Source organism: Bufo bufo, chromosome 9 (genome assembly GCF_905171765.1).
Source record: "Bufo bufo chromosome 9, aBufBuf1.1, whole genome shotgun sequence".
NCBI lineage: Eukaryota > Metazoa > Chordata > Amphibia > Anura > Bufonidae > Bufo > Bufo bufo.
The window spans coordinates 186,052,293-186,196,471 of record NC_053397.1 but is presented as its reverse complement, the minus strand read 5'-3'; the positions used below and the strand labels follow the sequence as shown (position 1 = coordinate 186,196,471).

General features: G+C 44.7%; 1 protein-coding gene and 1 long non-coding RNA gene across 2 annotated transcripts; one reads left to right on the top strand and one right to left on the bottom strand.

The window, feature by feature from the left end:
- Window positions 1-39,707: 39,707 nt before the first annotated feature.
- On the top strand, window positions 39,708-138,652 carry ACBD6 (acyl-CoA binding domain containing 6). The gene is made up of 8 exons (XM_040408229.1): window positions 39,708-40,053; window positions 59,532-59,596; window positions 65,138-65,234; window positions 87,893-87,978; window positions 92,567-92,672; window positions 96,075-96,164; window positions 122,269-122,299; window positions 138,440-138,652. The coding sequence occupies exons 1-8, from the start codon at window positions 39,838-39,840 to the stop codon at window positions 138,628-138,630; spliced, it is 882 nt and encodes a 293-aa protein (XP_040264163.1). The 5' UTR covers window positions 39,708-39,837; the 3' UTR covers window positions 138,631-138,652.
- Window positions 47,920-60,522, bottom strand: LOC120979459. Its single transcript, XR_005774290.1, has 3 exons — window positions 60,512-60,522; window positions 54,955-54,960; window positions 47,920-48,053 (listed from the first exon to the last, which is right to left on the bottom strand). It is a non-coding gene; the product is annotated as an uncharacterized LOC120979459 (long non-coding RNA).
- Window positions 138,653-144,179: the final 5,527 nt, after the last annotated feature.

Sequence of the window (144,179 nt, the reverse complement as noted above, 5' to 3'; positions counted from 1 at the left end):
AAGGAGATTGCACAAAAGCCCTATAGCAACCCTGAACTGTCCGGCTACACTTGATAAATTGTGCCTTTGTAGCTTTCTTGAGGCCTGTTATATATGCTATCAACCTGCCCCGTATAACTGATTTGCCTGCTTCCCAGAAAAGAAGGGGGTCAGATTCATGCTCCTGATTAGTAGTGCTGTATTCCAGCCACCAACCCCGTAGTAATTCTATAAAGGTCTCATCCTCAGATAGGAAAGACGGGAATTTCCAAATGTATTCTGTCCCTCTCGGTTCCATATCCGCCAGAGACAGAACCACTGGCGAGTGATCTGAGATCACCAGGTTTTCAATAGCTACCTCGCTGACTCTGGACAAGAGTTCTGGTTTAGCCAACCAGTAGTCTATACGAGACCACGAGTTTTGCGCATGGGAGAAGTGGGTAAAGTCCCTTTCATCTGGGTGTGACACCCTCCATGTATCCACCAAAGCAATGTCCTCTGTAAGGGAAGACAAAACCCCACCTCTCCCATGAGCCCTATTCCTCAACGCCCCTGACTGCTTACGATCTTCACTTTCTACCATTGTGGCGTTAAAATCTCCTCCTACCAATATATTGCCCACCTGATCTGCCAGTATCTTATCTCTCAGGGAGGCAAAGAAACGACCTTGCTGTACATTGGGTGCGTAAACATTATATATGTTGAGATTCCTGCTCCCATCTTTCAATGTCAGAATCAATATCCTGCCCTCATCATCAGTAGTGTAACCCTGTACCCTATTTAGTAGGTTCTTGTGTACCAGTGTGATCACACCTGCCTTGCCCTGTATAGCCGGAGAACCATAAACCTTGCCCACCCAGAGCCTTGACATTCTCATAAAATCCTCCTCCAGGAGATGCGTTTCCTGCAGAACCGCAATATCTGCCTTCAAGCGCTTGAGATGGCGCAGCACCATTATGCGTTTCTGCGGGGAGCGCAGGCCCTTGACGTTCCATGTTACTATCTTAATCATTTCCCCACATTTTTAAAAGGTTTTCCCCCCCACTGTCGATTGTATGAGACAAAGAGATTGGCAGGACAGCATTAACATAACTAAAACAACAAACAGAAACAAACATCCCTGAGTAACCTGCAAAGGCAAGTGAAACAAACATTACATCCTGGACTTCACTTTTTTCTGGTACCATTTTACCCTCCCATACCATTTCCCCTGAATAGCTTATAGTGGAGGATTGAAGGCCACCAGCTCCTTTTTTTTTTTTTTTTTTTTTTCCCCCCTCGCTTATTTCTTACACCCCCTTTACGCAGGCACGGAAACATGAGGCGTGACACCCCTCATTTTCGCTGCTTCCGCTGATTGCCAGACGAAAAGTGCTGGGTCTCATCTCTCCGTTGCGGCTTGCCTCTGGAAGTCCCTTGAAAGCCTGATTGTGGACTCTGCGACGCTCCTCTTCCTTGTTCTACCGGCTCTTCAGGCTCGGTGAGATATGGGCCTTGGGCAAAAAAAGCTGCAGCATCTGAGGCATTATTAAAGTTCCTGTAGACTCCATCCGCACACTTCACTTTTAACACTGCCGGATATAATAGTTGAAAACGGATTTTCCTCTGGAACAGTGAAGTGCAAATTTCGCTGAAACCTCTCCTTTTCTTAGTGATCACTGCCGAGTAATCATTAAAAAGCATGATCTTCTGCCCCCTATAGGTTAGAGGCTCTTTTCGCGCCCTGAAAGCGCGTATAATGTCCTCTTTATCAGAGAAATCGAGGTATTTCATTATGACCTGTCTGCCTCTCTGCGGGCGATTAGCCAACTCCTTGGGTCCCTCCGGAGGGCTCTGCAGTGACCCCAGCCTATGCGCTCTTTCCACTTTACGGGGAATCGACAGTCCCAGTGCTCTGGGGAGTTCTGACTCACAAATATGCTTAAGCTCTGTGCCCGGTATGTCCTCAGGGAGACCCACTAACCTGAGGTTACTGCGACGTGAGCGGTTTTCAAGGTCGTCGACCTTATCCTTTAGCTCATTCACCGTCTGCATCAGCACTTTTATACGTGACTGTGTACCCTGCATGTCTTCTTCCACACATGCCGTCCTCTGCTCCAGTTCGTCTATGCGGTACCCCTGCTGGCTGTAGGCTTCCTGCAGTTCTGTAAGGGAGTCTTGTATCGTCGCCGCCAGCGTAGATTTGAGATCAGGTGCCAGGTGGGCCGCCACCTCTAATGCCAGCCTTTTGAGATCTGCAGCTGGCAGCGGGGTAGACTGGAACAAGTCCTCTTGTGAGGATATCAGGGGCTGATTCAAATCAACTACCCGCGGCGTGGTCTCAGTCTCGGCCGCCATCTTGTCCTCTTTAAGCAGCGGTGCCGGCCGCGGCTCTTCTCCGTCCTCCGGTCTCTTCCCGCTACGTAGCAGGTACCTCTCCATGCACACAGCGCTGCCTGTCAACACTTGCCACACTTAGTGTGGTTACTTGAGCCCGTAGGCGGTGATCGGAGGGTAAGGCTGTTAGGGAAGGTGGCGGAGCTCCGCTACACGCGTCTCCTCATACCAGCGCCGGAACCGGAAGTTAGAAGAATTTTTATATCTCTGACTTTTAGTCTAACCAGACTGTCTATTACTCTGTAATTCCTCTAGCGCTGTTCAATGGAAACAGTAGGTTTAAAGAGCACACCAAATGCTTGAAATAACTTCTTTATTAACTTCATCTTTTCTTCATATAACACTGCCGCCTCCGCAGCAGACAGTCCATGTACAAAACACGTGTTGCCTAAAGGTTCATGAAATGGCGGTATGCATAAGATGGTGGTTCAACTGTTCAATATTGTCATTCAACATAAAATGGTGGATATATTTCTCTCTTGAGTATCTGTACTCTCACTTTAAGTTATTTAAGCACTTTATGATCTCTCTGAAAGGTATATCTGAAGTCTAACTAATAGTTTTACTTGCTCAACTTGGTTTGCAGTATGCAGTTAGCAGTAACTATTTGCAGATTGGCTGATTATGATCTGGTATGGTTGTATGCAATTTGGATTGCAACATGGAATTTGCATGGAATTTGCAATTGGTCGCAATTTGGATTGGTGGAACTGTAAGTAAACATATACAACTGGTTCAGTATACAGTTCTAATCACTACATTAACAATAGGAACATATATAACTGTTCTAAATACCTATTTTGGCCTCTCTGCTTCCATAAAACACAGCTCTTAGTGGAGTGAATATCTTTTCAGCTCCTCTCCTCTGGTGTAATGATTCTAGCAGCTTCTGCTAGGGGAATTTCCCACATAGGCTGTGTGTGAGGCTGGCTGTGATTGGTCAAGACTCCTGCTTTTTGTTGTGTCTGCTGTGTCATTGAGCTTACCTACATTTATATAATGAATCTTAAAGGCATATTATCTTTCTGCTATATTAGCAACCTAGGACAGGTTTTAGCTGGCCAGCTACAATCCCACCAAAATTGCCTATAATTCTATGTTCTTAGTGGTAGGACTTAAACATGAATTTGAAGAATTATCCATCAGGTTCTCCACTCTCAAATGTCTTTTATCACTCTCAAGTAGAACAACTAACTTCTGTATAGGACGTTCCAACTTGAGTGGAGTAGTGAGACGTTTTCCTTTTTTGTCAAGTTTTGAGTCTCCTATTTGTAACAACACTCTTCTCACTAGTTTGTCTTCATCCATTTAAACTTCTAGGACTTTGTCCAATTTCCATTGACTTCTAGGTAAATCTTCTTCTTTTACTAACACTATGTCACCAACTTGGACATTTCTTCTGGGTGTTTGCCATTTACTTCTTAGCATAAGATTGGCTAAGTACTCTTTCCTCCATCTATTCCAAAACTGATCTGATAGATATTGAACTCTTCGCCATTTCCTTTTGGCATATAAATCCTCTTTGGTGAACTTGCCAGGCAGTGGCTGTATGTAATCCGACTTAATGCGAAGTAGATGGTTGGGAGTTGAAGGGTCCAAACTTGTTGGAAGATTGATGTTATCAACTGTAAGTGGACGACTGTTAACAATACGCATTACTTCATAGAATAGGGTCCTAAGTGAAGCATCATCCATTCTTCCGGCGTTCTTTTTCAACACTGAACTTAACACATTTCTTACAGTTCTGATTTGTCTTTTCCAAACTCCTCCTGTATGGCTTGCATGTGGAGCATTCATATGAAAATCACACTGTTTCTCTAACAAATACTCAGTTACTTTTTCTTTATCGATCTCTTTTAGAGCTTTCTTCAATTCATTATTTGCTCCGACAAAATTAGATCCTTGGTCAGATGTAAGCTCTCTGACGGTACCTCTAATGGCTATGAAACATCTCAAGGCGTTGATGAATGCGTCAGTAGACATATCCTCTAACATTTCCAGGTAAATTTCTCTGGAGCTTAGACATGTAAATATTATACCATCTCTTGTACTCCTTGTGGTTCTGTTTGGTGATGAAAGGGCCAAAACAATCCATTCTGCTAATAAAGAAATGGTGGTGATGGGTTTACACGATCTGCCGGTAAATCTGACATTCTTTGCTCTTCGGTAGGTCTATATACCTTTCTGCAGACTACACATTTACTTATATCCTTTGCTATAACTTTGCTTCCTTTAACAATCCAGTAACTACCTTCTCTCAAACAGCTTTGGGTAAAGCTTCTTCCTTGATGCAAGGATTTGTTGTGGTAGTGAGCAATAATCAATCTTGTGAAGGTAGAATTTTTGGGTAAAATTGCTGGATGCTTCACTCTGCTAGGTAACGGTGCATTTTCCAGTCTCCCTCCCACCTTCAGTATACCATCCTGCAGAACAAGATTAAGCTTGTACAATGGGTGGTTGTTTGGAAGCCTTTTAGGTTCTTGACTAAGTCTCTTCAACTCTTCACTGTAGAATCTCTGTTGAATGAGTCTTATGACTGTTTCTTTAGCTTTCATTCTTTTTTCTACATTCAACAATTCCTTATTTCTGATTCCCTTTGCCAAACGTTAAATTCGAGCTACAACGTTTAGGACCGTATTCCATTTTGAACATCTGGCTAGTCTTTCAAGTATGTCATCTTGACACTTGGCAGCAGTGCTCAATGTTTGTACAACTTTTACTTCTGGATCACCCATAGACAATTCTGTGTAACCTTTGCTGGGCGTCATTTCCTTTTCCCAAAGAAACTCTGGGCCTGTGTACCAGTTTGAATTCTTCAATTCTGTTACATTCAGGCCTCTTGAAGCATGATCTGCTGGGTTATGCTTTGTGTCAATGGGTCCGCAAAAAAAACGTGTCTCTTAATAAAATGTAGCTTTTATTATCTCATTAATATTTTATCTTTTTGTCTATTGAAATAAAAGTGTGGTGATGATTATACCATCTATTGTTATTCCTATATTGGATCATCGCTGTTGATATCAGTGGAAGGTGCACGGGTCTCTACACTTGTTACAGCATCTATGGCCATATCAGGATAATCTTAAAGGGGTACTCCCATCTTAAACATATACTGCTAACCGACAAATGTTTGATAGGTGCAGGTTCTAGAGGTGGTACCAGCAGCAATCTCTAGAGCAAGGCTCTTTGACCCCGGCCTGCCTGGATGTTGCGGCGAGAGGTGGATGGACCATGGAAGCGGACAAGCAGGCTGTGATACACCGTAATGGCAGTTACTTAAACAACATAGCACAGCCCCCTTGGCTGTTTCCATAATCCCGACCACCTCTGGCCATCCAGGCAGGAGGTGGTCAAAGGGCCCTGCTGTAGAGATAGGTTCAGGTTGCAGTGGTAAGACCCACATCTATCAGACATTTATGGCATATCCTGTTGATATGCAATATATGGTTGAGATGGGAATACTCCTTAAAAGGGGTTTTCTGGGATTACTATGTTTTTTAACATATATGCTCATGTGGTTGCTTACCTTATGTACATCTTCCCATGCTTTCTGTTTTTCATTTTGGACTTTCCTGATCCGTTTTCACCATGTAAAGCAATCCCTCTGGTTTGCTTCCATCCTGTAGGTAGCACTTCCTGTTGCTGTATCCAACCAAACCCATGATGCACTTCTCCTTCCTCTACCACAGCTCCAGCACCGCCCCTAACATCACCAGCTAGTTTATAGCTCCTCCCACCCAGCTAGTTACATAGACACTCCCCTATCACTGCATGAACATGGTCATGTGACCACAGCCCAGAATGGAAGATAGGAGCAATAAAGGTAAAAGAAATACATTGCAAACTTACAGCGACCTTCATAAATGATTATTTTAAAGAATGTTGATGCAAACCGGAAAACCCCTTTAGGACTAAAATACATTAAACTACGTTTGCATACATGCCATTTATTTGTCACGTGTTGATCTACCAATTGTATTGTTTATCAATCACCAACAGCGGCAGATATCATAAGGGCATGTTCACACGGCGGATTTTTCAAGCGGACTTTGTCACATATTTCTCGCTGAAATCCGTGGAACGACAATGGGGATCCGTGTGATCATTCATTCATTCAGCCGTGAATTTTTTCCATGTAAAACCCAAAACCATGTCAAGGGACATGTCCCGTCTAACTTTATACGTGGACACCATAGTGGGTGTCCGCACGTGGATCAGCCCCAGGGAATGGGCTAAGCTTCACTCAGATCCATTGCTTTCAGATGAAAAATTCTAAGTGGAAACAGCCTCAGATTTCTGCTTCGGATTCTGCAGCAATTTCACATGTCAGATTTTTCCAACTTCCATTTTCCACCTTAATGTTTCCATTTTCTGAAGCACACATGTAATCAGATGTTTTCTTTGTGCATCTGTCACTCCGTTCCACTTACAGTAGCATCTCAGCTGCAATATGCGTCGCCTGCTGTCACCTCGGCTCAGGATGGAGGATAATGATCCTGTTGATTTCACATAATGCAGGCGAGTACTGCATCCGGTGTGGCAAGGGTTAAGCGAGACTTAGACGAAATAATGTCTTTTTTCAGATCAGAATTGTTCCTTCTCCTGATTACTATTATTATAATTATAAGGATAATAAGGATGTCTGTGTGCCAGGGAGCAGCCAGAGACTCCATGTCATTATATTCCCCCTCGGGATCCCACTAGCTACACGAGTGTGGCGTATCTATAGTCAAGACTTAATAGGGTTGCACCACAAAAAATATTCTACATTTTTCAAACCAGTACTTGGATCTGAATACTTTTGTAATTGCATGTAAGTAAAAATTTTGTATAGTCACTGAGCTATTCAATAAAATGTGTTGGTATAGCGCCACCTGCTGTTTTGTTATTTTCCTTATCTCTCCTCTCAGTGAGGTGGACGCACATGCTCAGTTTAAATCTTCAACTGCCACCAGCCATATCTTTTGTTAGAAATTATGGCAGTTTCGGGGAAAGAGCTAGAGCAGAAAGGACCTGCTCCCTGAACTGTGATAGGGACACAGTGGCCAAATCGAAAAGCTCTTTTGCCACATAAGAAGACACTATGGCAGTAGATGGGACATGCAGTAGATAAGACAAATGGCAGTAGATAGGACATGCAGTAGACAAGACAAATGGCAGTAGATAGGACATGCAGTAGATAAGACACATGGCAGTAGATAGGACATGCAGTAGACAAGACAAATGGCAGTAGATAGGACATGCAGTAGACAAGACAAATGGCAGTAGATAGGACATGCAGTAGACAAGACAAATGGCAGTAGATAGGACATGCACCCTGAGAAAGGACACACCCTCTGAGCTGCCTGCCTGAAATCAATTTAGCAGAACAGTTGGAGCAATGAATGGTGAGATCTCTGGATCCATGTGAGGTACAGGGCTGGTTCTAGGTTTGTTAGAAAGAGATTGTCATGCACTATATAATATCTTTTTTAAATCAATTATGGCATAACCCCCTTAAGCAACTTGCAGCTGCCCATTTTTTTACACAACTGCATGTCCCAGCTAATCTTTCTCACACTTGGGGCTCATGCACACGAAAACTGAAGTGTCTCCGTGTGCATTCCGTTTTCGTATTTCTGTTCCGTTGAAGGATAGAACATGTCCTATTATTGCCCGCAAATCACGTTCCGTAGCTCCATTCAAGTCAATAGGTCCGCAAAAAAAAAAAAAAAACACATACTGTATGTACTCCGTATGTCTTCCGTATCTGTTCCTTTTTTGCGGAACCATCTATTGAAAATGTTATGCCCAGCCCAATTTTTCCTATGTAATTACTGTATACTGTATACTGTATATGCCATATGGAAAAACGTAACGGAAAAAGTAAACTAAACCAAAAACACTACTGAAACAAAAAATGGAAAAATTGATCCATTAAAAACGGCCCGCAAAACACTGAAAACGCCATACGGTTGTGTGCATGAGCCCTTGGAGGAAAGCTTTTATGGTTACAGGTCTTGTAGTTTTGAATAAAAATAAAAAAAGATAGATGAATTTGATCTGGAACACAGGCCATAAAGGACACAATGGCCCAATCCAAAGGCCCCTTTGCCACATAAGAAGACACTAAAAATGGCGCGTAGTAGGTAGGATCCCTTTTAGAACTCTGACATCCTGTCAAGCCATCTTCAAAACAGAATTAAAATTTAGTAAGTCTTCGGTCTCATGCACAAGATCCTCAAAATATGCATGTGATCTGTGTGCCTTTTTTTCAGAACCACTGATTTCTTTTTGCGGAATAGACATATGGATGCGAAAGGATAGAACATGTCCTATACTTGGCCGCAAAATGCGGAACACGCACCCATTGAAGTTAATGGGTCCATAAAAAATGCTGATGCAATACAAACAGTATCCTTATGTTGCGGATTTGCAATTTGCAGACCATGAAATACATATGGTCGTGTGCATGAGGCCTATATCTTGCTAAATACTCTCCTACTAGAATCTCTAGCTGGTAACTGTAATCTGACAAATATGGCTCTAGTGACTGTCCACTGGCCAGGATGTGGTTAAATGTGCCAGGTGTCTTAACTGTAATCCCCCACAAGCAGCAAAGTCTGGATAGCTGTAATCGTAGGTTACCTTGCTGACTCGTATGCTTGACCTTGAAGATTCTAAGGCTACTTTTACATCTCCGGTGTGAAACTCCGGCGCGGCCGTTCCTGCAAAGCAAGCTGTCACGGGGTTCCGAAGGTGCACTCGGTCCCCCATTTCCCGCAGACCTGTTGCTTAGCTTTGGGAATGAGGATCTGTGTTTGACCTCATTCCCAGGGCGGCTTTACTAGCTGGGTGGTTCCCTGCTCCTAGTCTGCCTTGAGCGCCGAGCTGATCACTCAGTGCTCGACTGGTTGGTCTGTCGGTCATGTGACACTGGCCACGTCACATGACCCTCACTCCCCACTATAAATGCAGGCAGCCTGCTGGCTACAGGTTGCCTGTTAATTTCTAGGTTCCTGGCTATTTGTTGGACTACTGAATACTTACCTGATCCTGTTCCCTGACGATCCTTTGCCTGCTCCTCCTGTACTGCGCATCCATCCTGGTATTGTGACCTCGGCTCCCACCTGACTACTCTCTTAGGACTCCTCTTGTACTTCTCTGCTCTCCTGGTATTTGACCCCGGCTTCTCCTGACCATTCTTTGCTTAATCCTTTGTACTGCGTAGCTTTCTTGGTTCTGACCCAGTCCGTTCATGTTCCGTATTTTGTCTTGTCTGTCTTCCCTGCACATATCCTAAGTTAGGGACTGTCGTCCAGTTGTCCCCTGTCATCAGGACTCGTGAGGCAAGTAGGCACGGCCAGGGGTAAGGGTGGAGCGCAGTGGTCACTATCCTTCCCCCTGTGTGTGTGTGGACGTGACCGTTACACAAGCAGCATGCAGTGGTTTATGTCCGTCCAGTTTTCCATTTGTCTGCCAGAATGCGTACAGATCTCCACCGGACCCCATTATACTTATTTGGCTAGCGTACATTTCGTCCGCATCTGGCAGCGCCAGATCCGGAGAATTCCAGCAGACTGTTCTCTGCTGGTACAGCCTGCTGGAGTTCAAACGGCAGATGTGAATGTAGCCTTAGTTCTTCTTTCTTTATCTCTTTCTTGCTGTAGCAAAAACAATAACTTTCACAGAGATCTGTTAGTCTCTGGATTCTGAGGCCTAAGGAGAAGGAGCACATGGACTTGCTTCTTCCATCCTCACACACTAAACTACACTCTCTCTAGTCAGGAAGTAGAAACAGCCCACTACTGCCCCTCCTAAGAGGTTTGGAACAGGGTGATTAACCCTGTCCCTGCCAACCATACCAGGCTATGTTGGGTGTACTCGCCATTTAATGACATACATAACATCACAAAAAGTTTGCAGATGCACCCACTGTGCTGGGGTACTACAAGATCACCGGTATTTCTAGAACGATTCAGAGAGGGAACACCTAAGTCTCTCTATCTCATCTGAGGAAATTGCAATCTGTGTAAGATCTGCCGATCCATGCGTGTTAAAGGGTTTCTACCACCAGATTTTCACCTATTTAGCTGTCTGACACTAGCGATCTGCTAGTGTCTGCTGTACCTAACCATGTTCATGTATTACCTTAGTCTGGAGCGGTTAAGCTTAAAAACTTAGTTTTATTAATACGCAAATGAGCCTCTAGGTGCTATGGGGGCGTCTTTTCAGCACCTAGAGGCTCCGTCCACTATTTCTGCTGCCCAGCGCGCTCCAGCCCGCCCCTCTCCTCTAGATTGACAGCCTACTTCTCTCCATCTCGGCCGAATTCTCGCGCCTGCGCCGTGTGCTTCTGTATTCGGCGCAGGCGCAGTGACTGTCGGTCCGCTCCCTGCACCGTAATCGGCGCAGGCGCAGTGAAGGTCCCGGCGCAGGGAGCGGTCCGACAGTCACTGCGCCTGCGCCGAATACAGAAGCACACGGCGCAGACGCGAGAATTCGGCCGAGATGGAGAGAAGTAGGCTGTCAATCTAGAGGAGAGGGCTGGAGCACGCTGGGCAGCAGAAATAGTGGACGGAGCCTCTAGGTGCTGAAAAGACGCCTCCATAGCATCTAGAGGCTCATTTGCGTATTAATAAAACTACGTTTTTAAGCTTAACCGCTCCAGACAAAGTTAATACATGAACATGGTTAGGTACAGCAGACACTAGCAGATCGCTAGTGTCTGACAGCTAATTAGGGGAAAATCTGGTGGTAGAAACCCTTTAAAGACTAAGGGAAGTTTTATCATAACTGGTGCAAAGAGAACTGGGTTAGTTGCCCATAGCCCACTTGGAACCGAACCAGAGTTCGGGAAAATGTTTTTAACAGTAGAAATTCATTTTCATTTTTGAATTTATTAACTGAAGTCTCGCAAAACTTTGAGAAGTAATAACTTTTCGGCTCATCTGAGCCAATGCATACTAATATTGTATGGAGCGCTCGCTCCGTACAGTATTCAAATTAAGTTTTATGAGAATTGACTTCAGATGTTTTATCCGAAGTCGATTCGCTCATCTCTAATGATAGAGTAAAAAATGGTTGCTTGATGCAAAACCGGCCTCATCATTGTATGTCCCAACACCTGCATCGCTGCAGTATTGCTTCTCCTTCCAGGAGCCCTGCTTCGCACCCCTACTGTACATCCACCAACACCAAGGCAGGAAATCCCCAAGCCAGGGTGCACCCTCCCTTCACTGTGCGCAGACCCAGGGAGTGCTGGGGAAGCCCACAGCGACCGTGAGGACGACTGCCACCATCCAGCCTCTACTACCACTCTCATCCTCTCGCCTTCCGCCCAGACCACTGCTCACTTCACTGCTCATTTGCATATGGATTAAAAGTACTTTTTCTCCAGAATGAAGCAACAGAACGCTAAGTGAAAGGCATCATTACATTCAGCTGAGCTAGCCCTACAAGTCCTTGTGCCTGGTTTAACAGTGCATTTTCAGGTGACAGACTCCCTTTAAGGGTACATATGCATAGCGATTTTGGGAGTGACAAATGTAACGCTCCCAAGTATCGCAGTGTAGCAGGGCTAAAAATTGCCCAAAAAATCCAGCAGTGTTGATTTTTTAGCGATTTGCATGTTATGGTTGCAGCAAACGTGCAATCCCATTCATTACTGCTACACTGCAATACTTATGTGTCACCCCCAAAATTGTGGTGTAGACGTACCCTTAAAGGGGTTTTCTGAGTATCTGACCGGTGGGAGTCTGACACCTGGGACCCCCGCCGATCAGTTGTTTGAAAAGGCAGCAGTGCTCGCAGTAGCGCCGCGGCCTTCTCTCAGATTTTCGTAGGCCGACTATCATCGGCCAGGTGGCCTAGAGAAGCTTAACTTCTAGGAGTAAATGGGGCTCAGTTGCGATACCAAGAACAGCCACTATACAATGTATGGCGCTGTGTTTAGTAAGCACGGAGAAGGGTGTGACTCTCATAGCTGATCGGCGGGGGTCCCGGGTGTGGGACCCCCTCCGATCAGATACTGATGACCTATCCAAAGAATAGGTCATCAGTATTTAAGTCTCGGAAAACCCTTTTAATATACTTCACTTTCTCCTCCTACATAAATACCCGTGGAGTAAAGGAATGAGCAGGAAGCGTTGAACCATGCTGCTCCCTCCATCAGATCATCAATAGGAGCGGTATGTCACCGTTTCATATACCAGATCATCAATAGTCCTTACACATCCTCAGTAAATAAGCACGGACGAGCCTGCCAAGGCAACCAGGAGTATCCTGCAGAGACCGCAGCCTAATAAGTGGCACGACAGACCTGCTTGGAACAGAGCGCTGCTCCTGCTGCATAAATAAGCCTTGTTTACCGTGCTGCTGACAGAACGCTTCACAGGTGCAGCCCCAAAAATAGCCAAGAGGGGCGGGAAAGTCAAACCCACAGAATCAATATTTTTGTACATTTATTGCAGTCCCTATGACCAGGACACACTTAGCTTCAGATCTTTCACCATACTGTACTGATAATTGGCAGGGTGAGGCCAAAATGTCGCCTGGCATCACCCTAAAATGCCCAATAGGTTCGTAATACTTCAGAAGAGCGAGATAACATTCTCATTTATATAAACCCACACTGCTTATTGGATGAAGTCCCCTAATTAAGCTCTGTGACATGGAACACTAGATGGACATGTGTCCTTAATGATGTTGGCACAGGCCTGCAGTGCCACAGCTGAGCGCTAACATCCATGGCAACTTAGGGGCACAATGAGGATTTGGAGTTTTTTGGCTTAATTGCATTAAAGAGGTTATCCAAGAGTCACACAGACCTCCCAGAGTGGCGGATTCGTGGTGGAGATCATACTTACCTGGTCCCCGCCACTGGGTTCGTTGTCTTACTCTCCTGGGCCTGCTCTTCTTCCTCTCAATGCCGCTCTGAGATCAACATCCGCTGATGGAGGAAGGGGGCATTTGACTGTTGCAGCAAATTACAGACTGCAGCGGCGACCTGCACCCCTTGAGTCATCTGATCAGTCGTTTTGACGAAAGGGGAGCAAGTGTCTCCTCCACATTGACCGCCGTGTATAGAGACCTATTGGCCATGCTAGAGAGATGGTTGCCTTTCCCTTGGAGATACATCTTTGCATATTTTTTTCGCAATAAGTCTCCATACACAGCTGGTCTCTTTAAGGAGAGCCAGAACACCACCTAAGCTGCGTTCAAGGCATAGCACTCAGCCAACCACCATACTACTCCATACTGATGAGGGGCAAGCACCCCAAAACAACTGTCCACAGATGGATATTTGGCTTGGCAATTTTCCCTTGTCATGTTTGAAGGCTAGTTAAAAAGTTGGACTCATAGGATGCCACCTCCAGAAGAGATGGTTCTCCATCCCTGGGAGATGCCTCCTTGCATATTGACCCAGGTCAGTTTCCTAAGCTTAGTTGTACTCTGGTAGATGAAATGCTAAAGCAATGATAAGTGCCTTAGAAGGGACTCGGAGGATCTAAAAATCCACTAATGTTCCCATGAAAGGTTGAGGTGAAGGACATACAGCTCTGGCGATAATACAGACCACACCTGATGTTCAAGACCTATCCAGGTAATGTTATTGAGAAAATATTATTGGTGATAATGATATTCATCAAGAACAGTTTAGTAGTGACACATGACCAATGCAATGTGATAACAATAAGATTTAAAGGCGTCTATCAAGATGATGTCTATACTTTTTTTAAAGGGGTACTCCAGGGTTTAAATATGGCTTACCCTAAAGGGGCAGACTTACCGCATCCCCACCAATCAGCTGTTTGCTTGTAGCTCCGATGCTGGAACTACACAGCTCCATCCAACCTGCTGCCTTCTATATGTTGTAAAACTACAACTCCTGCAATGCCCTGCTGAAGACTGATAGCTGTAGGCTGTCCATGCATGCTGGGAGTTGTAGTTTTGCAACAGCTGGAGGGCCGCAGGTTGGGCATTTCTAGTGTAGTGGATGTGGCTCCTATGAAGGGAAAGAGAGCGGCGCAGCAGTTACAAGCTCCATCCGCTGCACATTGGATGGAGTTGTGCCGTTCCAAAGCCTATTTCTGGCACAGAAACTGTGAAAAAACAGCTGATCGGCGGGGTTGCCGGGCATCAGTCCCCCACCGATCAGATGTTGATGGCCTATCCTGAGGATAGCTCATCAACATTAAAATCTTAGATAACGCCTTGAAAGGGGTTGTCCCATGAAAATTATTCTACTTTTTTAAACCAGCACCTGGAAATGAATACTTTTGTAATGGCGTGTAATTAGAAATGTAGTATAGCCACTGAGCTATTTACTGAAATCTATCTGTATAGCGCCACCTGATTTTTGTTCTTTTTCTAAATTCTCTGTCCATCTCACTGAGGTGGACGCACATGCTCAGTTCCATCCTTCAACTACCACCAGCTGCAGCAGAAAGGACATGCTCCCTGAGAAAGTTCATGCCCCCTCGGCTGCTGGCTTGAAATAAGTTTAGCAGAGCAATGAATGGGAAGATCTCTGGATCCATGTGAGGTACAGGGCTGGTTCTACATTTTTTAGAACGAGCCACGTACTATATGATGTCTTATTTAGATTTTTTTTTTACATTACTCATGAGATAATCCCTTTAATGGGGTTCTCCGGGCTTTTAATATTGATGACCTATCCTCAGGTCCGACTCCCAGCACCCCCGCCGATCAGCTGTATAAAGGGAAGGCGCGAGGCAATCATGTGTATAGACATAGCAGCAGCGAGCAGGAAGAGAGAAGGGAGACGGCGCTCGCCTTACCTTTATACAGCTGATCGGCGGGGGTGTTGGGTGTTGAAACCCCACCAATCTGATATTGATGACCTATCCTGAGGATAGGTCATCAATATTTAAAGCCCGGGGAACCTCTTTAAAGGAAGTTATCTTGTGAAAACCCCCGGAGAACCCCTTTAAGTGTATAGCAGTATAGCGTTGTTCTGTAGATTGGAAGTATTGGAATGCTGCAGTTTTGCTGCAATTTAGAAAACTGTGACTGCGATATACTCTCATCATAGTGTTTAATCAGTCAAGAATACAGCAATGGAATTTGAACACTATGTACAAGAATATATAGCATCCATGGGCATCACTTTCCAGAACTCATGCCGTTAGTACTTTCACATTTTCTGAGGGGGCCTGTACATGGTGCTCTGCGACCATGTGGATTACCGCTAATTCCCATGATGTACCTGTGCTTGATATTATTTCAAATAGCAAGTACATTTGCAGCCCGGCCAGTAGCAGTAATCCCCACCATGGACGGTCATCCTTAAGAAAAAATTACTGGTCAGCCGACATTGATTTAATGTCAAAGGTTTATTAAGCACTTATTGATAAGGGCGGAGAACAGGTTACTAAGCCAAGGTGCAGGTGTGGCAAGGAAGAGGATAATGAAGTTCTGTGATGACTTAGGGTCCATTCACACGTCCGTAGAATGGGTCCGCATCTGTTCCGCAAATTGTGGAACGGGTGCGGACCCATTCATTCTCTATGGGGCAGGAATGGATGCGGACAGTACACAGTGTGCTGTCCGCATCCGCATTTCCGCAGCGCGCCCCGATCTTCCGGTCCGTGGCTCCGGAAAAAGATAGAACTTGCGGACAAGAATAGGCAGTTCTATGGGGTGCCGGCTGGGTGTATTGCGGATCCGCAATACACTACGGACATGTGAATGGACCCTTAAAGGGGTATTCCAGTTAGTACAAGCCCACAGGATAGGGGATAACTTTAAGATCGGTGGGGCTCCTACCGCTGGGACTCCCACCAATCACATGAACGGGGGCCTCGTGCCCCCTGCAGCTTCTCTAAAATGACCAGAGCAGCCGGTTGCACATGCGCGCAGCAGCTCCATTCATCTCTATGGGAGTTCTGGAGATAGTGGAGCGGTGTACTCGGCTATCTCCGGAACTCCCATTACAGGGGAGCTGCAGGGGGCTGCAGGAGTACCGGGCCCCCATTTTTGTAATCAGTGGGGGTCCCAGCGGTAGGACCCCCACGGATCTTGAAGTTATCCCCTATCCTGTAGATTTGTGTACTAACTGGAATATCCCTTTAAAGAGGACCTGTCAGCAGGATCAACTTTATCAAATCAGGCATACTGTCAAGTAGGGTCAATCCTGCTGATTAAAATAATACCTGGATTGCAAAAAAAAACAAAACTGTTTTCTTCTACAGGGAGTGCAGAATTATTAGGCAAGTTGTATTTTTGAGGATTAATTTTATTATTGAACAACAACCATGTTCTCAATGAACCCAAAAAACTCATTAATATCAAAGCTGAATATTTTTGGAAGTAGTTTTTAGTTTGTTTTTAGTTTTAGCTATTTTAGGGGGATATCTGTGTATGCAGGTAACTATTACTGTGCATAATTATTAGGCAACTTAACAAAAAACAAATATATACCCATTTCAATTATTTATTTTTACCAGTGAAACCAATATAACATCTCAACATTCACAAATATACATTTCTGACATTCAAAAACAAAACAAAAACAAATCAGTGACCAATATAGCCACCTTTCTTTGCAAGGATACTCAAAAGCCTGCCATCCATGGATTCTGTCAGTGTTTTGATCTGTTCACCATCAACATTGCGTGCAGCAGCAACCACAGCCTCCCAGACACTGTTCAGAGAGGTGTACTGTTTTCCCTCCTTGTAAATCTCACATTTGATGATGGACCACAGGTTCTCAATGGGGTTCAGATCAGGTGAACAAGGAGGCCATGTCATTAGATTTTCTTCTTTTATACCCTTTCTTGCCAGCCACGCTGTGGAGTACTTGGACGCGTGCGATGGAGCATTGTCCTGCATGAAAATCATGTTTTTCTTGAAGGATGCAGACTTCTTCCTGTACCACTGCTTGAAGAAGGTGTCTTCCAGAAACTGGCAGTAGGACTGGGAGTTGAGCTTGACTCCATCCTCAACCCGAAAAGGCCCCACAAGCTCATCTTTGATGATACCAGCCCAAACCAGTACTCCACCTCCACCTTGTTGGCGTCTGAGTCGGACTGGAGCTCTCTGCTCTTTACCAATCCAGCCACGGGCCCATCCATCTGGCCCATCAAGACTCACTCTCATTTCATCAGTCCAAAAACCTTAGAAAAATCAGTCTTGAGATATTTCTTGGCCCAGTCTTGACGTTTCAGCTTGTGTGTCTTGTTCAGTGGTGGTTGTCTTTCAGCCTTTCTTACCTTGGCCATGTCTCTGAGTATTGCACACCTTGTGCTTTTGGACACTCCAGTGATGTTGCAGCTCTGAAATATGGCCAAACTGGTGGCAAGTGGCATCTTGGCAGCTGCATGCTTGACTTTTCTCAGTTCATGGGCAGTTATTTTGCGCCTTGGTTTTTCCACACGCTTCTTGCGACCCTGTTGACTATTTTGAATGAAACGCTTGATTGTTCGATGATCACGCTTCAGAAGCTTTGCAATTTTAAGAGTGCTGCATCCCTCTGCAAGATATCTCACTATTTTTGACTTTTCTGAGCCTGTCAAGTCCTTCTTTTGACCCATTTTGCCAAAGGAAAGGAAGTTGCCTGATAATTATGCACACCTAATATAGGGTGTTGATGTCATTAGACCACACCCCTTCTCATTACAGAGATGCACATCACCTAATATGCTTAATTGGTAGTAGGCTTTCGAGCCTATACAGCTTGGAGTAAGACAACATGCATAAAGAGGATGATGTGGTCAAAATACTCATTTGCCTAATAATTCTGCACGCAGTGTATATATATATTTGAGCTTCAGTGCCCCCCAGTGCACGCCTTCTTCTTGATTGAAAGGACCAGGCATCAGTGTCCTCTCACCTGCGCTGTAGTAGCTCACCATGCACCACAATTTCAGCGCATGCGCATTAAGCATCTGTTCAGCCAAAGCAGATGTACTGCACACGTGCCAGATTTTGGTGAATGACGCCGGCGCACTAACAGGGCCAGGTGAGGGGATGCTGCACTGAAGTCCTAATTTACATATAGAAGGAAACTCTCTTGAATTAATCAGCAGGATCAACCCTACCTGGCAGTAGTTAATTTGTGCAAGTGTCTTGGCTAGATGAACTGGAAATGGATGAGATTTGTCTAGCGAGCATCATTTGGTCTAGAGAGGATTTTTATTATTCCGGTGAGGTTAGACCTGACTTGACCGTAGTATCACTAATATTACAACTAAAGGAGCTCAGCCTTTGCTAAAATCCCCTCCATCGTACAGTGTAACCATACAGGTTTGTTTTAATGTCTGTGAGTGTGCTGAAGTGAATAATAAACCATCTACTGAAACCAAAAGTTGCTTTGTGGTGAACCATAGCCGCCCTGGTGTGTGCCGGTAGTCAGAAGACCAGCCTTGTCAGCAAGCTTGGGGTCGAATTCCCTTCTGGGGCAAGTGGAATGGTTTTTAGAGGGATTTAACATAATGCAAGCGAATAATGGCCTGCAAAAGCTTTGAATTCTACTTCTAAGGCAGTGGTTTTCAATTATGCATTAGTGTCAAAGTGCACTCGAAGAGCTGTTAGCATTAACTCTGCTTCTGCCATGGTGGCCTAAAAATGTTCTCTGCGTAAAGGATCTCATAATAGAATATTACATAGATCTCTTGATGAGGCTGATGTACTAATAATCTGCCCTGTCAGATCCCTGCGGGGATATTTGGTCAGTTTGCCGGCTGCCATGGTCATATTTTAGAGGGGCATTCGGAGGCCCGTTATCCTATGAGGAGCATCTCAAAACAGAAAAACTGCACTGATAATACCAGGCCTGCCTTATCTGTGCAGTTTCCAAGGCTAGAAGGGGTGAAGGACCTGAGGTGACATCATGACCACGTGTGCACAGGTCCTGCACCTGGTTCAGCAGAAGTCGCCAGCAAAACTACTCAGTAATGGCTTGAGGAACATGACAAAGGGTATAAGGTTGATATGGCCTCCAAATTCCCCAGATCTCTATCTGATTGAGCAAGTCCAACTCATGGATGCTACACCTCTTAACTGGCCTGAATTATGTGCCCAATGTACGGCACACGCTCCACAAAGTACCGGGGGCCTAATTACATGGGGAGTACAGAGCAGGGTTTCCAACCGTCCAGAAATTTCTGGACAGTCCGTAAAAATAGGTGACTTTTTTCCTGTGTCCATGAAAAAAATAAAAATACGGTAGATGTGTCCGTGATATTTGAAGCTGGTGGTACTTGACTAGATAATTTTGGTGGTAATTATCATCTTTTTACAGGTCCCAGTAAATCCTAGTAATGAGTTCTTATCAGTGGCGTCTCTAGCTTTCAAATTTTGGGGGGGCACACTGGGGGCCAGGACAAAAGTAGGGGGGGCAGCTATAACAACGATACATTTACACAAGTACGCTTAGAAATGCTGCAATACTTTACCCAATACCTAAAACCGCAACAGGGAAGAAAAGTCCAGCTGTCTGTGGATGACACTTTTATAGAGAGGGGGATCTGTGGATGACACTGCTATGGGGGAGATCTGTGGATGCCACATACCGTATATAGCATCTTATGCTATATGTGTCACCCACAGATCCACCCCATGACAGTGTCATCCCCATTTCCCCCTCCATAACAGTGTCATCCACAGATCTCCCTCCCTATAACAGTGACATCCACAGATCTCCCTCTCCGCCTCTCACAGGAGTGTACATATATAAAATAAACATATTTCACATGAACACTTACAGTTACTTGGCTTGGCCCTTGGGGATCTCGGACGCCACTTCCACACTTTGGCCGGGGGCTCGGCGGAGCTGATGTTGTGTTTTATCCTAATGAGAAAGATTTCATAATAAGGATTTGGAGAAGGGGCAGAGGGATAGCAGAGCAGAGAGAGGATGGTGCTGCTACTAGGGGGTCATACCATGGGGGAGTAATAAAGCCCACCATAATGCCCCCCAGTAGAAACAATTCTCCTTATAATGTGCAAAACATACCCCCTTATGCCCCCAGTTGAGCTAATGTCCCCCATAATGTGCCAGTATAAAATACCCCTATATAGTGCACCAGTAAATGCCTCCATAGTGCTCCTCTCCCCCCTTCCTGCTAGTGCCCCCCATAATGTACCAGTATAAAATGTCCCATATATCGTGCCCCAGTAGATGCCCTCAGTGTCCCCCATAATTTGCAAGTATAAAATACCCCTTCTTAGTGCCCCCCGTAGATGACTCCATAGTACTCCTCTCTCCCCTTCTCCATAGTACCCACCATAATGTGTCCCAGTATAAAATGCTACTGTACAGAGCCCCCCATATAAAACACCCCTTCTTTGTGGCCTCAGTAGATGCCCCTATAGTGCCCACCAATAATGTGCCAGTAATAAGTGCCCTCAATAACGTGCCAGTAACAAGAGCCCCCCAATGTGCCAGTAATAAGCCCCCATCACGTGCCTGTAACAAGAGCCCCCATCACGTGCCAGTAATACGCCCCCCATCACGTGCCAGTAATAAGCCCCCATCACGTGCCAGTAATAAGCCCCCCATCACGTGCCAGTAATAAGCCCCCCATCACGTGCAAGTATTAAGCCCCATGTTCCAGATTAAGTCCCCCCATCATCATGTGCCAGTATTAAGTCCCCCCATCATCATGTGTCAGTATTAAGTCCCCCCCCATCATCATGTGCCAGTATTAAGTCCCCCCCATCATCATGTGCCAGTATTAAGTCCCCCCCATCATCATGTGCCAGTATTAAATCCCCCCCATCATCATGTGCCAGTATTAAGTCCCCCCCATCATGTGCCAGTATTAAGTCCCCCCCATCATCATGTGCCAGTATTAAGTCCCCCCCATCATCATGTGCCAGTATTAAGTCCCCCCCATCATCATGTGCCAGTATTAAGTCCCCCCCATCATCATGTGCCAGTATTAAATCCCCCCCATCATCATGTGCCAGTATTAAGTCCCCCCCATCATGTGCCAGTATTAAGTCCCCCCCATCATCATGTGCCAGTATTAAGTCCCCCCCATCATCATGTGCCAGTATTAAGTCCCCCCATCATCATGTGCCAGTATTAAGTCCCCCCATCATCATGTGCCAGTATTGTAATAAGCCCCCCCAATGTGCCAGTAACACTATTGTAAAAAAAAACAAAAAAAAAACACTTATACTTACCTAAGTGTCAGCGATGCGATGCAGCCTCTTCCTGTGTCCCACGCTGTAATGTAAGGCTCAGGCGGCACGATGACGTCATTGCGCCGGCCTCTGATAGGCTGCCGGCCTAGTGCCTGCAGCCAGGGGCGTACATAAAAATCACTGGGCCCCATAGCAGGAATCTAAATTGGGCCCCCATTCCCCTTTTAGAGCCCCTCCCTTTGTTCCATGAACTATTCTTGCTGCTGCGTTTTATAATTTATGCCATCAGGGCCGGAATGGGATTACAAAACAGCCCTGGCACACAAAAGAGGTATAATAGATGCAGATGTATATTATATACAGCAGTGTACAGTTATGTGAGGTACGCGGTATAATATATGCAGTGTGTACAGGTATATAGTATATTCCCTAGTGTTCTGATATGTGAGGTACAGGGTATAATAGATGCAGTGTGTACAGGTATATAGTATATACAGCAGTGTACTGATATGTGAGGTACAGGGTATAATATATACAGTATATACAGTAGTGTAATATGTGAGGTACGAGGTATAATAGATGCAGTGTGTACAGGTATATAGTATATACAGCAGTGTACTGATATGTGAGGTACAGGGTATAATATATACAGTATATACAGTAGTGTAATATGTGAGGTACGAGGTATAATAGATGCAGTGTGTACAGGTATATAGTAAATACAGCAGTGTATTGACACCTCGTACCTCAGATATCAGTACACCGCTGTATATACTATATATCTGTACACACTGCATCTATTATACCTCGTACCTCACATGTCAGTACACTGCTGTATATACTATATATCTGTACACACTGCATCTATTATACCTCGTACCTCACATGTCAGTACACTGCTGTATATACTATATATCTGTACACACTGCATCTATTATACCTCGTACCTCACATATATAGTATATACAGAAGTGTACTGATATCTGTACACACAGCATCTATTATACCTTGTACCTCACATATCAGTGCACTGCGGTATATACTATATATCTGTACATATTTCATGTATAATACTGTGTAATATATGCAGTGTGTGTGCATGTATGTGTGTGTATCTATATACATATATTACACACAGAGCAGTGTATTGATGTGACACATAGAAGGTATAATACTGTAGATGCAGCGTTTATAGAAATATGTGGTCAGTTATACATTATGGTCACTGTGGGTGAGGTACATGAGGTAGTGGTCCCTGTAACTGTCTGAAGTGTTATACATGAGTGAGCAATGAGTAAAAACATGGCATGGAGGGGGGGGTAAATGATGAGAAGTGGAGGACCTCCTCTTACCTCTCCATTCCAGTCTGTATGGATCAATGCAGAGCTGCTTGTGAACTTCTAATACTTGCTGTTAGGGGTTGAAGGACCTGTGATGATGTCATCACAGGTCCTGGCAGATATACCTTTGAAACCTAGGAACTACACAATTTTTGGTGCAGTTCCTTTGCTAGATTCTGCAGGACCTGTGATGTTGAAGATGATGTCATCACAGGTCCTGGCAGATGCACTGTTCTAACCTGGGAACTACACTTTACACTGTGCAGTTCCCTTTCAGGACCTGTGATGACATCATCAAAGGTCCTTTAGCTTTAGAAAGATAAACAGGAGCAATTAGGGGGCGGGGCCTCTCCTCCACTTCGGGCCTGCCTGCAGCCTATCAGAGGAAGGGACACGCCTCTCCCTCCCCTGCACCTCCGCTCCGCTGGCACAGGCAGTTTACAATGGAGATGAGCGCAATGGAAGCGCTCATCTCCCTGTGCCCGGCAGCGGCGGCTCACTGGGGGGGGGGGTCATTTTAGTTGGGGGGGCACATGGGGGGGCACAGCATGATGTAGGGGGGGCCGTGGCCCCCTCTGGCCCCCCCCTGGCGACGCCACTGGTTCTTATCAATACAGTGACGAACAGAAGTATTTGAACACCCTGCGATTTTGCAAGTTCTCCCACTTAGAAATCATGGAGGGGTCTGAAATTCACATTGTAGGTGCATTCCCACTCTGAGAGACAGAATAATTTTTTTTCAGGAAATCCCATTGTATGATTTTTAAAGAATGTATTTGTCTTGCACTGCTGAACATAAGTATTTGAACACCTGAGAAAATCAGTATTAATATTTGGTACAGAAGCCTTTGTTTGCAATTACAGAGGTCAAACGTCTCCTGTAATTCTTGACCAGGTTTGCACACACTGCAACAGGGATTTTGGCCCACTCCTCCACACAGATCTCCTCTAGATCTGTCAGGTTTCGGGGCTGTCGCTGAGCAACACAGAGTTTCAGCTCCCTCCAAAGATGTTCTATTGGATTTAGGTCTGGAGACTGGCTAGGCCACTCCAGAACCTTGATATGCTTCTTACGGAGCCACTCCTTGGTTTTCCTGGCTGTGTGCTTCAGGTTGTTGTCATGTTAGAAGACCCAGCCATGACCCATCTTCAATGCTTTGACTGAGGGAAGGAGGTTGTTGCTCAAAATCTTACAATAAATGGCCCCATTCATCCTCTCCTTAATACAGTGCAGTCGCCCTGTCCCCTTCACAGAAAATCACCCCCAAAGCATGATGTTACCACCCCCATGCTTCACAGAAGGAACGGTGTTCTTGGGATGCAACTCATCCTTCTTTTTCCTCCAAACACGACGAGGGAATTTTAGACCAAAAAGTTTTACTTTGGTCTGATCTGACCACATGACTTTCTGCCATGCTTCCTCTGGATCATCCAGATGGTCATTGGCAAACTTCAGATGGGCCTGGACATGTGATGACTTGAGCAGGGGAACCTTCCGTGCAATGCATGATTTGAAACCATGACGGCGTAGTGTTCTACTGACAGTGACCTTTGAAACTGTGGTCCCAGCTCTCTTCATGTCATTGCCCAGCTCCTCTCTTGTAGTTCTCAGCTGATTTCTCACCTTTCTTATTATCAGTGATACCCCACGAGGTGAGATCTTGCATAGAGCCTCAGTCCGAGGGAGAATGACAGTCGTCTTTAGCCTCTTCCATTTTCTAACAATTGCTCTAACAGTTGATCTATTTTCACCAAGTTGCTTGGCAATTGCCCCGTAGCACTTTCCAGCCTTGTGGAGGTCCACAATTCTGTCTCTGGTGTCTTTTGACAGCTCTTTGGTCTTGCCCATGGTAGTAGTTAGCGTCTGACTGTGGGGTGGACAGGGGTCTTTAAAGAGCTCAGACAGGTGCTACTAAGTTATATTAATGAGTGGAGTAGAGGTGGACTTTTTAAAGGCACAGTAACAGGTCTTTGAGAGTCAGAATTCTTGCTGTTTCTCAGGTGTTCAAATACTTATGTTCAGCAGTGCAAGACAAATAAATTCTTTAAAAATCATACAATGTGAATTCCAGTTTTTTTTTTTATTCTGTCTCTCAGAGTGGGAATGCACCTACAATGTGAATTTCAGACCCCTCCATGATTTCTAAGTGGGAGAACTTGCAAAATCGCAGGGTGTTCAAATACTTCTGTTCCTCACTGTATATTGAGCTATAGACATAGATCACTTATAATCTGTATTATTCATTATGGTTTTACAATTTGTCCGTAAAAAGCGTTGGCTGTCCGTTATTTTGGGTTAAGTTGTCCAGAAAAAAAAAAAAATTCTGGTTGGCAACCCTGGCGCAGAGCTAGGCAGGTAGGGACATTGTCATCATTATTAATGTGATAGTTGTAAGCCAAATGAAGGGGACACATTAGATAAAAAAATTATGGATAATCCCTTTAAAACTGTTTGGGCGGCAGTGCGGCACCAGGGTATATACAAAATATTAGGCATGGCTGAGCAATGTAAAAATATTCCAGTAATCAGAATTAAGGATGTGCGAATCAGCTTCGGATGTTTCATCCGAAGTTGATTCGCTCATCCCTAGTCAGAATCATAAGGAGGGTGATTGTACTTTCTGCAGTACGGCCATAATGACTAGGACCACCTCCTCAACAAGCAATACAGGACTGACCATTAAAAGCTCCTCAAAAACCTCTAATCAGAACAGAGGAGGGCAATCAAGAGTCAAGGAACTGTAAGGCAGATCCGCAATAAACAGGCACCGTTCCGTGTGCATTCCGCATCACGGATGCGGACCCATTGACTTGTTCTATCTTTTTGCGGAACGACGGATCGCAGACCCCATTCAATGGGGTCGCTATCCACATGCGGCTGCCCCAGAGGGTCTGTGCCCATGCATTGTGGACCGCAACTTGCAGCCTGCAGCACGGGCACGGAGCCATTACGTTCGTCTGCAAGAGGTCTAAGGATGTGTAAGGAATATTTCCTTGTTCTTACATTGCCTAGTGTTTTCTGTCATTTCCCTATTGGACTCCTCTACCAGGACACAGTCAATGTTTTTGTTAACTTCAGTCAACTTTCTTCTCAAATCTGTAAATTCTTAAGATCAACGCATGAGAAAACGGATCGGATTTTTTTTTGTTTTTTTTTAATCGGATTGTTTTTTTCTCGATCTGGCCAGCCAAGACAAACGACGACTTGTTAAGATTTAGACCTGCATTTGCCCTTGGGATTTCCTTGTTCAGGTGGCTCCTTAGGTCGGCCATGAACCTGAAATCCCAACGACCAGCTGCCCTTCTTCCGGCACAGTACTGGTTCATCAGTCGCCATTTTATTACAGGCAAGAAGTAGCGCTTTTTTATATGCAGCTTCATGTAGAACAATCTCACATGCCTACCGGTCACGTAAGGTTAAAGGCTTTTGCAAAGAGCACGGCCAGTTTGGGGATAATTGGAGATCAATTAGTCTCCGCCAATAGGAAAGCCCCACAGCTCCCAGCCTGAAGCTCAATTTCCTCCTCTGTCTGGCTCCAGAGAGCGGAAGATCTACAGCTTATGAAGCCCCTTAATTGAGCTCAGAAGGGAACACCTGTAGTCCCTAATTACATTTCAAATCTGCACACCCCTGGTGGCGTTTGTAGGTAGCTCTTATTCTTTTTTTCTTTTCTTCTGAGTATGGCTTGTCTACCCCTCGCTGACAGGTAAAGACTAGGAAGACAAAAGAAACAAAAGCGCAGAAATGGCATCCATAAGTGACCTGAAAAAAAAGGACAGCAAGAAGGAATGTAAACAGGATTTATGGAAATACAAGAGCGCCCTCTGCTGGTAGTGGTTAGGAAATACATATGGTTTTCTACAATGTTTCACTAAAATTTCTTTGAGATTTATTTTTCAATTATTTGATGAAAGATAACCAGACGTGTAAAGAATCGATTTTTTTTCTGAACTGCATATTACATTATGTACTACTTGTCATCCTTCTATAACCGTCCCTGGCTGCCTGATCCCCAGAGCAGCGCCCATAACTATGCCTCTGCTCTAGGCTCTATAAGGCAATACAAATCATACATACCCAGGCCCTGGGCCTCCGTGTTCCTGCCATGGCTCCTGTGTATGCAGTACGCCAGTCCTGCAGGGTGAGCGAATGTGAGGTCACGGGGGTCAGTTAACAGACCGAGGGTAGCTCTTTGTACTCACAATTTGTAGAAGACCCTGGCAGGCGTACAGCAGTGATGGAGAGGCTGGCACATGGATCCTCTGGGGCACTCTCTGTATATAGAGACCAGGCCGGGTGGTAGGTGAGGTGCCCTGGGTGTTGGAAGTTTAGTGTGCCGGTGGCAAGATCAATTATAGTTCGTGACGCCAGTGCCGGTAACGGTGGCACACCGATTTGTTGTAGGAATAATTGAGGTACACAAAGTTGTAGTGAACCAGAACTCCTTTTTACTGAACAGTTCAACTATTTACAGGCTTCAGATAAAGTTCCACATGCAGGATAATGGTATCAGGCAGGCTTGACATAAATGGCAGGTAAAGTCCTAGCAAGATAACTCAGAGGGAATAAACTCACAGATCAGGCTGTACTTTCTGCAGAATCCTGTCTGACTTTCTCCAAGGCCCGGATGCCTAATAGCTGGCTTCATCCTTGGGAGGGAACCTTCGTCTGGTATGAATCCACTTGCTGCAAATAACCTTCTGCCTTTCAGCTTTCTACTTTGCTGGTTAAAATTAGCACTGCTCTGTACTTTGGTAAGCAGCAGGATAACTTCAGGAGGGAACTTCTTCTCCTGGTGGCAAGCTAGGAGCCTGGGCTATCTAGCTGCATGTCAGAAGCTGCTCTTCAGCTAACACCCGGCTAAAGTCAATACTGGCTTCTGACCACACCCCCCCCTCTCTGGACTGGACCTGACTATATATACTAGGGGGTTCCCTAGCTCCCTCTACAGCTTGGGGGGAGAAACTACACCCCTAGCAGGCCTGGTACACAGGAAATAAACATGAAAGTATACATTACAATGCAATATAAAATACCATGACTATATTCCACAGGAGGTGGAGAACAACGTGACCCAATTGACCCTTGAGTAGTGCCCACCCTTACGTAGTATGACACTACATGTAGTCCTGATCAATGGTTCTGATGCTTGTTCCATTTTAGGCGCTGATTTAGGCCTCGTTTACATTTCCGTTTTTCACTCACATGTGCTGTCGGCATTTTTTGCGCACAGCACACGTACCCAATAATTTAGATGTGTCTGTTCACATTTCAGTATTTTTTTTACTGACCATGGGCCAGTAAAAAAATTACAGAGGCATGCACTACTTTGATCCATGATGCGGACCAAGCACGCCCATTGAAGTCTATGGATCTGCAATTTGCGGACCGCAAAACAGTTGCGGACGTGTGAATGGGCCCTAATAGTTTGGAAATTAATTTTGAGCTGAGCAACTTCCATGAATTACGGATGACACACGGATGGTAAAAACGGCCACACGAACCAACCATGGATCATTCACGAACATTTTCACAGATGAAACACGTATGCTTTTTTTCACAGACGTGTCACTGACACGGAAATGTGGATAAGGCCTTACTTCTATTTCTGTCCAGCTTTGATAGACCTCTGTCTAAGGGGTTATCCGATTTTTTTTTTTAGGTTCCCTCTCTTGATACTTATTAAAAGTTGCTTACCGGGCCAGGATCGCGTACCGTACATTGTCCATGTGATCCTAGCCTAGGTACAACCCACAGGTTCATTCTCATGCATGTGCTGTGGGTTATAACTAGGCTAGGATCACACGGACAATGTACGGCACGTGATCCTAGAAGTGGCCGGAGCATAAAATTGGACCAGGAGCGCAGCCCTGGCCAGGTAAGGCTACTTTCACACTAGCGGCAGGACGGATCCGACAGGCTGTTCACCCTGTCCAGTCCATCCTGCCGCTATTTCGCTGTGTCGCCGGACTGCCGCTCCGTCCCCATTAATTATAATGGGGACGGGGGGCGGAGCTCCGGCGCAGCACGGCAGTGCACGGTGAGGCCGCCAGACAAAAAGTACTGCATGTCTGACTTTTTAGTCCGGCGGCCTCTCACCGTGCACTGCCGTGCTGCACCGGAGCTCCGACCCCGTCGGACGGAGCGGTAGTCCGGCAGCACAGCGAAATAGTGGCAGGACGGATCCGACAGGGTGAACAGCCTGTCGGATCCGTCCTGCCGCTAGTGTGAAAGTAGCCTAAGCAATTTTTAATAGGTACCAATAAAAAAGTTGTTAGGATAACCCCTTTAAGTCACTTAGGCTAGATTCATATGTGCGGCACAATTTCTGTTTCAGTATAGGAACACTAAGGCCCCTTTCACACGGGCGAGTATTCCGCGCGGATGCGATGCGTGAGGTGAACGCATTGCACCCGCACTGAATACCGACCCATTCATTTCTATGGGGCTGTTCACATGAGCGGTGATTTTCACGCATCACTTGTGCGTTGCGTGAAAATCGCAGCATGCTCTATATTCTGCGTTTTTCACGCAACGCAGGCCCCATAGAAGTGAATGGGGCTGCGTGAAAATCGCAAGCATCCGCAAGCAAGTGCGGATGCGGTGCGATTTTCACGCACGGTTGCTAGGAGACGATCGGGATGGAGACCCGACCATTATTATTTTCCCTTATAACATGGTTATAAGGGAAAATAATAGCATTCTGAATACAGAATGCATAGTAAAACAGCGCTGGAGGGGTTAAAATAATAATAATAATAATTTTACTTCAAGTCCACTTGATCGCGGCCCGGCATCTCCTTCTGTCTCCTTTGCTGAACAGGACCTGTGGTGAGCATTAATTACAGGTAAAGGACCTTTGGTGACGTCACTCCGGTCATCACATGATCCATCACATGATCTTTTACCATGGTGATGGATAATGTGATGACCGGAGTGACGTCACCAAAGGTCCTTTACCTGTAATGAATGCTCACCACAGGTCCTGTTCAGCAAAGGAGACAGAAGGAGATGCCGGGCTACGTGATAAAGTGGACTAAGGTGAGTTAAATTTTTTAAAAATTTTTTTAACCCCTTCAGCGCTAGTTTACTATGCAGTCTGTATTCAGAATGCTATTATTTTCCCTTATAACCATGTTATAAGGGGAAATAATACAATCTACAGAACACCGATCCCAAGCCCGAACTTCTGTGAAGAAGTTCGGGTTTGGGTACCAAACATGCGCGATTTTTCTCACGCGAGTGCAAAACGCATTACAATGTTTTGCACTCGCGTGGAAAATGCACACTTTTATTGCACAGTTTTATTGCGTTTTGCACGTGCGTGAGAAAAATCTGCATGTTTGGTACCCAGACCCGAACCCGGACTTCTTGAACTTCGGGTTTGGGTTAGATGTTGTGTAGATTTAATTTATTTCCCTTTATAACATGGTTATAAGGGAAAATAATAGCATTCTTAATACAGAATGCTTAGCAAAATAGCGCTGGAGGGGTTAAAAAATCAAAAATCTAAATTAAACTCACCTCATCCACTTATTCGCGCAGCCCGGCTTGTCTGCTATCTTCTTCTTTGATGACCTGGGAGGAAAAGGACCTTTGGTGACGTCACTGCGCTCATCACATGGTCCGTCACATGGTCCGTCACCATCGCGATGGACCATGTGATGAGCGCAGTGACGACACCAAAGGTCCTTTCCCTGCCAAGTCATCAAAGAAGAAGAAAGAAGACGAACCGGGCAGCGCGAACAAGTGGATGAGGTGAGTTTAATTATTTTATTTTTATTTTTTAACCCCTCCATCCCTTATTTACTAAGCATTCTGTATTAAGAATGCTATTATTTTCCCTTATAACCATGTTATAAGGGAAAATAATAATGATCGGGTCCCCATCCCGATCGTCACCTAGAAACCATGCGTTAAAATCGCACCGCATCCGCACTTGCTTGCGGATGCTTGCGATTTTCACGCAGCCCCATTCACTTCTATGGGGCCTGCGTTGCGTAAAAAAACAATAAAGAGCAACGCACAAGTGATGCGTGAAAATCACCGCTCGTGTGCACAGCCCCATAGAAACGAATGGGTCCGGATTCAGTGCGGGTGCAATGCGTTGAAAACTTGCTCGTGTGAAAGGGGCCTAAATATGCTGGACACAAATGGCGCCAGACAGACCCAACAGATTATAATGGGATCCATTGGGATTCCATTATGGTTTCCGACATCCAGCCGGACAAAATGCTGCTACATGCAGTGATAGTTTTTGCTACTTTTTTGCTGGAATCTGTGACGGAGGCTCCCTTAGGCCTCATACACAGGACTGTGGTTTGGGTCCGCATCCGAGCCGCAGTTTTTGTGGGTCAGATGAGGACCCTTTCACTTCGATGGCGCCGCAAAAGATGCGAACAGCACTGTGTGGTGTCCGCATCCGCACATCAGTTCTGTGCGCCTGCAAAAAAAAAATAGAACATGTCCTATGTCCATATGTATGTAGTAGGGTCTGCCAAGTCCTGCTCCATCTCTAACATCCCTTATATTGCCGCTCAATTATTTTCATTTTGAATTTTTTGACCCTTTTTTGGGTGCATTATTTGCTGGCAATAACATCAGCTGAAAATCTCTGGAAAACATATTTTATTGATTTATTCTACTCACTTTTTACATAGCACTGACATATTCCGCAGCGTTTTACAGACATTGGCATCAGGCTGTCCTGGATGGGGCTCACAATCTAAGTTTCCTATCAGTTTGTCTTTGGAGTTTGGTAAGAAACCGGAGGAAACCCGCACAAGCACAGGGAGAACATACAAGCTCCATGCAGATGTTGTCCTTGGTCAGATTCAAATCTAGGACCGCGGTACTGCAAGGCACCAGTGCTAACCACTGAGCAGCCGTGCTGCCCTCGCCCTCAAAATTTTGCCGCAATACTCAATACGGGAACGTTTCCGTTTGGTCCTGATGCATTCTGAATGGAAAGAGATCCATTGAGGACGTCTTCTGTTCTGTCAGCATTTAGTTTTGTGACCGGACACAAGCTGCGGTTTTGTGTGCAGTCATAAAAGCGGAAAAAATTGATCCGGCACAGAAAACAATGTTTCAGGAGCCTAAAAAAAACATATCTGTCACCCATTGACTTTCAATGTATTCAGTTCCGGATCCGTTTTTTTTTCCATTTTGATTTCACACAACCAGATCACAACCGGATCTCAATACCGGAATTAACAACGCAAGTGTGAAAGTAGCCATAACACAAAAACACAGGAGAAAAATGCCATTAAAAACACATGCGGTATGAATAAAAACGTATGGAAGCCAAAAGGAGTTTTCTGGGGTAAAATGAAAAATAAAATAAAAATACAGGTCAGAAAGAGATGAATAGATATAAAGCATTACATCCCCTTACCGATCCCCCATCACTGCGGTCAACGATTGGCTGAGTGGGAAGTCCAAGACATTTCCTGCGTGACGAAAAGTGGAGACTGGTGAGGGTGCGGAGCTGACTGGTGAGGGTGCGGAGCTGACTGGTGAGGGTGCGGAGCTGACTGGTGAGGGTGCGGAGCTGACTGGTGAGGGTGTGGAGCTGACTGGTGAGGGTGCGTAGAGAGCTGACTGGTGAGGGTGCGGAGCTGACTGGTGAGGGTGTGGAGCTGACTGGTGAGGGTGTGGAGCTGACTGGTGAGGGTGCGGAGCTGACTGGTGAGGGTGCGGAGCTGACTGGTGAGGTTGCGGAGCTGACTGGTGAGGGTGTGGAGCTGACTGGTGAGGGGTGGGGCGGATTGGGAACTAAAAGTGGCCTGGAAAAAAACATAAAAGTGGCCCCATGTTACAGGCTGGTCCAAATTGACAGAAGACAAGGCAACATATGCAGGCAGGGCCAGCAATACCATAATGCAGACCAATATACCGCCCCAGCTGTACCAAATACCAAAGTGCAGCAGAAAATACTGCCACCTGCATTGCCACCAGTATTGAACTGTCTGTATTGCTGTCCTGAAGATGTCAATAAAGTTGAATTCAGGAGGGCACCTGCAGCTGCTGGCCAGGGAGAGAATGAGATCATTGTGTACCCATCTGGCTGCTGTGAGGAGGACTTGAGTGGCCCTCCTAGGCATCGGCCCACCGGGAAACTTCCCAGTAGGGTCTATGGCCAATCCGCCTCTGGGTGAGGGTGTGTAAAGCTCTTTTTCATTCTTTTCTTCTCCATTTTTGGGACCTGTGCATAAGAGTCTCTGGCCGGTTGCCTCAGAGCAGGGCCGTAGCTATAGGGGGTGCAGAGGTAGCTGTCGCTATCGTGCCCAGGAGCCTGAGGGGGCCCAAAGACCCTTGTGCCACATAAGAAGACACCGGTATTATAGAAAGTGCATTTTGGTCAAGTTACACTTCTGCACTAATGCAATGTTCTTCCCTGCCCTCCGGCCACAAAGCACTGAGGGAAGGGGGGCCCAAGCTGAACTTTTTCACCAGGGCCCATCAGCCTATAACCACGCCCCAGCCTCAGAGTTTATTTGCACCTCTCCATACCCCCATGTGAGAATGGGCAGGAGTGTATGCAAGGACAACCTCTTTAACCCCTTAGTAAATTGGGCCATACATGTACGTCATATGTGTGCGTGGGCCTATGCAGCAGACTGAGTAGCAGACCCCGCTCCATACACGGCGGGTGCCAGGTGTGTTAACATCATTTTATTTATCCCAACCATGACCATCAGCATTTCTTCTCTATTCGATATCAGAACACTAAGCTCCATTTCCTCCACGAAAGTGAGAAAACTTTCAGCAAAGAATAAGATGTGGCGTCTGCTATGTTAAGCACGAACTCCGTGGGGGCCCCGAGACCCAGATGGCATCGCTGCATAAGACGTGTGTTCTGCAGTATAATTTTGATGAAATTTGCACATGATGAGTAATCTGTTGTAGGTTAAAAGATGACTTTGGTCAATGATAAAAGCGGAGCGGAGTCACGTGGGTATCACGGAAATTAGTGGGGGTCATTTATTAAAGATCATCTGGCATAAAGATAGTCGCAAAGGGCATTTTATTGGCTATTTTAACATCCATGTGACAATATTTTGTGGCAAAATTAGCCGTATACTACGTCAGGGGTGCACCTAGCCTTTTTGCTGCCTGAGGCGAAAACTGAAATGGCGCCACCCCAATGCCAATTTCTTATCCTAACCTCTTTGCCACAATGAAAGCGCTCATTGCCCATGGCCCTTCCGCTGCCCCCCTCTTGCCCCTACCTGGTGCTGCCTGAGGTGATCGCCTCACCTGGCCTCATTGGTGGTGCACCCCTGACGGCAGAACTAAGACTGGTGTAAAATTCTGTCTAAGGCTACATGCACACCACCTTTGTGTGTTTTGAGGTCCGTAATTTGCGGATCGGCACGGACAGCCCTTAATATAACTGCCTATTCTTGTCCCCAAAGCGCGGACAAGGATAGGACAGGTTATTTTTTTTTTTGCGGGGCCAAGGAACGGAGCAACGGATGCGGACAGCACACGGAGCGCTGTCCACATCTTTTGCGGCCCCATTGAAGTAAATTGGTCCGCATCCGAGCCGCTAAAACTGCGGCTCGGACGCGGACCAAAACAACGGCCGTGTCCATGAGGCCTTAGTAAATGTCCCCCAGTATGTTTGACCCCAAGACCATATGGAAAATGTGGAAGATTCGATTATCCTATTCACCTGAACGGGGCTTGCAGAAATCCATGGGGCTTGCAGCGAAAGCAATTCCATTCTGCTGCAAGAACATACCCCAAGGCCACCTGCACACGTTGCAGAATACGTCCGTTTTTTTCCTGTGCGGAAAAACCGCAGCGTATTACAGTACCAACAAAGCGTATGAGATTACACAAATCTCGCGTACACTTTGCAGATTTTTTCCATGAAGAAATAGACCTGCATTGTGGATTTCAAATGTAAAGGCACAGTGGCGTACAAAAAGAAGTAAGGGCGCCATAGCAAGGATCAAACCAGGCCCCCCACACAGGACAGAAGGGTTTCTGCCTTTCAGTGATGATCTATACGAGTGTATTACTGTACAGCGGCAGCGGCACGAAGCGCACGGCATCATAGCGACCAATGCACTCAGCAGGACGGCAGGCCGGGTTTTCATGGACCGTGGTCTGTGAAAATCCACGTATGTGTGAATGAGGCCTAAGACTGGGCCCCATAGCAGTCGCATGGTCTGCAGCTATGGTAGTTACGCCCCTGTAAAGGCATGACAATTATGTTTGTGGTTTTTAGCTGCAGATTTCATCCTTTTCAATGAAAAGGTGAGATCGGCAGAAAAAAAAACACGCATCTAATCCGCACAACAATTGTGGATTTTGGTGCGGATATGGTGCAGAAATGCGCATAAATCCCAAAGGAAATTCATGCGGATCTTATGTACATTCACCTGCAGTTGTGTGCCGGTGACCTAAGGCTACGTTTACATTCTGTAGAACATCTGCAGTGTTACAGTAGCAGCAAAAAGGTTCAAATTTTACCAAATCTCAGCTATAGGACTCATTCACACGACCGTATGAATGGGTCCGCATCTGTTCTGCAATCTTGCGGAACGGGTGCGGACCTATTCATTTCAATGGGGCCGCAAAAGATGCAGATAGCACACCGTGTGCTGTCCGAATCCGTAGTTCCATTCTGCGGCCCCGCAAAAAAATATAGAGCATGTCCTGTTCTTGTCTGCAATTTGCAGACCACAAAACACGCTGCGGTCGTGTGAATGAGCCCCTATACTGTAGAAAAAAATGAGGGCAGAAATTATTCCACAGGGCAAATCTGCAGCATGTCAATTTATGTTGCGGATTAAGGCTCCATTCACACGGCCGCAATGTGTTTTGCGGATCCACGGAGCCGCGGACTCCGGATCCACGCAGTCCGGGCAGCACATCCTGCTGCCCCTCAGGAATAAATGGGTCCGCAATTCCGTTCCGCAAAATGCGGAACGAAATTGCGGACGTGTGAATGGACCCTTAGGCCTCTTTCACACTACCGTTTTTTTTTTTCCGCTTTGCGGGTCCGTAAACGGAACCATTCATTTCAATGGTTCCACAAAAAAACGGAATGTACTCCGTATGCATTCCGTTTCCGTATTTCCGTTCCGTTAAAAGATAGAACATGTCCTATTATTGCCCGCAAATCACGTTCCAAATAAATGGGTCCGCAAAAAAACGGAACACATACGGAAATGCATCCGTATGTCTTCCGTATCCGTTCCGTTTTTGCGGAACCATCTATTGAAAATGTTATGCCCAGCCCAATTTTTTCTATGTAATTACTGTATACTGTATATGCCATACGGAAAAACGGAACGGAAACGGAAACACAATGGAAACAAAAAAAGCGGAACAACGGATCTGTGAAAAACGGACCGCAAAACACTGAATGGACTCGCAATGGACTCGCTCGTGTGAAACAGCCCTTAAAGGCCTCCTGCACACGACCGTTTTTTTTCCTCGTTTACTGGTCGTTGTTTTTTTTGCGTTCCGTATACAGTTCGTATACCGAACTATTCATTTCAATGGTTCCGCAAAAAAAACGGAATGTACTCCGTATGCATTCCGTTTCCGTATTTCCGTTCCGTTTAAAGATAGAACATGTCCTATTATTGCCCGCAAATCACGTCCCGTGGCTCCATTCAAGTCAATGGGTCCGCAAAAAAACGGAACACATACGGAAATGCATGTATGTATGTCTTCCGTTTCCGTTCCGTTTTTTGCTGAACCATCTATTGAAAATGTTATGCCCAGCCCAATTTTATCTATGTAATTACTGTATACTGTATATGCCATACGGAAGGACGGAATGGAAAAACGGAACAGAAACGGAAACACAACGGAAACAAAAAACTGAACAACGGATCCGTGAAAAACGGACCGCAAAACACTGAAAAAGGCATACGGTCGTGTACAGGAGGCCTTATACTGTGGATTTAACCCTTTGCAATTCAGACCTATTGCACACGAACGTGTGCGCTCCATGGCCGTATTGCGGACCGCATTTGCGGATCCGCAATACACGGGCACCGTTCCATGTGCATTCCGCATCATGGATGCGGACCATCTCACTTCAATGGGTCCGCAAATCCGGAGATGCGGAACGGAAGCACGGAACGGAACCCTACGGAAGCACTACGGAGTGCTTCCGTGGGGTTTCGTCCCGTACTTCCGTTCCGCAAAAAGATAGAACATGTCCTATCTTTTTGCGAAATGGCCGGATCGCTGCTCCACGGACGGTGTTTCGTGCATTGCACCCCGCATTTTGAGGGCCACAGCACGACCACGGGGCGCACACGTTCGTGTGCAGGAGGCCTCAGGGTAGAAAAAACTGCTGAAAATCCACAGCCAAATCTGCATGAAACTTGTCTTGCTGTGGATTTGTGGCAAAATCTCCCGCAGATTTCCTCAGCATAGTTTCTATCCCATGTACCCTAATCAGACTGAACACATAACAACTATGGGGGTCATTTATCAAACTGGTGTAAAGTAATACCGGCTTAGATTCCCACAGCAACCAATCAGATTCCTCCTTTCATTTTGGACAACTCCATTGGAAAATGAAAGGAGGAATCTGATTGGTTGCTATGGGCAACTAAGGCAGTTCTACTTTACACCAGTTTGATAAATGACCCCATCTATTTCTTTTTAAAGGCAGGCGTCACATAGAGGTTATCTTTTAGATTTTTTTTTTGCATTTTGCTTTTTTTTTTGTGCTTCTTTGCGCTGCAGTTTTTAGCCATGTATTTTAGGCAAAAAAAAAAAACAGTTCCAGATGTTTCATGGACGCCTACGGTAAATATTAGATGCAGGACAAACATGCACTTTTTGTTGTGAGGTGTGTTTTTGGGGGTCAGTGGTGTTTTTTTTTTTTTCTAATTGAGTCAAGCACTGATACTGGTGTTCCCCCCCCCCCCCTCATTCCCTGGCATTTTTCTACCACAGACCCCCATTGCTTTTTTGTGTGCTGCTTAACCCCTTCTACCCCAGGCCTGTTTTCACCTTCCCACTCAGGCTGTTTTTTGCAAATCTGACATGTGTCACTTTATGGGGTAATAACTTTGGAACGCTTTTACTAAGGCCTCTTGCACACGAACGTTGTGTGCCTGTGGCCGTATTGCGGCGGCTCCGCGATATACGGGCACCGTATGCACTCCACGGGTACCCGTGCACACTCCAAGCCTTATCCAGGCCATTCTGAGATAGTTTTCTCGTGACACATTGTACTTTATGACAGTGGTAAATTTGAGTTGAGGTGTTTCACCTTTATTTATACAAAAAAAATCTAAATTTTATCAACAAAATCACAATTTTCAAAATTTCTATTTCTCTGCTTTTAAAACAGAAAGTGATACCTCATAAAATATTTATTACTTAACATTCCCCATATGTCTACTTTATGTTGGCGTCATTTTGTAAATGTCATTTAATTTTTTTAGGATGTTAGAAGGCTTAGACGGTCGTGTGAATGAGTCCTAAAACACATCGGCAGGCGCCATCTTTCAAGACCCCACATTCATGATGCATGTTGGGAAGGGGTTAACTGTAAGTATAGTCTCCAGAATTTTTTCTTATGTTGCCCGATTAAGGCCTCATGCACACGACCGTATGTGTTTTGTGGTCCGCAAATTGCGGATCCGCAAAAAAAACAGATGACATTCCGTATGGCATCCGTTTTTTTTGCGGATCCTTTTTTTTTTTGCAGGTCCATTGTAATAATTCCTATCCTTGTCCGCAAACTAGAAAAAAAAAAGGACATGCACTATTTTTTTTGCGGGGCAACGGAACGGACATACTGATGCGGACAGCACATGGTGTGCTGTCCGCGTTTTTTGCGGACCCATTGAAATGAATGGGTCCGCATCCTATCCGCAAAAAAAACGGAACGGACGCGGAAACAAACAACGTTCGTGTGCATGTAGCCTAAAGGGGTTGTCCAATCTCAGACATTGATGGCCTATCGCTTGGATATACCCTCAATGTCACATAAGTGCGGGTGCCACTTCTCGGACCCGATCCTGTTCCTAGAACGGGGCCCCTGGCCTGAAGTTAAGGAGAGCACACCGGGCATGCACGGCCACCCTCCATTCCCTGCCATGGCTCTGCGATATTGAGACCTCCCGTAGCGGTGAATGGAAAGGTGGCAGCGCTTGCGCAGTGTGGTCTCCTTCATTTTGGATGCACTGTTAGGCTCCATTCACACGTCCGCAACGTGTTTTGCGGATACACTGAGCCGCGGATCCGCAAAACACGGAAAGCTGCAATGTGCGGACCGCACATTGCCGATACTAATAGAATATGCCTGTTCTTGTCCGCAATTGCAGACAAGAATAGGACGTTCTATTTTTTTGCGGAACGAAAGTGCGAACCCGGAAGTGCGGATCCGCAATTATGTCCGGGCAGCACATCATGCTGCCCCATAGGAATGAATGGGTCCGCAAGTCCGTTCCGCAAAATGCAGAACATAATTGCGGACGTGTGAATGGAGCCTAAGGCCTCATGTACATGACCGTTCCGTTTTTTGCGGGCCACAAACCATTGATCGGCAAAAAACGGAAGCGGATGCGGACCACAACAACGGCCGTGTGCATGAGGCCTTAGAAGTAGGTCCCTGGGGTGGTCACAGCACCTATCTGACACTGAAGCATATCCTAGTGATTATATGCCATCAGTGTCTGGGATGGGAAACCCCCTTTAAAACCAATGGATTCACCAGGGTCTGCAATAGCTGTCATGCGTCCATTACAAACAGAAGCCATGACACTAGTGTGAACAGAGCCTTACAATGAGGCAGGCAGACATTAGCCTTCAGTATACACCTTTGGTACTGCACTTTACACTCTAGGCGCTCTACTGCGCATGCCCAATTAGGCGCCCTCCGCGCACGATCAGTAGGGAACACTTTTCGTGCGCATGCGCATTGTTTGCTGGCAGTTTTAAAACGTCAGGACGTCAGCCGGAGCATCCTCGTTGTGTGGAGACCCCGGGGCTGTGACCGGAGCGCGGTGCCGGCGGCCGGCTATGTACAGAGAGCTGCTGTGAGTCCCAGACATGGCGTCCCCTGAGGTGGTTGACGATTCGAGCTCTGGAGAGGCCTGTTCTGGGGGGTACGGAGAGCTCGGAGACTTCCTTCTGGAAGAGAGGGCCGAGGAAGAGGAGGACGAGGAGCTGCGCTGTCACTTTGAGCAGGCGGCACAGCATGCCCAGAAACTGGCCCATGTGGCGACCACCCAGCAGCTGCTCTACCTGTATGCCCGGTACAAGCAGGTAACGTCAGCCGGTGCATCCCCCTCCCCACCTGCATCCTTCTCCCTGGGACCCAGTGACAACCCATGGTCTATAATACAAAAATAAGCCTCCTCCAGCAGGGCCTGGCAAGGGGGTAGGAGCTTGTCCTGTCAGCAAGGCGGGCGTGCGTGTGGTGGGGGTCCTGTCAGCAGGGTGGGCGTGTGTGTGTGGGGGGTCCTATCAGCAGTGTATGCGTGTGTGTGTGGGGGGTCCTATCAGCAGTGTATGCGTGTGTGTGTGGGGGGTCCTATCGGCAGTGCATGCGTGTGTGTGTGGGGGGTCCTATCGGCAGTGCATGCGTGTGTGTGTGTGTGGGGGGTCCTATCGGCAGTGCATGCGTGTGTGTGTGTGGGGGGTCCTATCGGCAGTGCATGCGTGTGTGTGTGGGGGGGGTCCTATCGGCAGTGCATGCGTGTGTGTGTGGGGGGGGTCCTATCGGCAGTGCATGCGTGTGTGTGTGGGGGGGTCCTATCGGCAGTGCATGCGTGTGTGTGTGGGGGGGGTCCTATCGGCAGTGCATGCGTGTGTGTGGGGGGGTCCTATCGGCAGTGCATGCGTGTGTGTGTGGGGGGGTCCTATCGGCAGTGCATGCGTGTGTGTGTGGGGGGGTCCTATCGGCAGTGCATGCGTGTGTGTGTGGGGGGGGTCCTATCGGCAGTGCGTGCGTGTGTGTGGGGGGGGTCCTATCGGCAGTGCGTGCGTGTGTGTGGGGGGGTCCTATCGGCAGTGCGTGCGTGTGTGTGGGGGGGGTCCTATCGGCAGTGCATGCGTGTGTGTGTGTGGGGGTGTTCTATCGGCAGTGCATGCGTGTGTGTGTGAGGGGGTTCTATCGGCAGTGCATGCGTGTGTGTGTGAGGGGGTCCTATCGGCAGTGTGTGTGTGAGGGGGTCCTATCGGCAGTGTGTGTGTGAGGGGTTCTATCAGCAGTGCATGTGTGTGTGGGGGGGTCCTATCAGCAGGGCGGGTGTGTGTGTGTGTGTGTAGGGGGGTCCTGTCAGCAGGGCGGGTGTGTGTGTAGGGGGGTCCTGTCAGCAGGGCCTGGCGTGTGTGTGTGTGTGTGTGTGTGTGTGTGTGTAGGGGGGTCCTGTCAGCAGGGCCTGATGTGTGTGTGTGTGTGTAGGGGGGTCCTGTCAGCAGGGCCTGATGTGTGTGTGTGTGTGTGTGTGTAGGGGGGTCCTGTCAGCAGGGCCTGATGTGTGTGTGTGTGTGTGTGTGTAGGGGGGTCCTGTCAGCAGGGCCTGATGTGTGTGTGTAGGGGGGTCCTGTCAGCAGGGCCTGGTGTGTGTGTGTGTGTGTGTGTGTGTGTGTGTGTGTGTGTGTGTGTAGGGGGGTCCTGTCAGCAGGGCCTGGTGTGTGTGTGTGTGTGTGTGTGTGTAGGGGGGTCCTGTCAGCAGGGCCTGGTGTGTGTGTGTGTGTGTGTGTGTGTGTAGGGGGGTCCTGTCAGCAGGGCCTGATGTGTGTGTGTGTGTGTGTGTGGGGGTCCTGTCAGCAGGGCCTGGCGTGTGTGTGGAGGGGGGGTCCTGTCAGCAGCGCCAGGTGTAGGGAGTTCCAGCCAACGTTGCATGCTGTGGGGGCTTCCTCCTGGTGGTATCGGGTACATTGCCACCCCCAAGCAAAGGTAGGTGGGCACAGTACCAAACCGACCCTAGAAGTGCCCTTTGTAGCAGGACCATGCCCCCTCTCTGTTACACCACCTGCACAGGTTGCAGAATATATTTTTCCTGTGCAGAAAAACCTCTGCATATTACAGCACCAGTTACGTGTATGAGGTTACACAAACCTCATGTAGTTTTCGGAGTTCTTCCGTGTGAAAATTGACCTGCTGGGCGGTTTTCCAGATCCGTAGCGTGTCAGTCTTATGTTTGCGCTTTTCTTTTTTTAATAGTGTTTATTTATAGAAAGCTTTTAAATTTGCAAACTTGGAACAAAGACAGCAGGACAACCAGTCCATAGTCCAGTGCTCCTACAAGAATCCCTGATCGGGAAGTAGATCAGAATACGTCGATGACATTATGTTACATAAACAAATGAGCAGTCCCGTGATGCATCATTGCATCCTTACGAGTACAGGACCAGACAACCATTCACTCACACACTCGTACATCTTTGAGTCCCAGAGTCCTACACATAAAATAAGATCGTGCCCTGCGCACATAACCAAAGGCCCCAAATCTGTTCGAACCTATCAGGAGTTCCCCTCGCTGCGAAAGTGAGTTTGTACATCTGCAGGTCAGAGTTTATCAGTTGGATCCAGGAACCAGGGGTAGGGTCTTTGGTGGTTTCCAATGCAAAAGAATTGTTTTCCTCCCATAAAACATAAGTAAGGCTACTTTCACACTTGCGGCAGTGTGAGCCGGATCCGCCGCTGACTGAAAGCATTTGTGAGACGGATGCATTGCAAGGACGGATCCGTCTCTCCGCTTGTCATGCGGACAGACGGATCCATCTTGTATCTTTTTTCACATTTTTACCGGTCTGTGCAGGCCGGAAGGACGGATCCAGCATTCCGGTATTTTGAATGCCGGATCCGGCACTAATACATTCCTATGGGAAAAAATGCTGGATCCGGCATTCAGGCATGTCTTCAGTTTTTTTTGCCGGAGATAAAACTGTAGCATGCTACGGTTTTATCTTTTGCCTGATCAGTCAAAACTCCTGAACTGAAGACATCCTGATGCAAACTGAACAGATTACTCTCCATTCAGAATGTATGGGGTTATGCCTGATCAGTTATTTTCCGGTATAGAGCCCCTGTGACTGAACTCTATGCCGGAAAAGAAAAACGCTAGTGTGAAAGTACCCTAATCGGAGCAACTTTCTCCCATATTTGGTAGGAACTATTTCCGACACCAATCCCAACAGACAGACCATAGGAGAGAGTATCCCCGGGAGTCCCAGCTTTGAGGAGATAAAATCACAAATCTCACTCCAGTACCGCCGCACAGCTGGACAAGACCAGACCATATGATAATAAGGATCCTCTCGACTCTCCACACCTGGTACAAGAAGGGTCTGAGAGCCTACACATGATGCAGACGGACTGGAGTGAGATAAACCCTGTGTATCCACTTAAAGGGAACCTGTCACCAGGATTTTGTGTATAGAGCTGAGGACATGGGTTGCTAGATGGCCGCTAGCACATCCGCAATACCCAGTCCCCATAGCTCTGTGTGCTTTTATTGTGTATAAAAACCGATTTGATACATATGCAAATTAACCTGAGATGAGTCCTGTACGTGAGATGAGTCAGGGACAGGACTCATCTCAGGATACTTTGCATATGTATCAAAACATTTTTTATACACAATAAAAGCACACAGAGCTATGGGGACTGGGTATTGCGGATGTGCTAGCGGCCATCTAGCAACCCATGGCCTCAGCTCTATACACAAAATCCCGGTGACAGGTTCCCTTTAAGTTGAATGAGCTGATCACGAGCGCTTATTACCGTGCTCTTCCAGACAGAGCTCAGTTCCACCAGGTGAGACTCCTCCAGATCCGGAATATCAACCCTCCAACGCTCAAAGGAGCGACAGAGCGGCGAATCCTGCATTTTCATAATTTCTACATAAAATGATGAAATAGGTTTATATGGTTGTTTCAACCGAGCCACAGATTCAATGGGGTCACATTTCAAAGACACGGATAAGGATTTAAGATGGGCCTCACAGGCGTGCCTCAGCTGGAGGTACCGGTAGAAACAAGTGTGGGCCAATTTGTATTCCCTGCGAAGGTTTTCAAATGAACAGAAGACCCCATCCACATACAATTGAGTAAGGTACTTCACACCCCTTTGAGGCCAAAATTCATAGTCGGGTAAATGAAACAGTTCTTGCAGCTGCCTATTGCACCACAATGGTATATACAGGGACCAAGTATCCACCCCTCACCCTCAGTGTGCGTCACCACAAACTGCTTCCAAGCCATCACCACTGCAGCCATTGCTTCAGTGCAATGCAGGACTGGAGTCACCCCCCCCGATACACCAAGTTGGCTAATGCCTCATAAGAGCCCACAAGAGCCGCCTCTAATACCACTGCAGGATTATAGGCGTCTGCCCTGATTCACCAAGAGGCATACACTAATTGGGCAGCGATGTAGTACACATACAAGTCTGGTAGCCTCAACCCCCCCTGATTATATAAGGCTTTCAGAGATTTCCTAGCAATGCGAGGGGACTGGTGATTCCACAGGAAAGGGGAAAAAAATCCTATCCAGGGAATCAAAGTGTATACGGGGGATCTTTGTAGGAGCTGCTCTATAAAGGTATAGAAGTTTTGGTAACAAAGCCATTTTTATCATATTTGTTCTACCTATTAATGTCAGTGGCAAATTTTCCCAAGCTTCCAGTTTACGAGTAATATACTCCATAGTGGGGACTACATTGAGCCGATAGAACTGTCTGGGGTCTCTGTGAACCTTGATCCCCAAATAGACAAAACATTCAACTACCTTCAAACGTGAGGGGGTGTTATATCTGCGGGATCCATCTCATCTACTAAGCAGAGACTAGATTTACTCCAATTAACCTTAAGGCCCGAGTACTTCCCAAAGCCGTCTATGGTATCCAGAAGTGCTTCCAAGGAGGGACCTGCATCAGCCAGATACACCAGTAGGTCATCAGCGTAAAGCGAAATCTTTTCCTGTATTCCTATTCTAGATCATCCCTCAATCAGTCCCTCCTGTTAACTAATTGGGTAAGGGGTTCCATAACTAGGGCAAATAACATAGGTGATAGGGGACACCCCTGCCTAGTACCGACAGGTAGCCATTAACCCTAACCCTTGCCGTAGGGGCCTGGTATAGTAATTGTACCCACCTTATAAAAGACTGGGGGAAGCCCAGACAGCGTAACGTCTCCCACATAAAATTCTATTCAACCGAGTCGAATGCCTTCTCATTATCTAGGGAAGCGATCGCTCGGGATCCCGCGTTATCATGTGAGACCTGCAAATTGGTAAACAATCTTCTAAGATTAATATCAGTAGTTTTACCCGGCATGAGACCAGATTGATCAGGATCAATCACAGACAAGATTACATCCCTGAGACGTCTAGCGAGAAGTTTAGCTAGGATTTTCGCATCCTATTCTGTGGTATGTTTGCGGTTTTAGCTGCGGATTTCACCCTTTTCAAATGAGATCAATGGGTCTGCAAACATGTGGACAGCACACCGTGGGGGGCCAGCTTCTTTATGTCCGCTCCATAGCCCTGCAAAAAAGAGAGACCACGTCCTAGTCCTGTCTGTTTTCCGGACAAGAATAGGCATTTTTAAAATGGAACCTCAAAAAAAACGGATGCAACACAGGCGTCATCTGTATTTTTTGCGGGCCACAAAATACATACGGTCGTGTGAATGCACTCTGAAGCGCATGCAGAACATCCCCGTGAATTTTACTAGGCAATCCGCATGTTAAACCGTACAGCAGAGCTCGCAATAACGTCTGTACAAGCGTCAGACGCCTGTTCAGGCCGTTTTACTCCCTGGAAAAAGTCTAAGGTGTACCGATCTTCCTTAGACTATTTCCTGCCATTCATCAGCGCAGTGAGCGCTGTGAACAGCAAGGGCAGCGCAGCGATACTGCTGCTGTCTGAAACAACCAATCACAAGGCTCCGTACAGTAAGGAACTTTGTTATTGGTCAGTGTGAGCCGGCGGCCGGAGCTTATGGCACACCGCTCTGAAGTGAGGAAGGAGGCGCGCGTCACTGGTGGGGTAAGTGGCCTTGCTGTGCAGTGGGGGTCCCAGATCTGAGCGCCTTGTTTTTTCCTTGTCCAGCCTCACATGCTGTATGAGCCTGATCCCTATGGACACATATGTGAGCTATAGCGGTGCTCGTCCGCGGTGTGCGCCCTGCTAGTAGTAACTGTTCAGTAACTCCACAGGTTACCCATAAGTGACGGCCGGCAGCATGGTGAGTGTTGTGTCACGTGTAAATGTTTTAGTTTCCCGCGCTTATCTGTAGTACAGCTCCTATAGTGCAGGCAGCGGGGGGAGCACAGCTGTTACCCATGGCAACCGAGACTGCCTGTTCTGTAATTAGAGGAAGCAGTCAGTCTGTTCATAAGTCCTAACCCTGTCAGCCACATTACCCCAGAACGGTGCCAGACATGTAACAACCCCCCCCAGAACAGTGCCAGCCACAGCAATGACCTCTCCACCACTGCTACCAGTAAAGTCTGGGCGTATTAAGTAACCATGGGGCAGCACATTACCGTGTCAAAAGTGCACTTTTGAACCAAGTTTTCCCAGTTATAGTCTGATTACTTCGAGCCATACTTTCTATAAATTTTTTCTGCTTGATGCACAGCAAAATTGAGATCTCAACAGCCCCTGACTAAGGCTCCATTCACACGTCCGCAAGCTGCATCTCACAGGCTAACAGGTATCAGGCTGCCGCCCCAGCTATCTGTTCCCCTCACAGCAGCACGGGGACCCGATGGGGAAGAGGAGGGAGCTCCCTCCACACACCCTGCACATGCCATGGTCAGCGCTGTTTTCACCGATGGCGGCGCATACAGCAGGGGTCCTGCTAACGGGAACAGCTAGTCCCCTGCAGCTAATCGGGCGGGAGCAGCTCCTGCACTTGCCCGATCAGCGCGCCATAGTACTACGGCGCTGGTTGTGAAGTCACTTCCCGCAGCGCCGTACTATTATGGCGCTGGTCGGGAAAGGGTTAAAAAACACACGGTGAAACAAAGTGTCCTGTCCATTCTTGACCTGGATTCTGCGCCCCAACATTCCCGAAGAATGAAAATCCATAAAAAAAAAACTCCATTAAAAAATATCTGATGCGATTCCACCATCACGGAGTAGCGGTGATCCCATAGAAATGAGGGATCGACTGGATTTCTCGCGACTGTTGCAGCGATCCTGTTTATTTCTTTGGGATCACTGCTACTTGGCGTTCCTGGCCGCGACCAGTGTCGCCCCGTAGCCTAAATCGCAACAATTTCAGAAGCGATTTTTACAGTAAGTATCTTGGCGATTGCTCTGAAATCCCAGTGTGATTATGAAATATCACCCGCTACACACGAGTCTACAGCAGGTACACAGCGATTTTATGTCCAGTGATTACACGGCCTAGTGTGACCTTCTAGGTCTAGCCTCAGACTTCTGCTCCTGCTGTCGCTGCAGGTGGCGGTATGTCAGACCGCACTTTACTATTCCTGGAGTTTATAGAAGGCTGTGGCCCAGTTTTCTAAAGCTTTCTTATGTAATGTGCGTGACTGACTGGTGTCCAGGAGCTTGGGATCAGGGGACGGCCTCACATGGCAGAGCTCGTACGGCAGCATGTGGAGTATCTGTGCACTACAGAGCGGTAAGCACTCCCCATGTCCTGCCGTATGGTGCCCGCATACAGCCACGTATGACTGTAGTATTCTCCCCTAGAAGCAGTAGTGGTAATCCATCACCGAGGGGAGTTCTGTTGTGATCATGCAATGTGCTCCTCTTCTTTTCCGCTCTCCTCCGAGTTTGTGAATGTCGGCAGATGTAATACACCAGCAGAAATGAGAAAAGAGCACCTGCAAAATGTAATGTGACCTGAGATTGACAAAGTATAAACTGCTGGTGGTGCTTGGCCAATGATCAAAGCCAGGCTGGTGCCCCCTTTATGTTGGGTTCTGCAGCAGGGTGTATGTTGAGGCAAGGTCACCTTAATAGTGGGTGGCATGCTGTGATACAGGAGGCCATACAGATGCTGGCTATCCTCCTGTGGTATGTCCTTCTATGCTCTTTCATCTTTAACCCATATTTCAGGGTGGTTGTTGGCTGCTGTGTATGGGAGATCTGTCACCCCATCCAGTCCCAGATGGGTCGGGAGAGCTGCTAGATACCTTTTAAAGCGGGGATGCCCAACCTGCGGCCCTCCAGCTGTTGCAAAACTACAATTCCCAGAATTACTGGACAGCCTACAGATATCGGGCAGTGTTGGGAGTTGTAGTTTTGCAACAGCTGGAGGGCCGCAGGTTGGGCATCCTTACCTTTTTAATGAGGTTTTGTACAATCTCAGACTTTGGGGGCATATCACCAATGTTTGATGGGTGCCGGTCCCACCTCTGGAACCGCACCTATACTTAAAACTGAGCCAGCAAAGTCCCAGGGGGCGCACCACACATGTGCAGCCACTCTTATTTTAATTTCTTTGGGAGTGCTGCTTGGCTATTTTCAGAAGTCCCATTGACATGAATGGAAGGCCCACCAAGCAAGCGCGGCCACTGCTCCATTTACTTCTATGGGTCTGACGGCTAGCGACTATTTTCTGCAATCCTATAGGAATGAATAGAGGGCAGCCGGGCATGAGCGGTGCGACCTGTGGGCCTTCGCCGCTTCCGTTTCAAGTATAGCTGTGGATCCCCAATGTGGGACCCCCATCTTTTAGATATTCGGGGGGCATATCCTAGCAATACACCCTGTACAGAATTATTAAGCAAATGAGTATTTTGACCACATCATCCTCTTTATGCATGTTGTCTTACTCCAAGCTGTATAGGCTCGAAAGCCTACTACCAATTAAGCATATTTGGTGATGTGCATCTCTGTAATGAGAAGGGGTGTGGTCTAATGATATCAACACCCTATATTAGGTGTGCATAATTATTAGGCAACTTCCTTTCCTTTGGCAAAATGGGTCAAAAGAAGGACTTGACAGGCTCAGAAAAGTCAAAAATAGTGAGATATCTTGCAGAGGGATGCAGCACTCTTAAAATTGCAAAGCTTCTGAAGCGTGATCATCGAACAATCAAGCGTTTCATTCAAAATAGTCAACAGGGTCGCAAGAAGCGTGTGGAAAAACCAAGGAGCAAAATAACTGCCCATGAACTGAGAAAAGTCAAGCGTGCAGCTGCCAAGATGCCACTTGCCACCAGTTTGGCCATATTTCAGAGCTGCAACATCACTGGAGTGCCCAAAAGCACAAGGTGTGCAATACTCAGAGACATGGCCAAGGTAAGAAAGGCTGAAAGACGACCACCACTGAACAAGACACACAAGCTGAAACGTCAAGACTGGGCCAAGAAATATCTCAAGACTGATTTTTCTAAGGTTTTATGGACTGATGAAATGAGAGTGAGTCTTGATGGGCCCGTGGCTGGATTGGTAAAGGGCAGAGAGCTCCAGTCCGACTCAGACGCCAGCAAGGTGGGGGTGGAGTACTGGTTTGGGCTGGTATCATCAAAGATGAGCTTGTGGGGCCTTTTCGGGTTGAGGATGGAGTCAAGCTCAACTCCCAGTCCTACTGCCAGTTTCTGGAAGACGCCTTCTTCAAGCAGTGGTACAGGAAGAAGTCTGCATCCTTCAAGAAAAACATGATTTTCATGCAGGACAATGCTCCATCACACGCGTCCAAGTACTCCACAGCGTGGCTGGCAAGAAAGGGTATAAAAGAAGAAAATCTAATGACATGGCCTCCTTGTTCACCTGATCTGAACCCCATTGAGAACCTGTGGTCCATCATCAAATGTGAGATTTACAAGGAGGGAAAACAGTACACCTCTCTGAACAGTGTCTGGGAGGCTGTGGTTGCTGCTGCACGCAATGTTGATGGTGAACAGATCAAAACACTGACAGAATCCATGGATGGCAGGCTTTTGAGTGTCCTTGCAAAGAAAGGTGGCTATATTGGTCACTGATTTGTTTTTGTTTTGTTTTTGAATGTCAGAAATGTATATTTGTGAATGTTGAGATGTTATATTGGTTTCACTGGTAAAAATAAATAATTGAAATGGGTATATATTTGTTTTTTGTTAAGTTGCCTAATAATTATGCACAGTAATAGTCACCTGCACACACAGATATCCCCCTAAAATAGCTAAAACTAAAAACTACTTCCAAAAATATTCAGCTTTGATATTAATGAGTTTTTTGGGTTCATTGAGAACATGGTTGTTCAATAATAATATTAATCCTCAAAAATACAACTTGCCTAATAATTCTGCACTCCCTGTATGCCCCCAATGTCTGACATGGGACAACCCCTTTAAAGAGCAAATTGTGTGGGCAGGTGTTGGGCCTCATTCACATTTCAGTTTTTCGCTAATGTGTGCAGTCCTCATTTTCTGTGGACAACACACGTACCCATTGATTTCATTGTGTCTGTTCATACATCAGTGGCTTTTGGAAAAATCATGAAGACGTGCTACTTTGGTCCATGATGGAGACCAAACACTACCATTATAGTCTGAGTGCGTGAAAAAAGACGGACACAACACACATGGCATCAGTGCTGCGTCCGTGTTTGGTCAGTTTTTTTCACTGACCACTGATGGGAGACGCTTTGGAAATTAATTTTCAGCACAGCAGTGGCTGTGGAACATGGAGGGCAAAAAATGGACCTGGACCAAACGCAGACATCTTCACAGATGAAACATGACAGATTATTATTATTTTTTTTCCTAACTGAGCCACAAAAGGCAGTAAAACTGGTTCCTTAATGTCTTGGACGTACATAAGGCTGGTGAACGTTCCCTCCACGAATACCAGGTGGGACCAGGCATGGTAGCTAATGGCATGGGTATTTGAGGGGAGGGGGGACATTGCTCAGCCTTCAGTATAACCAGGACATCATGGACCCAGTCCTACTGGCCTAGTTCACATTTCCATTTTTCACGAATGTGTGCTATCTGCATTTTCTACGGACCGCACACGCAACCATTGATTTTAATGTGCTTGTTCACACCTCCAGTGGCTTTTAGAAAAATCACGAAGACGTGCTCTACCTTGGTCTGTGATGCGGACCAAACACCCTGATTGTAGTCTGTAGATTAACGAAGGATGTGTTCACATGGGTGTCAGAGGCTTCATTCTGGGCCAGCAGTGCAGATTCCATCAAAATAGCAGACCTTCGTCTACAGATGCGCCAAGTTTATCTCAGTGGGTCACACTGTCTGGTAAATTTGGTGCATGGCTAGACTCCTTGTGTCTAACTTTGCACCACACTTTTGCCGCATGTTGCCACTCGCAGTGCCCCCCTTGTCTGGCTGGAAAACGGAAACGGGTTAGCTGGGCACAGTGGATCACATTCAGTATAGTGAAGAGCACAACTGTGGATGTGTTTGGTGGGACCTTGCATACTCTGTTTTTATTGTCACTGGGATTGAACTGGTTGGACTCCCACTTGTGAAACATTACAGTTGAAATGCCACTAATAGAAATCCAAATGTATTAAAGGGGTTTTCCTGGAATAAAATGTTGATGACTTAGGCCGTGCCCATAGTAAAGCCCACAAATTTGAATGGGTCCGGAAGGTGCTGTGTGGAACGGAGGCACGGAAGCACTAGAGAGTGTTTCCTTGGGGTTTCTTTCCGTGCTTCCATACTGCAAAAAAATAGAACATGTTCTCATTTGTTTTGCCGTACGGATGGATCATAGACTCATTCAAGTTGACTGGGTCTGGATCCGTTTGCAGCAGGGTGGATTTGATTTAAATCACTAGTCAGTAAGGCTTGATTTAAATCATAGTTTTCTACATAAAGACTAATTCTTGCTGGTATAACTTATAATATGCAAGTAGATGAAGATTTTTAGAATAACAACTTTTCATATTAGTTTGATTAGGTTGATTCTGTATTCATAGGTTTGTAGAAGTTAGGATTAAGGTCTTTTTCTCAACTCTGTTCATGTTATAATATTTAAAACTATGTCCTCTTGTAGCAGTTTTTCTTCTCTTAAATATTCTCTCCTCTTTTACCTTTGTTGATTCCCTTTATGTATTTAGCAGTTTCTATCATATCCCCTCTGTCTCGTCTTTCTTCCTAGCTATACATGTTAAGGTCCTTTAATCTTTCCTGGTAAGTTTTATCCTGCAATCCATGTACCAGTTTAGTAGCTCTTCTCTGAACTCTCTCCAAAGTATCAATATCCTTCTGTAGATATGGCGGCAGATTTATCAAACTGGTGTAAAGTAGAACTGGCTTAGTTGCCCATGGCAACCAATCAGATTCCACCTTTCATTGTGGACTGCTCCTTTGTAAAATCAAAGGTGGAATCTGGTTGGTTGCTATGGGCAACTAAGCCAGTTCTACTTTACACCAGTTTGATAAATGTCCCCCATGGTCTCCAGTACTGCACACAATACTCCAAATGAGGTCTCACTAGTCTCTGTAGAGCGGCATGAGCACCTCCCTCTTTCTACTAGTAATGCCTCTCCCTATACACCCAAGCATTCTGCTAGCATTTCCTGCTGCTCTAGGACATTGTCTGCCTACCTTTAAGTCTTCTGAGATAATGACCCCTAAATCCCTTTACTCAGATACTGAGGTTAGGCCTGTATCACTGATTTTATATTCTGCCCTTGGGTTTTTACGCCCCAGGTGCATTATCTTGCACTTATCAACATTATATTTCAGTTGCCAGATTTTTGACCATTCCTCTAGTTTTCCTAATTCCTTTTCCACTGTCTAATCCATTCAACAGTATGGGAGTCCACGTACAGCCTTATTCTACATAATTAAAAAAACCTAATCTTTATTTCATGATGGAATAACCTTTGGAAGGTAATATATTTTCCTCCAAAAAGCATTTTTAGATTAAAAAAAAAAATATATAAAAATAACAATAGATTTTTTTATCCACCCTGGTTTGCAGTAACCGCACAGGAATTTTTGCATGCAGTGCCATCCTTTCTGTCAGAACTGTGTGAACGCAAACTTAGGGCTCATGCACACGAACGTTTCCGCAAAAAATACTGATGACGTCCGTGTGCATTCCGTATTTTGCGGAGCGGAACAGCTGGCCCTTCATAGAACAGTCCTATCCTTTTCCGTAATGCGGACAATAATAGGACATGTTCTATTTTTTTGCCGAATGGCCATACAGAAATGGAATGCAAACGGAGTAACTTCAGTTTTTTTTGTGGACCCGTTGAAGTGAATGGTTCCGCATACGGGCCACGGACACGGAAAGAAAATACGTTTGCGTGCATGAGCCCTTAGGGATAGTTTACATCACTGTTATTTTTCCTTTCTTCTGATCCATCAGTAGAACAGAAAAACTAAGAAAAAAAAATAAGTTATTTAAAAAAACTGATCCTGTTCAGTTTGCAGTCTATTTGAGCCATTTCCGTCTGTAATCAGTTTTGTTTTTTTTTGAGATGAGAAAAAATGTAGCTTCTCCCCCCCCCCCCCCCCCCTTCTAAAAAAAACCGGAGAGTGGCTTCTGCTACACTCAGTCAGCGCACACATATCGAAGCGCGGTGCTGGAATCTACATCATGATGTGGGCGATACTGGGGGAGGAGAAGGAAGCCGTCTCATCCAAGCTCCCGCCGTTGTGCCCTACACATTGTAGTGTATCGGAGAGCGGCTCCCTCTATGCTAACCTCTGCGTTTGGCACCTGCTCCTGCTTCAAAAACCTGTGGCCGGCCACTCCTGCTGCATTCAGCGCCCACATCGAAGTGATGTACAGGAATGTGTAGGGGGATGTGGACACTATTACAGTCGCCACCGTTGGACGAGCTATCTAATATATAAAGCTGAGTGTGTGTATGTATGTCTGCTAAAAGAATGTGCACCGTTGCATTTACAATCACGAAATTTGGCACACAGGTACATCAGGTGTCCGGGAAGGTTTTAGACTGGGTCTCGGCTCTCTAGCATGAGATATTCCCAAACAATGCAAATATGGCACCATCACATGACCTTCATTAGCCAATAGAACCCTGCAGGTCTTTCTCCTCATATCCCAACTGCCATACACATGGTCACATGACCTTTTATCAGCCAATAGAAGTTTGCAGGTCCTTAGTCTCCACATAGACACTGTTTTACACCAGGTTTCCATAACAACCCAGCCATTTTTCTTCACCGCTGTAGGTCCACTTTAAAGGGGCAGGGTGCTGTGGATGACACTGTTAAGGGAGCAGAGTGCTGTGGAGGTCACAGTTAAGGGGGAAGGCTGCTGTGGCGGTCAGTTAAGTGGACGGTCCACTATGGAGGTCAGTGTTAAGGGGAGATTGCTGTAGAGGCCACTGTTGAGGGGCAGGGTGTTTTGGGAATCACTGTTAAGGAGATAGGGTACTGTAAAGGTCTCTAATGAAGGGGCAGCCGCTGTGGAGGTCACTGTTAAGGGGGAGGGTTATTGTGGAAATCACTGTTAACAAGACAGGGTACTGTGGAGGTCACTAATAAAGGGGCGGCCGCTGTGGAGGTCACTGTTAAGGGAGGAGGAGACTGTGGAGGCAGCGGGGTACTGTGAGGCCACTATTAAAGGAGCAGCGGGGTACTTTGAGGTCACTGTTAAAGGGGCAGTCGCTATGGAGGTCTCTGTTAAGGAGGCAGGGGAATGGTGGAGGTCACAGTTAAGGGGACTGTAACTTATGGTCAGTGTTAAGGGGTGGGTGCTGTAGAGGTCACTGTCAAGGGGGTGGACTGCTGTGGAGGTCCCATTTTAAAGAGGCGGGTCAGTGTTAAGAGGTGGGGGGGGGGCCGTGTAGGTCCCTGTTAAGGGGGCGGCGTACTGTAGATGTCACTGTTATAGGGGATATGGTTGATATCTTTTAACGACACACACAAACATTAAATCAAATAGATGAAATATACCCATGCAAAGCCAGGTCCCTCTGCTAGTCTACTATATATGCATGCAAAAATTTGGGCACCGCTGGTCAAAATTACTGTTACTGTGAACAGTTATGATAGTTGAGGATGAAATGATCTCTAAAAGGTATAAAGTTAAAGATGACATGTTCTTTTTGTTTTTTAAGAAAAATATATTTTTCTTACCTTCATCTTTTACATTTTCAAAATAATAAGAAAAAAGGGCCCAAAGAAAAGTTTGGGCACCCTGCATGGTTAGTACCTAGTACCACACTTGGAAAGTATCACAACTTGTTAACACTTTTTTTAAAGCCAGCCAGGAGTCTTTCAATTCTTGTTTGAAGGACTTTCTTCTATCCTTCCTTGCAAAAGACTTCCAATTCTGTGAGATTCCTGGGCCATCTTGCATGCGCTGCTCTTTTGAGGTCTAGCCACAGATTTTCATTGATGTTCAGATCAGGGGACAGTGAGGACCCTTAAACTTGCACAGTTTGAAGTAGCCTATATTTTGAGGTGTTGTTTAGGATCATTATCCATTTGTAGAAGCCATCCTCTTTTTAATCTCAACTCTTTTACAGTTGGTGTTATGTTTTGCTTTCAGAATTTGCTAGAATTTCATTGAATCCATTCTTCCCTCTACCTGTGAAATGTTCCCCGTGCCATTGGCTGCAACACAACCCCAAATCATGATTGATCCACCCCCATGCTTAATGGTTGGAGAGGTATTCTTTGTCCTTTTTTCTCCAAATATACCTTTGCTCATTGTGGCCAGTTTTATTTTAACCTCAGCGGTCCACAGGACTTTATTTCCAAAATACATCAGTCTTGTTTAGATGTTCTTTTGCAAACTACTGACATTGAATTTTGTGGTAAAGACGCAGGAGAGGTTTTCTTCTGATGACTCTTCCATGAAGGCCATATTTGTGCAGGTGTCTCTGAACAGTAGAACAATGTAACACAGCTCCAGAGTCTGCTAAATCTTCCTGAAGGTCTTTTGTAGTCAAGCAGGGGTTCTGATTTGCCTTTCCAGCAATCCTACGAGCAGTTGTGTTTGAAGATGTTTTGGTCTGCAAGACCTTCTCTTGACCTCCACTGTTCCTGTTAATGGCAACCTGAAAAGGCTTTGCTATCTACTTGTAGCCTTCACTTGCTTTGGGGGGCTTAGCAGAACTCATTGCTACTGTTTTTTGGGACAAGTTTAGAGGAGTCTGGGTGTTTTATGAAGTTTTCAAATTTGCATCACCTGGCCTTTCCTAATAATGATTGTAAACAAGCCTTAAAGGGGTTGTCCAAGTTATATTTATTTATTTATTACCTATCCTCAGGATAGGTCATCAAAATCAGATCGGCGGGGGTCCGACACCCGGCACCCCTGCCGATCAGCTCTTTGAAGAGAAGGTGCACGCAGTGCCAGAGCTGCCTCCTCTTCACTGTTTACCTTCTAGCCGTTGCATCTGCAGCGGTGAGCAGGTGTAATTGCACCCAAGCAGCGATCTGCTGCTCAGAAGCCATGATTCTGTATGAGGACAAGGAATCGCAACAGCTATCCCCCGTGCTCATACAGTGAAGGAAAGCGCTGCATGTAAATGCGTGGTCTCCTTCACTGAACGAGTAGGCGACTGTCAGGAAGGAACGCTTCCTTCCCAACAAGCTCCCACTCAGTCGGCCCATTTAAATCCACCTTAACAGGCTATTTAAGGTCTGAGGTCTTGGTTAAATTGTACAAAACCAAAACGGTACACTGATATTTCTTAAAATGGGTAAATGCACACGTTTATGTGTGAAAAATCTGCAGGTGTTCGCAGGGAAAACCGTGCGGTTAAACCACATCAACTGGTGCGGATTTTCCTGTCCCCATTGAAGTGAATGGAGAAAATTCTGACCGGAAAAATAAAAAAAATTGAAATGCTCCAGATTTTAAAAACTGCACCGTAGGTTAAAATTCGCACAGAGCAAATTTGCATTGTGTGCATGAGAATTTCAAATTCTCATAGAATACAAAGTACATGACCTACGGTGCGGTTTTTCTGCACTCAATCCTGATCGTGTGCATTTAGCCTAGAGTGTTACATTTTCAACTTTATGCCTTTTGGAGATCATTTCATCTTCAACCTGCTTATATTCTCCCCGTGTTTACGTGGGTTTCCTCTGGGTTCTCCAGTTTCCTCCCACACTCCAAAGACATACGGATAGGAAACTGAGATTGTGAGCCTCATTGGGGACAGCGAGTGCAGTTAATGGCTGTAAAGCGCTGCGGAATATATCAGCGGTTATGTAAGTGTGTTAAAAAAAAAAAAGCACCTTGATTTCTGCAAGTTTAAACGAGACCGTTAAAGAAATTTCTGGAACAAATCTTTCATGTGCGAATCAGGGCTGTGGAGTCGGTAGATAAATGCTCCAACTCCTCAGTTTTTGGTATTTCCGACTCACTCTCAGACTCCTCTGTGTATTTAATATGCAAATTTATTTTATACATTCCTTGAAGGAAAGAAAGGCAACATACAGCTGTTCCACCAAGTTCTTCCAAGCTCTTGTAGCAGAGAGAGGTAGTTGGGCAGAAGCTGCTGATCTTCTGAAGTTAGAGCAGTGGGAGAATCCAGGAAGGGGCATTTATTCTAAAACATGATTTCCCTAGTAGAATCCCATAGTCATGTTTAAAGTTTAAGCTAACAATCTGAGTTTACAAGTTTTTATATCCTTAGCTGAATGACAGCAGTTTTTCAAATGATTTACAGCTTCAGTCTTGAGCTATTCACTGTCCATTCCCTTCACTTATACAAGTGTCTATAGTCCTGCAAAAAACATATTTACTTAATCAGTTATCAGTGAGAGGCGAGGTTCCCTGTAACAGCGGAACACAACACAATGGAAAGTATAAGTATTGCCGCTCCTTAACTGTGCGTTGCGTGCCATATAGTGAAGCATATGAAAAGCATGCTTCTTCACGGTCACTTAACGTGTTCGTTTTGCGGTAACGTGATGCACTGCATGCATTGGCCTTTATTCTTACAGTAGAGAAGTAATTAAAGGGAATCTGTCACCTGCTTTTAGCATTTTAAGCTTTCAACATTGCCATGTTCAATAAAGTACCTTATTTCCTGCAGTCGTCTTCTTACTTTATTTCGTTTTGTCATTTTGATAAAAAAAAGCTCTTTTTCTGATATGCTAAGGAAGCTCCAAGGTGCCCAGAGGGGTGTTTTTTTTTCCCCCTCTCTGGAGCCCAGTGACTCCCCCCTGCAGTGCCCAGCCCAAGAACACCTCCTGATCCTGAAATAACCTCCCACAGCCCCGGCAAACGGTTCCGCCCCCTCGCCATGTCATCTTCTACCTTCAAAAAATGCCCCGTTCTTCCTGTTGGCCGCCAGAAATCTCGCGCAGGCGCAGTACCGCCTGCACGATCATCAAGCTCCTGAGGGCAACAGCCTCAAAAGTCTCACTGGGCATGCGCCGAGCCCAGTGACGTAATCTGAGCGCAGTTGCCTCAGGCGCTTGACGATCGTGCAGGCTGCAGGTGGTACTGAGCTTCATTAGCATATCAGAAAAATATATTTTTTATTAAAATGACAAGACAAAATAAAGTAAGAAGACCACTGCAGTAAATAAGGTACTTTATTGAACATGGCAATGTTGAAAGCTTAAAGAGGACCTTTCACCGATTTTATGACAATGTGAACTAACTATACAGACATGTAGAGCGGCGCCCGGGGATCTCACTGCACTTACTATTATCCCTGGGCGCGTTCTCCCGCTATGTCCTCCGATATCTTCGCTCCGTAAGTTATCTCCGTAAGAGATTTCAGTCACTAAGTTATGGTAGGCGGAGTCTGCCCTTGTTCTGCTGTAGCGCTGGCCAATCGCAGCGCAGAGCTCACAGCCTGGGAGGTTATTTTCTCCCAGGCTGTGAGCTCTGCAATGCGATTGGCCAGCAGAACGAGGGCAGACTCCGCCTACCATAACTTAGTGAACGGAGATACCGGAGGGCATAGCGGGAGAACGGAGCGGTGCCCGGGGATAATAGTAAGTGCAGTGAGATCCCCGGGCGCTGCTCTCCATGTCTGTATAGTTAGTTCATAGTGTAATAATCAGTGAAAGGTCCTCTTTAAAATGCTAAAAGCAGGTGACAGATTCCCTTTTAATTATAACTTTTTGCTAATTGGGACACTTAAACGTCTTTTATTTATATATATATATATATTTATTTATTTTTTATTATAATTTAAATTTAGTCGGAGTCGGTTCATTTTTGCCGACTCTAACTCCAGGTACCCAAAACTGACTCCGACTTCACAGCCCTGGTGCGAATGTATCCCTATAAATATGATGTAACAAAAAAGAGAATATATTGATCTATAAAATGTTGCACATCCTTGTTTTCACTGCAAACTACTGCAGAATCTTTCTTCAGGATCTATAGAAAGCTGGATGACATTACTTACCAGTACAGCAGTGAGGATAGTCCTTTACCATCTCTTACCCTTTTAGGAAATTGCCACGTAAAAAGCTGACGTGCCACTATTTAGCTTTTCATGAATGTACTGCAGTAGATAAGCTGTTTAAAGTGTTTTTTCAAGATTCTGATATTGATGTCCCATCCTCAGGATAGGTCATGAGTATCTGGTCAGTGGGGGTCCGACTCATGACACCACCACTGATGAGTTGTTTGAAGAGGCTGTGGTGCTCCGATGAGCAGAGTCCTCTTCATAGGCTAGTGATGTCACATGGCTTAGGTGAAGCTTAGTCCCATTGAAGTGAATAGGGCTGAGCTGTAATAACAAGCACGGCCGTTATCCAATGGATGGCACTGCGCTTGGTAAGCTGAGAGGAGGCTCTCATATTGATGATCTATCTTGATCAGAATCTCGGAAAATCCCTTTAACTCTATTCATATTGGTTTGTACCTGACCATATGTTTTGTGCTTGACAGGTGAAGGTTGGAAAATGCACAACGTCGAAACCAGGATTCTTTGATTTTGAAGGAAGACAGAAATGGTAAGATGATAAATGTCTTTGTAGATGTGCTCACCCTGCATTTCTGCTTTCTCTTTCCGTTATTTCTACCACTTAAAGGGTTTCTGTCGCCAGAATTAACCCCATTAAGCTAGCTGACATTAGCGATGTGCTAATGTCAGCTGAACCTAGCATATTCCTACTTTTATCTATGCCCCAGTTACTCCAGAAATATAACTTTTATAATATGCTAATTAGCATCTAGGTGCAGGGGGGGCATTGCCCTTGCTCCTAGAGGCTCCGTTCTCCCACCTCTGGCCACGCCCTGCTACACTAGAATGACAGGGCTAGGCAGCCTTCACCTCCAACCGCCTGCCCTGTGCGCTGGAGAAATCTTGCGCCGTTCAGTATTCGGCGCAGTGAGGAAGCTCTCAGCCGGCCTGCGCTGAATACTGAACAGGGCTGTGCAGGCGTGAGATTTACACGGCAGACAGGGCCGGCAGTAGGAGACTAACGCTGCCTGGCCCTGTCAATCAAGTGTAGAAGGGCGTGGCCAGAGGTGGGAGAACAGAGACTCTAGGAGCAGGGGCAAGGCCCCCCCTCCACCTAGAGGCTAATTAGCATATTATAAAAGTTTTTATTTCTGGAGTAACTGGGTTATAGATAAAAGTAGGAATAGACTAGTTAGGTTCAGCTTACATTAGCACATCGCTAATGTCGGCTAGTTTAATAGGGTTAATTCTGGTGACAAACCCTTTAAGGTTCACTGTTATTGGCACTCTGACTTACTAAAGATTAGTTTTTATAGGGGACGTGGATACTTTCCATTTACAGTCTCTGTGTATGGTGAAAAGCTAAGTAATTTTAAGATAAGACTTCATTGTCATTGTAATTATTTACAACAAATTTTTGTTTAGTAACTTTCAGGATTATGAAACAGCCATATATAATGTTCACATACCATACAGAACCAAAGTGCATACTTTCAATCCCATCAATCCTAGCCCACGTAAGTGGGTCAAGACTTAAAATAGTCTATGTCTTATAAACATCCCTCCATCCCCCCAGTTCATTCCCAATAACCTACAGCCTCAACTGAAGACTTAAGAAAACAGTGCATCAATCAGTTATTAAAGTGCATTTGTACAAACACACAGCCCTACAAAAGAAACTATTTCTTAGCCTATTGTCTGGATGAGTTGGATCCTTAATTATCGTATTTTTCGGACTATAAGACACCCTTTTTTTTCCTCCTAAAAGTTAGAGGGAAGTGGCAGTGCGTCTTAGTCAAAAGGCTAATAGAAGTGGTCATCAGCATGCTTGAGGCACAAGCAGCGGTGAGGGAAGCCCTGCACTGGCTTTACTCACCCTCCCTGGTCTTCTTCCTGGCCCCGCTCTGCATGGTATCCAGGCGTAGTGCACATAGACACGCATTGTGGCCTGGCGCTCTGCAACATCAGGTCACAGTGCAGCGTGGGCCGTAAGAAGACCAAGGAGCAATAGGTGGCAGTGCAGGGGGGGGGGAGTGGGGTTTGTCTGAAGAAATTTTTCTTTCTTATTTTCCTCCTCCAAATCCTAGGTGCTTCTTATAGTTTGAAAAATGTGGTATACTGTTGGTTGTCTTGTAAAAGCAGTTATCACATACCGTATCCAGCTGTGGACGCTTTAACCCCCACAGTTCTCTGGGCAGTCTTAACTATCCTGGTTATATCTGATATTCTCCCCCCTGGCACTACCATACCACACTGTGATTCAATAGGACAGAATGCTCTCTATCACACGCCTATAAAAAATTACCTAACAGCTGAAATTACCTCAGGAAGAAACGCCTTTGCTGGGCCTTTACCCAATGAGACGTGTTAGTATTCCATCTCCAAAACTTTAGGTTTCTTACTCTTTCTACCTCCTCTTCATTTATAAAAAGAGGCAAAAGTGCCATCTTCTTTTATCAAATATCAATTGCAGAGCGCTCGGAGCTGTGTAGTTCGCTCGCCAGAGTGACTGCAAACCAGCTGAGCTGCAGGAAAGGACCCCCCTTCGATCAGATAGTGATGGCCTATCTAAAGGATTGGACAGCCCCTATAGGACTACTTGTGTCCTATTTGGATGTGATTGTGGGGAGTCCCCTATTTGGCACTTGCTCTATGGGCCAAAGCGGAGAGCTCCTATGTATAGATGCGTATATACTATAGAGGGCAGTGGAGTCAACCCTTTATTCCCCCAACATCAGCCTTCACAACACCTCCACCCCACTAAAATCGGCAAATTCAGCAAGCATTCATCTAATGAGTATGCCTTACCATATTTTTCGCCCCATAAGATGCATTTGTTTTCCCCCCAAAAGTGGGGGAAAATTTGTCCCTGCGTCTTATGGGGGTGAATACTAATGATCGCTTCCATTATGGAAGCTCTCATTAGTACCGGAAGACCAGGAAGCGGTAAAGGTTCTATACTCGCCGCTTCCTTGTCCTCGGCTGTCGACTGTGCTGTGTGAGGGCGCTCTGTGACCTTATGCTGTGCACGTCAGATCACAGCACAGCCGACAGCAGGATGAAGAGGATTGCACTGTGGGTGAGGAGCGGCGGCTGGAGCAGGGGATGTAAGTTTTTTTTTAATTTATTTTAAGTTCTCTGTGGCATGGGGGCTCATATGGGGGGTTGCTGAGAGGCATGGGGACTCATATGGGGGGTTGCTGAGAGGCATGGGGGCTCATATGGGGGGTTGCTGAGAGGCATGGGGGCTCATATGGGGGGTTGCTGAGAGGCATGGGGGCTCATATGGGGGGTTGCTGAGAGGCATGGGGGGTTGCTGAGAGGCATGGGGGCTCATATGGGGGGTTGCTGAGAGGCATGGGGGCTCAAATGGGTGCTGATGAGAGGCAATGGGGCTCTTATCTGAGGTCTTATTGGGAGTCATTCACATTGGGGTCTGATCTTAGGTCTTATTGGGGTCTTATTAACATTATAATCTAATGAAGAATTTTTCTTTTTCTTCTTGTTCGCCTCTAAAACCTTAAGTGCGTCTTGTAGGGTGAAAATACGGTATTCCTTATTTACAGGATCAGGGATGGGTATCTAACTATTGAGGTTATGACCACTGGGACTCCCATCGATCCAAAAGGTCCTGTTGGCCCATCTGAATGGAGCAGGATGTTGAGCATGCATGCTGCCGGGCCATTAATTCTCCTTGGGACTACTGGAGATAGCCTAGTTACGGTACATCGCTTGGCAGTCCCATAGAGAATGAAGGCACATGCTCGTCCTGTTGCTCCACACAGACTTGAGGTTGTCTAGATGAGAACTTACCTTTTTTAATTAAAAAAAATCTAGTATTACTTTTCTTTGTCTTGTGCAGCCACCCACAGTATTATCGGTTGTACTTAATTTTTGGATTAGCCATACAAATGGACATGGAACTTATAGACATCGGTAGAGAAAAATCCAAAGAGTTGACACCTATCAGTACCAAGTTTAGGCTCATTGGCTCCCGTTCTCCGCCTTGTTCAGCCCTCATCTTGTACACGTTATATGTCTGTATCAGGAAGAACTAGTTTTAATGTTAGAAAAGGGCACATTATACAAGTCCATGCTCTGAATCATCTGCTTATATTTAAAATCTATTCCGTCAGGTTAATTTATTATGACAAGCCCATCTGAAAAGAGAATTGCTCATTCACCCTGAATTATAGCTTCCATTTAATTAATTTCCAAAAAGCCAGATTCATTTCCATTCACATGCTCTATTTAATTTGTTTTGTTATTAATTTTGTATTGTTCTCAATATTCCCTGATGCTATTGAAGTACCACTTATAAGGGCACTCTATAAATGATACTATGGTGCTAGCCGGTTTGTAATTTGCATGAAGGAAGTGGTGGGTTTATATACCTCCAGTATAGAGATGAGCGAATCGAGTCTACTGATTTTGAATTCGTCCCCAATTTTTTTAAAAATTAATTCTGGCAAACCGGTGTTTCCTAGCATTCCTTTCGTGTGAAGGGAGAGGGAGAAATCCATGGTAATTATCCGCATGTGTTACATGTGCCTTTATTGTGGATTTGCTGCAGATTTCGCCCTTTGAATTGCTAAGGGTAAAATCAGCTGTGGAAATTGACATGCTGCAGATTTAACGTACGAACTGCTTGTCAATTTACGCTGCAGATTTTTTTTTTTTTCCACGGCACTGGCATGAGATTTCTTTAAATCTTATTAACATTGCTGGTACTGTGAAATGCTGCATGCAGATCCCCAGCTTTTCAGTCCCCTGTGGAGCTAGTGCTGAGTCAAGCGAGCGTTGGATCATAGATCTGAAGATGCTTCGGTCTAAACTTCGTTTTAATGATTTCCAGAGATCAGTCTCTGTGCAACATTCAAATGTATGGGCTCCGCCGAGGTGAAAATCGTTATCTCCGAAGTCGCACAAGACTTCTTAAATAACTTTGGCTATCTATTCTATTGCTTGAAAACCATTTTAAAACTTGAATACAAAGTCTGCTTCGGTACCGGCTGGTACCTTCGTACCGAAGCCAACTTTTGGATTCAAGTTTTAAAATCAAGTCTAAAGTTATTCACCAAAGTCTCACGACTTCGGAGATGACTTATTTCCCTCACCGGAGCCCATACATTTGACTGCTGTACGGAGACGGATCTCTGTACAGCATTCAAACAACAACATCGGCAATCTCTCCTCTCCATACTGTGGAGGAGATCGCTGCATGTAAATCCTTCCCGACAGTCGCCTGCTAAGTTGAGCTATGTAAAGGGACCTTAAAGTTGGCCCATCTTGGACATGGTGGCATTTTGCTAGGATATGCCCCCAGTGTCTGATCTGTGCCAGTCCCACCTCTAAGACCCACAGCTATCCTTAGAATGGAGCCTGTTAAGTGCAGGAGGGTGCTCTGCGCATGCGCAGCCACCCTCCGGCTATTCTCGGCACTCCCGTTGAAATTAATGAACGGCTTGCTTGGCTATTTCTGGAAGTCCCATAGAAGTGAATGGCAAGCGCGGCCACCGCTCCATTCACTTCTATGGGGTAGACAGAAAAAGCTTAGCCAGAGCTCGGCTATTTTCGTCAGTCACATAGAAATGAGTGGAGGGCAGCCGCACATGCACAGTGCACCCTCTTGCACTTTGCGGGCTCCGTTCTAAATATAGAGGTGTGGCATATCCTAGTGATATGGGCCAACCCCTTTAAGGCACTGCCTGACACCTCTGATGGCAGATTATTGCCTTTAAGAACAAAATCCTTCTTCTTTCCCTTGACCTCTGCACATTGGATGATTGTCTCGAAATAATTTTCATTATAACATTTTTATAATGTCTATGGCCAGCTCTACAGCTGCACTGCTCTTTCTGCTTGGAACAAACTCTTATAAGGGATTAGAAGTAAAGATTCCAGTCGGTCCCAGTATACGTGATTAGTCAGGAGGGCTACATATGCCTTCCTGTAAATGGGTGTGTTCAGGAATAGAGCTGTGGCTTATTTATTTATTTTGCTGAAAATTAAGTTAATACTTTGCTTGTAGGTTATGGTTTCCATTTATTTATTTTTTTAATTGTGGGTTTTGATTTTTTTTTACTCATAGGGAAACATGGAAATCCTTAGGAGATTACAGCTGTCAACAGGCCATGCGAGATTACATTGAAACTGTGAAAAAGCTAGATCCAGACTGGAAACCAAAGGTGGGATTATAATTGTCATCGGGATACTGTCCTCTATAATACACAACCTCCGGCTGTGGGACTGCATGCGGTCTGTGATTACTTTCTGTGTGGCCTTAACCAGGAGGGGCAGATATAATGCATCGTTTTGGCTTTCCGTTTCTGAGATCCGTTCAGGGCTCTCACAAGCGGTCCAAAACGGATCAGTTTTGCCGTAATGCATTCTGAATGGATAAGGATCCGCTCAGAATGCATCAGTTTGCCTCCGTTCAGCCTCCATTCCGCTCTGGAGGCGGACACCAAAACGCTGCTTGTGAGGAGGAAAATGAGCTGACATTGTGTCGCTGTGCAGGTTAGGGTGGGGGGGGGGTTACACTCTTAAGTTTGTGCTTTGTGTATTAATGTGCCCAAGTAGGGTCTTTACTTGTTTATGTCAATATATATTTGATGTATGTCTACCCGTACGAATTGAATTTTTTTTAAAAATAAAAATTACTTGATTAAAAAAAAAAACGCTGCTTGCAGCGTTTTGGTGTCCGCCTGACGATGCGGGGGCAAACAGATCCGTCCTGACACACAATGTAAGTCAATGGGGGACGGATCCGTTTTCACTGACACAATATGGAACAAGGATCCGTCCCCATTGACTTTCAATGGTGTTCAAGAAGGATCAATTTTGGCTATGTTAAAGATAATACAAACGGATCCATTCTGAACGGATGCATGCGGTTGTATTATCTGAACGGATCCGTCCATGACAGATCCGCACAATACGCGAGTGTAAAAGTAGCCTTATATGTGTCATATGGTTTCTGGTATCTTGTGGCATACCTTGCGTCATAGATGGCCACAGCAGTGGGACAACTTGGTCTTCTTGCCAATGCATATCCTGATACCGGGAGGAACTGGAGCATGGCTGTAGTGCCCCTTTGTGTCCGCGTGTGTTTGTGTATGTATGAGTTTTTTTTTTTTACATGACCTAAAAATGGAGCCCGTTTTCTTGATTATAATTTAAAAAAAAATATATATATATATATATATATATATATATATATATATATATATATATATATATAATTTTTTTTTTTATATTAATTTGTGCAGGTCCCAGATTAAATTTTCTCTAATCGTCCAGAGCTGCATTTTGCAGGCTTCAGAACTGAAATCTCCCAGTGTTCTTTGCTGGATAAACACCTTTGCAGCGCAGTTTGGGGGGTATATACCAGGCATCCTGTTGCACAGAAACCTGATGAATGCCTTTTTATTCAGTGTGAGCGAAACCCAACATTAGACCTACCTTGTTCCATCGCTATTGCACTGCAATGGGTTCCCAATCACTTGAATAGGAGGGAGCTGTCCCATTGAAATGAATGGAACAGAATGAATGGAGATGTAATTACCCTTGTGCACTGCTGCAGTGTCGACGGTGAGGAGAACACAGCGCTCATACTTGCTGTAGACAACCCCTTTAAGCACTGCCAACCTTTCGTACCTTTTTTTTTTTTTTTTATTTAATTTTTTGGGGGTAAATTGTTGACGTGAAAAAGTGACATTGTAACGCAGATATGTCGTCATAATATGCAATTTTTTTTTAGTTTCCTAGAAGTGTATTAAAACCTCAGTAAATATACCCCTATGATTGACTTGCAAGCTGAATGTGTACCGTAGATGTATGCACCTATAGGTCTGCCACTGACACTGTACTGCACCTTTCACGTCTTTTGTGGGGTCTTCTTATATTGCAAAGCATAGTCGAATGTTCTTTTCAAAAAGGGCAAAAAAAAGTCACGCAGTCACATTCAGGCCTGGTGTGTGAGGACCAGAATCTCTGGAGATGCTTCAGCGCTTTGTGGCCATCAAGAATCCTCACAAACGTAATCATAAGGCCTCGTTTCAGTGTCCGTTTGATGTCCATGGCAAATCCGTCTGGGTTTCATCTGTGAAGAATCCATGTGTCCATTTTTTGCCCTCCGTGTGCCATCCGTATTCCACTGCTAATTACCAGAGCATCTCCTGCCAATCATCTGTGAGACACTGACAGAACATGGATGCCCCCCGTGTTGTCAGTGGTATTTCACGGACTTCCATAGACTTCAATGGACGTGTTTGGTCCTCATCACAGACCAAAGTAGTGCGTGTCTCTGTGCTTTTTCATGGTCAGTGGAAAGCCAAATACCAAAAACAAACACCTTAAAATCGCTGAGTATGTGCGATGTATGACCATGAGGAGCCATCACGACAGTCCTAGGCAGTGTTCAACCCTCCTCATCTGAAAGCATTATAGAATAATCTGTGTATCATCCACATGCAGTAAAACAAAAATTCCCGATTTACAGAGTGCTCAGTACAGAAAGATTTCAGGCCCTCCTGGCCTTTTGTTATCTTAAGGAAAGCCTTGTGCCTGAGTAAAGTGGATTGGAACGTGTCCGGCTGTGTTATCCTCTCAGTCTGTACAGTCGGTGGCTTTCCCAGTAATCCTGCTCTTAGATCTGTAATTATTTCTGTAACTGCAGTTCCACTTGTATCCACTAGATGTTGCTCTTACACCAGACAAAATTGAAAATGTGCAGATCCCGCAGGGCATGTATATCTTGGGGTACACAGCAAATATGTTTTTTGTGATATGAGCACCTCTTGTGAAGTGCTTCACATGTGTCTGTATAGTGCGACAATTGTCACTTCACTTTGTGCTGTAATGCAGAAATTACTGCCTATGTAAGTATTCCCCAAACATGTTGTTGAGACAAATAACCTGTAGGGGGCAGTAGAATCTTTTTTTTTTTTTTTCTTTTTTTTTTTCTTCTTAAATATCCTCTCTTCTGCTAGAGTTTTGTTTTTATGTTTTGGGATTAGATTTTTACATTTTTGTCGTCGTTCCAAGATGCCAACAAATATATTTCAGATCAGATTTTTAGACTCAACAGTCTGGTATCTATTGGTGGGATGAAACCTGCAGGTCTCTCGCCAGTCAGTAGGGTGAAGGGGTTGCGATGCACCAGCTGCGGTGCTTCATTGTGTTCACAGGCACAGCGGCTGTGCCTGGTATTGCAGATCAGTCCTGTTTAAGCAGGGCCGTTTAATTATACCAATCAATGGGGGCCCCCCCAACGATCATACATTGATAGGTGATCAATATCTTCCTTGTAGTGAAACTCCAGTTCCGTAAATCAAACGGTTTTACAGTTCGCTTCTCAGCATCTGATGACAGAGCTAGTTACTACCAGAAAATGTTGAGAGTTGGCAGATGATACGGTCAAGATTTTGGAGTAAATGGAGTTAAAAAGTGGCGTAGGTTGACACCTTTTAGGTTTTGAGTGTTCCCTCGACTAGTCTGCAATGAGGGGTTACTTAATGAGAAAGGGGGCGCAACCTGAGATGCAACGTTTTGTGCCACAATTCTGGTGTAAAATTCTGTCTCAAACTAAGCCAGCCATTAGTTGGCATAGTTAGGCCTTATTCAGACGCGTGCTGTCTGTGTTCTTCAAGGATTTTAATGTGTTTGTTCACACATCCGTGATTTTATACTACGGACGCATGCCCTATTTATGTCCACGTTTATGGACCCATCGGGCTGGCGATATTCTATGTTTTTTTTTTTTTTTGGTTTTTATAAAATTCTTACATAGTCTTCAACAATCCAATTAATTTTGTTTTACACTAAAAACAGTATATATACAACTTGCATATTTCTTCCCACCCACCCTTTACCCGCTGCCTATGGTTCTTGAAAAACATGTTCACCACCCTGATGGCATCCGTGTTTCGTCCATGTTTCATGGATCATTGCTAGGCGATGCTTTGGAAATAAATTTTCAACGTATCCTCGTCCATGCGATGTGGATGACTCACGGATGGCAAAAAAGACACCGGGCAAAATGTAGATCCTTCCCGGACGAACCACCGACCATGTTCTCACGAATGTGCGATTGTGTCTATACCCGCACCAGATTTATCATCCATCCTTAACCCCTGTAATAAACTGGGTGCAGATCTAGGCAGCCATCTATAGGATAAGTAAATTTGCCCTATGTTAGAGCATTGCTTTCATGTTTGGAAGGTCCGCAGTTTACAGTGACCATGTATCAGTAATCTCAGCATAAAATTAAAAAGGGTTTTCCAAGACCTTACTACTGATGACCTATCCTCTAGATGGGTAACAAGTACCTAATCAGTGGGAGTCCAACAACTGGGACTCTTGGCGGTCAGCTGTTTGAGAAGGCACCAGCGCTCACAGTAGCGCTGTGGTTTTCTCTCTACTCGCCAAGCACAGTGCAGTACGTTGTATAGCGGCTGTGCTTGGTATCGCAGATCAGACCTATTCACTATAATGGGGCTGAGCTGCGCCTAGGGGAAGCTGAGAGAAGGCCGTGGCGCTACTGCCTTCTCATCGAAGGTCCCGGTTGTCTGACCCCCACTGATCAGATACAGAGGACCCGATGCAACCGCCATATTATACGTCTATACTTTATTGTAATCCGCAGTGTAGGATACAGTGCAGATGATGCACACAGTGCCATAGCTTTCGGACAAATTATAGACCCAGAATGGACATGTGTGGAGCTAAATCCAGACAAGCCAGTCTGTGGTGTGCATCCATATTGATGTCCATATAGCCACCATACAGCTTTCTATAGATTAACATTAGATCTCTTGCTTCAGCCAGAACAGAGGATTAATCTATGGCTGGATCGTCAAACTGATTAAAAAGTCATTACATGCAATCACTGATTAACCTTCTGTAGAGGAGGAGAACACGTAGTGACGTCAGAGGATAGGAGCAGGGCCAGAAATGAGAGATTTGATGAAGTACACGTTTACACACAGTAACAGGACTGGAAAAAATCCCCAGAGCCAGGTAGTCATCGCTGCTAGAAATCCGCTTCTGGCGGGGTGCGACTCTGGGTTATATTTATTGGGGTTATTGTTTGGCCACCAAAAAACGTTAAATCTGCACCTGTCGTGGTGAAAGTGATCCACTAGGAGGATGGTTAGCCGAATGTGCTGTATATTTATAAAACAGGTTGCAGTTGTAGCCTGTAAATATGACGTCGCATCGGTCTGCCTGAGAGCTGCAGACACAAAGATAGATTTTAAGTAAGACTAGGAGTTGCTTTATTAGTTGTTTACTTTAGATAGATGGATCAATACAAAATGATGGTCCTTTTTAAAGTGGTTGGCCCATCTGGGACATTGATGGCATATCACTAGGATATGACATCAGTGTCTGATAGGAGTGGGTCCCAGAGTTGCACCTATCTCCAGATCAGTGTCTTTTTATTTTTTATTTTTTTTCATTTTATATATAATACACTGCTCAAAAAAATAAAGGGAACACTTAAACAACACAATGTAACTCCAAGTCAATCACACTTCTGTGAAATCAAACTGTCCACTTAGGAAGCAACACTGAGTGACAATCAATTTCACATGCTGTTGTGCAAATGGGATAGACAACAGGTGGAAATTATAGGCAATTAGCAAGACACCCCCCAATGGTTGACCACAGACCACTTCTCAGTTCCTATGCTTCCTGGCTGATATTTTGGTCACTTTTGAATGCTGGCGGTGCTTTCACTCTAGTGGTAGCATGAGACGGAGTCTACAACCCACACAAGTGGCTCAGGTAGTGCAGCTTATCCAGGATGGCACATCAATGCAAGCTGTGGCAAGAAGGTTTGCTGTGTCTGTCAGCGTAGTGTCCAGAGCATGGAGGCACTACCAGGAGACAGGCCAGTACATCAGGAGACGTGGCGGAGGCCGTAGGAGGGCAACAACCCAGCAGCATGACCGCTACCTCCGCCTTTGTGCAAGGAGGAACAGGAGGAGCACTGCCAGAGCCCTGCAAAATGACCTCCAGCAGGCCACAAATGTGCATGTGTCTGCTCAAACGGTCAGAAACAGACTCCATGAGGGTGATATGAGGGCCCGACGTCCACAGGTCCATGCCGGACGTTTGGCATTTGCCTGAGAACACCAAGATTGGCAAATTCGCCACTGGCATCCTGTGCTCTTCACAGATGAAAGCAGGTTCACACTGAGCACATGTGACAGACGTGACAGAGTCTTGAGACGCCGTGGAGAACGTTCTGCTGCCTGCAACATCCCCCAGCATGACCGGTTTGGCATCGGGTCAGTAATGGTATGGGGTGGCATTTCTTTGGAGGGCTGCACAGCCCCCCATGTGCTCGCCAGAGGTACCCTGACTGCCATTAGGTACCGAGATGAGATCCTCAGACCCCTTGTGAGACCATGTGCTGGTGCGGTTGGCCCTGGGTTCCTCCTAATGCAAGACAATGCTAGACCTCATGTGGCTGGAGTGTGTCAGCAGTTCCTGCAAGACGAAGGCATTGATGCTATGGACTGGCCCGCCCGTTCCCCAGACCTGAATCCAATTGAGCACATCTGGGACATCATGTCTCGCTCTATCCACCAACGTCACGTTGCACCACAGACTGTCCAGGAGTTGGCAGATGCTTTAGTCCAGGTCTGGGAGGAGATCCCTCAGGAGACCGTCCGCGACCTCATCAGGAGCATGCACAGGCGTTGTAGGGAGGTCATACAGGCACGTGGAGGCCACACACACTACTGAGACTCATTTTGACTTGTTTTAAGGACATTACATCAAAGTTGGATCAGCCTGTAGTGTGTTTTTCCACTTTAATTTTGAGTGTGACTCCAAATCCAGACCTCCATGGGTTGAAAAATTTGATTTCCATTTTTTTATTTTTGTGTGATTTTGTTGTCGGCACATTCAACTATGTAAAGAACAAAGTATTTCAGAAGAATATTTAATTAACTCAGATCTAGGATGTGTTATTTTTGTGTTCCCTTTATTTTTTTGAGCAGTGTATTGTATTATAGGAGGACCCCACATGGTTGTCTGCTCCAAGGCCAGATCCCTTTTAAGTATTTAAAAAAAAAAAAAAAAAAGTTTGAGTAGAGCAAATGTGCTATGCCCGTGGACATTTTAGAGAAAACTTCCAGTGCTGTCGCCGTCCTAATTTTGGATTCTCCTAAAAATAATAATAATAAAATAATATATTTATATAATAATAATTTAGATATGGAATAGATACATCCTCAATTTCCCAAATACACCGTAGTATAAGATATAACGAGAGGTTATTGAGGGCACCGTCCTCCCACCTGAGATATCAAGGAACACAGCCCTGGCCTCCTCCGACCATCCAAGAAAACTGGGTGCGAAGATTAAGCAAGATGCAATTGAAAGCAAGATTGAAAAGATGTATCGCACTCGCCATCCGTGTTCACGCTTCTTTATTGGTAATTGCAGAGTTACATTTAGGGGCAGACTCACATGGAGTATCAGTAAACAGCGATGGCCGTTTCGCGGTGCGACCGCTTCCTCCGGCTGTTTAATCCACTCTGAGAATCGTGTGTGCGCTGACCTATACCGTAGTATAAGGCCTCTTGCACATGGCTGTTGTGGGTCCGTTCCGTGCATTGGGGACCGCAATTCGCGGTCCTCAATGCTTGGGCAATGTCTGTGCGGCGGCCGGGACGGACGAGACCCATTCAACTTGAATGGGTCTGTGATCTGTCCGCACCGCGAAAAAATATAATAAGTTCTATTTTTTTTTGCGGTGCGGAGGGACAGACATAAACACCATGGAAGCACTCCGTAGTGCTTCCGTGGGGTTCTGTTCCGTGCTTCCGTTCTCCACCCCTGTGATTGCGGACCCATTCAAGGGTTTGCATCCGTGATGCGGAGTGCACACGGGCCGGTGTCAGTATGCGGGCCGCATTACGGCCATGGGCATACAACGTTTGTGTGCAAGAGGCCTAACAAGGATTTATCCTCCCAGCAGCAGAGGGAGGGTGTGGGGTGATGGGGTTATCAGGTCTTGTTACCTGGCCTTGGTTTTTTGTCAGCTCCGTTTCACTTTGCAGCCAGTTGTGAGAGCGGCGAGGAGGTGACACTGCCTGACATCGCTGTGAGCACGCTGCTCTTTAATCTGGAAAATGATCCCGCAAGACATTGAGCCATCTGCCTGCGCTCGGCCCCCTCCTCTTCTGAAGCGGATACTTCACTCTTGGTGCCCAAGGGAGCATTTTGTGAATTAATGTGTTATGGTTGCAGTGGGAGTTAGTTGTCTCTGTGTGTTTTGTTAACTGCCCATCTCGGGTCTGTGCACATCATTTCCCTCCTTCCCTATGGGACGAGTTAAAACCTGAGAGGGTAAATGGGCTGTCTCATTCCAGCAGGCCGACCCCGGCAGCCGCCTCTGTGCCCGTTTGTTTCTCCCCAGCACACAAGCCCTCGCCCTCCTGTCATCTGCCAGAGAATTGCAGCGACTTGGGCCAGGAGTATGCTACTCCTGGGGGATCCTTTGCTCTTCAACTAATTGAATTATGGCTTTGGTGTCAGTATGGTAGGAATACAAATCATATCCGAGAGGGGGGGGGGGGGGGAGTGACAAAGCATGCTAGCTTTATAGCATAAAACCTTTTTACTTACCGTAAGATATGCCTATAGATTATGCTACACATTTACCAATCCATATATCTGCCCTGTCAATTATTGGACCGTCTGCATATCGGAGAACTGCACAGAATTGTCATTTCACCTTTCCTTTAAAGGTTGGATGGACTGAAAATCTAGAATAATTCAATGGATCAGATGCTTCTCTGTAATTAAAATAAGGCGACCACAGAAAATAACATCATTTCTAGAAATTGTGAAAAAAAACCTGGATGACGGCAATTCTGAAGTGTCCCTTTTTTTTCTTTTATTTTTTTCCCACGAGGAAAGATGTGATGCACTTTGTGAAAGTAATAATAATTTCTTAGTAAATTTATCGTCCTTTATACAAAGCTCCAAATTCCCTGCCTGTGACAGTCATTTACAACAGATATTACTTGTGCGTATGAAATATGCATTGACTATTTGGCTAGCTTCACTATTGACTTCAGTGATAGGGGGGGGGGGGGGGGGGGGGGGTGGGGGGGGCAGGTATTCACAAGCAGTCGTTCTGTGCAAACCATGTCTGAGCCCTATGTCTGCTCCCAGCATATACGTCCGCCCTATCCACAGGGCTCCATTTACTTGATAGAGAACTCAAGTGTCCCTTAGGCCTCCATCAGGGTATTCGGCATACCCTTTTATCACCTGCAAAAAATATACTGCACAGTATATGCTACTGAAGGAATGTACAGTGGCGTACTTTGGAGCCTTCTGTCATAAATGTTCCCGACGTATACATCTGATAAGAAGTCTCAGAAGTAGTTTGCACAGAACCTTAAAGCTACCTCTACGAAAAAAAATGTATATGCACCCAGCCTCTGCAGTATAACCTCTTTTTGCCAGGAATTACAAAGAGGAAAAAGGGAGTGAAAACCGGCATTTATATACATTGCTATAATATGCATTGATAGTACACCTATAGGATATAGTTTATAAAGCTAAAGTGCCATGCACAATGCTGTACTATAAGCCTCACCAATTAATTGTGCACGGCAAACATGGTAGTATGAAAATAAGTAACTCCTTTATTAATACATATAATAACAAAGACCTAGGCGATAAAATACACAGGACAAAAATAGGGACCCAATATTCAATGGAAATATTGATAAGACTGCTATCCTCCTACAAGCATGTTAAGGCAAGTACTTATACCACCCCATAAGCAAGGATAAAAGCAGGTTGTAGTAGACTAACCAGAGAAGGTCCCAGACACCCCAGGTGTCGTCTACAACCTGCTTTTATCCTCTTGCCTCCACATGTTGGATATGCACTTGGCACTTTATATAGCATGCTGCTGATGTTTGTTATACCCTATCACTGTGAAGCTGTTGCTTATGGGGTGGTATAAGTACTTGCTTGAACATGCTTGTAGGAGGATAGCAGTCTAATCAATATTTCCATTGAATATTGGGTCCCTATTTTTGTCCTGTGTATTTTATCGCCTGTGTCTGTTATATGTATTAATAAAGGAGTTACTTATTTTCATACTACCATGTTTGCCGTGCACAATTAATTGGTGGGGCTAATATGCATTGATAGTGTATCTTAATAGATATCTTGTCTGGTCGGTGGCGGTCCTGCTACTAGAATCCACACTGATGCAACAATCGGCGTGAAGTGTTCTGCTACAGGGGGAATCGAGCATATTACCTAGCGCTCATTCAAATCAAGAAGTTGTCTGTGTCAGACAGGATAGGTCCGCATGAAACATTTAAAGAGGTTGTGCCAAGCTTTTAAGTTATCCCTTATCCACAGGATAGGGGATAACTAGCTGATCGCTAGGGGTCCTTCTGGTGGGACCCCCACCGAACATCATCCCCGTTCTGGTAGAGCGTCAGTTCGTGCATGCAACCCACCACTTCATTCATTCACCATGAGAGCGCCAGAGACAGCCGACTACTGCACTGACTATTTCCGTGGCTCCTATAGAGAATTATTTGTGTGATCAGTGGGAGTACCAGGTATAACCCCCCCCCCCCCCCCCTTCCCCCCTTCGCGATCAGCTAGTTATTCCCTAAACTGTGCATAGGAGATGACCTAAAAGCTTGGCACAACCCTTTAAAAAACTTGGAACAAATGTGCGTCAAGGAGGCCTGAAGGTTTATAATGCTGAAGAGAGATCGTGCATCCTGGCAAGATGTCTTCATTTCTTCTCATCTGGGACATACCAGAATCTCTTAACTTGATTTCCCCTTTGAAGACATTCAAGTGCAATTTTATTACGAAGGCCAAAAAATGTGAACACACCTGTGGCCCCCTTCACATAATTTTTTTTTTTTTTTTCTGGCATCATTTACCACAAAAAAAGCCATAAAAACAGCTTGTGGTTTTTATGGCTTTTTTTTTTTTTTTTTTCCTATAAAGGGGATGAAAAAACCCCCCAAAAAAAACATCCTATTGTTTTTTAAAAATGCCACCAAATTTAAAAAAGATTACCATAAGCAAAGAACGCTTGTGTCCTTCATTTCATACAGTATTTCTCATTGAGCTGTTTTTTTCTGGGAGGCGGTGAACTTCAGCACTGCCTCCCATTGAAAACAGCAGGAGGCAGATACCATGCGGCCGCTGGCGGCATTCTTGTCCGGAGTCTATGCCAAAATTCTGCCATGTTAGTGGACCCTATTGGTGCTGTTACACATGCGACCAAGTTGCAGGTATCACAAAGTGTTTTCTGCTTGACTGTTCCTGTACTTGCAACGTTAAAGGGGTCCTCTCACTTCAGCAAGTGGCATTTATCATGTAGATGATTGTCCATATTGCCTCCTTTGCTGGCTTTTTTTTATTTTTATTTTTTTTCCCCCCCATCACATTATACGCTGCTCGCTTCCATGGGTTACGACTACCCAACAGTCTAGCAGCGGTGGTCGCGCTTGCACAATATAGGAAAAAGCAGTGGCCTATGCACGCCCCCACGGTTCTGGCCACCAGAGAGGGCAGCACTTTTCCCTATCCCAGTGATGGCGAACCTTTTACAGGCCAAGTGCCCAAACCGCAAACCAAAACCAACTTCTTTATCTCAAAGTGCCAACACGTAACCTGAATACCAATATAGTATACCTTCCATGTACTTTATCATTTAGCTATAATATCCTGCCTACATTCAGTGTGCTGCCTGTGATGTTCATAGCACGTCCTGCGCTGATGAATGGCAGGAAAAGTCTAAGGCATATTGATACACCATAGACTTTTTCCAGGGTGCGGGTGCCCAGAGAGAGGGCTCTGAGTGCCATAGGTTCGCCACCACTGCCCTATAGTGTGAAAGCATGGCCACCACTGCTGGATTGCAGGGTGGTCGTAACCCCTAGATACAAGCAGTGTATAATGTGATGGAAAACTGAATCGAGCCAGAAAAGGAGGCAATATGGAGAATGACATTACATTAGTAAGTGCCTTGTATTAACTCTGTCTACATGATAAATGACGTTTTTCCTGAAGTGAGACAACCCCTTTAAAGCAAACTACAGGTGCATCCTGGCTATCCCCTGAAGCCGACGTTAGGTACCCATGGCTTTGCCGTCAACGTGTAATAGCACCCTTATTCCAACGTCCTTTTAAAACGGGTCGTTGACACAGTTGGAGTCTATTATTTTACTGACTGGGCAATTAAGTCACTCAATTCAGTACGAACAGTGACCGCACTGAGGTAGGTTTTACCTCGAGCCTCAGTGGGGACACCTATTCCTGGACATCGGGAGATGGGGTGATCCGTGTAGAGAAATTGTCCCTTGGCGTTTCTTAAACCACACATGGTCTTGTCTTAAGCTGTTTTATTCATTGCTCGATAGAATATGTAGAAGACATTTGTGGCACTGAAGGGTTGCTCTAACCTCTCCCCATGCTTTCCATTAACAGATTGCAGTGCCTTCTTTACTGGCAGCGAGGAGCAATTTATAGGAATCGCAACCAAGTGTATGAGCCCTCTTTTGGCACATAAGGAGTTACACAGCCCCCTCCGTATACTCATTGAACATTGCAACCTGTGGCTATAATTTTGCTTGCTAGTTTATTGCCAAGCTCTTAGCTGCTAGTATTCAGGTATGTAAATGAGAGACCGGAGCAGACGTACATTTGCATAAAATAACCACGCCATTTAGGAACATCTGTCACCAGGGAAGTCTGTAGAGACAGCAGCGCTTTATTGTTTGTTATCAGGGCTGCATCGGACTCTTTAATCCATGTACCCCTCCCTTCGCTAAGCTGGGAAGTGTACCAAGTCAGTAGCAGACAGTTCTCTGCCCAGCACGATGAATGATGGATGGCACAACATGAAGACATGTGCTGGTACCTAGCTGACGCCTACATGTGAGGGAAGGTCTACCCGGGTCAGTGCTCGTATCTGCCAGAAGAATGAGGACTAGAGGGAATGTCCGCCAGTGGTGATTATCTGAAGTGATCTAACCCTGATTTGGGAAGGGGGGGGGGGAAGCACAGTATTTAACAAAAATATTATATATTCTGCAAAACACCTGCATGCTGCCTTTTTCTTTTTTTCACGTCAATAAAAATGTTCTACGGACAAGAATAGGACACGTTCTATCTTTTTTGCGGGCCACGTCCACATCTCTTGTGTCCCCATTGAAATTAGTGGGTCCGCATCCGATCCACAATAAAATGCGGATTGGATTCCGACCAAACCTGCGGTCGTGTGAAAGAGCCCTAAGGGGGGTTGTCTCAACCTCTTTAAAAATGAGGCATTTATGGGAAGTTGGCTGATGGCCCCAGATCCCATGGCCTGCCTTGTCCTTCCCCTGCAGCGCCCACTGCGGGGCGGGGGGGGGGGGGGGGGGAATGGTTGGTTGCGCAGCCATTCAGATGGATGGCCTTCCATGTAATGCAAGGATGGCTCGAGTACACTAGAACGTCAGCCGCTCATACAGGGCTTCTCTCCATTCTGGCTCATGGATGAGGATCCCGAGCAGGGAAACCCCTTTGTTCTCCATGTACCCTAAAAAGAGCTTGTGGATGGGAGTTGTCTCCTATTACAACCCTTTAATGTCTTCTAGCTATTTCTGGGAAAGCTTCGGGAGCTGAAATGTTGGCCACACTACCGATCACCAGACAAAAGTTTTATATTCAGTTTTTCTATTTTTCTAGTTCCATTTGTGGTACTGCTGGACCACAACCAATATGGCCTCCGTTATGTCTCCAGCTTCACAAGGGATATGTTTTTTAATGATTCTGGTAACCGTATCATCATGGCAGATATTCACAACCCTGGTGTCTACCAGAAAGTGTATTTTTGTGTATCTGGCCAGTGGATGTGCATAACATATTCAGAATGACCTCATTAGGCTATATTAGGACTCATGCACACGACTGTATCCGGTTTTTACGGACTGCAAATCGCTGATCCGCAAAACGCTCATACCTGCTGTGTGCGTTTTCCTTTCCGCAGGTCCCACAGTATCTTGCAAATGCCCATTCTTGTCCACCAAACAGACAAGAATAGGACATGTCCTATCATTTTTTGCTGTGCCACAGAACGGACGTGCTTTTTTTGCGGCCTCGTTGAAATGAATAGGTCTGCATCCGATCCACAAAAAATGCATTTCAGATGCGGACCAAATATACTGTCGTGTGCATGAGGCTTTAGTCTGGATTTACAGTTTTGCAGCGGGTTTTTTTGTGCCATAGGTCTATGCAGCACTGCTCATCTGCTATGTAAGTATTTGCTTCTTAGAAGTCGCCTGTATTTTATTAGGAGTGTTTGACGCCATGAGGTTAATGTCACAGGCACGGAGAGAGCTGTATTGCGGAGAAGTGGTAAGTGGAATCCATAATGTGTTCTTCTTCGTCCTGTACCCCGCTGGTTCTCGTTTACCTGACTGCTGCCTTTTAATGTCCTCCTCACTGGGAATTTACAGCTCTGCAGCTTTATTTATTGCCGGGCCTCCGCTGCAGATGGACACTTGAAATATAGCGTTGGCTGTCACTGGTTGATGGGTGTTTTTAAACATAGGACTGGTCACATCTTTATTCCCGTATTACAGAGTGATGGATGGCATGGAAATGGTTTGGGAAATGAGTTTAATGCAGCCTCAGCCTTGTGTACCCAGAACTTCTCTATCTCTAGCCATCGGAGTTGGAGGAGCTGTCATTTGTTAAAACTTTAAGGCCCCCTTTACACGGGCCAACTGACCAGGCAATTATTGTCAACCGTTCATTCCCAGTATTTCCTTGATTGTGAACAGAGGTGAGAGCTGCATTTACATGCAGCAATCATCTCCTCTGTATGGGGATCATCACTGTGATCGCTCATCAGCCTACAGCAGGGCATGATGGAAGCTTTAGTTTTACAACAGCTTGAGGGCCGCAGGTTGTGCATCCCTGCTAAAAGTCAATGTTCGACCCTTTAACTCCTTCCCGACTGCCCACTGGAGATATACGTCCTATCTGCACATACCCCGTGCAGGTAGCACATATATAAATGTTCAGGCGGAACTTTAATCCCTGGGATTAAAGCTCCTGCAATCTAGCAGGTCGGGTCTCGGCTGTGAGACAGCGGGGACCCTGAGGAGAAGACAGGAGCGGTTTATTGCCCTGTGCCAAGATGAAAGCGGTACTTGAGCGCAGGGGGGAGAGCAGAAAGAGGCCGAGCCGCTTCCTCCATTAGTCCCGGTGGTCATGTGACTGCTGAGTGTCTCGGGGCAGGAGCAGAGCTGCAGGGTCTAAGAAGCCTATGATCAGCTCTGCCTGTGTTATGCCCCCCCTAGGGGGCTGTTTTCCACTATAACTGGGACTCCTGTGGATGCCCCAGTTACAGTGGAAACTGTGTGGAAAAAAGAAAAGTCAGTGTCCTCCAGAGGTCTTCTAGTGACCTCCTGGGGGACATATGTGGCAAAAATAAATTAAAATAGAAGTAAACAAAAAAATACTGTCGCTAATGGAAACCGTCACCATAGTCGCCTCTTCACTCAAACCTATACATGTTAAATATCAAAACGATTAACACAAAATAGGGAACCCATTGAAATAATTAATTTTTTTGTTGGTTTTAATATTTAAGAAATAAAAAGCTATAGTTTAAAAATAAAATAAAAAATTACTTTAGAATTAGAGGTTTTCCCCCAAATTAGACCTAAAAAAAAGTCCTAAGTATCAAGTAAAAACATTGCAAAAATATTTTGGTAGTCAAACAAATAAAGTTAGGGTCACAAAACATTCGAACATGTGAACATTCAGGCCTTTTTAGGTCCGGTCGGTCATGGAAGGGTTAAATAGGCCTCGAGACATGATTTTGATATTAAATAAGCCAGCATCTCCTCTGCAGACAGCTGTTTCGGGGTGATTGCCCCTCATCAGTGCAGAGCAGAGAGTACTGGCTTAGGCTACTTTCACACTAGCGTTCAGAGCGGGTCCGTCTGGTGTCTGCACAGACTGATCCTCTCCTATAATGCAGACGTTTGGATCCGTTCAGAACAGATCCGTCTGCATTATAGTTTAGAAAAATTTCTAAGTCTGAAAGTTGTTCAGACGGATCCGTCCAGACTTTACATTGAAAGTCAATGGGGGACGGATCCGTTTGAAAATTGAGCCATATTGTGTCATCTTCAAACAGATCCGTCCCCATTGACTTACATTGTAAGTCTGGACGGATCCGTTTGCCTCCGCACGGCCAGCGTTCGGGTGTCCGCTTGCTGAGCGGAGGCTGAACACTGCCAGACTGATGCATTCTGAGCGGATCCGCGTCCACTGAGAATGCATTGGGGCTGGACGGATCCGTTCGGGGCCGCCTGTGAGAGCCTTCAAACGGAGCTCACAAGCGGAGCCCCGAACGCTAGTGTGAAAGTAGTTGGTTAAGAGGCCTAAATCAGGATTTTGGGGGGAGGGGGGTAGTATGCGACACTGGCTTATTTAATATCAGAGTCATGTCTCAAGGCCAATTTAAAGGGTCGAACATTGACTTATAGGATAGCTGCAATCATTTGCATCCCTTTCTTCCCAGAATTCCAGAGGAGCGTGTATAGCTTATAAGTCTCCTCACACCGGTTAAGGCACTCTCTCCCCTTGACAAGATCGTATCCCCCAAATAGTTTCTTTCAGGTACAGTAATTCACGCACTTCAAATTCTAGTGCCACCTATAGGTAGCTAATCTGTAAGGCTACTTTTACACCAGTGTTTTTGCTGGATCCGTTGTGATAATACAACCGTCTGCATCTGTTATGAACGGATCCGGTTGTATTATCTTTAACAGCGCCATGAGAAATCCGTCATAAACTCCATTGAAAGTCAATGGGGGACGAATCAGTTTTCTATTGTGGCAGATTGTGCCAGAGAAAACGGATCTGTCCCCGTTGACTTACATTGTGTGTCAGGACAGATCCATCTTGCTCCGCACCACATCAGCGGTATTTTGTCTGCAATTGGGACGCAACTAAACGGAACGGAATGCATTCTGGTGGACTCCGTTTCATTCAGTTCAGTTTTTTCCCCATTGACAATAAATGGGGACAAAATGGAAGCGTTTTCCCCTGCTATTGAGATCTTATGACGGATCTCAATAACAGAGCGCAGATGTGAAAGTAGTTGATGTCCAACCCACGAAAGAGAACCTGTCACAGCCAAATGCAGTGCAGGCAGCATGTTCTAGATCAGGAGGAGCTGAGCAGATTGATATATAGTTTCATGGGAAAATGTTCAGTGTAATGCTGGATTTACACTGCCCCATGGTTGGTTTAATTATCGGGAAGTGTAAATGTAAGTGGTGTGCGGATAATGAGACTGGTGGATGAGCATAGAGGGTGTATACCTTGGGAAGGCAAATGGTGATCACTTGTGTCCTGTCGAGGTATTGAAGCTGTGTTGGAATGTGTCAACAGCATTAAAACTGTGGAAATCTGGCACATGGATCCGCAGCCCAGTAGATCAGATTAAATTTACTTGGTTTAAAGCGGCTCTGTCACCCGGATGACGCTGATTAAAACGATGCCTGTCTTATGTCTGATGGTGGTATTGTTGCGTAGAGTAATTAACTTAATATAAAATTATTCAATGCACTATTTGAGCACCAGGAGGCAGGCTTATGCAGTTCGAGCGTAGCTACAGCAGCGCCCCTGGTGCTCCATAATGACGCCCCTCAGCTTTTCATCACACAACCCCCTTCCCCACCACCTTTACATTGACGGCGCTAAACTGCACTCGTGTCCGGAACGGCACTTGCGCACAACATCTTCGCTCGTCGGGATGAAGCCGAGGATGTTGTGGCCACACGCCGTTCTGGACACGAGTGTGGTCTAGTGCCGTCAGTCTAAAGGCAGAGGGGCGTCATTATGGAGCACTAGGGGTGACGCTGGAGCAGTGCTTGACATGCATAAGCCTGCCTCCCGGTTCTCTAATAGTTCATTTGCATAATTTTAAAAGTTAATTTTTCACTTCAACGATAAGACATAAGACAGGTTTCGTTTCAATCGGCATCATCAACTCTACCTATATGCCTGGTAGGGTAGGGTTAATCCAAGTGACAGAGCTGCTTTAATTGCTGGTTTCTTCGGATTTTTGTTATAATAGGCCCATCATGAAAACAAAACAGCAACATTTGGTCATATACTTTAGGTCATATACTTTAGGTCATATACTTCAGCAGACGTGACTTTAGGTCATATACAGTCTGGTCCATAAATATTGGGACATCGACACAATTCTAACATTTTGGGCTCTATACACCAAAATGGATTTGAAATGAAACGGACAAGATGTGCTTTAACTGCAGACTGTCAGCTTTAATTTGAGGGAATTTACATCCAAATCAGGTGAACGGTGTAGGAATTACAAAAGTTTGCATATGTGCCTCCCACTTGTTAAGGGGCCAAAAGTAATGGGACAGAATAATAATCATAAATGAAACTTTCACTTTTTAATACTTGGTTGCAAATCCTTTGCAGTCAATTACAGCCTGAAGTCTGGAACACATAGACATCACCAGACGCTGGGTTTCATCCCTGGTGATGCTCTGCCAGGCCTCTACTGCAACTGTCTTCAGTTCCTGCTTGTTCTTGGGGCATTTTCCCTTCAGTTTTGTCTTCAGCAAGTGAAATGCATGCTCAATCGGATTCAGGTCAGGTGATTGACTTGGCCATTGCACAACCTTCCACTTCTTTCCCTTAAAGGGAACCTGTCACCAGGATTTTGTGTATAGAGCTGAGGACATGGGTTGCTAGATGGCCACTAGCACATCCGCAATACCCAGTTCCCATAGCTCTGTGTGCTTTTATTGTGTAAAAAAAAAACGATTTGATACATATGCAAATTAACATAAGAGTCATATCTTACTTGTGTGACCAGAGAAGAGTCATATTTTCAAGCTCTGACTCATCTCAGGTTAATTTGCATATGTATCAAATCGGTTTTTATACACAATAAAAGCACACAGAGCTATGGGGACTGGGTATTGCGGATGTGCTAGTGGCCATCTAGCGACCCATGTTCTCAGCTCTATACCCAAAATCCCGGTGACAGGTTCCCTTTAAAAAACTCTTTGGTTGCTTTTGCAGTATGCGTTGGGTCATTGTCCATCTGCAGTGTGAAGCACCGTCCAATGAGTTCTAAAGCATTTGGCTGAATATGAGCAGATATTATTGCCCGAAACACTTCAGAATGTCAGCATCATCAATAAATTCAAGAGAACCAGTTCCCTTGGCAGCCATACATGCCCACGCCATGACACTACCACCACCATGCTTCACTGATGAGGTGGTATGCTTAGGATCATGAGCAGTTCCTTTCCTTCTCCATACTCTTCTCTTCCCATCACTCTGGTACAAGTCTCATCTGTCCATAGGATGTTGTTCCAGAACTGTGAAGGCTTTTTTAGATGTCGTCTGGCAAACTCTAATCTGGCCTTCCTGTTTTTGAGGCTCACCAATGGTTTACATCTTGTGGTGAACCCTCTGTATTCACTCTGGTGAAGTCTTCTCTTGATTGTTGACTTTGACACACATACACCTACCTCCTGGAGAGTGTTCTTGATCTGGCCAACTGTTGTGAAGGGTGTTTTCTTCACCAGGGAAAGAATTCTTCGGTCATCCACCACAGTTGTTTTCCGTGGTCTTCCGGGTCTTTTGGTGTTGCTGAGCTCGCTGGTGCGTTCCTTCTTTTTAAGAATGTTCCAAACAGTTGTTTTGGCCACGCCTAATGTTTTTGCTATCTCTCTGATGGGTTTGTTTTGTTTTTTCAGCCTAATGATGGCTTGCTTCACTGATAGTGACAGCACTTTGGATCTCATCTTGAGAGTTGACAGCAACAGATTCCAAATGCAAATAGCACACTTGAAATGAACTCTGGACCTTTTATCTGCTCATTGTAATTGGGATAATGAGGGAATAACACACACCTGGCCATGGAACAGCTGAGAAGCCAATTGTCCCATTACTTTTGGCCCGTAACAAGTGGGAGGCACATACGCAAACTTGTAATTCCTACACCGTTCACCTGATTTGGATGTAAATACCCTGAAATTAAAGCTGACAGTCTGCAGTTGAAGCACATCTTGTTCGTTTCATTTCAAATCCATTGTGGTGGTGTATAGAGCCAAAAATGTTACAATTGTGTCAATGTCCCAATATTTATGGCCCTGACTGTACTTCAGCAGACGTGACTTTAGGTCATATACTTCAGCAGTCACGTTTGTGATAGAAAGCCACTGTATTGCCAAAAGCCACCACACATACACCTTCCTAGAAAACCGTGGTCGTGGCAGCGTAGTGATATGGGTATATTTCTTAATAAAAGAAGACCGTAAAACTTATGCTACAGGAAAATCCAGAAAACTTGCTGCAGTCTTCAAGTGAAATGTTAGATTTTCATATAATAACCCCCAAACGTAAAGGTAAACTTCCACATGACCATTAGATTGACTACATTTTCAACTGGGTCCATTCACAAGCGATTTTCTTTGTAGCTCCGCAGGTCTATTAACAGGTACTTGTAATAGGTTGTTTGCCTTGTATACGTGGGTGTTCTACATGTTTCTGTCAATATTTCTGTCTGTAGAATGCATATGAATTGTATTTTGCTGTAAAGACTTGGAACCAGTGAATGGGCAGCTGTGTAATGCCTGGTCCTGTGGCACTGCCATAGCTAAAGCCCTAATGACTTGTTGGACAAGAAAACTATGCAATGAGCTCTAGAATTTTATTTCCAAGAAAGATTCTATGGAGCCAGTCAGGTGAATCTTCTCAGGCTGTCTGCTTAAAGAGATGTTTGTTTTAAAGGGAGTCTGTCAACAGTTTTTACTGTACTAAACTGCTGATAGTCCTGCTCTCACCAACTTCTACCTAATACTAACATACCTTTTGTGTAACTTTTTTTATTATCGGGGGTAGTCTGAATATAAAGTTTTATTCTGCCAGTTTCTGCTCCTGCAAGTAGACTGGAGGTAGAGGTCCACTGTGTAGTGCTCTCTGCAGTGAAGGGCTTCACATCCCCTCTGATCTGAGTGACACCTGTAGCATCCATCCAGAATACATGTACAGCTGTCACAGGGCAGGGGGGGAGGGGCTCGGAAGTAGTTCACTGCAAGGAGCGTTTTGCAGTGAAGCAACAAAATAGAGGTCCGCACTACACTGCCATCTACTGATCAATAGAACAGCAAGTCCCAGTAATGATAATATTTTTCCAGTGCATATAGTAGAACCAGTAATATACAAAGTAGAAGAAAGCTTCACAGTGAAGCGCCAAGGCATTTGCAGGAGCAGAATAAAACTTCATAGTCACACTACTCCTGATAATAAAAGCTCCACAAAAGGTATGTTTGTTCTATGCTGCCAGCAGTTTTTCCATAGTCCCTTAAAGGGATTCTGTCACCTCCTTTTACGATCTTAAGCTGGCACCATCGCTATGTTGACTAAAGTAGCTTATTTCCAGGACTCTTCTTTTTACTTTATTTCGTTTAGTAGTTTTGATGTAAAAGCGATTTGTATGTTATGCTAATTAGGGTCCAAGGTGCCCAGAGGGGCGTTTTTCTCACTCCCCGGTGCCCAGTGACGCCCCCCTGCAGTGCCCAAGACAGCCTTCTGATAATCAAAACACCTCCCACAGCCCGGCAAACGGTTCCGCCCCTCCGCACGTCATAATCTACCTTATAGATATGCCCCGTCCTCCTTCCTGTCTGCGGCCAGAAAACTAGCGCAGGCGCAGTACCGCCTGCGGCCTGCGCGATCATCAACCTCCTGAGGGCAACAGCGCTCAGGTCACATCACTGGGCTCGGCGCATGCCCAGTGAGACTTTTGAGGTGGTTGCCCTCAGGAGGTTGATGATCGCGCAGGCGGTACTGCGCCTGCGCTAGTTTTCTGGCCGCAGACAGGAAGGAGGACGGGGCATATCTAGAAGGTAGATTATGACGTGCGGAGGGGCGGAACCGTTTGCCGGGCTGTGGGAGGTGTTTTGATTATCAGAAGGCTGTCTTGGGCACTGCAGGGGGGCGTCACTGGGCACCGGGGAGTGAGAAAAACGCCCCTCTGGGCACCTTGGACCCTAATAAGCATAACATACAAATCGCTTTTACATAAAAACTACTAAAAGAAATAAAGTAAAAAGAAGAGTCCTGGAAATAAGCTACTTTAGTCAACAAAGCGATGGTGCCAGCTTAAAATTGTAAACGGAGGTGACAGAATCCCTTTAAACATAAAAAACACATTTTCTTCTGTCCCCCCCCACAGTTCAGGGATTGTACTATGTTTGCAATAAAACTCAGTAGCTTACTCATATTATTACGTCTTCTAGAGGTCAATGCTTGGTTCTTAGGTTTGGTTCTCTAGGTGGCCGCTAGCACATCCGCAATACCCCGTCCCTATAGCTCTGTGTGCTTTTATGGTGTAAAAAAAACGATTTGATACATATGCAAATTAACCTGAGATGAGTCAGAGCTTGAAAATATGACTCTTCTCTGGTCACACAAGTAAGATATGACTCTTATGTTAATTTGCATAAAAGGCAGGAAGTACAAAAATGCATCATACTTATTGAATTCGTCTGCAAATGAAATTAAAAGTGTAATTTATTTGTTTCGGGTAACACAATGAACATTTAGAAACGCTCGGTGAGGGTAGAATAGTAGAGGTGACAGGTTCCCTTTAACACCTGCTGCTACTTCTTGTACATCTGCAAATCTGTTGCCCTGGCACTGCTTATATGTATTGAAATATTAATTAAGTTTGCATTGTCACTTAGTTGTCCCTGCGTGTTTCTTTCAGGCGTCTGAAGAACCTGTTGAAAAGCACAAGTCGACCTTCGGTGGTCCAGTGGTCAGCTGCCTGTACAAGGTGCAGGAGACACTTAGGTAACTGAAGTGATGCAGCTTCCTTTTGATTTTTTTTTTTTTCCACTGACAGTTTCATTTATTTAGCCCCGTGTTGTCTCACACCTTCGTCTGTAGTGTCTCCATTTCACGCTTAATTCTCTCCACATAACAGGTCTCCCACATTCCAGTGTGCCTCTTCTCCTCCCTCTCCTCTGTCCCATGAGGCTTTGCAGTAATCTATCAGAATTGAATTAATCCTTCTCACTCGGGCAGCCATCTGTCCTCTCCTCTCCGCTCAGGCCCGACTAGTTCCACCAAGGATGATTGATGGGCTCTGCAATTGATTAGTTGCTCTGCCAGATAAATGGACTGTTTTGGCATGAAGTATCACAGGTCAGTCAGTGTGGTCAGGCAGTTAGGCTTTTGCTTTTAGAAAGAGATGTGCACAGACTAGCAGAAATTCATATGGGCTCCAGAGCAGCCCCGTACTCGTTTTTCTGGGACATGTGCATGACAAGGGAGGGATTTTGGAGCCCATAAACCTGTGTCATCAGCACCAATATGAATTCGAGGCATAATGATTTAAAACATTTTAAAAAATCTAGATGTCAAATATATTGCAGTGGTGATAATGATATAGTTTTGTGTTTTTTGTCCCCCCCCCCAAGTGAACTAAAATATATCCCCTTCTATTTGCATTACTACCCAACATCCCTTTGTGTATACCAGAGTTGGTGGATCCAGACACTTGTAGCTATTACAGCCATTTCCCAAAACTACAGAGGTGAGGGTCTGATGTCCTGGCAGATCTCCTGCCTGTTTAGCATACTGGCACATGCCGGCCAAGTTTGTGCCACTCTGTGTGTCCCCCTCCCAATGTGTTCAGCACTGTGTTCATGCAGCCATGGAGCAGCTCAGCTGGTGTGAATAATTGCATGAGTGTAGGATGTGTGTGCGCTGCACACCTCCGGGGACTGCAGCCCCCATCATCCTGCATTCCCCCATTCTTATGAAAATGATCACTCTCGCACCATTGCCTAATCACACTAAGCAATTAAAAGCTCACTGCGCTACGGAGGGCTGTGGACGCTGCTCTTAATGAGCTTTTGCTCCTCTTGGCCCCTGAGAGGCGTTGAACATCGTCTGATTAAAGACTGGAAATAATTACAGGTGATGTGACTCTTGGTCCCCGGAGGAAAGGTGGGTATTTCTTAGCTGCATGTTACCACCCATGCCGTCTGCCTATACTGTTTCTCCTTTAAAGATGTTTTCCAGAAGTTATATACTGATGACCTATCCTCCAGATAGGTCATCAGTGTCTGATCGTGGGGGTCCGACACCCGGGACCCCTGCCGATCAGCTGTTTGAGTAGGCATCGGTGCTTGCAGTAGCACCAAGACCTTCTTTCAGCTCAGCAAGCTCAGCGCTGTACATTGTGTAGTGGCTGTGTTTGGTATCGCAGCTCAGCCCTATTCACTTCAGGTATGCCTAGACCAGTGATGGCTAACCTCCGGCTCTCCAGCTGTGGTGAAACTACAACTCCCAGCATGCTACATTCATTTCTATGGATTTCTGAGAACAGCCAAGCAAGTGTACATCTTGGGAGTTGTAGTTTTACCATAGCTGGAGTGCCGGAGGTTAGCTATCACAGGCCTAGGTCGTGTGAACGATTAACGTGGTCATATGGCCTAGGAAAATCTGGAGACTGCCATAACGGTACTGCGAGCATCGGTGCCTTAGGTGTCGGACCCCCACCAATCAGATACTGATGACCTACCCCGAGTATAGGACATCAGTGTAAACCGCCTGGAAAACCCCTTTAAGATGCTGACTCACACAAGTCTGTTCTGTCCTCAAGGGGGTTTTCGCTATAAACAGGGGATCACAAGAACAGGGGTCCGGTGTCGTCAGTAGCACAGTCCCATAGAGTTGAATGGAGCAATAATGGACATGCACGACTGCTGCTCCAAACGGTAAAAACACAGGACCCACTTTCTTGTGATGGGGTTCCAGTAGTGGGACACTTGTCCTCTATGCTGGGGAATGTTTCAGTAAAAATATCCACCAGGGGCTATAGGAGGAGAAATACATGAGCTAGTGACGGCAGCAGCATCCTGTACCCACAGAACTTACATCCAGCATGTATTACTGGGTGGAACACACCAACATGAGAAAAGTCTGAATCTAGATGCAGACTGCAAACTGTAATAAGGGGTCTGGAAATGAATAAAGATTGTAGTCAGAAACGTAGTGGTTATCTTGAGTTAAAAGGATTGTGCCATAAACTACTTTTCACTTTAAAGTGCATTTTCATCAATCACTCTAGCTCCCATTCCTCTTTGGATTGCTTTTTATTTATTTTTTCAGATTTAGGGCTCATTCACACGACCGATTGAAGCCCGTGCTGTGGACACCAAATTGCGGTCCACAATGTACGGGCACCGTCTGTGGGGCAGGCAGGTGGGGATCTCGGACCAATTCACCTGAATGCGTCCGCGATCCTTCCGTTCCGCAAAAAGATAGAGCAAGTTCTATCTTTTTGCGGTGCAGAAGCACGGAATGGAACTCTAGAAAGCACTCTGTAGTGCTTCTGTAGTGTTCTGTTCCGCATCTCTGGATTTGCGGACCCATTGAAATTATTGGGTCTGCATCCGTGATGCGGAATGGCCACGGAATGGTGCCCGTGTATTGCGGACCCGCAAATGGGGTCCGCAATACGGCAACGGGCATCAAACGTTTGTGTGAACGAGCCCTTACTTCGTTTGCAGTTTTCCTTTATCCCCCATGTTTGAATCCGTTTGTCATGTGACTACTGTCCCATCATGACTTAGGGCAGTGGGATGTGTCCTGACATCAGTAGATCATGTGACACTAACCGCACCCTTTATTCTTACCAATGACTCTTCCTATGTCCTAAATTACAAGGTTACAATGCAGGACGTAACCTACAGCAACTGGAAATCAAAACTTCTTTTCCACAGGGTCCAATGGTGGGCTACTAACTTTAGAATAAGGCTACATGCACACGAACGTTGTTTGCTTCCGTGAACGTTGTTTACAGACCGCAAAACACATGTAGCCTAAGGCAGTTTTGATAAATGGTGGTATTTGGGCAAAGTGATGTAACAGCGATATCAGGCGGGAAACATTTATATTAGTGGCACAACCCCTTTAAAGGGAGTCTTTCACGCCGATTCACCCTATTAACCTAATAACAGTGTTATGTCCATGGCATCCCCCCTATTAAAACTGTGCTTACCGTTAGTTCCTCGCTAGCATCGTTGTACAGTAAAATACTTTTAATCCGTATGCAAATGAGGTTGTGAAGGTGCCCAGGCCCCTGGGTCATTTTCAGACGAAGCCACTCCCCCTCCGCAGCGTCTGCCCGCCCTTAGTCTCTGCTCTAACCTCCCTCCTCCTGTCCGTAATCCTGCGCATGCGCTGATGAACGCGATATCGGCGCGTGCGCATTGAATGACCACAGTCGGGCCGGGGCATCACAGTTTACCCGGCGCATGCGCACCTTCACAGCCTCATTTGCATACGGATTAAAAGTGTTTTTCTGCAGAACGATGCTAGCAAGGAACTAACGGTAAGAACAGTTTTAATAGGGGGGATGCCGTGGACATAACACTGTTATTAGGTTAATAGGGTGAATCGGCCAACAAATGTAAATATATAGTTTCCTTGTCACAGTTGTTCATAGCCTTAAAGTTAAAAAATTGAAAGGAGTTTACTGGGCAAAATGCGGGATATACAATCAAACTGACGGTAAAACGTAAATTTTTTATTTTTTTTAATGACCATTTTTTCACGAGTGTCTTTCTGAAAAACGACCATTAAAAATGGTCCCTTGACTTGTTTGGGGACTGTTAGATTGGTGTCACAGCTCAACCCTATTCACTTGAACTGTGTATGACTGAAAAACATGGCGTCAAATGGCCTAGGAAGAGGTCTAAGCGCTCATAGAGCGCCGCGGCCTCTTCATAGAGCTGAGTCGGACCCCCGCCGATTTGATATTGATGACCTATCCTGAGGATGGGCCTTCCAATATGTCCATCCCGGAAAACCCCTTTTAAAAGTGCCACAAAGTCTAGGTGTAGCTCCAGCCTAAAAGTTTCTTGCAGCTCAAGATAAGAATTGCTGTGTCGGTACTTTGAGAGCAACGCCCAGGCCCCATATTTTATGACTGCGCTATGTAGCTGTTAGTGCTCAAGGTGTGAGTGTACAATAAAAATGCATGGTACTGCAAAGGCCTCATGCACACGGCCGTTGTGCGGCCGTTCTGTGCATTGGGGACCACAATTGGGTCCGTGAATGGGCCCGTGGTATGTCCGCACCGCAAAAAAATATGACCTGTCATATTTATTTGCCATGTGGAACAACGGAAAGAAACCCCACGGAAGCACTCCGTAGTGCTTCCGGTGTTCAAGTGAATGGGTCCGCATCCATGATGCGGGGTGCACACAGCCGGCGGCCGTGGATGCCGACCCGCCGTTTGCGGGCCACAATACGGCCATGGCCGCCCAACGGCCGTGTGCATGAGGCCAAACAGTGGGGAAAACTCTTCTCCTGTGAATGGATCTCCTCAGTAGATATTGACTAATGCAATCATTTATTTTTGTAGGGATGAAGATAAAGACATCTTTGACTATTGCCGGGAAAATGATATTTCACGGATATCACAAGCTTTGGCTACGGGAAGCATCGATGTAAATGCAGCAGATGATGAGGTGTGAATTGGATATAACTATACATTGTAGGAGTCCTTTAATAAGACAAGCGTTTTAGATACCGGTCTTAATATCCCGTATAGCTGGCGGTGGATCTGCCGGAGTTATGTAGAGGCCTCTACTCAACTTTGGCGCATCCACCACCACTTCTAAATGTAAGACAACTTCCTTGCCTAAACCCGGTGTAGAAAATGGGAAATGAGACTGGGGAAAAGTCGCAGATTGCGGCTCAAAGGACCTTTTTAATATAGACATATTTCTGGTTAGTAAATGACCCCCTGTGTCTGTGAATATACGCCATACATGCTGTATATGTGTAATTATTTGCTTTAGGCTACTTTCACACTGGCGTTTCTGGGTCCGCTTGTGAGATCCGTTTTAGGGCTCTCACAAGCGGCCCAAAATTGATCAGTTCAGCCCCCGTTCAGAATGCATCAATTTGGCTGTGTTTGGTCTCCGTTGCGTTTTTTAGGCGGTCACTAAAACGCAGCTTGCAGCGTTTTGGTGTCCGCCTGGTGATGAGGAGCCAAACGGATTCGTCCTAACTTACAATGTAAGTCAATGGGGAAGGATCCGTTTTTCACTGACACAATATGGTGCAATTGAAAATGGATCCGTCCCCCTTGACTTTCAATGTAAGTCGAGATGGATCCATTTTTTTTAATTAATAATGCAAATGTTATGAACGGATACAAGCGTTTGCATTATCTGTGCAGATACAAGACGGATCCGCACCGAACGCCAGTGTGAAAGTAGCTTTACAGAGATTTTTCTGTATAATGTGTGTGTATATAGTGTATTATTTGTGCGAACTTTTTTTAATAAATGTCTTTCACGTTCCGTACTGCAGTTGATCCTTCCTTCCCCCCCTCCTTATCCTTCCTTCTCCTAACCAGTCACTTACAGACCACAGAATAGGACACTACAGACCCAGCGACAGGCCGTGTCCTGTCAGTCCGCATGTTTTCTGATTTGGGCCTGCTTGTTTTCCTGTCATCAGTGACTCCTAAATAAGTTCCCTATTGAATAAAGGATGTAATTATCAATTCATAGCCTGAGACGCTGGGAATTCCTGTGCATAGGGAGGGGTTACTCTGCTCTCCCCATCTTATATAAAGCTCCCTGAAGTGTGTGCGACATGATCTAGACCTGGATATTAAGCGCACACCTCTAGCTGCATATTTTATCTTGGGTACATTTGTGGTATGTAGTAATTTTATAGGAATACTTTTGACGCGTTCAGGCGTGGGATATGATCTGGCTGTTAATCTAGTAGCTGGAAGTTTCAGCGGGCTGTTTCTATAAATGTTGGCTTTTAATTACTCTGTGGAGTCCCCAGACTGCTTACTAGTGATAGAGACTAGATTGTAACCGGTGGTAATCACACTGATGGAAAACTAGTTGTTGGGGGCCTGGAAAACTCTCATCATTGTAAGTATTAATTAAAGCAGCAGCAGGATGTCCTGCTTGACAGACCCTATCGAATTTGATTGTTTGAGGAACGCCAGTATTTTTCTAAAAAAGAAATGTCGGGAGAGACAAAAAGAAAGGATACAATTCTGTAACGTCGAGGTGTTAGACTCTGTCCGCCTTTTGAAACATTTTTATTATCATTGGCATTCTACTAATATGTCTTTAAAGGGTTTCTGTCACCCTGCAAAACTCTTTTTTTTTTTGGATAGTTAGATTCCTCATAGTGCGATATAGGAGAATATAATGCTCTTACTTACTTTCATGCGGCCGATTCTTTATAAAACGAACTTTTATAATATGTAAATGAGGGCTCTACCAGCAAGTAGGGCGTCTACTTGCTGGTAGCTGCTGCAGAAAACCGCCCCCTCGCCGTGTTGATTGACAGGGCCAGCCGTGATCTCCTCCTCCGGCCGGCCCTGTCAGTAATTCAAAAATCGCGCGCCTCGCGTCATTCGGCGCAGGCGCTCTGAGATGAGGAGGCTCGTATCCTCAGCACTCCCTCAGTGCGCCTGCGCCGATGACGTCTTCTCTTTTGGTGATGTCATCGGCGCAGGCGCACTGAGGGAGTGCTGAGGATACGAGCCTCCTCATCTCAGAGCGCCTGCGCCGAATGACGCGAGGCGCGCGATTTTTGAATTACTGACTGGGCCAGCCGGAGGAGGAGATCACGGCTGGCCCTGTCAATCAACACGGCGAGGGGGCGGATTTCTGCAGCAGCTACCAGCAAGTAGACGCCCTACTTGCTGGTAGAGCCCTCATTTACATATTATAAAAGTTCATTTTATAAAGAATCGGCCGCATGAAAGTAAGTAAGAGCATTATATTCTCCTATATCGCACTATGAGGAATCTAACTATCCAAAAAAAAAAAAAGAGTTTTGCAGGGTGACAGAAACCCTTTAAAGTAACTTAGAAAATTCTCTTGATTAAAAATATCCTATCATTTTGTGTCTGCAGCTCCTATGAAGGCCATTATACACAACCTGTGTGTAGTCTCATCTTTCAGACATATTGAAACCCACCTGCTAATTACTAACCTGCGGGATGTACATTAGTAAGAATTAGGAGACATACGGAAGGGAGTATGAAGCTGCCACCCGGTTTCCCTGTCTTCTGAATAGGAATAATGCGCGAGCAAGAGGCAGATATGCAAATCAAATCTTCTTTTTTATATACCAGGGGCATTTTTAAAAATTTCTGTAAAAAGGCGACAAAGGTGAAATTTTAAAGGGGTTCTCTCACTTCAGCAATCGTGTAGAGAAAGTTAATACAAGGCACTTACTAATGTATTGTGATTGTCCCCTGTGTTTTGTCTGATGGCAAGTGTTGAAGGACAATCTCTGCCATTCAGCTAAGGCTACTTTCACACTTGCGTTTTGTGCGGATCCGTCATGGACGGATCTGTTCAGATAATACACCGTCTGCATCCGTTCTGAACGGACCCGTTTGTATTATCTTTAGCATAGCCAAGACGGATCCGTCTTGAACACCATTGAAAGTCAATGGGAGACGGATCCGTTTTCGATTGTGTCAGTGATAACTGATCCGTCCCCATTGACTTACATTCTGTGTCAGGACTGATCAGTTTGGCTCAGTTTCATCAGACGGACACCAAAACACTGCAAGCAGCGTTTTGGTATCCGTCTCCAAAGCGGAATGGAGGCTAAACTGATGCAAACTGATGCATTCTGAGCGGATCCTTCTCCATTCAGAATGCATTAGAATGCAAACTGATCCGTTTTGGACCGCGTGTGAGAGCCCTGAACGGATCTCGCAAACGCCAGTGTGAAAGTAGCTTTAGGCATTAGATTTTCAGTTGATCCCCTGGAAAAAAAAGTGATGTCTATGGCCTGTAGTCGGCTGCACCTTCATCTTTGTACTATTAATAATTATGATTGAAGGTTGATGTGGTTGTCTTTTTTGTTTGCAGGGTCGTAGCCTCCTGCACTGGGCTTGTGACAGAGGACGCACAGAGCTCGTGTCAATTCTGCTGTTTCATAACGCTCATATAAATATGCAGGTAAGGACAGTAGATGGCGGAAGCCTAAGGCCCCTTTCACACGAGCGAGTTTTCCACGCGGGTGCAATGCGTGACGTGAACGCATAGCACCCGCACTGAATCCTGACCCATTCATTTCAATGTGTCTGTGTACATGAGCGTTTTTTTTTGTTTTTTTTTCACGCATCAGTTCTGCGTTGTGTGAAAAACGCAGCATGTTCTATATGCTGCATTTTCACGCAGCCCTGGCCCCATAGAAGTGGATGGGGCTTCAGTGAAAAACGCATTGCATCTGCAAGCAAGTGCGAATGCAATACGTTTTTTACTGAAGGTTGCTAAAAGATGTTGTTAGTAAACATTCCATTTTTTATCACGCGTGTGAAAAACACATCAAAACGCATTGCACCCGTGTGGAAAAAACTGAACGCAATCGCAGACAAAACTGATTGAACTTGCTTGCAAAATGGTGTGAGTTTCACTGAACGCATCCGGAGCCAATCCGTGATGCTTGTGTGAAAGAGGGTCCATTCACACGTCCATAAGTGTTTTGTGGTCCACAAATTGTGGATTTGCAAAACATGGGTACCGGCCATGTGCATTCTGCATACCACACATGACCGGCCCTATGATAGAAATGCCTATTTTTGTCCACGATTGAGAGCAAGAATAGGACATGCTTTTTTTACGGTGCCGCGTAACAGAACTACAGATATGGACAGCACACGGTGTGCTGTCCGCATCTTTTGCAGCCCCATTGAAATGAATGGGTTAGCACCTGTTCCGCAAAATTGCGTAACGGATGCGAACCCAAAGCAACGGACGTGAGACTGGACCCTAAAGCAAATGGAGAACAAACCTAGTGGAATATACAAACTAAATTCAGCTATCAATTTACATCTTTAAATATTTGAGGTTCACGTGCAACTGAAAGAGAGCAAATTAAAAAGGGTTTTGGCTGCTTTTACACAGTCCCATGTTTGATCAGTGATTTCCATCAGTGATTGTGAGCCAAAACCAGGAGTGGAGGCTACACAGACATAAGGTAGAATGTAATGATTTGCACCTGTTCTAGGCTTTTGACCCGCACCTGGTTTTGGATCACAATCACTGATGAAAATCACTGACCAAACACTGACTGTGTGAAAGTCTTAGGCCTCTTTCACACGAACGATACTGATTAGGTCCGGGTGCGTTCAGTGAAACTCGCACCATTTTGCAAGGAAGTTCAGACAGTTTTGTCTGCAATTGCGTTTAGTTGTTCAGTTTTTTCCACGCAGGTTCAATGCGTTTTGATGCATTTTCACGTGTGTGATAAAAAACCATCAGGGAAAAATGCATCGCACCCGCACTTGCTTGCGGATGCATTCCTTTTTTCACGCAGTCCCATTCACTTCTATGGGGCCAGGGCTGTGTGAAAAACGCAGAATATAGAGCATGCTGCGATTTTCACACAACGCAGAAGTGATGCGTGAAAAAAACGCTCATGTACACAGACCCATTGAAATGAATGGGTGAGGATTCAGTGCGTGTACAATGCGTTCACGTCACGCATTGCACCCGCGCGGAAAACTTGCTAGTGTGAAAGGGGCCTTACACTTTGGGAAAACTTCTATCCTTTAGACTTAAGTAGATTGACCTGAATGTTTCTGAGAATATAAAACTCCTCACTCTATCTCCTTATAGACACTCTCACTCACTCATGCTCCTTACAGACACACACAATGAATAAATAAAAGCTTTAATTGCTGCACCTTGGCTACAAATGAGTGTTTAGCCCCAAATATTCAACCTAGAATAATGAGTATCAATTGTAAGCTAAGTTTATGGGATTTAAGATGATATTTAAAGGAATTGTCTGGATTAAGGATGAAACAGGACAACACTCCAGATCCAGCTGCAATGAGGAACGGTTAAAGGGCATCTGTCTGCAGATTTGTACCTATGACACCGGCTGACCTGTTACATGTGCCCTTGCCACCTGAACGCATCTGTGTTGGTCCCATGTTCATATGTGCCCACATTGCTGGGAAACGTGAAGGTTTAATATATGCAAATTAGCCTCTAGGAGCAATGGAGGTATTGCCATTGCACAGAGAGCTGACCCAATTTCTCCTAGAGGCTCATTTCCATATATTAAAACATCATTTTTCTCAGCAATGTGGGCACATATGAACATGGGACCAACACAGATGCCAAGCACACATGTAACAGGTCAGCCAGTTTCATAAGTACAAATCTGCTGACAGATGCCCTTTAAGTACTTACACGTACCTGCAAGATGCTGCACCACCGCTCCTGTTCTCCGAGTTGATCTCTCTACCCAGCTGCAGCAGTGATGAAATGTCGACAACACGTGCCCACTGCAAGCAATCGCTGGCCTCGGTGATGCTTCTGACTAGACCAATGATGGGCTACAGTGGTGACGTGTTGTTCATGTGTTATTTTTCCGCCTACAAAGTGGTATGAGGGCCAGTAGTGGACTTGAATAGGCAATCCTTTGATCACTTTTGTAATTTATTGCAACACTACTGCATTACACTTACATTGCCTCCTTTTGGTGTGGCCTAATGGTTTCTGCTTATGGCAGACCTTGAGGCCACCATCTGCTATGGCAACCCATCGGCACCCCAAGGCCGCTACACTGTGGAACTTATGGGCCTCCTCCTCCTGTAAGCCCTGTAGGTACAGCAGTCAGTAGGGCTATTGACAGCTGCCTCTAAGGAGTTAACTGGTCAGTATCAGAGGTATTTTCAGTCCCAACCATTAGACCAGTAGCTTGGCTGTCTTATTGACTTGCTGTAGCTGGCTCAGGATAGCTGTGCAGGATTTAAGGCACTATTACACTGCACGATTTTGGGCCACTTATCGGAAATACAAACGATAATCTGCTCATATGAGGGGGCTGCCGCATGTCGTAGCTGTGCTGTGTTTTGGATGCGGCGAAGAAACGCAGCAAGTGAAAACACAGCAGACTTGCATTAATGTAATTTTAAGTCTATTTTGTAATTAATGTAATTCAGTTTTGTTGTGTGTGATTTGCTTCCCCACCTTTGCTGGACAAAAACACACCATAATCGCAGGTATGTTGTTGCAAAAACGCATGCCTTTTTTGAATACCGCATGTGATTTTATTTTTTATTTTTCTTCGCATCCAAACGCAGCACCCTAATCAATCACCCAATGAATGAGATGAGCTGATCAGGATGAGCGATGCCCAATTATCAAAAGCACATCTTCCTGTGTAATCAGGGATGTGATGCCGATAATCCATAGAGCAGAATAAGGTAGGGAGACGACTGTTATCAGGCAGTGTAATACAACCCTTACACTATGGTGCCATAAAAGGTGGCGCTGTAGCCAAAGACCCCTTGGTGACCACAATAAAAAGGCATGTTGGTCACTAAGTCATAATGCATTACATACAACCTTGGTAGTAAAAGATTTAAAACGCTATATTGCGTGTAAAGAAAAAAAAAGTTCAAAAATCTTTCAAGTTGTTAACCTTAGTGAATACTCCTATAGCTGCTTGATTCTCCGTAAGGTGCAGTATTTTTTATTTTTAGTTTTTTTTGTAGAACCTTTGTTTATTTATTTTTTTAGTTTGTGTCTATTATAAAAAAAAAATAATAGTTGTTGTTTTATGCCTAAAGTTTATACAAGTAAATGCACTTACACTATTGATTGATGAGCCGGTAGGATACAGGTAGTAGGTACAAAGGATCTGATTACTAAAGGCAGCGTGCTGGCTAAGGGATTCTTATCGTTTTGCGTCCAAGTCCTAAGTGCTTTGTTATGTTGCATTGCAGCTCTTTGCTGGACCTTTTTCCATCATAACTTACATTTTTTTGGGGGGTGGGCAGGGGGGGGGAATTTAACCTGTGTACTCATTTCAGAGGTCACCCCCACAGTAAGTAGCTTGCAGGGAACCCCACATATGAGACAGGGGTTGATTTAAAGCAGTTATAAATAGATTGCTTGGAGGGGGAGGGATGAAATAAGAAGCAGGGTGGGGGTCTTTTTTTTTTTTTTTTTTTTTTTTAAAGCTTTCAGAGGAAGACAATCCAGAGATAATAAATAGCAGAGTGAGCGTCTCCACAGGGAGAGATTCTCACAAACAACATTATTATTGAGCGCTCAATCCATTGCCAAATCCATCTCATTACTGACCACAACCTGCAGTCGAGACATTCTTAAGTCTAAGATTTTCCTGCTCCAAGGCCTTGCTACAGCGCTGCTCTTTCATACGTTGTGTTGCGTAGCTATAATGATGTCTAAATCAACATTGCAGATTTTTTTTATGGCAAATCTAATGTAAAATTTGTGTCCGTCTTTAGAAAGGAAATCCACTCGGGATGACATGTCCACGTTGGTGGAGTCTATAAACTTGGACCAACAATGATTTTCAAACCTAAACTCCTGAGCTGGTCCATTACTCCTCACTTGCACAATGTTCTAAAAAAAGCCAGTCTAGCCAATGAGACTTTACTAATAATGTTGTGTAGGTGTTTTCCATCCCTTTATTTTTTTAATTGGTGGTGGTCCAAGCTGATGGACTCCGTCAACATGTGGTCTCCTAATGTGTAATGTGTCATCATGTATGGCTGGATTTACATTTCAAAAAGTGTGTGTGTGGGGAGGGGGGGGGGGGAGTATAAGTTTCTAGCTTCAAGATATTTTTATATTGTATTTAACTATAAAAGAACATTGTCTACTGCACTGTTATAGATGTATGTTGATGACCACGAATGGAAATCACTATAGTGCCCTTTAAGGGACGTTGCTAAGTGTTCCTGAATGGCTCAGAATTTGTAAATTTGCAGCGTTATGGGTTTAGCGTGGCCTAAGGTTACAATGCAGGATATTATGTCAGATCCCAGGCAAGGTCTAAAGGTGCCCATACACCTTCAGGAGCTGTTGGCTGACATCTGTCTCTCCCAAATCCCCCATACACATACACACAGAGCTTCAAGTGAGCATGAATGTCTTTTCAATGGAGAGAGACGCTACTAGACACCACTCGCGGTGGATTTCTTCCCGGGAGAGAAAAACGATCAGGTTCAAAAATTCAGAGCTCCCCTACATCATGTATTTTGGAGAGTTGGGAAATGAAAGTCTTTCATTTTCATGTTTTGTTATGTTGCGGTCTGGTGCTAAAATGGTGGTGGGGGGGGGGACTAAACTGGTTTTCCCCTTCAATCTGCACTCAGTATCCCATAATGTTGAAGTGACAAAAGAATTTTAGAAGTGTTTGCAAATTTATTAATAAGGAAAAACTAAGATTTCACATGAACATACTGTAACTATTCAGACCCTTTTGCTATGACACTTGAAATTTAGCTCTGAGGACCTCCCATTTCTCTTGATCATCTTAGAGATGATTCCGCACCTTGATTGGATCCACCTGTGGTAAATTCAGGTAAAGGACATGATTTGGAAAGACACAGCCATGTCTATATAAGGTCTCGGCTGGCAATGCACATCGGAGCAGAAACCAAGTCATGAGCAAGAAAAGTGCCTGTAGAGTTCAGAGGCAAGGTTGTGCGGCGGCACAGATTTGAAGAAGGGTACAAAAATAAATTCTCAAGTTCCCAAAAGCACAGTGACCACCATAATTTTTAAATGAAAGAAGTTTTGAACAACTAAGATTCTTCCTAGAGTTGGCCACCTCACCAAAGTAAGTAATTGGGTGGGGGTGGGGGGGGGCCTCGGTAAAAGAGCGGACCAAGAACCCAGTGGTAAAACCAGGCACTGCCCAATACCATCCCTACAGTAAAGGGTGGTGGTGGTGGCAGCATCATCATGCTGTCGGGGTGTTTTTTTCAGCAGCTGGGACAGGGAGGGTAGAGGGAAAGCCGAATGGAGCAAAGTACAGAGATATTCTTAATGAAAATCTGATCCAGAGGGCTCTGGACGTCAGACTGGGACAAAGGTTCACCTTCCAAAAAGGCAGTGACCCTAAGCACACAGCCAAGACATATAGGATTGGCCTAGGGACAACTCTGTGAATGTCCTTGAGTGGCCCGGCTAGAGCCTTGACTTGAACATCTCTGGAGGGACCTGAAAATGGCTGTCCACCAAGGGTCCCCATCCAACCTGACAGAGCTTGAGAGGATCTGCAGAGAAAAATGGCAAAAATCCCCAAATACAGGTATGCAAACCTTGTGGTAAATTCAGGTAATTGGACATGATTTGGAAAGACACGGCCCTATCTATATAAGGTCTCACCGCTTTATGGCATCATTCCCATGAAGACTGGAGTCTGAAATTGCTGCCAAAGAGGCATCAACTAAGTCCTGAGAAAAGGTCTGAATACTTGGTAATGTAAGATTCTAGTTTTTCCTTTTCTATAAACTAGCAAAAATTTCGAACATTGAATATGAATATTAAAAAAAGTGAAAGGGTCTGAAGTCCGAATGCACTGTATGCGAAACTGTCAACCAGTCCCACCAAAATGGTAGAACGTGTATGGGGGCCTTTAATGGAGTTGCGTTGTTCGCCCTTTGTGCACTGTAACAGCTGCTGTAAGTGGCCGTCATCGGGCATGGGGACGTTATTTCAAATTAGCGCTATTAGTGAAGCTCTATGTAAATGTCTTTGTTTTAGCCGCACGCTTTATTTGATGTATTTTGGTTTGTTGTGCAGTTGTTATAAATTCCCTCAATTGTCTGTTTCCCTTTTCATGCCAAGGAAGTTGCCAGCTGAGTCTATAAAAGTGATATCATGGCGGTTTGGTCAATTGGTATTGGCAGTGAGTGAGTGATGCCATAGACCCGCTATCAGTCAGGATCCCAGTCTGCTGCAAAGATTATGTCCGGGAGGGGGGTAAAGAGGTCTTGGTAACAGTAATGAGCACAGGCAGAGTGAGGCACGAGGTCAGAGCTCCAGCTGTATTGGATTCAGATTCATAAGTTAATTGAGGGCAGAGTCCCCCTCCTAACTGCTCTCACCGCAGATCAATAACCATAAATATATCTCCCAAAGGACCCAGCTCCACCGCCCATCTGTACCTTCCCAGTGCACATCTCCAGCCTGACCTACAGGTGTAAGTCTAGGCACCTTGGTGTATGCTACTAGTACAGCTGTGTCCTCCTCTGAGTTTTCTCTTCCAAAAAGAGTGCATCCTAAACCTGGCATATTATGTCATATCGGTGCTATGACTAAATGAATATAATTTAGGCTTCCACTAAAATCATTCATAGAAAAACACAGCGGAACCGCCTCAGTTAATAGCAAAGATAGTTTATATTAAATTGCACAATTCCATTGCATATAGCACATCGTACAGGAACAGATTTATTAGCTTCAGTACAACTTCAATACATTACAGATACTTGGTGCATGAAGATACATTTTGGGGAACTCCACCCCCTTTAGGGTACTTTCACACTAGCGTTAAAGTTTTCCGGAATTGAGTTCCGTCATAGGGTCTCAATACCGGAAAAATAACGCATCAGTTTTATCCCAATGCATTCTGAATGGAAAGCAATCCGTTCAGTTTGCATCAGGATGTCTTCAGTTCAGTCCCTTTTACGGTATTTTCTCCGGCCAAAAACACTTGCCTGATTGCCAGATCCGGCATTCATTTCCATTGAAATGTATTAATGCCGGATCTGGTACCAAGTGTGCCGGAAACACTGATCTGGTTTCCCAGTCTGGATCCATATTTCCAGATGACATTGGGGAGACGGATCCGGTATTGCAATGCAATTGTCAGACGGATCCGCATCTGGAAACAAATGATATCCGTTTGCATATGGATTTCCGGATCCGACAGGCAGTTTCGGCAATAGAACTGCCTGCCGAATTTTTCTAATGCTAGTGTGAAAGTACCCTATTATGACCGTTTTTTTTTTTTGTTTTTTTTAAACAGATTATAATGGGTCGTCTCTTGTCAAAATAATAAAATTGCACACAAAAAGTGTCATGTGGTTATTCACGTCTCAGTTTCTGGCTACCAGGTAATGGTAGTAAATCTTCTGTCCTGGTTTATTAACCGTCCAGTATATAATCTAGAACAGGGATCGGCAACCTTCGGCACTCCAGCTGTTCTGAAACTACAACTCCCAGAATGCTCCATTCACTTCTATTGGAGTTGCAAGTGCAGCTGAGCCTGTGTGAATGCTGGGAATTGTAGTTCCACAGCAGCTGGAGGTTGCTGACCCCGATCTAGAATCTTTAGAAACACTTTGATCATTGACCTGTGAAACGTGCAATGTATGTGTCTATTGTGGTACCAGTAGTTTATAAAAATAAAAAAATAGGTACCATGATTTTGGAAAATTGTGACTTTGACGTGTGAATAAGGCCTCGTATACATTATATGGATGCGGACAGCCCACGGATGACATCCGTGTGCTGTCTGTTTTTTGCGGACCCGTGGAAATGAATGGGTTTGTGTGCAATACAATATACGGTCGTGTGCATGAGGCCTAAGGGGACATAATGGCTTGGCAAAATTGTGATTCTCTGATAAACCCGGTCACAGTAACATGCCCCAGAGGTACATTTGTGCATTGGCCAAAACTGTATACATTTTTCTAATTGGCACGTGTAGCTCAGAGTAGTAAAAGTAGTCTCTAGTTTCAGAAAACTTCTGATATGTTAGAAATTTTGATTGTTGTGAGTCAGGATGCTGGGACCCCATCGATCGCTGAAGCAAAGGGCAGAAGCTCCCAGGTGAATGCTGTACTCCCTTCATCTGTGTTCAGCTCTGCTCCACTCTCAAAGATAGGAGCAGAGAGGGGTAGAGACTCTTATACTTATTATGAGGCCGTACACTGTTAACCCCCACCTCTCCAAGGATCAGCAGAACAGGGGCACAATGCGCAGCTCAGTTCTTCTGCTCCTTCATTTGAGAGATCTGTATGGAGTTTCAGCACACACTCTTACTGAGCCTCTAGGAGCAATGGAGACGTTGCTGTTACACCTAGAGGCTCTGCTCTCTCTGCAACTGTTACGCACTTTGACAGGACCAGCAGTGAAAACGTCGTAACACCTTGCCCTGTCAATCAAACTGCAGAAGAAGCAAAGCCTCTAGGTATAACAGCAACGCCCCCGTTGCTCCTAGAGGATCATTTGCATATAATAAAACATCTCAGCAATGCGGACACACATGAACACGGGACCAACACAGAGGCCTTCAGCTGCCAAGTGCCCATGTAACAGGTCAGCCAGTGTCATAGGGACAAATCTGCTGCAGATGCCCTTTTAAAAGCATGTAAAATAAAATAGAAGCAGTCTCGTGAGGTCCTCCAGTGCACCTTTAGGGCTCATGCACATGAGCATATGTGCCCGTGCTCTGGAATACAAATAGCGGTCTGCAATGCCTGGGCACCCTCCGTGTGCACGCCGTTTGCGGATGTGGACCCATTCACTTGATTTTTTACAGTGCGGACGCATGTACCGAAATCGCTTCGTATGGCCTCCATGGACTTCGATCTGTGCCTCCGCCCCTCTCCGTATCTTGTGGACCCATTCGAGTCAATGGGTCCGCATCTGTGATCCGGAGTTCCTATGGCCGGTGCCTGTGTATTGCATACCCGCAATACTGGCACCATGGCTATACAGCCGTTTACATGAGCACTTGAGGGCTGATTCACATGAGCATGCTCTGTCCGGGAAATATGTTCTGTATATCGGCCATATCTCCTGAGCTGACCACATAAGTGTTTTATGATACAGTGAGTTCCGAGCTGATCACGGGTCTATTGGACTGTACTCAGGTGATAATGTGAGTACACTGTTCTAGACCCGCTATCAGATGGGAACTGACTATCAGGAGTCACTATGAAAGTCCATTCAGATCAGGGAAGCCACAGTTGGTCCAGGAAATGTGACCAATACATGGACATTCGTGTGAATTATAGCCATGAGAGTACAGCCACAGGTTCAGGCTTTATGTTGCAGTTCAGGAGTAGATCATAAAATGAGAGAAAGTATTCTCTTCCTTCCACTCCAGATTTTGGCTTGAAAAACGACATAAAAAAACCTGACTGTAGCCTAATACCAAGTGTGAACGAGCCTTTTCCATACTCTTACTGTATTTGTCGCACATGCATCATGCAGAATGTGTGTTGCACCAAAACGTTTCCCACTGAGCTGATTGATAAACCTGCCCCCCATGGCTCTTTCCTGGAAGGTTAGATTGGATGTGATGATGTATAGCAGTGTTTTGGGGGTTGCCTTGTGATTAGGATGGGGTGAAGGACACCCTGGGATTAGTGTGCACAGACATGTTTCCGTCCCTCTCTGATTGGCAAGGTTACCGCTGAGAGACTGCAGCGTTCCCAGTTGATTTGATTAGACCTCCAGCTTTAGCCGTTCCGCAGCCCCCTCCACCCTGCACCTCCTGATCCTTTTAGCACGGACCCTCACTCCAATAACCACCGCAGCATCTTGTGCTCCCTTTTCAAGCTCAATTCTGACATCTCACAAGGCAGATTAGGAAACTCTCAGGGAGGATTAGCAGGCGATAGCAAAACATGCACCGTGACACTCCCTTTGAGCCTCTTAAAACGTCTTGCCATTGCTTTTTATATTTCCAAATCCCAGCGGAGCCCAATGCTGGTATTACATGTAGCGCACAAAAAGCACTACAATTATTGTTCTGTCCTGTATTAAATGGACATTTACTCTGCCGCCACGCTCACCATATCGAGAATTTAACATCGGCTTCTTGGGATTAGTTCCTCCAAGAAATTTCAAGGCAATTTACAGTTCTGTATCTGAAGTGGGTTGGCAGCCGATTGCCTTTGGTCGAGAGGTGTCACTGAGCTAAACTTTCCAACCTACATGAACCTTTCTTCCTAACGTGCGTTGGACTTGTGGTGTAAAATTCCATTCCATTGTGGTTATGTGGCATACTATAGGCAGGTGTAGGCCTGAACTGATGACTGATCCTGTATGTACTCGCCATGTCACAGAATACATGCAAAGAAACGACGTTCTGGTTGGCACACAGGAAATCAACTGGATCATATTGAACATGGTGCCAACTTTTGCTTTGAGCATCATGGGTAAATCTAACTGTGATGACTGGTGACAATTATTTTTGAACATTCAATCAGACTGAAACGCTTAGGGCTAATGCTCCGACATGCTACTTCACTGTGCTTAGGATGGTGATGCAGTTGAATTCAGTAGGGCACCTGTGGCCACCATAAGGTGCATACGGACCTGATGCTTCTACACTGATATACATTTTGACAGCATCAGACCATTATGTACCTGGCCAGCAGCTGTGAGAGGGGCTCAGGCGGCCCCCTGGGCATATGCCCACCAGGAAATTTCCCTGTAGGGTCTATAGCCAGTCCGCCCCTGGCAAAATCCACTTCACACCCACAATGAGTGAACACTGCAAATGTTTTATCCACGTTAAAGGGGTTATGCAGCGATATATACTGATGATCTATCCTCAGGATAGGTCATCAATATCTGATCGGCACGGGTCCGACACCCGGGACCCCTGCCGATCAGCTGTTACTACACATGAGCCCCGCTTCCTGTTCATTACCCTGCACTTCGTCTCTGACGTGCAGTGTCATTTTGAATGGAGTGATTACTTGTAATAATAGTATGCCACCGCTTCACAGGAGGCGATGTGTAATGACCAGGAAGCGGTGCTCACATGGAACGCCACCTCCTTGTCAAACAGCCAATCGCTGGGGGTGTCGAACCACCGCCAATCAGATATTGATGACCTATCCAGTTTCTGGTATAAATAATAGAGGAACTTTTGGGCCTCTGGAAGCCATGTCCCTCCCACTGAGCCTCATTTATTTTTATTTTTGTTAAGGCTAAAGTAAATTGAATATTTTTTTTTTTTGCATGAAACAGTCTGCAAAAACTTTTGATTTCTTTATGCCATTAAACTGCCGCAAATCACATGTGATGCATCACAATAAATTCAAATACCGGTAATTATATTATTTTTTTCTCTTATTTGAGCACACTATGGCATGTCTTTAGTCTGTCAGATACCTAGACCTTAACCCGGCTGTGTTACTTAGTGGCTGTGACAGGTTTGTTGGGGGCCTAGCACTCAGCCGCTGTGAGTGGGGAGGGGGGTAATGGAACTGCTCTTACAATGTCCCTGGTAATAGGATAAATACACTGCTTTACTCCAGCATGGTAAATGGGTGCAATCCAATTTCCATGATTCCATCAGCACAGGCTGAGCACTCTCTGCTGCCACAGGATGAAAGTTATTCTCTGCTGACCCCTCAACCCGCTACTGAGACAGTCGTGGAGGAGGAGGAGGAGCAGGGATTACTCTGACGCACATCTTCCTGTTCCACTAGCTTTTCCAATGTTCCTTTTCAGGGCGATGCTCTGTTCTGCACTTCCATGCAGGTTACCTGCTGCCCGGTATATTGCAGCAGAGTCTGATCCCTAATATCTGGCTCTAATAGGCCTCCCTGCCTTTCTCCAGGCCTAGTTAATCCACACCCTTATCCCCCCGCCCTCCCCATTGCACTCCCGCCTCTGATATGGCACAGCCGGTCCTGAGCTGCGATTGTGCTGGCTTTATGCTTCAGATTATACAAAGCAGATTAACCCTTCTAAACCCCTTAGATTTTAATTATTTCTGTATGTATTTATAAAAGCCGCAGTCTGCTCTCGGCAGGTCCCACCTGTCCCCCCTCCTTCCATCTTCTCTGTGTCCCCATTCTGTGTCCTGGATTCAGAGATGAGGAGTATGACAGATTACGTCGGGGGAGACCAGCAGATCCTCTGTTTCACTCCTTCAAGACCTTCCGGACCGGTCTGCTCGCTAACCTTAGAGGGATTTAATGAATGTCACACCAGTATTTAAAAGCAGGGTTAGGCTACTGTAATTAATAAAATCTCCCGCCATCCCCTGGCGTAAGTAGAATATCCTCCTCCAGAGTTATACGTGAACACGTTTCTGAACCTATCACTGGCTGACCGTGCTGTAGGGCTGCAGTTGTGGATTTTTGATGCGGAGACTAATTTTTGTAAAGCCCTGTTCACACTGTGGATAAAAGTCTGCACAAAAATGTGAGCATGCAGCAGTTTTACTTTGCGGCATGTCAGGCCATTTTGGCTGCTGAAGATGGAAATGATTTTCAGGAAATCTTTTGCCACTCTGAAGAAAAAAATAAAAATTATATATATATTAGGCATAAACTAGGCAAAGAATACTTGTATCTGGCACATAACAGATTTTCTATAAAAATGGGTCATCTTAAGTGGCTTTTTTTCTCTCAAGGAACCGCACCACTGCCATGAATGAGCTATGCCTGGTATTGCAGCTGGACTCCTTTGTTTGAATGGGTCTAAGCGGGTATACTAGGTACAGCCAAAGGGCAAAGTGGCGCTATCCTGGGGGTTAAAAAGAAGTCCCTTTTGGGGCTAATTTCCGAAGACTGTCTTTTTATGCCGCTTTTTGTTTGCCCTGCCGGAGGAGCTGCCTAATTTATGATGAGGCGCGTACCTCCGGCAGTCCGTGCACCTGTAAGAAAAATGACCCCTTAATGGAGTAGTGTGTTATTTGTTGTTTGTTTTTTTATCCTTTTTTTTTATCCCAATTGTTAATGACTGTGTAAAAATGCCCAGGCAATTAAATATTGTCTCACCAGCATTTAGAAAGTCACAAAAAGAGGGCTTGTATCTTATTTTGTTAAAAAAAAAATGTAAATAAAAAATAGTACATGACCCTCTAAGTTTTTCTGTAAGGCCCTGTTTACACAGCAGCACCTAAACTGTTTTCAATCGGAGACTGCAACACCGTGCCAAGAAGGTGTTCGGATGACCACCGCTGGAGGCCACTATAAATGTTTGTTCAGTTTCGCTCCATTCAGTGAGGCTACATAGTGGGTCCGTGGCATCTGAACTGGAAAATTGGCTGCAAATGTGTGTTTGCATACACGTGAATGTCTGTATCGGGGATCAGCAGCCTCTCGCACTCCAGCTATGCTGAAACTACAACTCCCAGCATGCACACTTGCTTGGCTGTTCTCTGAACTCCCATAGAAGTGAATGGAGCATGCTGGGAGTTGTAGTTTCACAACAGCTGGAGGTTGCTGGGCACATGTAATGTAGAGGCCTCCGTCAGGATCTCATACTGTTATGTACGTCTACCTAACAGTGTGTCCTGCAGAGACGGAAGAGGCTTGCTTTTCTTTCTCTGGCAGAGACGTCTCATGTGGTTTCTGAAAATGTCCTAATAACATTACAGTTCTATGATAAGTCTTGTACCTTTACATTCAACCTACTGACATTGTCTATTGGAGAAATGTACAGAATCTATTTTTCCTGGACGGGATTGTCTGCCCAGAGTTTATTCTTCTTATTGTGATCTCATTATGGCCCGCGAGGTAAAAGCAAATGACTGGAACTCATCCTTGTAGATAAAAGTCCTCATGAATCTTTATTTGCTTCAGTCATCCTTATTGTAGAGAGGGACCTTACAGGGCCAAAGAGAAGCGGGCAATGTGGTCCACCATCAGAACCCTCTAAGTATTCTTACTGTTGTCCAGTCTTTCCTTTGTGCCTACCAGGCCTCCCTTCTACTATCCAAGATGGCTGCGACACTTTTCCCACTACCTGATGCACTCCATGAATTGGTAGTCCAAAAAGTAACCTACCTGCTTGTCTATTGTTTAAATTGACTAATCTGAGGGTTGTGCTGGACAAACCTGAAGTGTCTCAGACTTGGTGTGCATCAGGTAGTCTGAGGAGCAGTGTGGCCATCTTGGATGGCAGAAGAGGAGTCTGGGTATTGTTGGATCCGTGGCTCGAAAGATGAAAAGGAGGTCACCATGTAAGTGTTCTGTCCATTTCTCCCAGGTAATGTGAATATTTTTTGCTTTGGATCAGATGGTCAATTTAACCTTGACTGCATAGGGGCGATCCAGAGACGTCAGTACTGTATGCCAGGGCATACCTTCAGTGGAGGCAGACCATGCAGCTACTTATGGGGCCTGTGAGGAAAGAAGGCACTTAATACAGGGTCCTGTTCTGAGTCCCTGCTTCCAAGCTCCCGCTGGGCTCGATCGCAGGACAGTCATCAAATTCTCCATGTGTGGTGTGAAGGAACATTTCTTTTAAAATCATCATATGGGAGAGCTGGGTGACAACCAGTTTGTGTGCACTGTTGGACATTAGTGCCCAGACTGGTAGTTTGGGAATAAGCTGCTGCCAAACACCTCTGGGACGCTTATCTCCTGGGAAAACAGGATCTACAAGTTGAAAGTAGATTCTAGGGGTGTGTGGGCAGACTTAAGGCTCATGCACACAACCGTATGTATTTTGTGGTCCGCAAAAAAATGGATCCGCAAGAAAATGCGGATGACATCCGTGTGCATTCCGTATTTTGCGGAACGGAACAGCTGGACCCTGATAGAACAGTACTATCCTTGTCTGTAATACGGACAATAATAGGACATGTTCTATATTTTTTTTTTTCCGGAACGGACATATGGAAACGGAATGCACAGAGTAACAAGGTTTTTTTTTGTTTTCTTTTTTTGTGGACCCATTGAAATGAATGGTTCCGTATACGGTCCGCAAAAAAAAACGGAACGGACATGGAAAGAAAATACGTTGGTGTGCGTGAGCCCTTAAGGTATTGTTACTAGCTCTTCAGCAGGAGGAGTCCTGTCACCACACAAGATAGCGGATTGGCGGTCAGGCACTGTGTACAGCTGGGGGAATGCTCCTGTGTGAACCGCCAAGGCAGTCTTAGGCCTCTTTCACACGGGCGTCGCGTGTGAGGGCGGCTAGGATGCGGGTGCGGCGCGGGGAAAATCATGCGATTTTTGCCTGCGAGTGGGTTGAGTTTTGTATGCGATTTGCGTTCTTCAGTTTTTTTCCTTGCGAGTGCAATGCATTTTGCACGCGGGTGACAAAAAACCGAATGTGGTACCCAGACACGAACCCGAACTTCACTGAGATTCGGCTTTTGGGTTAGGTGTTGTGTAGATTGTATTATTTTCCCTTATAATATGGTTATAAGGGAAAATAATAGCATTCTGAATACAGAATGTTAAGTAAAGTGTAGATTTGAGGTGTTAAAAAAAAAAAAAAAAATAATGAATTTACCTGTTCCAATTGATTGCACAGCCGGCATCCTCTTCTTGCTTCTTCTTTCAGAACCTGCAAAAGGACCTTTGGTGACGTAATCGCGCTCACCACGTGGTGAGCGCGATTATGTCACCAAGGGTCCTTTTGCTGTTGAAAAGGGGACAGGGGAGGAGTCGGGGGTGGGTAGTGGGAGGGGCTAGGAACAGGGCTAAGGGCCCAATTTAGATTCTTACTATGGGGGCCCAATGATTTTCATGTATGCTGCTTCTGTTGGCACATGAGATGGTCACCAATTTTTGCACATTTACTATAATTTGTACTTCCTTAAACCCCTCTGCAACTGCCCATATATAACTGCGTTGTACATAGTGTACTCTTCTGAAGAACCCTGCTGAGCGATACCAATGTCATCACAAGGGTTAATCGATCAGTCGCTCCAACTTTTGAAAGGCGCAGTTAGCAACATTATATTAGGAATTTACTAGTCTGTCCCTTCCTGTAAGTATAAAGGTGGCTGCACACGATGCAGATTTCGTGCTGGAAAAAACGCGGCGCAATACAGTACCTACTATAAAGTGAGTGAGATTAGATAAATGTCATGTACACTACTTTACTTTTATATTTGGGTACAGAAATTGACCTGCTGGCTCAATTGTATATTTTTGTTTGTTCTTTTCAATGGAACGGGGAGTTCTATGGAAAATCTGCACTAAAAACCACAACCACGATAAATAGTGCAGTTTTTTTGTGCAGATTTCTTGCGGATTTAATGCACATAAATCTGCACCGTGTGCAGGCACCCTTATGGCTCCATCACACACAGGCTGACATTTATCAGTGTGTTTTTGCCTTTTTAATGCGCTTTTTACTCCAATATTTGGGATTCTTTAGAGAAGCCTATAGGTCAAATGGCAAAGAAAATGCCATACCTACAGCATGTTGCAAAAGGCACAAACCTCAAAAGTGCCGCAATAAAAGCATGCCGTTGTGTTTTTTTTAGTTTTTTTTTATTGCTTATGCAATTGCATTTAGATTTTGGGGATAGGGGGGTGATTTATTATATATATTTTTATTTCTTTTTTTTTTCAAAACATTAATATTTTTTACACTTTTTTTTATTTAATAAATAAAAAAATATATATATATATATATAGTTCCCATAGGTTCCCTATAGCGAGCAATCCTCAAATTGCTTCTCTCATAGACTACATTGGAGTCTGTTGATTATACTATGTTCCTATGGAGCCCTGCCATTGGAGTCCTTTTAAAGAGAACCTGTCCCCTTTCCTGACATGCCTGTTTAGTAACTACTTGCATTCCCCATGTAATAACAATTATGTAGCGACTTTATGTTGTACTGTTCCTTTATTATTCCTACTAGAAGTTATGATCCTCCAGAATTGTTATTACACGAGGAAAGTAAGTAGTTACTAAAAAGACATGTCAGGAGAGGCGACAGGTCCTCTTTAAAGAAGCCACTACAAGCAAGATCTTCTGTATAGTGCTGGCAGTTTGAGAATTTTCTTTCTATTGGTCTTCCATCTGCCAACAGAACGTGTGCTCCCTTTCCCCCCCCCCCCCCCCCCCCAATCGAGTGTCCTGGCCTGCCCAAATTCATTGCAATGTTATGAAAAGGATTTCATTATAATTTTGGCAAAACTTTATTTTTATTTTTGCCCTCATGGCGACTGTGATCTGGCATTGACTTTACAGCAAACAAAAGCAAAAATTCGAACAAAGCAGTTAGTAAAAAGCTTATATAACACGTAAAATAGTCGAGCCTCTTGTGTTTGTCAGATGCAGCTGCTCAATTCAAGTTATTTCCAAGAAATGAAAGTCATGGAAGAAAAATCTTCTGTAGAGACTGTCTGCAGAACGCAAGGTTTACACCTTCTGTTGCACGTTTTAAGCTTCTCTACCTTTTTTTTTCTTTTTAAACGTTTCACCCTTATTCCCAAGCCATATACACCATAACTGATGGGAGAAGACCTTTGTTACCTCCTGTGATCCCATCAGACAAACCACTCATCTGTTAGGAGCTGAGATGTTAATCCAATCAGGAGCGCGTGGCAGGGCTCAGATGCTTGGTTGTTTCAGGGCTGGCACGAGTCTCCCGACCCATCCTCCCACCCACATCATCTGTCCCCTATTTTTCTCAGTCTCTCTGCTTGGGTCAGGTGGAATGCTGAAACACTCGGCAGCTTTGTGTTTCTTTGTATTCATTAACCTCTGTATTCATTCTCTGGGGACAACCCATTAGGGGCACTGTCAGTTTAATTTAACCACTGCACTACTGGGTGGTCTGAAGTCCATCAGCATGGTCACTTGTCGCATCCCTTTCCGTGTACATCCCTTGAAATGTATGTTGTAATTTTCTCAGTTTACTCTATCAGGGAGCCTATTTTTTTTATTTCGTATTGGGTTGCAATGAAGTGTCAAAATAGTAAAAATAAAATAAAGTGTAAAAATAGTACACATCACACTACAGAGCAGTACATGGCACAAGGCAGTTAGTGGCTGACAATATTCTATACAGATGTGCAGAGATAATCCTAACTTTGAGCATCATGGGTAAATCTTTGTATTTGCCTACGTTTCATTTCAATAAAGGACTTTTCTCCCGACCAACATTTAAAGGGCCACTAAAGCCAGAATCCAAACAAAAGACAGCAACCTACACAACGAAACAGTCTCTTTATTTGCTCTCATCAGATACAGTCCTGATCAAAAGTTTAAGACCACTTGAAAAATGGCAAAAAATCATATTTTACATTGCATCTTAACAAGGTTCCAAGTAGAGCTTCAACATGCAACAAGAAGAAATGAGAGTGAGACAAAACATTTTTTGAGCATTCAATTAACTGATTATAGCGATTAAACGGAAACAGGCTGTTTTTCAGCTGATCAAAATTTTAGGACCACATGCCTTTAAAAGGCCAAATCTGTGCAAAGATGTGGATTCATTGTCATTTTCTGTCAGGTAGTCACACGTTGTGATGGCAAAGGCAAAAAAACTCCCTTTTTGAACGTGGTCGGGTTGTTGAACTGCATAAGCAGGGTCTCTCACAGCGCGCCATCGCTGCTGAGGTGGGACGCAGGAAGACAGTCATTTGGAATTTCTTAAATGATCCTGAGGGTTATGGAACAAAATAGTCAAAAACAATTTTATCAGCACTGAGCCGGAGGATCCAATTGGCTGTCCGTCAAGACACTGGACGATCCTTGACCCAAATTAAGACCCTTACTGGTGCTGACTGCAGCCCCATAACCATCAGACGGCATCTGAGACTGAAGGGCTTCAAAAACAAAAAACGTCTTCAAAGACCTCGTCTCCTTGAACGCCACAGAACTACTCGTTTGGACTTTGCAAGAGAGCACCAAACATGGGACATTCAAAGGTGGAAGAAAGTTTTATTCTCTGATGAGATAAAAATTTAACCTTGATGGTCCTGATGGTTTCCAACGTTACTGGCATGACAAGCAGATCCCACCTGAGATGTTTTCTACGCGCCACAGTGGAGGGGGCGCCATAATGGTCTGGGGTGCTTTTTCTTTCAGTGGAACAATGGAGCTTCAGGAAGTGCAGGGGCGTCAAACGGCCGCTGGCTATGTCCAGATGTTGCAGAGAGCATTCCTCATGACTGAGGGCCCTCGTCTGTGTGGTAACAACTGGGTTTTTCAACAGGACAACGCTACAGTACACAATGCCTGCAGGACAAGGGACTTCTTCCAGGAGAATAACATCACTCTTTTGGCCCATCCTGCGTGTTCCCCTGATCTAAATCCAATTGAGAACCTTTGGGGATGGATGGCAAGGGAAGTTTACAAAAATGGACAACAGTTCCAGACAGTAGATGGCCTTCGTGCGGCCGTCTTCACCACTTGGAGAAATGTTCCCACTCACCTCATGGAAACGCTTGCATCAAGCATGCCGAAATGAATTTTTGAAGTGACAAACAATAACGGCGGAGCTACTCATTACTGAGTTCATGTTTTGGAAGGTGGATTTCTGTTTTGGGGGAGGGGGGAGGGGGGGGTTAGTTTTTTATTTTTTGGAGGTGTGGTCCTAAACTTTTGATCAGCTGAAAAACAGCCTTTTCAGTTTATTCGTTGTTTTCATTAAATTGAATGCTCAAAAAATGTTTTGTCTCACTCCCATTTCTTCTTGTTGCACGTTGAAGCTCTACTTGGAATCTTGTTAACCACTTCCCATCTGGGCCCTTTGCCCCCTTCCTGACCAGGCCAAATTTTGCAAAACTGACATATCTCACTTTATGTGGTAATAACTTTGGAACACCTTTATTTATCCAAGTCATTCAGAGATTGTTTTCTCATGACACATTGTACTTCATGATAGTCATAAATTTGAGTCAAAATATTTCACCTTTATTTATGAAAAAATCCCAAATTTACCCAAAAATTTGAAAAATTCGCAATTTTCTAAATTTCAATTTCTCTGCTTTCAAAACAGAAAGTGATACCTCATAAAATAGTTATTATTTAACATTTCCCATATGTCTACTTTATGTTGGCATCATTTTGGAAATGTCATTTTATTTTTTTAGGACGTTAGAAGGCTTAGAAGTTTTTAAGAAAATTGCCAAAACCCACTTTTTAAGGACCAGTTCAGGTCTGAAGTCACTTTGTGGGGCCTACATAGTGGATACCCCCATAAATGACCCCATTGTAGAAACTACACCCCTCAAGGTATTCAAAACAGATTTTACAAACTTTGTTAACCCTTTAGGCGTTCCACAAGAATTAATGGAGATCAAATTTTTAAATTTCACTTTTTTGGCAGATTTTCCATTTTAATCAATTTTTTTCTTTAACACATCGATGGTTAACAGCCAAACAAAACTCAATATTTATTACCCAGATTCTGCGGTTTACAGAAACACCCCACATGTGGTCGTAAACTGCTGTATGGGCACACGGCAGGGCACAGAAGAAAAGGAACTCCACATGGTTTTTAGATGCCATGTCCCATTTGAAGCCCCCTGATGCACCCTTACAGTAGAAACTCCCAAGAAGTGACCCCATTTTGGAAACTAGGGGATAAGGTGCCAGTTTTATTAGTACTATTTTTGGGTACATATGATTTTTTGATCATTCATTATAACACTTTATGGGGCAAGGTGACCAAAAAATTGGTTGTTTTAGCACAGTTTCTATTTATTTATTTTTACAGCGTTCACCTGAGGGGTTCAGTCAAGTGACATTTTTATAGAGCAGATTGTTACGGAAGTGGCGATACCTAATATGTATACTTTTTCTCATTTATTAAAGTTTTACACAATGATAGCATTTTTGAAACCAAAAAATTATGTTTTAATGTGTCCATGTTCTGAGAGCTATAGTTTTTTTTATTTTTTGAGAGATTTTCTTATGTAGGGGCTCATTTTTTGCGGGATGAGGTGACTGTTTTATTGGTACTATTTTGTGGGACATACGCGTTTTTGATCACTTGGTGTTGCACCTTTTGTGATGCAAGGTGACAAAAATTGCTTGTTTTGACACAGTTTTTTTTATTTATTTTTTACGGTGTTCACCCGAGGGGTTAGGTCATGTGATATTTTTATAGAGCTGGTTTTTACGGACGCGGCAATACTAAATATGTCTATTTTATTTTATTTTTTCTATTTTTAATTATTTTTTTTTATTCCTTACTTTTTTTTTTTTTACATGTGAACCTTTTTTTTATTTTATTTTTTCAACCCTTTATTTTATTTTTATTTTATTTTACACTTTTCGTCCCCCATAAGGTCATACAAGACCTCTGGGGGACATTTACGTCACTTTTTTTTTTTTCACTGTTGATTTCTCCTGTAACTGGGGCTGACATAGTAGCCCCAGTTACAGTGGAAATGCACCCCTATAGAGGCTGTACAGCAGTAATCCTGCGCTGTACAGCCTCACAGCAGGGCTGATCGAGGTCTCTGAGAGACCTCACACAGCCCCTGCACTCTCCGGTCCCGGCGGTCACATGACCGCCGGGCCGGAACAGGAAGCGCACAGCGCTTCCTGCTCTGCAGACACAGCGCTCGGTGAGCGCTGTGTCTGCAGCGATCGTGAAGGCAGGGACACCTGGGCACTGTCCCTGCCTTATCTCTGGGTTGCCCTGCTGTCACTGACAGCGGGCAACCCGATCAGCAGCTGCACGATTAGCATGCAGCTGCTATTTCTGACAGGACGTTTTAAAACGTGCTGTCAGAAATAGACGTCCACCCATAGGACGTTTATATCCTATGGGCGGACGTGAGGCGGTTAAGATCCAACCATGCTAAATAGGATTTTTTGACATTTTTCAAGTGGTCTTAAACTTTTGATCAGGACTGTATCACAATTGCAGACCATGAGAAAAAAACTAGAAAAGCAGTTCACTGTTTTCCCAGGCTGCAGCCAAGTCTCTTCCCCCCTCCCTCTTCCCTCTGATGCTAGTGCACATTAGCCTGGATATTTCGGAATAGGGGGCTGGGTTTAGTGTGGATAATTTGTCTACACAGAGAGTGCGGCCATTTTGTTGGAAGGAATCTCCTAGTTACTAATAGTACAAACAGTACCAGCTATAGAACATACAGTCGAATAGCTAATCTGCCTAGTTATGCTGTAATAATCCTTCCCTTCACTGCATAATTTTGCAGATTTGCTTTTCAGCAGCTTTGAAAAGCTGGGTACCACGTGGTGGTATGCTGGGGATCAAACTACATATATAAGATACTTTCACGGTTGTCCTGATATTACATTTAGGATCTGTGTAGTAATAAATCCCTTCATATAGTTAGACCAGCTTGCCATTCAGGATCCTGGAAAAGCTGAGTGACAACACTATTCAGCTGTATTGGTGACAACAGCTTATATTGCCTTCATACGTATGAAAGATGCACACAGCATATCAGGGCGGCTTTGTGTGTATTTTATATAACCAAATGTGCCCCCATCACCACCCCACAGATTCTAACCCAGCATATAAATCCCCAGCATTGTTGGAGCCTGGAAAAGCTGTGTAAGAATCCCAGTGAAAAAATCCTCCATACTGTAGCATAGATGGACAGACAGATTGATCATTCAGAGTCCTGGGTAAGCTAGGTAGAAAATTAATGATAACTCCTGTAAAGCACTGCACTGTTGGTGCTATATGACTAAAATACGTTATATGGACCTGTAATAGGGACTGCTCAATAATAAGTCTGCCTAAGTAAATCCTTCTCCTTACTCCCAAATAGTGCCATAGCTAGGCAGGTTTGCCTCCCATGGTCCTGGGAAAGCTGGATTACTTGCAAGTTGAAAGGCTACCATGACATGGACACTGTGTACAGCTCCACAAAATTCCAGTTCTCCAGCACTGATTCATGTAAGGTTTTCCTAGATAGACCGTGAGAAATCCCTCCTGCCTATATAGGCAAACTTGACATTCGGGCACCTGGGAACGCTGGGTAGCGTTTTCTGTAGTGCCAGTCTCCTGGCACTGTGTGGTATTCCTGCACACATACACGGAAGTCTTTATAAGAAGCTGCTAAAGTTTTGCAGCTTCCACCTCTTTTCACAGTGCTGTGAATGTCTATTTAATTGAATGCAGTGTTAAAGGGGTTGTCTCACTTCAGTAAATGGCATTTGTCATGTAGATAAAGTTAAAGGGGTTTTCCAAGATTTTTATTTACTGATGACCTATGTGACACTGGGGACTTCCACCGATCAGATGGCAGCAGCTTGTCCTAGTCCAGTGATGTCACGTTCATTGCTCACGTGGCATAGGAGCAGCTCGGCTCTATTGAAGTGAATGGGGCTGAGCTGCTGTACTATGTACAGCGCTGTGCTTGGTGAGCTCACAGGGGCGCTGCTGCCTTCTCAAAACAGCTACTCGGTGGGGGTCCTGGATGTTGGACCTCGTCCCCCACTGATCAGGTAGTGATGACCTATCCAGAGGGTAGGTCATCAGTATAAAAATCTCAGAAAATCCTTTTAATACAAGGCACCTACTAATGTATTGTGATTGTCCATATTGCTTCCTTTGCTGGCTGGATTCATTTTTCATAGTTACAACCACTCTGCAATCCATCAGCGGTGGCCTTGCTTTCACAATATACGAAAAAGTGCTGGCCTTTCTGGTCGCTGGAGCCATGAGAGTGCATAGGACAATGCTTTTTCCTGTAGTGTGCAAGCACGGCCACCATTAATGCAGGGTGGTCGTAACCATGGAAACGGAATGTGTATAATGCAATGGAAATATGAATCAAGCCCGGAAGGAGACAGTATGGGAAAATCACAATACATTAGTGAGTGCCTTGTATTAAAAGGGTTATCCCATAATTAATGTAAAAAAATGAAAATCGGACATCATATATATAGTACATGACAATCTTTCTAACAAAGCTAGAACCAGCCCTGTACCTCACATGGATCCAGAGATCTCCCCACTCATTGCTCTGCTAGATTTATATCAAGCTGACAGCTCAAGGGGCGTGTCTTTTCTGCTGCAGCTCAGGGGACGTGTCCATTCTGCTGGGGCTGTCCAACCTGCGGCTCTCCAACTATTGTAAGGGTCCATTCACACGTCCGTTGTTTCTTTCCTGATCTGTTCCGTTTTTTGCTGAACAGATCTGGACCCATTCATTTTCAATGGGTCCTGAAAAAAAATCAGACATTGAGCTGTCCGTTTTTTTTTTAGGACCCATTGAAAATGAATGAGTCCAGATCTGGTCCAGATCTGTTCAGCAAAAAACGGAACAGATCAGGAAAGAAACAACGGACGTGTGAATAAGGCCTAAAACTAAAACTCCCACCATGCCCTGCTGTAGGCTGATAGCTGTAAGCAGTCTAGGCATGCTGGGAGTTGTAGTTTTGCAAGAGCTGGAGAGCCGCAGGTTGGCCATTCCTGCCCTAGACGGTATTAGAGGGTAGTATTAATTCCTGCAAGGAGGGAGAGGGAACACGGTACATAACCTTAACAAATGATGACAAAGTGCCTAGTGCAATAAATAGTAAATGGAGAACATCAGGGAATGAATAGAAGAGTTATACAGACCAGTGTGGCTTGTACCCCAACGCACGTTGCGCAGTTCATTTCCTCAGGGGATCCTCTCCCCCTTGTTTTCACTATGCAGGAATGAATACTACCCTCTAATACCATCTAAGGGTGGGAACTATACTTTAACATAGGGTTAATAACACGTGACCTATATACTGTGGCTCTTTTTTCTGTATATGCTACTGCTGCAGATTTTATATTTGTCTATTAATGGTTTATGTAAAAGTGTATATTTTGATTAACTTTATGCTGTGTACCTATAACTTTGGTGTGGATTTTCTAGAGTAGTGTGCACAGTGGTTACCTACTGGAGCTAGTATAGGTTGGTGTGACAGAAATTGACCTGCGGTGTGGATTATTTTGAAACTGCAGTATATTAATTTATGTCGACAATTTAGTCATGGATTATTGCGGATTTTCTCTATTGAATTCAGTAGGGAATTCAAAATCCGCAATAAAGCCCAATTGTTGCATATTTTGCTGCAAATTACCCCTGAAAAATCTCCAAGTCCAGAGTAAGTTAAAAAAAAAAATATTAAAATAAAAACGCTGTACTCCTCTCCTGTGACAATATTTCTCTGGTCATCCACCAGTCTTTGTAGACCCGGGCAATAACAGACTATAGCGGCCACGTGAATGGACCCAAGCTTTTCATCATACCAACAATTTGATAAAACCATAATACCCCTTTAAGTTTGATTGAAGCCTGATGCCATTTCCATCACCTAGTGTATGTCATTTTAAGGTCCTGTACACATTAGCAATAAAGTGGTGCATACAGATTTTGGGAATATCGCATGGCATTATTCTGGATATGTGTAATATTATACATCAGTCACATGTTTAGCCGCTTGGAGTGAAGCAGCCAAATACATTAATGCTTACCCGGTCTATGACATGACAGTTTATCAATACACACTGAAGCTGGGGGACACTTAGAGAGAGCTTTAGAAGACCTGCCAATCCTTTTATACAACTATATATAGGTTTGTAGAAACAATTGATCCATTATATTTTTCAATTTCTTTATTTTTTATTTTTTTTCTCCAGGACGGTGAAGGGCAGACACCGTTACATTATGGTAGGTGGGATTTTCCTTTCTTTACTTTCTATGTACCGGTCTCGTCATTACAGCATGTGTATAGGTTACTGATTAATCGTAAAAAGACACTGACACATGGAGAGATTTACTAACCTTAGTATTAAAGCCCAAGAATTCTCTCCTAAATTGTTCCAATTGTCTTGCCTGCTTTTAGGCTACTTTCACACTGGCGTTTTAGCTTTCCGTTTCTGAGATCCGTTCAGGCCTCTCACAAGCGGTCCCAAACGGATCAGTTTTGCCCTAATGCATTCTGAATGGAAAAGGATCCACTCAGAATGCATCAGTTTGCCTCCGTTCAGTCACCATTCCGCTCTGGAGGCGGACACCAAAACACTGCGTGCAGCATTTGGCTGTCCGTCTGACGAAACTGAGCCAAACAGATCCGTTCTGGCACACAATGTAAGTCAATGGGGACGGATCCATTTTCTCTGGCACAATAGAAAACTGATCCGTCCCCCATTGACTTTAAATGGTGTTCAAGATGGATCCTTAATGGCTATAGAAGACCTAATACAACCGGATCCGTTCATGACGGATGCATGCGGTTGTATTATTGTAACAGAAGCGTTTTTGCAGATCCATGACGGATCCGCAAAAAACGCTAGTGTGAAAGTGGCCTTAGAAATATTTTGTGCCTTGTGTGGCAAAGGATACTGGCTTAGGGCTCATGCACACGAGTGTGTGTGCCCCATGCCGTTTGTGGATGCGGGCCCATTGATTTGAATGGGTCCGTGATCTGCAAGAGACCGCAAAAAAAAATATAGGACGTTCTAATATATAATATATATATATATATATATATATATATATATATATATATATATATATATATATATATATATATATATATATATATATATTTTTTTTTTTTTCGGTGCGGAGACACGGAACGAAATCCTACGGAATCCCTTTTGTAGTGCTTCTGTGAGCTTCCAATCCGTGCCTCCACAGCGTATCTTGCGGATTGCGGAATGGGTCTGCTTCCGTGATACGGAGTGCACACAGCCAGTGCCCATATATTGCGAACCCGCTGTTTGGAGTTTTCAATACGGGTACAGGGCAAACACGCTTGTGTGCTTTAGCCATTACTGAGATAGAGGTGGGACTTAAAAGGGGTTTTCCCATCACAGACAATGGAGGCATATTGCTAGGATATGCCCCCATTGTCTGATATGTGCAGGTCCCACCGCCGGACCGCATCTACACTGAGAACGGAGCGGGGAAAGGTGGTGGAGGGTGCACTGCGCATGTGCAGCCGCCGTCCATTCATTTCTATGGGGCCGACTGAAATAGCCTAGCCAGTGCTCGGCTATTTCTGTCGGTCCCATAGAAATGAATGGGAGTAGCGGCCGCACATACACAGTGCACTCCTATTCATTTGTATGGGAAGAGCGCTTGGCGGTGGCTGGACCCTGTGAAACCCAGGGTCCTCCAGCCATCACTCTCCCCACCCTATTCTCGGCGTAGGTGCTATCAGACAATGGGGTCATATCCTAGCGATAATCCCCCACTGTCTGTGATAGGAATATCACTTTAAAGGGGTTATGCTATGATTGATGTAAAAAAAAAAAATCAGACATCATATAGTACATGACAGTCTCTCTCTAACTAAGCTAGAAGCAGCCCTGTACCTCAGAGATATTCATTGGACACATTGCTGTGCTAGATTCTCTTCAGTCTGACCGTTCAGGGGATGTGTCCTTTGTCAGGGTGTGTGTGCGCCATGTTCCCTCAGCAGCACAGTGGAGAAGGAAGCAGTCCCTCCCTCCCCCCTGTGCCGCACCTGAGGGGTTAACTGCCATGGATCGTAGCGCCCTTTCATAGAGGCCGGGTGCCGCCGCCTGTATTTGTATTAATGGGTTAGTTATCTTCATTGGTGGCGCAGTGCACCCTCCAGCCCCCCCCTTCCCCCCCAACCCCAGTATTAGTCATTGGTGGCAGTGGCTACAGGGTCCCCTCCTCCTCATTGGTAGCAGTGGCAGTTCCCATCGGACCCCCAGCAGTGTAATCGCGAAGCTCCAATCAGTTACCATGGCAGCCAGGACGCTACTAAAGCACTGGCTGCCATGGTAATCTCCCTGCTGCTGTGTGCACAAAGCACAGGGCAGCAGAGAGAGTGTGAAGTCCTAGTCAGCCTAAGGCTACTTTCACACTAGCGTTCGGGGCGGATCCGTCTGATGTTTCATCAGACGGATCCGCTCCGATAATGCAGACGTTCGCATCCGTTCAGAACGGATCCGTCTGCATTAAAACTTAGAAAATTTTCTAAGTATGAAAGTAGCCTAAGTGGATCCGTTCAGACTTTACATTGTAAGTCAATGGGGAACGGATCCGCTTGAAGATTGAGCCATATGGTGTCATCTTCAAGCGGATCCGTCCCCATTGACTTACATTGTAAGTGTGGACGGATCCGCTCGCCTCCGCACGGCCAGGCGGACACCCGAACGCTGCAAGCAGCGTTCAGGTGTCTGCTCACTGAGCGGAGGCTGAGCGCTGGCAGGCGGATGCATTCTCAGTAGATCCGCCTCCACTGAGAATGCATTGGGGCCAGACGGATGCGTTCGGGGCCGCTCGTGAGCCCCTTCAAACGGAGCGCACGAGCGGACACCCGAACGCTAGTGTGAAAGTAGCCTAATAGAGATCTATCAGGGTGAATAGGACAAGTGATTAAAAGACCCCAGGTTCTAGCCCCTAAGAGCGGAAATAGTTAAATAAAGTTTTAAAAAATATATATACCAAAATATTAGGTATAATTTATGAATCGCCCCCTTTCCCAATTTTACATATGTAATATGTCTATTTATTGTTTATATATTTTATATCACCATGTCCGAAAAGTCCAAACTATTAAAATATAAAAAAATATCTCCTATACCACATAGGAGATATTTTTGGTGGTCACACGTGCTCAGTTTAAATCTTCATATTAGGGTTGTCACTATACCAAAATTTTGATTCGATTTCGATACCATGTGCAAAAATAAAAAACAAAAAAAGCCGCGTGCATTCCACATTTTATGGAACGTCCAGCCCAAAATAGAACAGTCCTATCCTATTTTTTTTGGGGGGGGGGAGGGAAACAATGTAACTCAAAAAATGACGAATCACAGAGTTTTTTTATTTATTTATATTTTCTGTTACGGCGTTCACCACGAACGCCGTAACAGAAAATATAAATAAATTAAAACCTCAGATTCGCCATTTTTTTTTGTTACATTGTCCCCCCCCCCCCCCCCCCCCAAAAAAAAATAGGATAGGACTGTTATGCACGCGGCTTTTTTTGTTTTTTATTTTTCCGCATGGTATCGAAATCGAATCAAAATTTTGGTATAGTGACAACCATAATATGAAGATTTAAACTGAGCACGTGTGACCAGAAATCAGAGGTGGACAAGAAATCAGGAAAAGCACAAACAGCAGGTGGCGCTATACGGATGCATTTTACTGAATAGCTATGCTTAATTTTTAATTACATGCAATTACTAAAGTATTCAGAACCAGGTGGTGTTTTAAAAAAATGTAGAATGTTTCGTGGCACAACTCCTTTAAAGAGGATGTGTCGCTGGCGTTTCTTTTAGGTTCATGGGTTCCCTGTTCCTAATATACGCAGAGGGCATGATCTCATGCGGTAAGGCATAGCTCACGATGACCCTGCTTTCTGCATACTTACTCCGAGAAGATGCCATTCTGACTCTGCCCCCGCTTATCAGACAGCGTCAGGGCCATGCACAAAACTCCGCTGGAGAACAGTGCTCGCAGGGGCCCCCTTGGAAAACCACTGCCCAAAATGTACGGGGGCTGTATCTCAGGAACACTAGGTGGGCCCGTAAACCTAAAAAAAACTCCAGGAGCATTCACGGGAGCATTAAGAATCAAGGGAAGTACTGGATTTAATTTTTTCAAACTGGTGACAGGTTCCTAAGATGACCTGCCCATTTTAAGTTGTGCAAAGTAAATCAACCAACAGGTGGTATAAATTTAGACAAAAGTTTCTAAAGATGCTCCATATTTATCATCCGACATCAGCCATTGTGATAGGCACGTTTTTAGACTAAGTTTACACTGTATAAATATTAGGATTAGTGACTTTGCCCCATTTGTACAGGGGAGATTTGGGTCTCTGCACGTTTTGAAACACAATCCATTTCCCTTCCAGATTTTGGTTTTGTCCTGTTATTTTTTTACAAAATGTGCAAAAATGCTACAGTTTTGACAAAAACAAAAAAACACAAACCGTCATGTTGTGCAAACCCTTCCTTGTGTAATGCCCTCTTCAGGGAACTGGTTTTGGGTTGGCGTGTTTCTGCAGTGGACCCTCAGAGTAACATCTGCCTGCCCCTAAACTCTTTGTGCGGGGCAGATCCTTTAGCTTGAATTATCTGCAACCTGACAGCAAGAGGTAATAACAAGGGTCAGGCACCCCATAAAAGGGTTGTAAATCCATCTTTCTCGCTTGTGCCTGTCCAAGGTCAGCATCCAGCTCCCCTCCCTCTCTGTTGCTGCCTCCATTCTGAAGATGCCCTGGAATAGGGGTGTAAAATACTATTTCCAGCATCTCCCAGTGGAAATCAGTCGTCTTCAAGCAGTGGGAGAGGTTGGACTGGGAACTAGACCCCATCTGGTGCAGGGAGGAGGCAGTATACATCTCTGCTGTCATCACTCTGAAAAGAATTGCAATCAGGATGTTAAAGTGGTTGCATCGCTTAGAGGAATCGCAGTTACCGTGCTTCCCAAAAAATATTTGCACTCCTATTAGAGATGCCTTTTCAATATGTCATTTTGTGAGCATTGAGTTATAGACCTACAGATACAGTGATATAGAGATGGAGATTTTATATATATATATATATATATATATATATATATATAATCTCTCTATCTATCCACACACCTCTCCTAAAGATAAATGGATGATAGTGGTGATTACGGTTTGTCTATACCGTAAGCTTTATGAAGCTTCATTCACACATTGATATAAGCAGTGAGATTGGCACATGCGGCAGATCGCTTCCAGTTGTTGCTGCATTAGTAACTATCTAGGCAATAAAAAACATAACTTAAGTAAAATTATGGATTTTCTCACACCTACATTCTTTCTACTGACGTTTATAACTTAAAAGTGCAAAGAAAAGACGAAAAAAAATGGCAAAATTGATCTTAAAAGTATGTTATTTTAATAGTTTAAGCAGTTGTCTCACCAGAAACAACCTCTTACAAAATGCAGCCCGGCTGATTATGCCAAGGGAAAAATGTGACAAGGCAGGAGTTTTCCCCTGAAGCGGTCACTTCTAATATGTCCTAATACAGCATACAGTTACATAGTAACATAGTACATAAGGCCGAAAAAAGACATTTGTCCATCCAGTTCGGCCTGTCATCGTGCAAGTTGATCCAGAGGAAGGCAAAAAAAAACTATAAGGTAGAAGCCAATTTTCCTCACTTTAGGGGAATAAAAAATTCCTTCCCGACTCCAATCAGGCAATCAGAATAACTCCCTGGATCAACGACCCCTCTCTAGTAGCTATAGCCTGTAATATTATTACACTCCAGAAATACATCCAGGCCCCTCTTGAATTCCTTTATTGTACTCCCCATCACCACCTCCTCAGGCAGAGAGTTCCATAGTCTCACTGCTCTTACCGTAAAGAATCCTTTTCTATGTTTGTGTACAAACCTTCTTTCCTCCAGACGCAGAGGATGTCCCCTCGTCACAGTCACAGTCCTGGGGATAAATAGATGATGGGACAGATCTCTGTACTGACCCCTGATATATTTATACATAGTAATTAGATCTCCCCTCAGTCGTCTTTTTTTCTAAAGTGAATAACCCTAATTTTGATAATCTTTCAGGGTACTGTAGTTGCCCCATTCCAGGTATTACTTTAGTTGCCCTCCTTTGTACCCTCTCCAGCTCTGCTATGTCTGCCTTGTTCACTGGAGCCCAGAACTGTACACAGTACTCCATGTGTGATCTGACTAGTGATTTGTAAAGTGGTAGGACTATGTTCTTATCACGGGCATCTATGCCCCTTTTGATGCAACCCATTATCTTATTGGCCTTGGCAGCAGCTGCCTGACACTGGTTTTTGCAGCTTAGTTTGCTGTTTATTAAAATTCCTAGATACTTTTCCATGTCAGTGTTACCAAGTGTTTTACCATTTAGTATGTACGGGTGACTTGCATTATTCCTTCCCATGTGCATAACTTTAGATTTGTCAGTGTTAAACCTCATCTGCCACTTATCTGCCCAAGCCTCCAATCTATCCAGATCCCTCTGTAGTAGTATACTGTCCTCTTCAGTGTTAATTACTTAACACAGTTTAGTGTCATCTGCCAAAATGGATATTTTACTATGCAAGCCTTCTACAAGATCATTAATAAATATATTGAAAAGAATAGGGCCCAATACTGACCCCTGAGGTACTCCACTAGTGACAGTGACCCAATCACTGTGTGTACCATTAATAACCACCCTCTGTTTTCTATCATTGAGCCAGTTACTTACCCACTTACAGACGTTTTCTCCCAGTCCGAGCATTCTCATTTTATATACTAACCTTTTATGTGGTACAGTGTCAAATGCTTTGGAGAAGTCCAGATATACGACATCCATTGATTCGCCGCTGTCAAGTCTAGAACTTACCGCCTCATAGAAACTGATTAAATTAGTTTGGCATGACCGATCCCTCATGAAGCCATGCTGATATGGCGTTATTTGCTTATTTCCGTTGAGATGCTCTAAGATAGCATCTCTCAGAAAACCTTCAAACAGTTTACCCACAACAGATGTTAAACTTACCGGCCTATAGTTTCCAGGCTCTGTTTTTGGACTTTTTGAATATTGGCACCACATTTGCCATGCGCCAATCCTGTGGGACATTCCCTCTCTGCAAATATCAGAAATAAGGGTCTGGCTATGACATTACTTAATTCCCTTAGGATACGGGGGTGTATGCCATCCGGTCCTGACGATTTGTCTATTTTACTTATTTTAAGTCGCTGTTGTACTTGGGTACTCCTGGGTCAGACAGGACACTTTTTTAATGGGGAATTTTTACATTCAACATTTTTCATCTGACAGTTTATTTTCCTCAGTGAATACATTGGAGAAAAAAATATTTAACAGCTTTGCTTTCTCCTCGTCGCTCTCTGCGGCTCCCCCCTCATTACTCTTAAAGGGCCGACACCTTCAGATTTATACTTTTTAACATTTATATAATTGAAGAACATTTCAGGGTTAGTTTTACTCTCTTTGGCAATTAATCTCTGTCTCTAGTTTGGCCGCTTTTATTTGTTTTTTGCATGTTCTATTTTTTTTTTTCCTTTATAGTTTTTCAGTGCTTTCTCGCTACCCTCCTGTTTTAGTGATTTATATGCTTTCTTTGTCATCTATTGCGTTCTTTACAGTTCTGTTTATCCACATTGATTTCTTTTTGTTCCTTAACCTTTTATTCCCATACTGTATGTACCTCTCACAATGAGATTTTAGGATGCTTTTAAAGATATCCCATTTTGTGGCTGTATTTTTATTTTTGAGGACTTTGTCCCAGTTAGTTAGGCCTATGGCCTCTCTTAGTTGGCTAAATTTTTGTTCCTCCCTAGAAACGCTCTTTTGAATGATAATTGGAAGGTTATTTGAGTTGAAACCAGATACTATATATCAGCTTGAATGGAGCTTAGCCGCGCCCAGGCAAGTTGATACTAGTCGTGACGTCAGTGGGCCGGCGGTAAACAGTGAGAAGGCCGCGGCGCTGCTGGAGCGCCGCTGCCTTCTCAAACAGCTGATCGGCGGGGGTCCCGGGTGTCGGATCCCCGCCGATCAGAAGCTGATCTATCCAGAGGATAGATCATCAGTTAAATGAAAGTGCAGAACCCTTTAAGTCAGAATAAACCTTTCCTGTTTTTGGTCAATTAGGATTACCATAATTTAATATTTGCCAAATGCCAGAATAATGAGAGAGAGAGAATGTTTTAAGGCATTTTTTTACTTTCTGCAGTGTCAAATGTTTTACATACACTAATTACTATGCCTTTAAACAATTCTGAACTGCCCATATGATGATGTCATGTGTTTGGAAACTTCTGTTAGGTTTGTTGGCAACATCTGAGTTAATTAGAGACACACCTGTGGATGTATTTAAATGCACACCTGAAATCAGCCAAGATATCAGGAAGAGAATTGTGGACTTGCACAAGTCTGGCTCAGCCTTGGTTGCAATTTCAAGATACGGTACCTGAAGGTGCCTCATTCATCTGTACAAACAATTATACGCAAGTACAAACAAGATGGGAGTATCCAACCATCATTCCGCTCAGGAAGGAGACAGGTTCTGTGTCCCAGAGATGAACGTACTTTGGTCCGACATGTGCATATCAACCCAAGAACAAAAGCAAAAGACCTTGTGAAGATGATGGCGGAAGCTGGTAAGAGTGTGTCAATATCCACAGTGAAACGAGTACTGTATCAACATGGGCTTAAAAGCGACTCTGCCAGGAAGAAGAGATTTACTCCAAAAGAAGCATGAAAAAGCCAGATTAATGTTTGCAAATGCACACAAGAACAAAGACCTACATTTTTGGAGACCTGTCCCGTGGTCTGACGAAACTAAAATTGAACTTTTTGGCCATAATGACCATTGTTACATTTGGAGGAAAAAGGGAGAAGCTTGGAAGCCTAAGAACACCATCCCAACTGTAAAACACGGGGGGTGGCAGCATCATGTTCTTGGGTTGTTTTGCTGCAGGAGGGACTGGTGCACTTCACAAAATAGATGGCATCATGAGGAAAGAAGATTATGTAGAAATACTGAAGCAACCTCTCAAGACATCAGCCAGGAAGTTAAAGCTTGGACGGAATGGGTCTTCCAAATGGACAATGACCCGAATCATACTGCCAAACTGGTTACAAAGTGGCTTAAGGATAACAAAGCCCTGATCTCAATCCTATTGAAAATTTATGGGCAAAGCTGAAAAGGCAGGTGCGAGCAAGGCGACCAACAAACATGGCTCAGTTACACCAGTTTTGTCAGGAGGAATGGGCCCAATTTCCAGCCAACTATTGTGAGAAGCTCGTAGAAGGATATCCAAAACGTTTGACCCGAATCATACAGTTTAACCCCTTCCAGACTGCCATACAGCTATATACGTGCTAGCTGCACATACCCCGTCAGGGGTAAAAAGCTTGGACAGCATACAGTGCAGTAATGCCGGCAAGGGACCAATCGGAGGGGTCCCTTGCCGGCAATCGATCCGATTTGGTATGCAGACTAACCAATCTGATCACGGCAACGTAAAAATGCCTGTTCCAGGCTCTGATCTGCGATCTGCAGATCAGAGCCTGAAATCGGGTAGTGTATGCTCGTGCCCCCCCCCGATCTGTGCGCCTCCAATCCCCCCATGAACCCATCAGCAGCGAGTGTCGGCTCTATGCTGACACTCTGCTGTAACCCTGGCAGCGGCATCCATGGGGTTAATAAAGGGAGGGGGCTCCCTCTCTCAACCATCGGGGCTGTGATGGCAGCGCCCGATGGCCATGGCAACCAGACGCTTTGCAAAGGCATCCGGTGTTGCCATCTACAGGACATCTGATAGTACAGTACAGCCATCAGGCCCACTGGCTCTTCAAGATCCAAGTGGGATTTGATTAAAAAAAAAGTGTGAAAAAAAAAGTTAAAAAATAAAAATGTAAATGTAAAATAAAATTGCCTTTTCCTATAAAAAAGGGAAAAAAAATAGACATATTAGGTATCACCGCATCCGTAGCAACCGGCTCTCTAAATACACATGATCCACCCGGTCTGATAAACGCCATAAAAAATAAAAATAAAAACTTTAAAAAAAAGCCATTTTTGTCACCTTACATCACAAAAAGTGCAACACCGAGCGATCAAAAAGAGGAACCAGACAGGGTTGTCCCCTATCACCACTGCTGTTTGCCTTAGCCATAGAGCCACTGGCCATGCGTATTAGGGCGGACCCGCAATATTATGGCACCCAAATAGGATAACAGGAGGATAGGGTCGGATTATATGCCGATGATATGGTGCTCTTTATGTCACAAACAGAATCCACACTCCCTAGGGCAATCGCCACAATTGAATTATTTAGCCGGTTCTCGGGATTGCGGATAAACTGGTCCAAATCGACTCTATGCCCTCTATACCAACTGGAGGATACGTTCAACTCAGGAGAATTGCCTATTGTGCACAGCTATAAATACTTAGATGTACATATCGCCAAAAATGTCACGTCCTTTCATACACTGAATATCCAGCCACTCCTAATGTATTGTAAGGAGAAATTCAGGGTATGGCAGAACCTGCCTTTGTCTGTGTCAGGGAGAATCAATCTGGTTAAACAGATTATCCTACCGAAGTGTTTATATATTCTACAGCATGCACCATATGCAGTTCCAAAGAAGTTCTTTCAGAACCTCAACTCGCTGTTGTCTCCCTTCATTTGGGGAACAAATAGACCCAAGCTTTCAATAACTAACCTATCCCGTTTTAAAAAGGAAGGGGGCATGTCCTTGCCCGATGTGCACCTATATTACTTAGCTGGACAACTGAGAAATATCAGATCTTGGTTAGCACCAGGAGGCGAACTTAGCAGGCAAGAGAAGCAATTAGCTGATTACTTGGGTATTGCTAATTTATGGTCTGTGTTAGAACAGCCTAGCCTATTCTCACGGAAGTTACTACCAATTCATAGGGTGGCTGTTCAGGTCTGGATAACTAGTAAGAGACTACACAATGTAGGATCAGATCTGTTGGAAACTCCGATTTGGGATAACCCCATGTTCCCTGATCTACTTACGATGCGAGAGGGGATGTTTTGGAAGGAACATGGGGTTATGACATTGGGCAATTTATATAGCAATAATGTTTTCAACGATTGAGTCCATGAGTCGTAGGCATGAGCTCCCTAGACAGGCATTTTATTGATTCCTGCAATTGAGACACGCCCTGCAAACCCACTACAGGGATTCCCCAATCTTACTGTCTACCTTTCCAATGATTGGAGTTATCCGTTCTAAAGGACCACGTGGTTTTATATCAGTATTGTATACTCATCTCCTAGAAGCTAAGCTGAAAGGTGTCCCAATTCAAGCATTAGATAGATGGAAAGCTAAAATTCCAGACTTAACTAATGACGATGTGGAAGATATTCTAGAATCCCCCCATACTAGTATCACCCGCCATAAACAATAAGTTTATCCAAGTTTGCATATTACATCAGAGCTACTTGACTCCGCTAAGACTAAATAGGATGGGTAGGCTTACTCACTCGGAGTGCCACAGATGTGCATCAGTGGATGCAGACTTTTGGCATCTTATCTGGGCATGCCCCTATATACATACATTCTGGGTGGAAGTAATCAAGTTGCTCACTGATCTCTTAGGCTGTGCAGTACCATTACACCCGAAGATTTGCCTCTTTGGAATATTAGATGAGACTGTTTACTCACATTATGTGAGGATATTCCTGAGGGAAGTATTGTTCCTGGCGCGGAAGGCGATAGCCATGAGGTGGATGGGTGACAGATCACCCACCCTAGCGCAGTGGAAACAGTTAGTCAATTCAGTCATACCATATGAGAACATAGTTTTTTAAAATAGGGGCTGCACGCCTAAATTTCTAAAGGTATGGGGGATATGGTGCGCATCTCCGAGAACTGCTTACTCAACCCACAGACTGACTGAGGCACTAAATGCAGAACAAGCTGAACAGCGGTGAATCTGAGTGTGGGGGAATAGAAAGTAGTGAATTAGATCAGCTAGGACAGGTATATGATATCTGTAAAGTCTTATTTGTATTTGTTAAGTGGACCTTTTTGCTTGATGTAACGACACAAATATGCAGATACAGCACAGGTGTTTATTGTTTTTATTTACACTGTAATACACGTCACATGTACTTTTTTTTTTTTTTTTAAGGATGTCACTGATGTATAATCAATATTGGATTATGTACTGAGACTGTCATTATTATTTGCTTTGTGTGTTCAATAAAGCGAATAAAAAAAGGCGTATGTCAAACAAAATGGTACCAATAAAACCGTCCCCTCATCCCGCAAAAAATGAGACCCTACATAAACTATAGGTCTCAGAACATGGAGACACTAAAACATCATTTTTTTTTTTTTTTTTTAAATATGCTATTATTGTGTTAAAGTGAAATAAATAAAAAAAAAGTGTACATATTAGGTATCGCCGCGTTCGTAACAACATGCTCGATAAAAATATCACATACCTAACCCCTCAGATGAACACCGTAAAAAAAAAAAAAACCTGTGCCAAAAAAAGCCATTTTTATCACCTTACATCACAAAAAGTGCAACACCAAGCGTATGCCCCCCAAAATAGTACCAAACAGTCACCTCAACCCGCAAAAAACGAGACTCTACCTAAGACAATCGCTCAAAAAATAATAAGGCTATGGCTCTCAGATTATGGAGACACTAAAACATAATTTTTTTTTTGTTTCAAAAATGCTATAAATAGTACCAATAAAACTGGCACCTTATCCCCTAGTTTCCAAAATGGGGTCACTTTTTGGGAGTTTCTACTGTAAGGGTGCATCAGGGGGGATTTAAGTGAGACATGGCATCTAAAAACCAGTTCTGCAAAATCTGCCTTCCAAAAACCATGTGGCGCTCCTTTTCTTCTGCGCCATGCCATGCGCCCTTACATCAGTTTACGACCACATGTGGGGTGTTTCTGTAAACCGCAGAATCAGGGTAATAAATATTGAGTTTTGTTTGGCTGTTAACCCTCAATGTGTTATTAAAGAAAAAAAAATGTATTAAAATTGAAAATCTGCCAAAAAAAGTGAAATTTAGAAATGTAATCTCCCTTTTCCTTTAATTCTTGTGGAACACCTAAAGGATTAACAAAGTTTGTAAAATCAGTTTTGAGTAACTTGAGGGGTGTAGTTTCTACAATGGGGTCATTTATGGGGGGGTTTCCACTAGGTAAGCCCCGCAAAGTGACTTCATACCTGAACTGGTACTTAAAAAGTGCATTTTTGGAAATTTTCGTAAAAATTTTAACACTGTCTTCTAAACTTCTAAGCCTTCTAACATCCTAAAAAATAAAATGACATTTACAAAATGATGCTAACATAAAGTAGACATATAGGGAATGTTGAGGGCAGTGTTACCAAATATTAATGAAATGTATGTAAACTTTTTTAAAAATGCCTTAAATCTTTCTTTCTTAAAAACATGTATATGTGTCTTTTTATATAGTGTATGTAAACTTCTGGTTTCAACTGTATATGGGCAGGAGTTGTCTTCATGAGACTGCCCCATTAATACATTTCAAAAGGACAGAGGTCTTTCTAATTTTCTCAGTGACTATAGAGGAGATATATCTTCCTGTGCCACTTTTGTGGCATAAAAAAGGCACAAACAGGTCTTTGACAGATCTCCCCCAAATGTCCCACCTACGGCCAAAGAGCAGACTGTGTGTGTTGTAGACCAAGAGACCAGCCATGTATGTATTATCAGGTTGGAGCTTTCCATTTCTTTACTTATTCTGTGTCTTATAATTTATCATTAAAGCAACATTTATTTCATGGCGCTGTCCATATGAAAAGGGGTATACATCTGAAAAAACAAGTAGATTATGAATGATACAGAAGGCCCTTCTTCTTTTTTTTTTTTTTTTTTTTTTTTTTTTTTTTTGTCAGATTTTTGGGAAATTTAACTACTGACTTCTCCCTCTATCCAGCCTAGTAGATGGGTGTTAAAACAGCAGATTTTTGGAAGCTGGGTATCCATCGATCTGTTGCACAGTGCCCCTAATTGTCCTCACCAGTAAATCTGTGGTGAGAACTTGTATAAATCGCCAGTGCAGAGAAGAGGGTTTGAGGAACAGAAATTCAGCTCTTCCATCAATTGCATGCAGCCATAGACTCAGTGCAACAAAATCAAAGCCAGTGCAACCGGAGTTTGAGCCTGCTCCCAGCAATTTAAACTGCAGTCATCTAAGGACTTTCTATGTGAAAAAAAAATAATCTTACAATCTGTATGGAATTGTCAGAGTAGTAGATATTATTTGTGACTTTCTATAACAAGTCCCTTCCACAGAGCAGATGTTAAAGGGAAATTCCCATCTCAGGCATTGGGGCTATATCCCTAGGACATATCCCAGAGGTGAAACCCGCACCTGTCAGACATTGGAGGCATATCCTAGCGATATGCCCCCAATGTCTGAGATGGAATTCCCCTTTAAGTGCACGTAAAGGGGGTTACAATTATGATAAATAATTGGTTAAATTAACAGAACACAAGATGGCCTCCCATCATTGGAAACTATGTAGATTTGTGTGCAACAAATACCATCATTGCATACCCTTATCTTTATTCATTAATTTGGGCATCATGGTGGCTCAGTGGGTAAGACCCAGCCAAGGACAACATCTGCGCATAGCATCTTAGGGTTGTTTCGAAACCAAAAATTTTGATTCGGTTTCGATACCATAAAAAAGTATTGCAATACTCGATACCATTCAATACCACGGCCAAAAAAGCCACGTGCATTCCACATTTTATGGAACGTCCGGCCCATAATTGAACAGTCCGATCCTATTTTTTTGGGGGGTACAAAGTGACAAAAAAAAAAATCGTGAATCACGCCGTTTTTATTAATTTTTTCTATTACGACGTTGACCGCATAAGACGCTTTTTTTTTTTTTTTTTTTTTTTTTTTTTTTTATAGTTTGGACTTTTCGGAAGTGGCAATATGTAATGTTTTATTTATATACTTTATATGTAAAATTGGGAAAGGGGGTGATTTATACTTAATATTTGTATTTATTTAATAACTATTTCCCCCCCTTAGGGGCTAGAACCTGGGATTTTTTAATCCCTTGTCCTATTCACCCTAATAGATCTCTATTATGGTGAATAGGACTTCACACTCTCCCTGCTGCCCTGTGCTTTGTGCACTCAGCAGCAGGGAGCTTACCATGGCAGTCAGGGCTTTAGTAGCGTCCTGGCTGCCATGGTAACCGATCGGAGCCCCAGGATTACACTGCTGGGGCTCCGATCACAACTACCACTGCACCACCAATTAGGAGGAGGGGAGTGGACCCTGTGGCCACTGCCACCAATGATTATAAAACTGGGGGGGGAGGGGGTGCACTGCACTGCACCACCAATGATTTTAAAGGGTTTGTCATCAGATTTAACCCTATTAAGCTAGCTGACATATGCGATGTGCTAATGTCAGCTAAACTTAACTAGTCTATTCCTACTTTTATCTATGCCCCTGTTACGCCAGAAATCTAACTTTTATAATATGCTAATTTGCTTGTAGGAGCAAGGGGGGGGGGGGGGGGCATTGTTCCTGCTCCTAGAGGTTCCGTTCTCCCACCTTGATCGCCTCCCTCCAAGTCCTGATTGACAGGACCAGGCACCGCTTGCATCTGTCTGCCAGCCTTGTGCTCTGGTGAAATCTCGTGCCATTCGGCGCAGGCGCAGTGAGGAAGCTGGCAGCCTGTGAGCATCTTTCCCTCACCGCCCCTCTTTCCTCATTGGTGGCAGCGGCACCGGGGGGGAGGGAGAGAGTGCTTCCTTCTCCCCTGTGCTGCAGAGGAGAACACGGAGCTCGCTGAGAGCAGCGCACTCAATGTTCTCTGATACTAGACTGCGCAATAGCGAAGCCTAGTATTGAAAAAAGGCAAATCCCGGTATCGAGGTCGATACCAGACAAAAGTATTGATTGGGTATCGAAAATTCGATACCCGAAACAACCCTAGTTGTATGTTCTCACTGTGTTTGGTTCGGTTACCTCCGGGTACTCTGGTTTTCTGCCACAATCCAAAATATACTGATAGGGAATTTAGATTGTAAGCTCCATTGGGGACAGTGAGTGACGATTATCTGTGAAGAGATGTGGAATATGTTGGCGCTATGTAAGTAATAAAATAATTAGATTGCTCTACCCTGCTGTTACCCAGTTTTTGGAGGAGAACATGGATTTTAATATGCATGACTTGTACAAGTGCATTGACGCGCCTGTATACTGTGGTTTGATTTTGTTTATTGAAAGATATGTGATTTATTGCACTTTGTATTACTTTATGCTCATATAAATGTTTTGTTCCCGACAGCTTCTGCTTGCGAGTTCGCAGATGTGGTGGACCTGCTCTTGGACCACGGTGCTGACCCCTCTCTTGTGGACAATGATGGTTTCCAGCCACATGAAGCCACAGATAAGAAAGAAATTTCAGATATGTTAAAGCAACATGCCACATTCGGGGAACATGACAAACCTCCAAGCCTTTTACAAAGTGCAAAATAAAGCTCAATGCAAGTTTACCCTTTCTGGCCCTCACATGTATTTTTTTTTTAAAAGCATACCTACTGTGTAAACTTCACCCCCCTCCCAAAAAAATAAAAATAAATCAATAATGCATGCAAAAATAATAAAACCTTTTAATATATCTTAAAAGAAAATTGCATATTTGTCCACTAATCAGATGGCACTTTCCTCCGATATGTGGATACAAGACTGTCTGTAACTGTACAGAAACTCTGCACTCTGTGCATATTGTGGGATCTGTCCGTTCTCCGGAGGAGGTTGGTAAATGATTACCGCTTTCAGGCTAAGAAGACAGAAGGGCTCGACCAGCAGGACTGATTAGGACTCTCTACTAGTTCATTAGAAGTAGTCACAGAATTGTGGGTTGGGGCAGCAGGCTGTGCCTAACCCTGCTACAAAAACTGTCAGAGACTGTCCAATCAGTGCTGACTGTAGAGTCACAGCCTGTTGACAAGTCCAATGGCGGCATCCATTTGGTAGCATCAGGGTCCTAGGTTCGATTCCGACCAAGGACAACATCTGCATGAAGTTTGCGTGGCTTTCCTCCGGGTACTCCATATTCCTCCCACACTCCAAGACATACTGATAGGGAAGCTCCTCAAGATTGTGAGCCCCATTGGCAGACAGCAAGCAGTGATAATGTCTGTACTGTTATAGTGCTGCGGAATATGTCGGCGCCATATGAATGAGTAAAAATAGATAGATTTGTGAATTTTATATATTTCCAGGAGTAATGGCCCAATGCAAGGTACTAAGAAAGGAGGCTCCAGAACTGGTATTGCAGGAAGAATACTCGTATTTGCTAGAACAGACCTGTCAGGAGAACTAACGAGGTTCCCTTTAAAGACAAATTAGTGAGTACTGATTCTCACAGTACAAATAAAGCAGCGTTTGCAGGTCTATCTACGTTGACGGAATCTAGCTGGGAGTGAATGTCAGAGGAGTATGCTTAAAAAAAAAAAAGTCAGCTCCTCTTTGCCAACCATTACGAGGACTTTTCACTGCAGTAATGTTAGAGGGGTTGGCCAGTATACCAAAAATGCCATACAAGCATATGAGTGGAGTAAGGGTCAGTTCACACTGAGGTTTTTTTTGTCGCTGATTTTGAAGTGTTGCTATATCAAAATCTGCTCCAAAAACGCCTCAAAACAGCCTCCCATTCATTTCCATGGGAAGCAGCACTTGCTTCATTTTTACGCGAGTAAACAAGCAGCATGTCCTATCTAGGGGCAGAATCGGTATCGATTTCCCCATTCAAATGAGTGGGAAGCAGAAAAACGCACCATTTGAGATGAGCAAATGCGCATTTCTTTTCATGCGTAAACGCGCCAAAAGACGCTTGTGAGAAAAGTACTATGGAATTTAAAAAAGTAAAAAATCTGCCTGAAAAACGCGTCAAAAGTGCATAAAAAAAGCATAATTTTGAGGTGTAGAAATCTGCTTGGATTCGGCACAGATTTTTTATTTATTTTAAAAAAATATATATATTTTACACGTGTATTTAGAAAATTTGTAGGGATGAGCGAATCAACTTCGGATGAAACACCCGAAGTCGATTCACATAAAACTTCGTTTGAATACTGTACGGAGCGAGCGCTACATACAGTATTAGGGTCCATTCACATGTTCGTAGAATGGGTCTGCATCTGTTCCGCAAATTGCGGAATGGGTGCGGACCCATTCATTCTCTATGGGGCATGAATGGATGCGGACAGTACACAGTGTGATGTCCGCATCCGCATTTCCGGAGTGCACCCCCTATCTTCCGGTCCGCGGCTCCAGAAAAAAAATAGAACATGTCCTATTCTTGTCCGCAATTGCGGACAAGTATAGGCAGTTCTATGGGGGTGACGGCCGGGTGTATTGTGGATCCGCAAATTGCAATACACTACGGACGTGTGAATGGACCCTTAGAATGTATTGGCTCCGATGACCCGAAAGTTGTTACTTTGCGAAGTCTCGCAAAACTTCGGGTAATAACTTCAAAAATGTATTTCTACTGTTTAAAACCCTTTTCCCAAACTCTGGTTCGGTTCCAAGGGCTACCTTGGAAAAGGTTTTGAACAGTAGGAATTAATTTTTGAAGTTAATATTGAAGTCACCTCAGCCAATACATTCTAATACTGTACGGAGCGCTCGCTCTGTACAGTATTCAAATGAAGTTTTATGCAAATTAAACATCCGAAGTCTATTCGCTCATCCCTAAAAATCAGCCATGTGAACTGTCCCTAAACGTACTCACCGGGCATCCTCTCTGAGCTGCAAGATGACAGCAGTCACATGACTCCTTCTTCTGGCTGTTCCTGGATTCTCCTGCTCAGGCTTTAAATGGCAAATGGACACGTCTGGCACATGCGCAGATACTAGGGATTTTGCTGCCTGTATCTGTTCATACACTAGATGCGTCCAATTGCCATTCAGGGCTTGCGCAGAAGTACTGGTACCCATGAACACCCCAAGGTAGCAGTCACGTGACCGTCGCCATCTTGCAGCCCATGGGCACAGAGGGTGTTTACTCCACTGATGCCAGGGAACTTCACTATAACATTTGAAGGGAAAGTACGGAGTCTTTTTATATACACTGCTCAAAAAAATAAAGGGAACACTTAAACAACACAATGTAACTCCAAGTCAATCACACTTCTGTGAAATCAAACTGTCCACTTAGGAAGCAACACTGAGTGACAATCAATTTCACATGTTGTTGTGCAAATGGGATAGACAACAGGTGGAAATTATAGGCAATTAGCAAGACACCCCCAATAAAGGAGTGGTTCTGCAGGTGGTAACCACAGACCACTTCTTAGTTCCTATGCTTCCTGGCTGATGTTTTGGTCACTTTTGAGTGCTGGCGGTGCTTTCACTCTAGTGGTAGCATGAGATGGAGTCTACAACCCACACAAGTGGCTCAGGTAGTGCAGCTTATGCAGGATGGCACATCAATGCGAGCTGTGGCAAGAAGGTTTGCTGTGTCTGTCAGCGTAGTGTCCAGAGCATGGAGGCGCTACCAGGAGACAGGCCAGTACATCAGGAGACGTGGAGGAGGCCGTAGGAGGGCAACAACCCAGCAGCAGGACCGCTACCTCCGCCTTTGTGCAAGGAGGAACAGGAGGAGCAATGCCAGAGCCCTGCAAAATGACCTCCAGCAGGCCACAAATGTGCATGTGTCTGCTTAAACGGTCAGAAACAGACTCCGTGAGGGTGATATGAGGGCCCGACGTCCACAGGTGGGGGTTGTGCTTACAGCCCAACACCGTGCAGGACGTTTGGCATTTGCCAGAGAACAGCAAGATTGGCAAATTCGCCACTGGCGCCCTCTGCTCTTGACAGATGAAAGCAGGTTCACACTGAGTCTGGAGACACCGTGGAGAACGTTCTGCTGCCTGCAACATCCTCCAGCATGACCGGTTTGGCATTGGGTCAGTAATGGTGTGGGGTGGCATTTCTTTGGAGGGCCGCACAGCCCTCCATGTGCTCGCCAGAGGTAGCCTGACTGCCATTAGGTACCGAGATGAGATCCTCAGACCCCTTGTGAGACCATATGCTGGTGCGGTTGGCCCTGGGTTCCTCCTAATGCAAGACAATGCTAGACCTCATGTGGCTGGAGTCTGTCAGCAGTTCCTGCAAGACGAAGGCATTGATGCTATGGACTGGCCCGCCCGTTCCCCAGACCTGAATCCAATTGAGCACATCTGGGACATCATGTCTCGCTCTATCCACCAATGTCACGTTGCACCACAGACTGTCCAGGAGTTGGCAGATGCTTTAGTCCAGGTCTGGGAGGAGATCCCTCAGGAGACCGTCCGCCACCTCATCAGAAGCATGCACAGGTGTTGTAGGGAGGTCATACAGGCACATGGAGGCCACACACACTACTGAGCCTCATTTTGACTTGTTTTAAGGACATTACATCAAAGTTGGATCAGCCTGTAGTGTGTTTTTCCACTTTCATTTTGAGTGTGACTCCAAATCCAGACCTCCATGGGTTCAAAAATTTGATTTCAATTTTTTTATTTTTGTGTGATTTTGTTGTCAGCACATTCAACTATGCAAAGAACAAAGTATTTCAGAAAAATATTTAATTCAGATCTAGGATGTGTTATTTTTGTGTTCCCTTTATTTTTTTGAGCAGTGTATATAGGTATGTCCATGGCTTTCTATGACACTTTCTGAAATGCCATTGTAAATTGGCGAATACCTTTAATAGACCTGTTCACAGCAATGATGACTGGGTAAGAGCAGCTGACACACAGCGGTTTCTTCATAACGCTCCTCCAGCTGGATGTCCGTCAATGTATATAATCCCTAAAACACATAAAAATTAGAAGAAAATGTAAATGTGAAAACAAACTTTAAAATTGACCAACCCCTTTAACTAGCTGGTTCTGGGAGCTGCATAGTGGGAGCTCTAAAGGGGTTTTCCCTACTGACCATACCTATCCCTAAGGCCCCTTTCACACGGGCGCAAATTCCGTGCGGGTGCAATGCATGAGGTGAACGCATTGCACCCGCACTGAATCCGGACCCATTCACTTTAATGGGGCTGTTCACATGAACGGTGATTTTCACGCATCACTTGTCCGTTGCGTGAAAATCACAGTCTGCGCTGTGCTCTTGCAGTCATCTTTACAGGACGGCCACTCCTAGGGAGAGTAGCAGCAGTGCTGAACTTTCTCCATTTATAGACCATTTGTCTTACCGTGGACTGATGAACAGCAAGGCTTTTGGGGATACTTTTATAACCCTTTCCAGCTTTATGCAAGTCAACAATTCTTAATCGTAGGTCTTCTGAGAGCTCTTTTGTGCGAGGCATCATTCACATCAGGCAATGCTTCTTGTGAAAAGCAAACCCAGAACTGGTTATAGGGCAGGGCAGCTGTAACCAACACCTCCAATCTCATCTCATCTCATTGATTGGACTCCAGTTGGCTGATACCTCACTCCAATTCGCAATTGGAGATGTCATTAGTCTAGGGGTTCACATACTTTTTCCACCTGCACTGTGAATGTTTACCTGGTGTGTTCAATAAAAACATGGTAACATTTAATTCTTTGTGTGTTTATTAGTTTAAGCAGACTGTGATTGTCTATTGTTGTGACTTGGATGAAGATCAGATCACATTTTCTGACCAATTTGTGCAGAAATCCATATCATTCCAAAGGGTTCACATACTTTGTCTTGCAACTGTATATTCTGCGCTTTTCAGGCAACGCAGGCCCCATAGAAATGAATGTGGCTGCATGAAAATCGCAAGCATCCACAAGGAATTGCAGATGCAATGCGATTTTCACGCATGGTTGCTAGGAGATGATGTTAGTAAATTGATAAGTCAATTTACAGTATTTTCCCTTATAACATGGTTATAAAGGAAAATAATGGCATTCTTAATACAGAATGCTTACTAAAATGTTGCTTGAGGGGTTACAAAATAAAAAAATAATTAACTCTCCTCATCCTCTTGTTCGTGCAGCTTCTTTCTTCATTTTTCATGCCTGCAAAAGGACCTTTGATGACATAATCAAAGGTC

Coding starts and splice junctions, on each gene's coding strand:
- ACBD6 (XM_040408229.1), top strand. CDS start 39,838: ATGGCGTCCCCTGAGGTGGTTGACGATTCGAGCTCTGGAGAGGCCTGT. Junction 87,979..92,566: donor AAGGTGCAGGAGACACTTAG/GTAACTGAAGTG, acceptor TTATTTTTGTAG/GGATGAAGATAAAGACATCT. Junction 92,673..96,074: donor TAAATGCAGCAGATGATGAG/GTGTGAATTGGA, acceptor TTTTGTTTGCAG/GGTCGTAGCCTCCTGCACTG.